Source organism: Tachyglossus aculeatus, chromosome 7 (assembly GCF_015852505.1).
Source record: "Tachyglossus aculeatus isolate mTacAcu1 chromosome 7, mTacAcu1.pri, whole genome shotgun sequence".
Lineage (NCBI taxonomy): Eukaryota > Metazoa > Chordata > Mammalia > Monotremata > Tachyglossidae > Tachyglossus > Tachyglossus aculeatus.
The window spans coordinates 8828726-8972904 of record NC_052072.1 but is presented as its reverse complement, the minus strand read 5'-3'; the positions used below and the strand labels follow the sequence as shown (position 1 = coordinate 8972904).

The 144179-nt window shown below is 44.3% G+C and overlaps 1 protein-coding gene across 1 annotated transcript; it reads left to right on the top strand.

Annotated features, from left to right (window-relative positions):
- The first annotated feature begins 80748 nt into the window (after positions 1–80748).
- RAPH1 (Ras association (RalGDS/AF-6) and pleckstrin homology domains 1) lies at positions 80749–141525 on the top strand. The gene is given in 14 exon segments (XM_038749524.1): positions 80749–80868; positions 83656–83761; positions 85468–85973; positions 115142–115219; positions 120942–121101; positions 122713–122834; positions 126143–126208; positions 127616–127759; positions 129401–129511; positions 132058–132156; positions 132556–132676; positions 134494–134636; positions 138413–138523; positions 138525–141525. Coding segments are annotated over 14 exon segments (3840 nt in total). The 3' UTR covers positions 140478–141525.
- The last annotated feature ends 2654 nt before the right edge of the window (positions 141526–144179 follow it).

The window sequence follows — 144179 nt, the reverse complement described above, 5'->3', positions numbered from 1 at the left end:
AATACAACATCTTATAGGAAATTTTTCCTTTAAAGGAATTTGTTAATAATAATAGTAATAATAATATTAATGATGGTATTTGTTAAGTGCTTATTATGTGCCAAGCACCGTTCTAAGTTTTGGGGTAGATACAAGGCAATCAGGTTGTCCCACGTGGGGCTCACAGTCTTTGTCTCCATTTTACAGATGGGGTAACTGAGGCACAGAGAAGTGAAGTGACTTGCCCAAGGTCACACAGCAGACAAGTGGCGGAGTCAGATTAGAACCCACGTCCTCTGACTCCCAAGCCCGTGCTCTCGCCACTAAGCCATGCTGCTTCTCTGTTGCATGATCGGAACTTGGATCTCTTGACTCGGATCTCTCAGCTGCCTTTGACAGCGTGGACCATCCGCTTCTCATTCATTCATTCATCCATGAATACGAATGAATGAATGAATGAATAAATTCAATCGTATTTATTGAGCACTTACTGTGTGCAGAGCACTGTACTAAGCACTTGGGAACTACAAGTTGGCAACATATAGAGACGGTCCCTACCCAACAACGGGCTCACAGTCTAGAAGGGGGAGACAGACAACAAAGCAAAACATGTGGACAGGTGTCAAAACCATCAGAATAAATAGAATCATAGCTATATACACATCATTAGTAAAATAAATGCTGTGGGGAGGGAAGTGGGCAGGGTAGAGGGAGGGGGGCGATGAGGAGGGGAGGACGAGGAGGGGAGAAAAAAGGGGGACTTATATCATACTCAACCAGGTGCTTAGAACAGTGATCTGCATACAGTAAGCGCTCAATAAATATGATTGGTGGATTATAGTAGTTTTTTTGGACAAGATCAAGCTAAACTGTGTCATATCTTTGAGAAAACCTAACCTCAACACATTACCCAACCTTGGCTTCACAGACTCCATCCTCTCCTGGTTCTCCTCTTATCTCTCCGGTTGCTCATTCTCAGTCTCCTTTGCGGGTTCCTCCTCCCCCTCCCATCCTCTTACTGTCGGGGTTCCTCAAGGGTCAGTTCTTGGTCCCCTTCTGTTCGCTATCTACACTCACTCCCTTGGTGAATTCATTCGCTTCCATGGCCTCAACTATCATCTCTATGCGGGTGACACTCATATCTATATCTCCTCTCCTGTTCTCCTTCCCCCAGGCTTGCATTTCCTCCTGCCTTCAGGACACCTCTACTTGAATGTCTTCCCACAACCTAAAACTCAACATGTCCAAGACAGAGCTCCTTATCTTCCCTCCCAAACCCCGTCATCTCCCTGACTTTCCCGTCACAATAATAATAATACTATTGGTATTTGTTAAGCGCTTACTATGTGCAAAGCACTAAGCGCTGGGGTGGATACAAGGTAATCAGGTTGTCCCACGTGGGGCTCACAGTCTTCATCCCCATTTTCCAGATGAGGGAACTGAGGCCCAGAGAAGTTAAGTGACTTGCCCAAAGTCACACAGCTGAGAAGTGGCGGAGCCGGGATTTGAACCCATGACTTCTGACTCTATAGCGTGTGCTCTTTCCACTGAGCCATGTACCATGTGAGACTCATGTTTGATTTTGTTCTCTGTCTCCCCCTTTTAGACTGTGAGCCCACTGTTGGGTAGGGACTGTCTCTATGTGTTGCCAATTTGTACTTCCCAAGCGCTTAGTACAGTGCTCTGCACATAGTAAGCACTCAATAAATACGATTGATTGATTGATTGATTGACCTCTTGACTCCAAAGCCCGTGCTCTTTCCACCGAGCCACGCTGCTTCTCACCATCCTTCCCGTCACTCAAGCCCACAAAATTGGTGTCATCCTTGACTCCGCTCTCTCATTCACCCCACACAACCAATCTGTCACCAAAACCTGCCAGTTTCACCTCCACGTCGCCAAGATCCGCCCTTTCCTCTCCATCCATACCGCTACTACATTAGTAAGCCCAGTGTTGGGTAGGGACCGTCTCTATATGTTGCCAACTTGTACTTCCCAAGTGCTTAGTACAGTGCTCTGCGCACAGTAAGCGCTCAATAAATATGATTGAATGAATGAATGAATGAATGAATGAATGAATGATTACTGCTTCAGCCTCCTGTCTGATCTCCCAACCTCCTGTCTCTCCCCACATCACTCTGCTGCCCGGACTATCTTTCTACAGGAACACTTTGGGCATGCCACTCCCCATCCTCAAAAAATCTCCAGTGGTTGCTTATCAACCTTCGCATGAAGCAAAAATCCCTCACTGTTGGCTTCAAGGCTGTCCATCCCCTTGCCCCCTCCTATCTCGCCTCCCTTCTCTCCTTCACCCTCCCAGCCCACAAACTCCGCTCCTCTGGTGCAGCTAACCCAGCGTGGCTCAGTGGAAAGAGCCCGGGCTTTGGAGTCAGAGGTTATGGGTTCGAATCCTGACTCTGCCACGAGTCTGCTGTGTGACCTTGGGTAGGTCACTTCACTTCTCTGCACCTCAGTGACCTCATCTGTACAATGGGGATTAAGACTGTGAGCCCCACGTGGGACAAACTGATCACTTTGGATCCCCCCCTCCCAGTGCTTAGAACAGTGCTCTGCACATAGTAAGCGCTTAACAAATGCCATTATTATTATTATTATTATTATTATTATTATTATTACTGTGGCTTGGAACGCCCTCCCTCAAATTCGCTAAACAATCACTCTTCCCCCCTTCAGAGCCCTACCGAGGGCTCACCTTTTCCAAGAGGCCTTCCCAGATTAAGCCCCCCTTTTCCTCAGTTCCCTCCGTGTCACCTCAACTCGCTCCTTTTGCTCTACCCCCCTCTCCACCCGTAGCACTTATATATATATGTATATCTATTAATTGTATTTATATTAATAATGATGGCATTTGTTAAGCGCTTACTATGTGCCAAGCACTGTTCTACGCACTGGGATAGATACAAAGTGATCAGGTTGCCTCACTTGGAGCTCACTCACAGTCTTCACCCCCATTTTACAGATGAGGTAATGGAGGCCCAGAGAAGTGAAGTGACTTGCCTAAAGCCACACAGCTGACAAGTGGCGGAGTCGGGACTAGAACCCATGACCTCTGATTCCCAACCCTGGGCTCTTTCCAATAATAATAATAATAATAATAATAATAATAATGACATTTATTAAGCGCTTACTATGTGCAAAGCACTGTTCTAAGTAAGCCACACTGCTTATATTGATGCCTGTCTACTTGTTTTGATGTGTATCTACCTATAATTCTATTTATATTCATTCATTCATTCAATCATATTTATTGAGCGCTTACTGTGTGCAGAGCACTGTACTAAGTGCTTGGGAAGTACAAGTCGGCAACATATAGAGATGGTCCCTACCCAACAACGGATTTGTGTTTGATGTCTGTCTCCCTCCTTCTAGATTGTAAACCCGGTGTGGGCAGGGATGGTCTCTTTATTGCTGAATTGCATTTTCCAAGCACTTAGTGCTGGGCTGCACACACAGTAAGCGCTCAATAAATAGGACCGAATGAGCAAATAGACTGTATAGGCAGGGGACGTGTCGTGGTTGCTCATTAATAATGATGACATTTGTTGAGTGCTTACTATGTGCAAAGCACTTTTCTAAGCGCCGGGGCGGGGAAATACAAGGTGATCAGGTTGTCCCACATGGGGCTCACAGTCTTGATCCCCATTTTCCAGATGAGGTCACTGAGGCCCAGAGAAGCTAAGTGACTTGCCCAAAGTCACCCAGCTGACAAGTGGCAGAGTGGGAATTAGAACCCACAACCCCTAGCTCCCAAGCCTGTGCTCTTTCCACTGAGCTCTTTCCATGGCGCTCTCCCAAGCGCTCAGTACAGCATTCTGCACATAGTGATTCATTTATTCATTAATTCAATTAAATTTATTCATTTAAATCATTTATTGATGATTTATTCAATCGTATTTATTGAGCGCTTACTGTGTGCAGAGCACTGTACTAAGCGCTTGGGAAGTACAAGTTGGCAACATATAGAGATGGTCCCTACCCAACAGCAGGCTCACAGTCTAGAAGGGGGAGACAGACAACAAAACATACTAACAAAATAAAATAAATAGAATGAATATGTACAAGTAAAATAAAGTAATAAATATGTAGAAACATATATACATATATACAGGTGGATGTAGAAACATATATACATATATACAGGTGGTGTGGGGAGGGGATACAAGGTGATCAGGTTGTCCCATGTGGGGCTCACAGTCTTGATCCCCATTTTCCAGATGAGGTCACTGAGGCCCAGAGAAGCTAAGTGACTTGCCCAAAGTCACCCAGCTGACAAGTGGAAGGGTCAGGATTAGAACCCACGACCTCTGGCTCCCAAGCCCCGGCTCTTTCCACTGAGCCACGCATGGCGCTCTCCCAAGCGCTCAGTACAACATTCTGCGCATAGTGATGATGATGATGATGGCATTTGTTAAGTGCTTGCTATGTGTGAAGCACTGTTCTAAGCCCTGGGGGGGGATACAAGGTGATGAGGTTGTCCCACGTGGGGCTCACAGTCTTCATCCCCATTTTCCAGATGAGGTCACTGAGGCCCAGAGAAGCTAAGTGCCTTGCCCAAAGTCACCCAGCTGACAAGTGGAAGGGTCGGGATTAGAACCCACGACCTCTGGCTCCCAAGCCCAGGCTCTTTCCACTGAGCCACGCACGGCACTCTCCCAAGCGCTCAGTACAACATTCTGCACATAGTGATGATGATGATGATGGCATTTGTTAAGCGCTTACTAGGTGTGAAGCACTGTTCTAAGCCCTGGGGGGGGGGGGGGGGGGCAATAAGGTGATCAGGTTGTCCCACATGGGACTCAGTCTTGATCCCCATTTTCCAGATGAGGTCACTGAGGCCCAGAGAAGCTAAGTGCCTTGCCCAAAGTCACCCAGCTGACAAGTGGAAGGATCGGGATTAGAACCCACGACCTCCGGCTCCCAAGCCCGGGCTCTTTCCCCTGAGCCGCGCTGTTCAACGCAATGCCCGGCTGGCCGAGGGCTAGGCCGGGCGGGGCCAGGGGGCCGGGGCCAGGGGCCGCCACCGCCCTTTGCCTCCCTCCTCCCTCCCGTATTCCTTCCTTCATTCCTTTTTATTCCTTCATTCCCCGCTTCTCCCATTCACGGGCTGCCGGCGGGCCGGCTGGCTGGGGGAGGACGGTGGGCGTCGCGGAGGGGACTCGGCCGGGCCGGGCCGGGCCGGGCCGAGCCGGGCCGGGGGCTGAGGAGACAGGGGGGCGGGGGGCTGCACCGGAAGTGAGCGGCCGGCCGGACGGACGGACGGCCGGCGGCAGCGGGGCCGGGGCCAATGCCGGGGGACCCCCCCGCAGACGGCGGGACCGGGGGGTGGGGAGCGGGGGGGACCGAGGGAACCTGAGGAGGGGGCTGAGGGAGCCTAAGGGGGGCTCTGAGGAGGGGGCCGAAGAGGGGTCTGAGGGAGCCTGAGGAGGGGGCTGAGGGAACCTGAGGAGGGGGCTGAGGGAGCCGAAGGGGGGCTCTGAGGAGGGGGCTGAGGGAGCCTGAGGAGGGCTCTGAGGAGGGGTCTGAGGAGGGGTCTGAGGGAACCTGAGGAGGGGTCTGAGGAGGGGTCTGAGGGAGCCTGAGGAGGGCTCTGAGGAGGGGTCTGAGGGAGCCTGAGGAGGGCTCTGAGGAGGGGGCTGAAGAGGGGGCCTGAGGAGGGAGCTGAAGAGGGGGCCTGAGGAGGGGTCTGAGGAGGGGTCTGAAGAGGGGGCTGAGGAGGGGTCCGAGGGAGCCTGAGGAGGGGTCTGAGGAAGCCTGAGGAGGGGGCTGAGGGAGCCTGAGGAGGGGGCCGAGGGAGCCTGAGGGAACCTGAGGAGGGGGCTGAAGAAGGGCCTGAGGAGGGGTCTGAGGGAACCTGAGGAGGGGGCTGAGGAAGGGCCTGAGGAGGGGTCTGAGGAGGGGCCTGAGGAGGGGGCTGAGGGAACCTGAGGAGGGGGCTGAGGAGGGGTCCGAGGGAACCTGAGGAGGGGGCTGAGGAGGGGTCCGAGGGGGTCTGAGGAGGGGGCTGAGGGAACCTGAGGAGGGGGCTGAGGAGGGGTCCGAGGGGGTCTGAGGAGGGGTCTGAAGAGGGGTCCGAGGGAGCCTGAGGAGGGGGCTGAGGGAACCTGAGGAGGGGCTTGAGGAGGGGTCTGAGGGAGCCTAAGGAGGGCTGTGAGGAGGGTTATGAGGAGGGGTCCGAGGGAGCCTGAGGAGGGGCCTGAAGAGGGGTTTGAGGCGAAGCCTGAGGAGGGGGCTGAAGAGGGGCCTGAGGGAGCCTGAGGAAAGGGCTGAGGCGAGGCCCGAGGAACCTGAGGAGGAACCAGAGGCGGGGTCTGAGGCGAGGCCTGAGGAGGGGGCTGAGGAGAGAGCCGCGGCCCTCAGGGCCAGGGCGAGGCCACTCCCTCGTTCTTCCCCCATCTCCCCTCCCCACGGGGGGGCGGGGCGGGGCGGGGAGGGGCCGGCGGCGGGCAGACCACCAGGAGGCCGCCCGCAGTAGCAGCGGCGGCGGCGGCGGCAGGAGGAGGAGGAGGACGAGGAAGAAGGGGGCGCGGTGAGTGCGGTGGCCGGCGGCGCCGGCTCCATTTTCCCGGCGCTTCCCGCCGCCTCAGCCGGTCCTGGGAGGGGAGGAGGGGCGGGGCGGGGGTCGGCCTTCGCCCCGGGCCAGGGACGGCGGGGGGGACGACAGAGGGGTTCGGGGGGCGGCTCCCCCGCCATTGGAGCCCCCTTCTGTTTGCCCAGGTGGGGAGGGGGCGGGCGGATAAGGCCGGACCCCCCTGCCTTGCATCTCCCCCGAGCAGGCCCAGTAATTGCACCGTTTCATTCATTCAGTCGTATTTATTGAGCGCTTACTGTGTGCAGAACACCGGACTGAGCGCTGAGAGGGAGGAATAAAAAGAATAGTTTCTCCCCTTCACGCGGAGGTTCATCATTCGGGATTGTTATCGAGGGGATGGGGTGGGGGGGTGGGGTGTTTGGATGGGTGCGGATGCGCCTTTGCCACCCTTGGGTAAATCCGCGATAAGAGCTTTGCATTCATCTTCCGATAACGTCAGGCAGCAGGGTGGGCGGGGGGTCTCCACCCTGGGAGCTGGAGCCTGCACACGACGATGGAGCACATCGTGCAATAATAAGAATAATAGTATTTATTGAGCGCTTACTATGTGCCAGGCGCATAGATGCGTCTGCCTGGAGATGATGGGGTCCCAAAGATAGCAGTGCTTTGCACATAGTAAGCGCTTAACAAATGCCATTATTATTATTATAGCACCCTAAATAAAATGAACATCCACACGGATGGCTGTTGATGCGTTTCCCGGGGTTACCCTGGGGAAGAGCCGCCGAGAAACCCGGGGGAATGGATTGTTCATCAAGGGCCGCTCATGGAGGGCTGATGTCTGCATCAGTGGTGATGAAGCTGGAGGATAGGGAGGGCAGAGAAAATCACAGTAGAGGGACTGATGATTATCCATAGGAATAGGCCGATATTCTGCTTCCATTTTAGATTGCCAGCCTGGCTGACCTTGGTGACTTTTCGGTTTGATTAGGAGGGCTTGTGCCTTCTGTTGGGGCCGCGGTATCTTGCCTAGGTGAACGTTTAATCAAGAAAGGAAATTCGCTGTTGTAGCTTGCAGTGGGGTAAATGTCTTTAGTCATCGTGATGTGTAGCAGTCTACCCGAAGGGGTGAAAAAAGAGAAGCAGTGTGGCTCATTGGAAAGAGCACGGGCTTTGGAGTCAGAGGTCATGGGTTCAAATCCCAGCTCCACCAATTGTCAGCTGTGTGACTTTGGGCAAGTCACTTTACTTCTCTGGGCCTCAGTTACCTCATCTGTAAAATGGGGATTAAGACTGTGAGCCCCAAGTGGGACAACCTGATCACCTTGTATCCTCCCCAGCGCTTAGAACAGTGCTTTGCACATAGTAAGCGCTTAACAAATGCCATCATCACCATCATCATCATCATCATCATCAAAAAAAGATACCGGAGAAATAGCAAAAGCGCAAGTTCGTTTAGTAGTATAAATAGGGCTCGAATAATGAATGGAGTAAAAAGCTCGGAAGGCAAGGTGATACCGTCTTGGATCGATTATTATCTTAAAAGTATTTGGGTGTCTACAGTGTTCGTAATTCTGTAGAGAAGCAGCGTGGCCTAGTAGAATGAGTACGGGCTTGAGAGTCAGAGGACCTGGGTCCTAATCCCTGCTCTGTTACTTTCCTAATCAATTAATTGCATCTATTTATTAATAATAATACTAAAGGTGGTATTAAGCACTTGCTCTATATGTTGCAGGCACTGTACTAAGCACTGGGGTGAACACAAGCAAATCACACGGTCCCTATCCCACGTGGGGCTCACAGTCTCGATCCCCATTTTACAGATGAGGTAACTGAGGGCCAGAGAAGTGAAGTGATTTGCCCAAGGTCACACAGGAGACAAGTGGTGGAGCCGGGATTAGAATCCATGACCTTCCGACTCCCAGGCCTATGCTTTAACCATTAGACCACCGTGCTTCTAGTGGGCCGTACCCCTCACGTTGCACGCACTCTGATCCCTGCCAGTTGTGTTCCCAATGAGAGTGCGATGCGCAAGTAGGTGGGTACGGTCGTGGCACATTACGAGGTATGTGGAAAGGTGTTTTATGGACAGGATCCTCTTTTTGGCCAAAGAGCCAGTACTCTGCCATCGAGCCATAACCCAGCAGGCAGTTTCCTTGGCAACCTCTGTGGTCTTCGTCGCCCACGTTAGCTAACTACTTTTCGGGATTCCTTCTAGTTCTGACCACCTTGTGGATGGCCCTAGATGTTGCTTCTGTCAGAAACCTTCACCACTGCAGGTATTGCGGAGCTGGGTTTAAAATGCAGATCTTCTAATAGCCGGAGATGTACTCTTTCCTCGGTTCTAACAACAAGCCTAAATATGATTTCATAATTGAAAAGATGCTGTAGGAGGAATTTCTCCGAGCGGTACGGTGATTCCATTCTCCCCCCACCCCCTCTCCTCCTTCTCTAGCACCCCTGCCTCCTTTCCTCTGAAGGACTCAAGGAACTTGACACGCTTATTTGGGCCAGGTACTTTATTGTCTCCATTTTATAGATGGAGAAACGAAGCAAAGGAAATTGATCTGCCTTTGGTCAACAGTTCTTACTCGCAGCCACCGGTCAAGCAAATCCAGGATTAGAACCTTTGTCCTATGACTCCCAGCTCTAAATTCGGTTCACTAGATTGTGCTGCCTTCCACTGAAAGGAACACTTTGTTTGAGGGATTTTGGGCCAAGTGTTGAAAATGACTATTTCAATGGGCCCTTTAGCCACGTCACGATTAAATTTTTTTCTCCCCTAGCGCACTGCTTTCTAAATGTTAACATGCCAGGATGTAAGGGGGCCGGGTGTAGGAGAGCGTGGTGATTCAGGATGCCTTAGTTGGATTCGTTATGCACTCTGATCAATTGTAATTGTTGGCGAAGTTATTTTTCAGAAATCCAAGGCAGCACGATTTTTAGATAAGGTAGCAGAATTGAGACATGCAAATGAAATAATTGGAATTTCTTTGTCTCAGTGTCCTCAAAGGATCAAAATCCAGTGGTGCTAATCCCAGCCTAAGTGTTGATGAGCTGCAGCTGCTGACCATTCATTCGGTCATATTTAGTAAGTGTTTTCTCTGTGCAAAGCACTTTATTAAACGCTTACCACTCAGACTGCGGTCTTGGATAGGAGGGAGTTGAGGATTTCCACAGTGTTCGTAATTGCTCATCAAGAATCTCGGATTCTGACTGCCGAGAGTGATCTGGAGCAATTCCCTCCGATTGCCCATCTCCTGTTTCCAGTGATCGTGACCGAAGTACTGGAAGTTGTGTGGGAAAGCTCTGCCTCTCAGCTGCCTTTGACCCTATGGACCATCCGCTTCTCCACAATACGTTATCCAACTTCAGCTTCACTGACTCCGTCCTCTCCTGGTTCTTCTCTTATCTCTCTGGCTGTTCATTCTCAGTTTCCTTCGTGGGCTCCTCCCCCCCTTCCATCCCCTAACTGTCCCTCAAGGTTCAGTTCTTGGTCCCCTTCTATTCTCCATCTACACTCACTCCTTTGGAGAAACTCATTCGCTCCCACAGCCTCTACTGTCATCTCTATGCGGATGACACCCAAATCTGTATCTCCTCCCCTGTTCTCTCACCCTCCCTCCAGGCTCGCATCTCCTGCCTTCAGGACATCTCTACTTGAATGTCCTCCCGCCACCTAAAACCTAACATGTCCAAGACAGAGCTCCTTATCTTCCCTCCCATACCCTGTCCTCTCCCTGAGTTTCCCATCACTGTGGACGGCACAACCATCCTTTCCGTCTCACTAGCCCGCAACCTTGGTGTCATCCTTGACTCTGCTGCCTTATTCATCCCACATATCCAAACCGTCACCAAATCCTGGCGGTCTCACCTTCACATCATCGCCAAGATCTCCCCTTTCCTCTTCGTCCAAACCGCTACCACGTTAGTACAATCACTCATCCTATCCGGACTGGATTACTGCATCAACCTCCTTTCTGACCTCCCAACATCCTGTTGCCCTCCTGGTTCAGTCCATACTTCACTCCACTGCCAGGTTTATCTTTCTACAGAAATGTTCTAGGCATGTCACCCCCCTCCTCAAAAATCTCCCGTGATTGCCTGTCAACCTGGGTATCAAACAAAAACTCCTCACTGTTGGCTTCAGAGCTCTCCATCACTGTGCCCCTTCTTACCTAACTTCCCTTCTCTCCTACATCCCAACCCGCATACTCCACTTCTCTGGTGCTAACCTTAGTATAGTGCTCTGCACGCAGTAAGCGCTCGGTAAATACCATTGAATGAACTGTGCATTCACTGTTCCTCGTTCTCACTTGTCCCACCATCGACTCCTGGCCCACGTCCTACCTCTGTCCTGGAACGCCCTCCCTCCTCAAATTCGCTGAACAGTCACACTTCCCCCCTTCAGAGCCCTACTGAAGGCTCAACTCCTCCAAGAGGCCTACCCGGACTAAACCTACCTTTTCTTCAGCTCCCCCTCTCCTCCCTGTCTCCCCAACTCGCTCCATTTGCTCTCCCCTCCCGCCCCAAAGCACTTAGGTATACATATATAAATGTATATAATTCTATATATATTGATGCCTGTTTACTTGTTTTGACATGTATTTATACTTTTATATTGATGCCTGTTTACTTGTTTTGATGTTTGTCTCCCCCCTTCTAGCCTGTAAGCCCAGTGTGGGCAGGGATTGTCTCTATTGCTGAATTGTACTTTCCAAGTGCTTAGTACAGTGCTTTGCACACAATAAGTGCTCAGCAAATGCGATTGAATGGAAAAGCTGCTGAACAAATAGGCCATTCCCGGTGGAAGAGGTGTGCAAGTAGAGAGATTTAAACTGACCAGAAAAATTTCTGATCTGCTCCACGCGATCTGGGAATGGGAAAAAGTGTCATAGGGGTCCAAAGATGTACATATTGTCCATCTATATGTGGGGAAGGGCAACCATGCCTTGTGGGATATCTCCCCTTGCTACTGCTCGAGAGGTTTTACCTGGAGAAATGCCAAACTAACCAGCTGGTGGAAAATATACTTCCTAAGAGCCAATGAGGCATTCAATTCAGACTTAGTATTAATGGCAGCGTCTTTGCCTCTAGACAGCTGCAGAAGAAATGCAGGGACCAAAACCAAGACCTCTTTGTGGTCTTCATTGACCTCGCCAAGGTTACCGACTCATTACATCTCATTGGCCTGAGGGTTTGTCTTTGTAAGATTGGTGATTTGGAAAAGTTGTTAGCATCATTAGGTCACTCCATGATGGAATAATAACCCTAGACCCTGATTAAAGCTGCTTCTTGACTCTTTCACTGTCTCAAGTGGTGAGAAGCAAAGCTCTGCTTCTGCACAGATACTTTTGACCGTAGCATTCACTGCCTTACCTGATGGATGCATTCAAAGGGGCGGGCGTGGGGGTCTACATGCAGAATTGACTAGATGGTAGATCCATCATTTAATGACAGCTTCTTGCAGAGGCGAGGGTGGCAAAGACTCCCATTATTCATGGATGGTGGTTTGCTAGTGGCCAGTGCTCTTCAAGGAATATAATTGCTCACTGAGTGTTTTGCAAGAACTGCTAAATGCATTTAGTTGACTAATGTCAACTAGTCATCTAGAGAAGCAGTGTGACAGTGGAAAAGAGCATGGGTTTGGAGTCAGAAGTCATGGGTTCAAATCCCGGCTCTGCCAATTATCAGCTTTGTGGCTTTGGGCAAGTCACTTAACTTCTCTGGGCCTCAGTTCCCTCATCTGTAAAATGGGGATTAAGGCTGTGAGCCCCCCGTGGGACAACCTGATCACCTTATAACCTCCCCAGCGCTTAGAACAGTGCTTTGCACATAGTAAGCGCTTAATAAATGCTATCATTATTATTATTATTAATTTTTGAACAATAGAAAAGTTGTGATTCAACCGAAGTTCAGTACCACAGCTCCTGCTCCAAAAATGTCTGCCGAGGATGGGCAGCTTCAGACTACTGAAAAATTGTCTTACTTGGACAGTGTGCTTTCATAAAATGCAGCATGGCTCAGTGGAATGAGCACAGGCTTTGGAGTCAGTGGTCAGGGGTTCAAATCCTGGCTCTGCCAGTTGTCAGCCGTGTGACTTTGGGCAAGTCACTTAACTTCTCTGGGCCTCAGTTACCTCATCTGTAAAATGGGGATTGACTGTGAGTCCCCCGTGGGACAACCTGATCACCTTGTAACCTCCCCAGCACTTAGAACAGTGCTTTGCACATAGTAAGTGCTTAATAAATGCCATCGTCATCAAAATGCTGCTATTGAGGATTAATATGTTAATAGATATTTTTCCTACCTTCCTAGATTAGTGGGGGAGACAGACAATTAAATTACAGGTAAAGGAACAACAGGGTTTAAAGGCATGCATACAAGTACTATGGTAGGGTGGGGAGGTAAGTAACCAAAGTCTTAGGTGATATAGAAAGGTGGGAATGGTAAGTAGGTGGGGGGAAATTATAATAATGATGATAATGGTTTTTTAGTGCTTGCTGTGTGTCAAGCCCCATTGTAAGAGCTGGGTAGATTCAAGTTAATCAGGTAGGACACAGTTTCTGTCTCACATGGGACTTTCAGTTTAAATAGGGGCTGTAGTTGGGAGATGAGAAATTAATCAAGGAAGGCCCTCTGGAGGAGATAGGATTTTAGAAGGGCTTTTAAGATGGGGGGAGAGCAGTGGTCTCCCGGGTGTGAAGGGGACTCAAGGAAGGGGAAGGCGTGAGCAAGAGGTCGACAGTGGGAAATATGAGAATGATGCACAGTGAATAGGTGGGCTTGAGAGGAGCGAAGTGTGTGAGCTGGGTTGTAGTGGGAGAGAAAGGAGGAGAGATCAGATCGAGAGCCTTAAATGCAATGGTTAGGAGTTTTCTGCTTGATGTGGAGAGGAATGGGCAACCATTAGTGGATTTTGAGGAATGGGGAGACAGGCACAAAATGATGTTTTAGAAATATGGTCCAGTAGCAAAGTTTGGAGTGGAAAGGGGAGAAGCTAGAGGCAGAGAAGCAGTGCAGCCTGGTAGATAGAGCATGGACCCAGGAGTCAGAAGGACGTGGGTTTTAATCCTGGCTCCACCAATTTGCTATGTGACCTTGAGCAAGTCACTCAACTTCTGCGTGCATCAGTTCCCTCGTCTGTAAAATGGGGATTAAGACTGTGAGCCCCATGTGGGATGTGGACCGTGTCCAACCCGATTAGCTTGAATCTACCTCGGTGCTTAGAACAGTGTCTTGCACGTAGTAAGGGCTTAATAAATACCATAAAAAGCGTGCAGGGCGGGGAGAGATCTGCAAGGATGTTCATCCAGCCACATTGAAATGGCCAGCACACCATTTGGAAAGCTGGGACATTTAACGGGAAGTCTGTCTAAAGATAAAGATTGATGCCTACCATGGACTTGTCATGGAGATATTGTTATATTGCATAATTGTTATACCGTACTGAGGGCATGTAAAACAATTTGACTGATTCCATCTGCACCGTCTGAAGCGGAGAGTTGACATAAAATGGGCAGGCTACATTATGAACTCTGAGTTTCAGCAGCACTGTGGGATCCCAGTCATTGAGGCGGCATGGAGAACTAATGCAAAGGAATGAGAAAAAATTCATTCAGTCAGTCATATTTATTGAGCATTTACAGTGTGCGGAGCGCTGTACTAAGCACAGAGAGTACAGTACAAGAATGAATGGACACATTCCCTGCCTACAACAAGCTTACAATCCCCAGGGTGATCTTTATGAAGAACTCAGACCTGGAGCCTGCTCCAGAAGAGGCTGGAGGGTTAGGCCCAAAATCCTGCCGAAGGGCACCCTCAGGCGTCTTCCGTTGATATCAATGCCTGGGAGCCCCCAGTTCTGTCAATTCTGCCATTTGGCCGTTTAATCTCTTGAGGACAAAAGCATCATCGAGGAGAAGGAGAAATGTCTTAGGCGAAAGGCGGCTTCTAGCACTGCAGAGCGTTCTCCCATGTGGGCGTCCTCGGTCTGCGATCAGTCCTAAACCTCACACCTCAGCCTCTTTGTGCACTTCAGAACCCACATGAAGTAACAAGGCCGCGACTGTAAGCTCATTGTAGGCAGGGAATATGTCCATTTATCGTTATACTGTACTCTCCCAAGCACTTAGCACTGTACACACTGCACACAGTAGGCACTCAATAAATATGAATGAATGAATGAAGCACGTCCTTCACTTTTGACAGGAAGTCCATCATCATTCTAGATATCACATAAGAGTGTGCACTTCCAAAATCAGTTTGATTTTCAATGTCAGTTGCTTACAGAAAGTAGTTGTTACAGATGTTTTTTATTCCTCTATTAGAAGCTGTCTTTGTACTGTTTTTAGACAATAGAGAGTTCTTTCTGAAACATTAAATGAAGTAATTGGAATAGCAAATTAGGGAGTGCTGTAAATTTTAACTAGAGAAATATGTCACATATATTTAGGACCCAGGCTTTAAAACAGATGCACAGAGATGTAATAGTGTATTTTTAAGTTCAGCAACATAGGCTTAATATGGCTTCCTCAGTTGGTTAGCTATAAATTATCATATTTGGTCTCATAATTGCCCCATTTTCACCCATCTTTTGTAGTGTTAAAATGGGTGGGGCAATTACCTGGGTCACATAAGAATTAAATCTAGCAATAAGGAGAAGAGGAAGAAGAGGAAAGGAGAAGAAAAAAGGGTGGGAGAATGAAGAGGAAGATAATAGGGCACATGAGACTTACCTTTTATTGCACTCTTCCAAGTATTGCAAACAATAGACACTAATGAATTAACCTCCCATCCTGCTATGGTCTTTCCCTTCTCCCTTCTGTTACTCCTCCCTTGACCCACAGCAATATTTAATGAGTTATCTTCCCCCATCTGCTTTGTTATAGTTTTCACCCTTTTGCTCCTCCTCTTCCTCCTCCCCACCAAGCACGCATGATTTTCAGTCATATTTATTGAGTGCTTAGTCTGTGCTGAGCACTGTACTAAGCACTTAAGAGAGTACAATGTACCAGAATTGGTAGACACGGTCCTTGCCCACACCGAGCTTGCAGTCTATAGGACTCCAATCATGTAATACCAAAAGTAATCTTTTATTTGTGTCTTAAAATCGGGTAGGGCAAGTCAGTGAGCAGATATTGTCATATGTTCCTGTGTCATGGACTTGAATGAATTTTTTTTACAAACTCTGGGCTTTTCTTTTAATGTGTTAGAAGCAGAAGTTTACATTATGGTTCTGTGACACCATTTCCTATGACTTTGCTAATGCCAGAGCACCGTTCTGAGAAGTATTTGATGGTTAGACTCAATCAGTGACATTTATTCATTCATTCAATTGTATTTATTCAGTGCTTACTGTATGCAGAGCATTGTACTAGGTGCTTGGGAGGCACAGTAAACAGCCACATTCCATGCCCACAATGAGCTATTGAGTGCTTTGTGTGTGCAGAACGTTGTTCTAAGCGCTTTGGAGAATGCAACAGTTCGTAGACATGTTTACTGCCCAGCAGAAGCCTGAGTTTAGAGAGAGAGACAGACATTAAAGTGAATTACGCTTACGTACTTAAGTTCTGGGGCTGTGTGGGTGGGGTGAATAAAGGGTACAAATCCAAGCACAAGGGCAGTGCAGAAGTGGAAGGGAATAAGGGAAATGAGGGCTATGGGGTTGAATGGGGTGAATATTCTAATTATTTTATTTTGTTAATATGTTTGATTTTGTTCTCTGTCTCCCCCTTCTAGACTGTGAGCCCACTGTTGGGTAGGGACTGTCTCTATATGTTGCCAACTTGCCAACTTGTACTTTCCAAGCACTTAGTCCAGTACTCTGCACACAGTAAGCGCTCAATAAATGCGATTGATTGATTGATTAAATATTAAATCCTTAAAGAGAATGGGGAGTTTGGCCTAGAGATGAGTACATGATCAAACCCAACAGTAACTGTACTCAGAACTGCATTATGACTTTACATTCCAGCCAGGAGCAGGTGGCACAAATCTGTGTTTCTGCTCAAGCAAAGAGCCAGGGACATTGTAGATAGAGTGAGAATGAATTAACAGGTTATATTTCCTCTTTTCAAGTCTTTCCCATTTTTATAATGAGTGGAAGGACAGTCTCCCTTGCCTCTCTCTCCAGAGCAGGCCTCACATTCTCCCCCTCCCCAAGACTAACTCAGGAAGAGGGAGGAGTTGGCTTCCTTCTCACTCCCCAATTCCACTTTTACACTATCCTACCTCCCCACCCCTCTTTCCTTTCCTATGAAGCCCATATTAGCCGCCTCTGTCATCCATTCCAGTTATTAGTCACAGTTATCTACTGCTTCCCAGGCCCTATCTCCAACATTCTGAGCCATTTTGATCCCTTTCTCACATTCTTTCATTCTGTCTTACTCCATCTCTTCATTGCTCCTTGGGGACTTCAGTAGCCTTATCTCACTACTCAATTCCACTAACCTGCTCCATCCCACTTCTCCCACTCACCAACTAGGACACACACTGAATCTCATCATCTCTATTCACTGTACAATCTGTACCTTCACAAATTCTGAAATTCCTCTGTCCAATCATAACCTCCTCACCTGCCTTCTGTCCCACAGCCCTATTGCCCACAAATCTGTCCTTTTCCCCTACAGAGACCTCCCATCTTTTGACCTGCTCTTGTTTTCTACAGTCAACATCCCTCATTTGATCTTCATACCCTTATCCATATCTATACCTTCTCTTGGCACACAAATTGTCGCCTCAACACCACTCTCCCAGCTGAACTCAACTCACTTGCTTCCCTGTCTCTCATCCAATCTTGTACCACTAACCCACAGCCCTGGAACATTTCCACGGTCCGCTTCCTCTACTCCTCTACTCTAGCAACGCAGTGCTCCTGGCGGAAATCCAGACATCAGGCCAGTCTTAGCCGTTGGAAATTCATTCATTCATTCATTCAATCGTATTTATTGAGCGCTTACTGTGTGCAGAGCACTGTACTAAGCACTTGGTAAGTACAAGTCAGCAACATATAGAGATGGTCCCTACCCAACAGTGGGCTCACAGTCTAGAAGGGGGAGACAGACAACAAAACAAAACTTGTAAACAGGTGTCAAAATCATCAGAACAAATAGAATTAAAGCTCTATGTACATCATTAACAAAATAAATAGAATAGTAAATATGTACAAGTAAAATAAATAGAGTAATAAATCTGTACAAATATATACAGGTGCTGTGGGGAGGGGAAGGAGGTAGGGCGGGGGGGGATGGGGAGGAGGAGAGGAAAAAGGGGGCTCAGTTCGGGAAGGCCTCCTGGAGGAGGTGAGCTCTCAGTAGGGCTTTGAAAGGAGGAAGAGAGCTATCTTGGCAGATGTGTGGAGGGAGGGCATTCCAGGCCAGGGGAAGGATGTGGGCCGGGGTCGACGGCGGGACAGGTGAGAATGAGGCACAATGAGGAGGTTAGCAGCAGAGGAGTGAAGGGTGCGGGCTGGGTTGGAGAAGGAGAGAAGGGAGTTGAGGTAGGGGGTGAGGTGATGGACAGCCTTGAAGCCAAGAGTGAGGAGTAGAGGTGGTCGGGTTCATCCTCATTAATTCATCCTCACCAATTCATCCTCTCCTCTGCCCAACAATATTATTTCTCCATTCTTACTGACTCCCGTGCCCACTGCCCATGTCAGATGTTTAGATATTTACCTCCCCCTGGCCCTCACCCCCATATTTTGTCTCTTATGACCTAGCCACATTATTGATAAAATTCAGGTATGATCTCCCTAAAATTTCCCCTATTTCTCAAGCCCCTCTCTCCTCCTTCCCCCTCCAACTCTTCTGTCAGTACTAAGCTCTTGGGAGAATACCAAATAACAGAGCTTGTAGACACGTTTCCTGCCCACAGTATCTCTAGAGGAGATCTCCTGCCTCCTCACAAAATCGACACCCTTCACCTGTTCCTGACCCCATCCCTTGGCACCTTATCGAACACTTGCCCCTTCCCTCCTACCTTCCACGACCTCCATCTTCAACCGATCACTTTCCAGTGCCTTTTTCCCTGCTTGCAAATGAGCCCATGTATCTCCTGTCAATAAAACAACCCTCCCATGACCATAGGATTCCCAATTATTGACCCTTCTCCCTTTTCCATTCCTTTCAAAGCTCCTTGAGTGAGTTCTCTACCCCTGCTGTCTCTGCTTCCTCTCTTCCATATCTCTCTTTTTGCCCTCCAGTCTGGATTCCACCCCCTTCACTCCATGGAAACTGCCCTCTCTAAGGTCAACATTGACCTCCTTCTTGCCAAATCCAATGGCCTCTACTCCATCCTAATCCTCCTTGACCTCTCAGCTGCCTTTAACACTGTTCTGGAAATGTTGTATAACCTCGCCTTCACTGACATTATCCTCTCCTATTTCTCCTATCTACCTTGCCACTCACCCTTCAACTGAAGGAGTCCTTCGAGGCTCTGTTATGGACCTTCTTCTATTCTCCATCTACACAAACTCCCTTGGAGAACTTATTTGCTCCTACAGTTTCAACTACCATCTCTTCATAGATGATTCCCAAATCTGCATCTCCAGCCCTGATAGCTCTCTCTCCCTCTCCCTCCCTCTCTCTCTCTCTCCCTCCCTCCCTCCCTCCCTCCCTCCCTCCCTCCCTCTCTCCCTCTCTCCCTCTCTCCCTCTCTCCCTCTCTCTCTCTCTCTCTCTCTCTCTCTCTCTCTCTCTCCCTCTCTCCCTCTCTCCTTCCCTACCTCCCTCCCCACCCCCCTCTCTCTCTTCTGCATTTCCTCCTGCCTTCAGGACATCCCTACTTGGGTGTCCTGCTGACTCTTCAATCTTAAATATGTCCAAAACAGAACTCCTGATCTTCCCATCCCAACCCTGTCCTCCCCCAGACTTTCCCATCACTGTAAACAGCACCACCATACTCCCTGTTTCACAAGCCCATGACCTTGACATTATCCTCCACTCATCTCTCTCATTCAACCCACATGGTCTGTCACCAAATCCTGTCAGTTCAACTTCAAAAAGCACTAAAATCCACCCTTTCTTCTCCATCCAAATTGCTACTGCACTGATCCAAGGACTGATCTGAGGCATATTCTACCTTGATTACTGCGTCAGCCTCCTGGCTGACCTCCCTGCCTCCTGCCTCTCCCCCCTCCAGTCCATTCTTCACCCTGCTGCCAGGATCATTTTTCTAGTCTATGTCTCCCCACTCCTCAAGAACCTCTAGTGGTTGCCCATCTTTTCTAGACTGTAAATTCACTGTGGGTAGGGAACATGTCTACGAAGTCTGTTATATTCTCCCAAGTGCTTAGAATAGTGCTCTGCACACAGTAAGTACTCAGTAAATACCACTGATTGATTCAGTGATACGGCTTGATACGGCTTCAACTATCATCTCTATGCAGATGACACCCATTTCCATATCTCCTCTCCTGTTCTCTTTCCCTCCCTCCAGGGAAAGAGTTGCCTTCAGGACAACTCTGCCTGGATGTCCTCCCACCACCTAAAACTCAACATGTCCAAGACAGAGCTCATTATCTTCCCTCCCAAACCCTGTCCTCTCCCTGGCTTTCCCGTCACTGTGAATGGCATAACCATCCTTCTTGTCACACAAGCCTGCAAACTTGGTGTCCTCCTTGACTCTTCTGTCTCATTCACCCCACACATCCAATCTGTCACTAGAACCTGCCAGTCTCACCTCCACAACATCGCCAAGATCCACCCTCTCCTCTCCATCCGGACTGCTACCACATTAGTACATTCACTCATCCTATCCCAACTGGATTACTGCATCAACATCCTTTCTGATCTCCCAACCTCTTGTCTCTCCCTACTTCAGTCTATACTTCAATCTGCTGCTGGGATTGTCTTTCTACAGATGCATTCTGAGCATTTCACCCCCCCGCCCCCCCACCAAATCTCCAGTGATAGCCTGTCAACCTCAAACTCCTCACTATTGGCTTCATAGCTTTCCATCACCGTGCCTTCTCCTACCTCACCTCCCTTCTCTCCTTCTACATCCCAGACCACACACTCTGCTCCTCTGGTGCTACCCTTTTCACTGTGCCTCATTCTCACCTGTCCCACCGTAGACCCTTGGCCCACATCTTGCCTCTGGCCTGGAATGCCCTCCCTCCTCAAATCTGCCAACAATCACATTTCCCCCTTCAAAGCCCTACTGAAGTCTCACCTCCTTCAAGAGGTCTTCCCATCATCATCATCAATCGTATTTATTGAGCGCTTACTATGTGCAGAGCACTGTACTAAGCGCTTGGGAAGTACAAATTGGCAACATATAGAGACAGTCCCTACCCAACAGTGGGCTCACAGTCTAAGACTAAGCCCCACTATTCCTCAGCTCCCCCCCACAACTTGCCCCAACTTGCTCCCTTTGCTCTACCCGCCCTGCCCCACAGTGCTTATATATTTAGTACATATCTATAATTCTATTTATTTATATTCCTGTTTTACTTATGATGTATGTATATATATCTAATTCTATTTATATTGATGCTATTGATGCCTGTTTACTTGTTTTAATGACTGTCTCCCCACTTCTAGACTGTGAGCCCGTTGTGGGCAGGGACTGTCTCTCTTTGTTGCTGAATTGTACTTTCCAAGTACTCAGAACAGTGCTCTGCACACAGTATACCCTCAGTAAATACGATTGAACGAATGAATGATTGATTGGGTTATTCAGGTTCCTATTGTAGCAACTTGTATTTGAGAGCTTAACAGTCTGTTTTGAAATTTCACTTTTTTTCCAACACTGAGCAGTATTGCATATCTGAAAACCTTTTCCTTCTGTAAAACAATTAAATATGGCTAGTTAGAAGTGTAGCATTCATTTTAGTAAATGCTGAGTGGGGAAGGAAACAAATGTTTTTTTGCTGATATTCATAGTCATCAAATCAAATATGTTGGATTAAAATCTTTCTGGAGTGTTTTTGGAGAAAATCAGTCTGTAAGAGTAACATGATTAGGTTTTAGAAGTTTTGTCAACACATTTATATATGCAGTGGAAAATAACCCGGTGTGAATACAAAATTCACCTGCTAGAATCTTGGTTATATGCTATTGTAAATATCTTGACCAATGAAATTCTTTATCAAATCCAATAAAAATTAATGCTGCCACAGGAATTTACAATGTGTTTATTAAAATCGAGTCATTAGAGCCAGGATAATCAGTTTTCACTTCCATTGGGCTTGATAGGTAAGAGTGGTGGGGCAAGAGTAAAGAGCCGTCACGATATTTACATTGTCCTCAAAATCCTTTAGCCAGTTTGTTAGTTTGTACTGGCTCCAGTTGGACCTTGTGACTTTTGCTCAGTATTTTCTGCTAAGTTGGATTTTGTTTCCGGGGTATAGTTTGCCTACCTTTTCTTTACAATGTTGGAAATTTTAAATTAATTGTGATCAAACTCAGAATAGAAGTCTACCATTGTAACTATGACTGTTACAGCCTTAATCTTGAAGTTTACAGAGGGAGTGAAATTCACTCACTGGGGCCAAGATATAAAATCCTAGAAAATAAGCATTTTAATTGCAGTTCTTTTTCTGAAAAAAAAAAAATTAAGTAGTATTTCTTCTTGGCTTAGCTGTTTTAAATGCATTTTTATTATGTTTTCAATGTCAGTGTTTGGAGAAATGTTTAAACTGTTAAGCTACCCAAGTAGATGCTTAAATGTCATCTGAATAGGCTCATAAGTAAGTCTACTTCCTAAACTGCAGTAATGTGATGACATTTGAAGAGGCGGCTAAGGTGGTGATGATTGCAGACTCTCTGAGGGATTGGAAGTTAAGGTCAGAGAGGGAACCACAGAGTCAGTGGAACGGATAAAAATTCCAGGCTTGAGGGAAAGAGAAGGATACAAAAGAAATGCAGAGTAACATTGTACATGTGGAGCACATTAGACTGGGTATGATGCAGAAATCTAGGTATTTCCAACAGAGACTATATCTGGTCTACGAGAGTCACCCACTAATTGATTTGGGGAGCCCAGAGCCCCTGCTTCCTCGCCGGTCTCTCTCAACGTACAAATCTGGCATGTATATGCTCCTGGCGTGTTACTTTCTGAATGGATTTGTCAACCAGTTGACTGCACTCTGGTGTCCTTTGACTGCAAAACTGTCACGATAAACCCGAGGCATTGTTAGGTTAGCGGTAACATACACAAGGCTCTTTGGTATTCAAAAGTTTATGAGTTCTCCAAAGGTAGATACTCCATCAGGTCATGATGTTTAGAATAAACTCCAGATTGTCTGGATCAAATCCTGTTCTTCCAGCTTGCACTATTTGTAAATGTAAATTATTTATATCTGTCTGTTTCTCCCATTAGATTGTCAGTTCCCAGAGTATGGGCCTTGTCTTTTGTTTCTTCTGTCCCCCAAGCAGTTTGTACAGTGGAGCCACTCAGTAGTCTTTGAACTATACAGGGAGAGGGATACACTCAACTTTAAATCCATTTGTAGTATTCATTTTAATTTATGTTGAGGGTTGTCCCCTGTTTTGATAGTTGGGAAACAATATAGTATAGTATTTATTGAACACCTATGGTACTATTGAGCACTGTACCAAGATATTGGGAGAGTCAATTGAAGTAAAAGACAATTCCTGCCATCAATAATGTTATAATTTGTTAGGGGAGACACACAGAATCATTTAGGAGTGAAAAGAATAGATAGATGGATAAGGAGATAAATAAGTGCTTATATAGAGCATATAAATTGATTTGTGAGTAAGCAGCTGTAAATACATAAATGCAGAAATGCTGGGAGAAGAAAATTGTTTTGGAGGACTAGCAGCTGAAGTCAGCAGTAAGGATAAAACTTCCGTACGGAGAGAAAGTGTTGGTGGAAAGTATTGATACCAATGGTCAGGAGTGTTTGCTTCATGTGGAAATGGGTAGCCACTGGAAACTTTTGAAGAGACAACAGATGTGAGCTAAAAGACATTTTAGGAAGTTGGTCTAGGCTGCAGCGGGTAGTATCGCTTGGCGAAGGGAGAGGTTGGAGGCAAGGAGACCATTCAGAGGCTGATAAGGTAATCTCACTGGTGGTCGACGAGATCTTGAACCCAGGGTGGTGGCTGTTGGGGTGGAAAGGAAGGGGAAGAGCCAAGAAATATTGTGGAGAGAGAACTGGCAGGAATTAGCAGCAGTCAGAATGGTGGAAAGATGGTGAGAAGATAGTGAAGACAGCAAAGAAAGCAAAGTACTAGGGTTTAGAAGGCCTGATCAGGAAAAAAAATTACTTAGCAATCAATCATATATTTATTCATTCATTCGATCACATTTATTGAGCGCTTACTGTGTGCAGAGCACTGTACTAAGCGCTTGGGAAGTACAAGTTGGCAACATATAGAGACGGTCCCCACCCAACAACGGGCTCACAGTCTAGAAGGGGGAGACAGACAGCAAGAGCGCGTACTGTGTGCAGAGCACTGTATTAAGCTCTTGGGAGAATACACTGAGCAAAAAACTTGGTCAACCTTTGTCCAGTTCACACCTTTTGTGCAGCAAAGCATTCTGCACAAATTTGATGTTTACAAGCTATTGATGACGGTCATGGTTCAATTAATTTTTAGGTTTTTCACACCCCGCCTTTTCTAAGGATAACTAAAGTGATATTTTCCCATTTGGCGAAACACAGTCCTCCTGATCCTTGTCAGTCCACATCAAAACGCCTCACTCCAGGGTCAGCACCAAGGCCACCATCACTGTCCTCATAAATGTGTGGACTTTAGTCAACCCTGTGCCAGTGAAAACAATTGAGTCTTCATACTTTTTGAACCTCCCCTTTCAACCACGTCTGCTAAGATGCAGGGGTTGTGTTCTTACAAAACAGTGGGTTAAGGAAACTTGATCTGTACTACGCCTGCTGTCCGATGCCACTGTCGTGCTCTTTTTTCCCAAACCTCAGCAACCCGAGTCCAAGCAGGCTCATGTTATGGGTGAACGTTCCCTAATTCCGTAACAATGCTCTGGCAGAATGGGATGTGAATATTTGTAAATCTGGCTCTACCTGCTTTCAGAATAACAAATAAACCCAGGGTGTTACATTTTTTTTAATAGGAAAAAGTTATCAAAATGTCCAATCACAATCATTTATTAATCTGCTTTAAGAAGCGTATTTTTTTTTCTTTATCGTTACAGAAAATGGTTCATCCAAAAAATAGTGCCTTCAGTGAAAACAGAATGTCGATGGTACCTGGAGAACTTTAGAACTGTAAACAGTGTTTTTAGCCAACATCAAACATACTGAGCTGGCAACATCCTTACAACATTTCAAAACCTTACATTTTGAAAATTTTTTGTCACCTTTTGCACCTGGATGCTTTTGGGAGTAGCTGTTATATTATCTTCAGAATTGAACATACACTAGTCAAAAAGCGAAACATAAAATAAACTGGTAGAAAAACCTACCTCATCTGGCTTGTATTTCAAAGGCAGCTTCAGATATGGATAGTATTCCCGATCTGAGGGTTATGCCTTCTATATTTTCTCCCCTTTATTGCAGGATTCTGTGGCCCTGTGTCTCTCCTTGTGGGGTCTGTTACCCTTCAGTCACATATAGTTGATTGATGGATGTATTTATGGGTTTGAACTCTTGCTTCCTCCCACCTGTAATTTATTTTATTGTCTATCTCTCCCTTTAGATAGTAAACTACTCGATTGTACTCTTCCAAGCGCTTCAATATGGTGCTCTGCACAGAGTGTCTGATAAATAATAATGATTGAGCTACTATTTTATGGTGCATGTGGCTCATTTCACATGTTATAACAAATCCCTGGGGTAGGCATGGAGCAGGATGCCAGCAATCCTGTCTCATTTCTCTTCTGCCAACCTATATTCAAAATCTCCCTCTCTGCTCAGCCTGGTCATTATGATCATCAGTTTTTAGCAAGTCCCAGCGTGGAGGTGTGCAGTGGGACAGAACCTCTCAAATCTATCAGGGGGTAAGCTCCTCACAGAAGTATCAAGGTGTCTGGTCCAGTACTGGACAGAAAGTAGCTGCTCAGTAAATAGGACTTAGACTTTCATTCATTCAGTCATTCAGTTGTATTTATTGAGCGCTTACTGTGTGCAGAGCACTGTACTAAGGACAAGTTGGCAACATATAGAGACAGTCCCTACCCAAAAGCAGGCTCACAGTCTAGAAGGGGGAGACAGACAACAAAACAAAACATATTAACAAAATAAAATAAATAGAATAAATATGTACAAACATATATACATATATACAGGTGCTGTGGGGAGGGGAAGGAGGTAAGGCAGGGGGATGGGGAGGGGGAAGAGGGGGAGAGGAAGGAGGGGGCTCAGTCTGGGAAGGCCTCCTGGAGGAGGTGAGCTCTCAGTAGGGCTTTGAAGGGAGGAAGAGAGCCAGCTTGACAGATGTGCGGAGGGAAGGCATTCCCGGCCGGGGGGAGGACGTGGGCCGGGGGTCGACGGCGGGACAGGCGAGAAAGAGTCACAGTGAGGAGGTTAGCAGCAGAGGAGCGGCGGGTGCGAGCTGGGCTGTAGAAGGAAAGAAGGGAGGTGAGGTAGGAGGGGGCGAGGTGATGGCCAGCCTTGAAGCCGAGGGTGAGGAGTTTTTGCCTGATGCGTAGGTTGATTGATAGCCACTGGAGATTTTTGAGGAGGGGAGTAACATGCCCAGAGTGTTTCTGCGCAAAGATGATCGGGGCAGCAGCGTGTTGATGATGCAACAGTATTTAAGCAGTGTGCTCCTGAAGGCAAGATCTGGACATGTTTGTGCTTTGCTCCCACGGATTTTTGATTGGTCCGCTTATCAGTGGTAAATTTTAAGTCTGATCAGAAATACCAGCTGGCTTTCAGACATCGAATGTTAATTTGTCATCAGGGGAAATTAGATCAAAGTGAAGTTTCCAGATTTAATGGAGACCATTTCCATTGCGTACGTTACTACTATAGAACCCATCTTCAGGAGCAGCAAGCACATTCAGAAGACCCCTGGGTGGAAAAAGTAGCTGCTGTTTATTGGCTTGTTGCACCTTTCCGACTGTGCTTCGTTTAGTGGTGTCTATACAGGTAGCACATTTATGATTTAAAGATTATTTTAGGAAATAGAAGATCATGGGCTCTAATGTTGACTCCGCCACTTGTCTGCTGTGTGACCTTGGGCAAGTCACTTTGCCTCTCTGAGCCTGAGTTACCTCATCTGTAAAATGGGGATTGAGACCATGTGCCCATTGTGGGACAGGGGCTGTCCAACCCAATTTGTTTGTTTCCTCTGCAGTGTCCAGCACACAGTAAGCATTTAAAAATACATAATAATAATAATAATCATTAGAGATCATTTGTGAAGTCCTTCATCGGTGTTATGGGACAGTAATGTCTATTTAACTGTAATCTCCTTGAGGACAAAGAAGATGTCTGCCAACCATATTGAACTCTTCCAAGTGCTTAGGACAGTGCTCTGTGCAAAGTTAATGCTTAATAAATACCACTGATTGATTAATGCAGAGAGTGCATTTGAATGTGGCAGTGGACTTTCCTCAGTGAGTTCTCTATGAACAACAGCCACTTGTAGGGCAAAATTCTTTATTTCTCCTTCTGTGAATACTCACCTTCTATATCCCAGGAATGCAAAAACTTGTGATTTCCTGATTTTTTTGGAACCAACTTCTCTCCCTCACTTATAGTTTATTCCAGATTGGTATTGAGCACCTTTTTCATGCTCATGATTTTTGTGTTCCTTCAATTGCATACTCTGCCAATCTAAATTGCCAGTAGATTTTTATCAGTCATTCAGTGGTATTTATTGAGTGTGTACTGTGTTACAGAGCACTAAGACCTTGGGAGAGTACAGTACAACAGAGTTGGTAGGCACGTTTCCTGCCTGAAGGTACTTGCTGTTCAGTTTCTTCTTTGGTATGAAAACCCACAATGGATTTATGGGGATTAAACTGAATTTTTTTTAATGAATCATTTGCTGTTGAGCAACTCAAGGTGTTAAATGAAGTTACTATTTTTGAATTGCATCCAGAAACTTGATAATGTCACTAGAGTTCTTTGGATCATTTCACAGTGCCGTCCATCTTTAAACTGCGTAGGTAGATCTATGTTCAATGGTCTGCCTATTCAGTTTTTTGGGGGGTTTTGACTTTTTGTTTTCAGCATTGTGTATACCCAAAGTAATTATCGGAATACATTGTTTATATTCAGATTATCCCATCTCCCCTTCTTAAATCTCATAAGCAGTGTATTTTTAACTGCTGTCTGATCTTTGTTTTTTTATTTCCTGTAGTCTTGAAACCCTATATTCTCCTGTCATCTTATTTATGCTGTCAGTACCTTTGTTGATTGGCTTCCATCCAGCATTTTGGCTCGGCACAGTTCTTTAGTTTGGCAACTTTCCTATTTATGCCGGTTTTCCCTCCACCTAGGTTTTTAAGCATATTAGAGTTAGGTTGATTTTTGTGTTTGAGCATTTGGTATACTCACCTCAAGGCAGTTGCTTTGGGTGGGTTTTTTCAGGAGACTATAAGCTCACTGTGGGCAGGGAACGGGTCTACCAACTCTGTTACTATGTACTCTCCCAACTGCTTAGTACACCTTGTACAGTACTGATTGAATCATAATAAAATACACAAACAGCTGCTGCGTGGTGAGCTGAAATTGGGAAACTGAAAACAAGGATAACAGAGGAAACTTTTCAAGGCTATCCAAAACAAAGTCTCAGGCAGTGTTGTATCCCCATGAGCTCATATGTACAAGCTGTTTCTTTTGACACTATGGAGTGTCTGTTTTTAAACTGTCCTTTCTTTATGGTAGAAAGTGCTTACTATGTGTCAGGCTCTGTACCAAACGCTGGAGTAGATACAAGCTAATCAGGTTGGACGCAGTCCTCTAGATTGTCAACTCATCATGGACAGGGAACATGTCTATTTATTTATTTATTTATTTATTTATTTATTACTCTATTTACTCCATTACTCTATTTTACTTGTACATATCTATTCTATTTATTTTATTTTGTTAGTATGTTTGGTTTTGTTCTCTGTCTCCCCCTTTTAGACTGTGAGCCCACTGTTGGGTAGGGACTGTCTCTATATGTTGCCAACTTGTACTTCCCAAGCACTTAGTACAGTGCTCTGCACACAGTAAGTGCTCAATAAATACTATTGATGATGATGATGATGATGTCTACGAACTCTCTTATATTGTACTCTCCCAAGTGCTTAGTACAATGCTCTGCACACAGTAAGTGCTCAATATTTTATTTTTCAAACTCGTGATCAAGATTTTCCTCACAACAGTTATGTTTAGGAAATTATAGCCTGTTTTTATTGATGTGATTCCCATTGAACTCTGACTTTTGAACATGATACCCAGCTCTCTTGGGAGTGTTGCTTCCATTCCAGCTGTTGTTACAATGAGTAAACAAAGGCGTTTCATCTACAAAGCCCTAAGGATTATCAGTCAATGGTATTTATTGAGTGCGTACTCTGTGTAGAGCACCGTACTAAGCTCTTGGGAGAATACATACAACAGAGTTTTCAGATGTGGTTCCTGCCACAGTGAGTTTACAGTCCACACGGAAAGACAGACATTAATATAAGTATAATTTAGAGATATATACGTAAATGCTGTGGGATTGAGGTTGGGGCAAGTATCAGATGCCCACAGGCCACAGATCCAAGCACATAGATGATGCAGAAAGGAGAGGGGGCCGGGGAAAAGAGGGCTTAATTGGGTAAGGCTTCTTGGTGGAGATGTAACTTAGATTCTGATTGTATGTGACTTAGATTCTGATTTCTTTAATCAGTCAGTGGTATTTGAGTGCTTACTGTGTGCAAAGGTCTGTATTAAGTGCTCTGGGAGATTATAGGGCAACAGAATTGTTAGACATGTCCTCAAGGAACTTGCAGTCTAGAAGTTCACCTGAATCCCCATGCACCCATGAATCTGTTACAGTAACTCTCTTGACAAGCAAGTTCAAAAGCTGCTTTGGAGCATTTCCTGAGTCCATTCATTCATTCATTTAATCATTCAGTCCTATTTGTTGAATGCTTACTGTGTATAAAGCACTGTACTAAACACTTGGGAGAGTACAGTATAACAGCACAGGCACATTCCTTCCCATAAAGCGCTCACAGTCTAGAGAGGGGAGACAGGCATTAATATATATATATATATATATATATAAAGAAATACACCAATGAGTTGAAAGACCACCCATCACTAGACCTGCCTTCACAGTTAAAATGAGTCTAGCTCTTATTTTTTTTTTTGAGATGTAAACTTGTTTCAGAATAGGTGTTCCTCAGTGTTTTCAACCATCTACTACAGAAGCTTCAGAACATTCAAAACATTCAATACCTTCCAGTATGCAAAAGCAATACACTTAGCCCAGCCTTTGAAGAAGTCACTGAAGCAGAGCCATGAAAAATGGAAAAGCATCCCACCCTGGTGGCATACCAGTTGAAATCTGAAAGCTGAGAAGCAGCACGGCCTAATGGAAAGAGCACGGGCTTGGGAATCAGAAGGATTGGGTTCTAACCTCAGCTCTGCCACTTGTCTGCTGTGTGACCTTGAGCAAGTCACTTTATTTCTCTGTGCCTCAGTTGCCATATCTATAAAATGGGGATTGGGACTGTAAGCCCCGTGTGGGACAGGGACCGTGTCCAACCTGGTTTGCTTGTATCTGTCCCAGTGCAGTGCCTGGCACTTAAAAAATGCTATTTAAAAAAATCTGCAAGCATGGTGGGAAAACCCTGTTTAAATACTTAAATAAACTTTTCCTCACTTATGAACACTGAGGAGTTGCCAGCTCCTCACCTTGTTAAAGGAGAAATATCAGATTATGGCAGTTGACGTCTGATTTCTCTCCATTGCCCTTAGGATCCGAAACACCATATAATCAAGTGAATGTGTCTATACTCACAGTACACCTTCAAATCACAATGTGGCAAAGCAGGTATGATCTTTGGTGCACACCATTGCTGACAACCACCATCCCTGGGAGAGAACAATCCAGTACTCTTTCCCCCCAAATCATCAGTGGTATTTACTAAGCACCTACTGTGTGCTGAGCACCGTCCTAAGCACTTGAGACAGTAAAATAGGGAGGGAAATCAGCATGGCCCAGTGTATAGAGCATGGGCTTGGGAATCAGAAGGACCTGGGTTCTAATCCTGCCTCTGCCACATCTTGGCTGTGCTACCTTGGATAAGTCACCTAACTTCTCTGGGCCTCAGTTACCTCATTGGTAAACTGGGGATTAAGACTGTGAGCCCCATGTGAGAAGTGGACTGTGTCCAATCTGATTAGCTTGTACCCACCCCAGTGCATAAGTACAGTGCTTGGCACATAGCACATGCTTAACAAATACCACTTTTATTACTATTATTATAATTATTACCAACAAAATCATTCTGGATACGTCACCCCGCTCCTCAAAAAACTCCAATGGTTGCCCATCCACCTGCATATCACTGCTCTCCATTAAAGCACTCCGTCACCTTGCCCTCTCCTACCTCACCTCCCTTCTCTCCTTCTACATCCCAGCCGGCATACTTCACTCCTCTAGTGCTCACCTTCTCACTGTGCATCTATCTCACCTGTCTCGCCGCCAGCCCCTAGCCCATGTCCTGCCCCTGGCCTAGAATGCCTTCCCTCCTCAAATCCAACAGACAACCACTCTCCCCCACTTCCAAGCCTTATTGAAGGCACATCTCCTCCAAGAGGTCTTTCCAAACTAAGCCCCACATTTCCTCATCTCCCACTCCCTTCTGTGTCACCCTGACTTGCTCCCTTTGCTCTTCCCCACTTCCTACCCCAAAGCACTTACGTTCGTATCTGTAATTTCATTTATCCGTTTGCTCTTCCCCACTCCCAACCCCAAAGCACTTATGTCCATATCTGTAATTTTATTTACTTGTATTTACGTCTATGACCCCCACTCTAAACTGTGAGCTCATTGTGGGCAGGGAATAATAATAATAATGATAGCATTTATTAAGCGCTTACTATGTGCAAAGCACTGTTCTAAGCATTGGGGAGATTACAAGGTGATGAGGTTGTCCCGCAGGGGGCTCACAGTCTTCATCCCCATTTTACAGATGAGGGAACTGAGGCCCAGAGAAGTTAAGTGATTTGCCCGAGGTCACACAGCTGACACAAGTGGCGGAGCCGGGATTTGAACCCATGACCTCTGACTCCAAAGCCCGGGCTCTTTCCACTGAGCCACGCTGCTTCCCGACAGGGAATGTCACTGTTTATTAATAATAATAATGATATTTGTTAAGCGCTTACTTTGTGCAAAGGACTGTTCTGAGCGCTTGGGGGATACAAGATGATCAGGTTGTCCCACGGGGGGCTCACAGTCTTAATCCCCATTTTACAGATGAGGTAACTGAGGCACAGAGAAGTTAAGTGTCTTGCCCAGGGTCACACAGCTGACAAGTGGCGGAGCAGGGATTCAAACCCATGACCTCTGACTCCAAAGCCCATGCTCTTTCCACTGAGCCATGGTGTTTATTGTTGTATTGTCCTTTCCTAAGCGTTTAGTACCTTGTTCTGCACACAGTAAGTGCTCAATAAATGATTGAATGAGTGAATAAATGAATAATACCAGTACAGAGTTGGTAGCCCCGTTCCCTTGCCCACAACGAGCTCAGTCTAGAGAGGGAGAAAGATAATCTTCCTTTGCTTCCTTGCTGCTTCCAGCCACTGCCTCATCCAGTCCTTTTTGCTCATCTTTTATTATTTCATTATCTTCCCACTCAAGACTTTTGCACCTGTCTCCCCAACACACATTTTTGTTTTGTCTTATGCGGTTGAGTCATCTCTGACCCATAGTGACTCCATGGATGCACCTCTCCCGGAACGCCCCCACCTCCATCTGCAATCATATGGGTAGTGTATCAACACACATTAGATAAAGGAAAAGCGCAGGGAGAAGCACCAAGAAAGATCACTGTATGACTGTCAAAGACTGTATGACTACATTTGACACCATCAGTAGATAGATCACTGTATGACTTTCAAAGACTGTATGAATACATTTGACACCATCAGTAGATCTGGACTCTGGAAATTGCAGAGAAATCTGGCTGCCCTGAAAAGTCCATGAAGAGAATGAAAGACTGCTTCATGACACTATAGCTGTCCGTGACTGGTCCATCCTCCATTGCCAGTGGGGTAAAGTAAGGATAATAATAATAATAATTATGGTATTTGATAAGCGCTTACTATGTGCCAAGCACTGTTCTAAACGCTGGGTTAGATACAAGTCAATTAGGATGTCCCACGTGGGGCTCAAAGGCTTCATCCCCATTTTACAGATGAGGTAACTGAGGCACAGAGAAGTTAAGTGACTTGCCCACAGTCATAGAGCTGACAAGTGGCAGAGGCGGAATTAGAACCTGTGACCCCTGACTCCCAAGCCCGTGCTCTTTCCACTGAGCCACGTTGGCTCCGTCCTATTCTGAGCTATTAAAATTCTACATAACTATGCTGGAAAATGTAATGAGATCTGTTTCCTCTGGAAAAAGAAACTTTCCACTCAGTAAGCATCAAGCAGCATCCAAAGCCCTAAAGCTGGATTCAAAAATTACAGTGCGCACATGAGCGCGCTATTGTGGTCCACCCCCAAGAAGGCACTCAAATGAATGCAAACTCTTCGCTGAATCAGCAGTGCATTACCGGCTGATGATGTGTCTAAAGAACACTGAGGAAATAGATCAGCCTGCTCCAGAAAAGTCATTCTTTTAGCTAAAATTCTCTAATGGCATTCCAACACTAAGCACTATCACAGAATTAGCTTTCCTAGAAAGCACCCAGGACAGTGATGCAGTGATACACCAAAAGATAAAAATTGCATCAAGAAGACTGGCTTGTAAGCTTTAGGAGATTGTCAAAGTGTGTGGCAGTACAGCGATAGTCTAACACCCAAAGTAAAGATGTACAGACCTGAAATATCCTAATAGTAATAGTAGCAATAGTATCAACTACCTACTCTAGGCATTCATTCATTCAGTCATATTTATTGAATGCTACTGTGTGCAGAGCACTGCTTAGAACAGTGCTTTGCACATAGTAAGCGCTTAATAAATGCCATCATTATTATTATTATTACTAAGCACTTGGGAAAGTACAGTACAACAGTAAGCAGACACATTCCCTGCCCACAATGAGCTTACAGACTAGAAGGGGGAAGCCAGATATTAATATAAAAAAATTACAGATATGTACATAAGTGCTGTGGGGCTTCCCCTGGCAACACAGTCAAAGTAAGAAGGTTGGTCTCACTTGTGAAATGTGGTTGATGGACAATTCCATCCTACTTAGTTGTGACGCCTGTATGTCCAGCATCTGGAGAACAATATTGGCCAAGGTATTAATCAGGCTACACTTGCTAAGGACTGCGTCGTGTAAGCTTTCGTTTCTTCAATGGCTTGCTGCTTATCTGCTGACTGGATGCAGTTCTCACAGAGCACTTTATGATGCTGGGAAAGAGTATACAGGTGGAAATCAGACACAGATGTTGTCCCCTTGAGTGGCTCACTATAGATCAATCAATCAATCAATCGTATTTATTGAGTGCTTACTGTGTGCAGAGCACTGTACTAAGAGCTTGGGAAGTACAAGTTGGCAACATATAGAGACAGTCCCTACCCAACAGTGGGCTCACAGTCTATAGATGTGAGGCGGACGGGAGACAGACATATCAGGAGCAACAAAATCCTAAAACAGTAAAACAGCATAAAGGACAGGGACAAATGCACAGTGCACAAAATAAAAATCAAACGTCTGGGTGGAGCTGGGGCTAGAGGAGCAGAATTTCTTGTGATTCAGAGTCCGCAGCAACAGCTAACCCAGCCGGTAGCCTTCCTGAGGCTGTATGTGGTCTCGTGCTGCGGGGACTCTTGTTTTTCCCACAAGCGGGTATATTGCCGATTTGTACTTCCCAAGCGCTTAGTACAGTGCTCTGCACACAGTAAGCGCTCAATAAATACGTTTGAATGAATGAATGAAAGCAGGCCAAGGGATGTCTCGAGGGTGCAGAGGGGAACTCGTGCTGGTCCTGGGTGGTAGGGAGGGAAGACTGTTTAATCAGCTCCCTCTAGACTATAAGCTCACTTGGGCAGGGAATGTGTCTTTTATATATTTCTATTGTACTCTCCCAAGCACTTAGTACAGTGCTCAATAAATATGATTGACTGACCAATTGATGAGGGGGACGGAGAGCAGGCAGGAAGGCGAGCCTGCCAATGCCGGATGTGTCATTTGGATCTGGAGGTGAAGAGGAGCCCAGAGGGCAAAGCGGTGGCTTTTCTACCCAGCTTGCACAGAGCATGCCAGGGGCAGGCAGAGAATTCCTCAGCCTCAGCAGCGGGAAGGCTGAGGGCGGGCAGGAAGGGAGGAGAGGTTATAATTACTAGACGTTTCGTTTGGCTGGAGGTGAAGAGGGGGGCAAGAAGGCAGAGCAGTGGCTTTTATACCCGGCCCAGTGAGCCCAGGGCAGTTTGGGGGCAGCCATGGAAGGCTCTGAGGGTGCACAGGGCACACATTTCAATCATCTTTATAGCCCACAGGTACCACCTTGACCTCTTGAGCAGTTCCATCAGCATCATTTGGGGGAAATACACAACATCAAATGGCAAAACAGGATCACAAAGAAGCCTGGTCTGAAGTCAGACTTTGTTCGGTCCATGTCTCCCCACTCTTCAAGAACCTCCAGTGGTTGCCCATCCACCTCCACATCAAAAAGAAACCCCGTACCATCGGCTTTAAAGTACTCAGTCACCTTGCCCCCTCCTATCTTACCTCTGAATTCCCACCGCAACTCAGCCTGCACAGTTGGCTCTTTTAATGCTAACCTTCTCACTTTACCTCCATCTTGTCTGTCTTGCCTCTGAGCTCTTGTTCACATCCTGCCTCTGGTCTTTAGGGACCATCTCTATATGTTCCCGACTTGTACTTCCCAAGTACTTAGTACAGTGCTCTGCACACAGTAAGCGCTCAATAAATACAGTTGAATGAATGAATGTAGATGAAATCCTCGCAGAGAAGCAGCGTGGCTCAGTGGAAAGAGCCAGGGCTTTGGAATCAGTGGTCATGGGTTCAAATCCCCACTCTGCCAATTGTCAGCTGTGTGACTTTGGGCAAGTCACTTAACTTCTCTGTGCCTCAGTTACCTCATCTTTAAAATGGGGATTGACTGTGAGCCCCCTGTGGGACAACCTGATCACTTTGTAACCTCCTCAGCGCTTAGAACAGTGCTTTGCACATAGTAAGCGCTTAATAAATGCCATCATTATTATGAATGAATGAATGGAACACCCTCCCTTTTCAAGTCCTACAGGAAGTTACTCTCCCCACCTTCAAAGCCTTATTGAAGTAACATCTCCTCCAAGAGGCCTTCCTTGACTAAGCGCTCATTTCCTCTTTTCCCACTTCCTTCTGCATTGCCGTGACTTGCTCCCTTTATTCACCCCTCCCTGCCACTCCCACAGCACCCATGTATATATCCGTAAGTCATTTAATTATATTAATGTCTGTCTCCCCCTCTAGACTGTAAACTCATCATGGGCAAGGGTTTTGTCTGTTATAGTGTAGTGTTGTACTCTCCCAAGTGCTTAGTACAGTGCTCTGCACACAACATTCTTGTGCTGGTCTGTGTATTGTTAATCTGAAATTTGGCCTGCCTGAATTACAAAATCATTAAAATGCATGTATAAATTCATCTACATGTTTTGTTTTGTTGTCTGTCTCCCTTTTCTAGATGACTGTGAGCTTGTTGTTGGGTAGGGACTGTCTCTATATGTTGCTGACTTGTACTTCCCAAGCGCTTAGTACAGTACTCTGCACTGTAAATACGATTGAATGAATGAATGAATAAGCACTCAGTAAATGTGATTGATTCATACAGCGCAAGCAGGATAAAGACACCTTTGAAAGACTTAAATAGAAAAGTGTAAAACTGTCAAGTGTAATTTTGTTTCCTTGATAAACTAGTAGATTCTGAAGTTCTGTAGTTATTAATTCATTCATTCAGTTGTATTCATTCACCGCTTACTGAGTTCAGAGCACGGTACTAAGCGCTTGGGAGAGTATAGTACAACAATAAACAGACACATTCCCTGCCCAGAGTGAGCTTATAGTCTGGGGGCAGGGAGACAGATATTAATATAAATAAACAAATGACAGATGTGGACATCAGGAGTCTGGGAGCAGGGAGAACAAAGGAAGCAAGAAGGGAGTGGGAGAAGAGGAAGGGTTGGGGGATTGGGATTGGGAAGGCCTCTTGCAGGATATGTGCCTTCAGTAAGGCTTTGAAGGGGGAGGAGAGAGGAAAGTGACTATCTGTTGGGTTTGAGGAGGGAGGGCATTACATGACTTGGGTGAGGGGTCTTCCCAGCCAGATAGATCAAGGCACAGTGAGAAGATTAGATTGGCATTGGGCTGGCTTATAGTGGGAGATAGCAAGGTGAGGTAGAAGGGGCAAGGTGATTGAATGCTTTAAAGTCAATGGTGAGGAGTTTTTGTTTGATGCAGAGGTGGTTGGACAACCACTGGAACTTTTTAAGGTGTAGGGAAATATTTCTGTAGAAAAATGATCTGGGCAGCAGAGTGAAGTATGGACCGGAGTGGGGAGAGACAGGAGGCTGGGAGATCAGCAAGGAGGCTGATGCAGTAATCCAGGTGGGATAGGGTGAATGATTGTATTAATGTGGTTATGTGAAATTTAACCATAAATTATATTTATCTCTCAGAAATCTTCATCATAGAATATGTGCGTGTTTAAAGCTGACCTGCTAACATAAAATATCTATCTTTGTGGTCGATTTTTTTATTTTTATTGTATTTTATTGTATTTATGGTATTTACAGTGCCAAGCACTGTACCAAGTGCTGGGGTAGATACATGTATATATGCTTGTACATATTTATTACTCTATTTATTTTACTTGTACATATCTATTCTATTTATTTTATCTTGTTAGTATGTTTGGTTTTGTTCTCTGTCTCCCCCTTTTAGACTGTGAGCCCACTGTTGGGTAGGGACTGTCTCTAAATGTTGCCAATTTGTACTTCCCAAGCGCTTAGTACAGTGCTCTGCACACAGTAAGCGCTCAATAAATACGATTGGTGATGATGATGATGATTTCATTTATTCATTACTTTTCTCGGAATTGATTACAACATGTACACAGCTGTAAGGAAGCACATCTTGGTTGGTTGCTTTTCTTTAAGCTTGCACTCCAGACCCGCATTAGGTTGTCTGTGCTTTGCAATCAGGGCCATATCAAAGGTAGTTCAGGGATTCCTTGTCTCCTCCATGGGCAGCTCACGTTGGAGACGACAGAGATCCGGGCCCTGCTGTTGGGGCTCTGCATTGAGTCCCTGAATGTGAAAGGAGTATGGAGTTCTGCCCAGTTGGACAGCCTTAGTAGGGGTAGGTATCATCAATAAATACGATTGATGATAGGAAGCCCTCATTTCCCCGCTTCCGCCCTCCCTCATGTGTTGCCACTGCAACTCAGCCCCGGAGCATTAGATATTCACCTCACCCCCACAGCAGTTATGTACATATCCTTACACTCTCCCATTTCCTCTCTATGTAATTTATTCTTATGTCTGCCCCCCCACCCCCCAGACTGTAAGCTCCTTGTGGGCCGGGATTGTGTCTACCAGCTCTTTTGTATAATACTCTCCCAAGCTCTCAGTACAGTGATTTGCACTCAGCAAGCGCTGAATAAACACCATTGTTGAGGAATTGAAAACAGCTTGGCCTTGTGGATAGAGCCCAGGCTGGGAGTCAGAAGGACCTGGGTTCTAATCCTGGTTCCACCACTTGTCTGCTGTGTGACCTTAGGCAAGTCACTTCATTCTCTGTGCCGCAGTCATCTCATCTGTAGAATGGGGATTAAGACTGTAAGCCCCATGTGGGACAGGGACGGTGTCTGAATTAACTTGTATGTACCCCAGCACTTAGGAAGTGGTTAACAAATGCCATTAAAAATAAATTACCTCAGGCCCGCCTCCATTGGGGCCCATCTCTCCTAGCATCAGTCTTGCCCACAATCGTCACCAAATTACATGGGTTGCAATGAAAAGCGCCATCCATTAATAGTAATAATAATAATAATAATGACATTTATTAAGCGCTTACTATGTGCAAAGCACTGTTCTAAGCGCTGGGGAGGATACAAGGTGATCAGATTGTCCCATGGGGGGCTCACAGTCTTCATCCCCATTTTACAGATGAGGTAACTGAGGCCCAGAGAAGTCAAGTGACTTGCCCAAAGTCACACAGCTGAGAAGTGGCGGAACCGGGATTTGAACCCATGACCTCCGACTCCAAAGCCCAGGCTCTTTTCCACTGAGCCACGCTGCTTCCATTAAGATTGAGGGAGAAAGTTGCTGCCATTTTGGGGGTTTTTAAAGGGTACCCAGATTTTAATGCAAACCACAAGTGGGCTTTTGCACAAAACAATATTTATATATGGGCGTCTGGAACTTCTTATGCAGGATTCGCAAAGCAGTTTACCATATGTCGGCAGGTAGCAAGCAGTAGTAACTTGATTTATTGAGAGGAGAAAGCTGAGAACAGAAAAGTTGATTGGACTGAGATTACTCAGTATTCCAATAAATTAGCAGAGTGTAAAGCTGTTTATGTTAATCTGCTTTCTAAATAATTATGTGCTTTTCTGGAGAATGCCGAAAAGCATTAGGAGATTTTCTGTATTTATTTTAATGTAGTTCCTCACTCATTTATAATTGCCATATTTACTCACATAATTCTCTCCACCACATAATTTCCTCTCCTCCTCTTCACGATATTTGAGGAGGAAATTTTTTGCTTTTGTTTTAATAAAGCAGTGATAATATTGTGCTAGCATAGGAGGAAAGGTAGGGTCAGGATACCCAGTTGTCACAAAAACTTCTTTTTTTTGAAACATGTGCGAGCTGGGCTAGGAAGAAGAGAAGGGAGGGATGATTACTGTGATTCGCTGAGTGTCTATCCTGTGCAGCACTTGGGAGAGTGCAGTGGAGATGTCCTCTTACCTTTCTTGACCTTCCCCATGTCCTTTTATTTTTTTTTGTTTTGCTCCCCTGATTGCTAGGCTTAATTCCCCATGTATAGCCAGCCCTTCTTCTGTTTTGGGGTTTGCAAAATGTATCCAAAAAGGGCAGTTGTGTGAGTAAAAGTATACTTGCTAAAGGAATGTAATTGAGATAGGTATTTTGCAGGACTTTCAGTTGTCAGAGAACAAGAGAGAGACCTGCTCCTGTAGCAGTACGAAATAGGTAAAATGGGTGAAGGTGTTTTTAACAAACTTTGTTTTAAAAAAAATATATACAAAAAAAAACCCCACTTATGTACGCGAATGCATAACTCCTTTTACAGCATATAAATGGTAACGTTCTTTTTTATTTTAAAAGTGTCATTAGCTTTCCACTACTTGTAGTGACAAGCAGATATGCTAGTTTATTTGAAAGAGGAAAATTTTAAATGTTAGGTCTACGAAGGAAAAAAAAATAAAGACTCTAGACATTCAGCCAGGATTATGTCTTTCTTAAACTTCAGAATTCCATTTGGACCATTTTCAGATTTTGGTAGCGTGCTTTGACCGCTACACATGTACTCTTGAAGTGTGAAACAATTTACGAAGTATTTTAGTTCATAGTTAGAGAAACTGTGACTTGGAATGTTGAGTGGTGGGATTTTTTTGGAATTTTTATGGAATGGCCCAGAACTTGTTGCATTTTGTTGCCATGAGAACAGCTGTTGCTTATGAGAGAATAAAATATATTTTCAGAACACTGTGACAGTTCTGATTTTAGACCTTATTGTAGCTCTGTGTTTACCAATGATCAATCTAGGTGTGCCGAGAATGACGACTGAGTTTCTTAGAGGTTTAAAGTCTAACGTAGGGCAAACAAACGTGCATTGGGTGCTGTGGTTTCATTTCTCTGTGTTAGGATATTTTAACCCATGGAAAGTTGCCTTGTAAACGGTGGAATGTAACTAATTGCAATTGTCGTGTTGTGCGGCACAGAAATAATCTCCAAAAAAGATTTGTTATTTGGCCTTCTCGGGAAGTAGGAGGGTGCTGGATAATTCAAAGTTCATTATAGTTCAGTTGGATTCCCCCCCCCCCCCCTTTATTTTTTAGCCGTTGCTCATTAATTTTCCTAAAGCCAGATTGATTTCAAAGTCCTTTTAGATTGTGAGCCCCTTGAGCATCGGGAATCGTGGCTAATTAGCATCTCTGTATTCTCTCCTGGTACTTACTACAGTGCTATCTAGACTAAGTTCACTGTGGACAAGAAACATCACTACCAATACTGTTATATTCTCTCCCAAGCGCTTATAGTAGAGTGCTCTGCACACAATAAGCGCTCAATAAATATAAATGATTACTCTGCACACAGCAACCACTTAATAGTAAGTGCTTAAATACCATTATTATTATTATTGTTACTATTATTATTCTAATCCCAGCTCCACCATTTGTCTGCTGTGTGACCTTGGGCAAGTTGCTTCACTACTCTGAACTCTCTGCACTTCTCTTCACTCTCTTCACTTCTCTGCAACTCTTTCCCCTCTCCATCCCCCCCATTTTACCTCCTTCCCTTCCCCACAGCACCTGTATATATGTATATATGTTTGTACATATTTATTACTCTATTTTACTTGTACATATCTATTCTATTTTATTTTGTTAGTATGTTTGGTTTTGTTCTCTGTCTCCCCCTTTTAGACTGTGAACCCACTGTTGGGTAGGGACTGTCTCTATATGTTGCCAACTTGTACTTCCCAAGCGCTTAGTACAGTGCTCTGCACACAGTAAGCGCTCAATAAATACGATTGATTGATTGATTCTCTGGGCCTCAATTCTCTCATCTGTAAAATGGGGATTAAGACACTAACCTCATGTAGGTCTGGGACTATGTCAAACCCACTCTGCTTGAATCTAGCTCAGCACTTAGTAGTGTGTCTGGCATATAATAATAATAACAATAGCATTTATTAAGCACTTACTATGTGCAAAGCACTGTTCTAAGTGTTGGGGAGGTTACAAGGTGATCAGGTTATCCCATGGAGGGCTCACAGTCTTAATCCCCCTTTTACAGATGAGGGAACTGAGGCCCAGAGAAGTTAAGTGACTTGCCCAAAGTCACACAGCTGACAATTGGCAGAGCTGGGATTTGAACCCATGACCTCTGACTCCAAAGCCCGTGCTCTTTCCACTGAGCCACACTGCTTCTCTCTATAGTAAGCGCTTTAACAAATAACACAATTATTATTATTATTACAGTTTAGCAAAGTTGCCAGACATGTTCCCTGCCCCCAAGGAACTTAAAACGTTTATCTGGGCTACCCCGGTGCCCTACTTACTCCAGAGCTATTGCATTTTTTCCTCTGAACATGACTACCACTTCCAGGACAAGGAACTTAATCACATTTGAGCGCTTACTGTGTGGAGAGGACTGTCTTACGCACTTGGGAGAGTACACTATAACAGAGTTGATAGATAAGTTCTGTGCCCACAAAGCAATTACAGTCTAGAGGAACGTGGCAGTGGGAGTCAGGGGGCAGAAAGACTCTGTATTGGAAATAAAAATACCAGACGTTGTGTGCTCGTTGCTATCACCAAACAGATTGGGGGTGGTCAGTGGAAACCTGATTGTCCTGCATAAAACCAGATGAAAGACTACCGTTATTACCTCTGGGTGTTTGGGCTACTGGCTGTTGCAGAAGTAGGTGCTGCTGCCACCCTCCATCAAAAATGGGACCAATGGGACCTTCCTGGGTCATGCTTGTTAAAATGAGGGTGCTGAGATGGCAGTCCTACATCATGACTTTGCCCCACCACCCATCCATCCATATTAGGTGCTCTCATCACCTCAGAGACATCTCTTCACCCCACATCATCACATGCCTTCATTTAGTTCATTTTCATTAAGTTCACTTTGCTGTACTTGACAGCAGAGACTTTTCTCAGAAGGAAGGGGCCTTTGATCCAAGGTGGCCAGGAAAGCATTCTTCAAGAGACATGCCAACTACGAAAACATATACAATAATAATAACAATAATGGCATTTATTAAGCGCTTACTATATGCAAACCACTGTTCTAAGTACTGGGGAGGTTACAAGGTGATCAGGTTGTCCCACAGGGGGCTCACAGTCTTAATCCCCATTTTACAGATGAGGTAACTGAGGCCCAGTGAAGTGACTTGCCCAAAGTCACTCAGCTGACAATTGGCAGAGTTGGGATTTGAACCCATGACCTCTGACTCCAAAGCCCATGCTCTTTCCCTGAGTGGGTAGGGACTGTCTCTATATGTTGCCAATTTGTACTTCCCAAGCGCTTAGTACAGTGCTCTGCACATAGTAAGCGCTCAATAAATACGATTGATGATGATGATGAGCCACACTGCTTCTCATAATATGGTTACTAGGTCAGTGGTAAAGGTCAAAACCAAATACACAAGCACAGCAGTATGAGAAGAGACTTATTAGTGTCAAACTACCCCCCTCCAAAGCTTGGGAGTTGGTTGCGGGGGTAAGCAAAGGCTGGGGTGGGGGGTTCAAACGATGCCAAGCATTGTATGGTCCTGAGCATCAGATCTCCTGTGAGAGTAGGATTTTGGCTGTCCTGTCTGTTGGTGGTGTGTATAAGGGAAAGCCGAGTCCTGGATAAAAGGCCTCCTTTGGCCCTTGGAACTTTGGAAGGGAGGAAGTTCCCATGGATCTTTAGGCGTTTTATCTGTTACTGTTATAATGCTACTTATTAAGTGCTTACTGTATGTTAATAATAATAATAATAATAATGGTATTTGTTAAGCGCTTACTATGTGCCAAACACTGTACTAAGCACTGGGGGGATACAAGGTGATCAGGTTGTCCCCCATGGGGCTCACAGTCTTAATCCCCATTTTAATAATAATAATAATAATAATAATAGTATTTGTTAAGTGCTTACTATGTGCCAAACACTGTACTAAGCACTGGGGGGATACAAGGTGATCAGGTTGTCCCCCATGGGGCTCACAGTCTTAATCCCCATTTTAATAATAATAATAATAATAATAATAGTATTTGTTAAGTGCTTACTATGTGCCAATCACTGTACTAAGCACTGGGGGGATACAAGGTGATCAGGTTGCCCCCCGTGGGGCTTACAGTCTTAATCCCCATTTTACAGATGAGATAACTGAGGCACAGAGAAGTTAAGTGACTTGCCCAAAGTGGCGGAGCTGGATTAGAACCCATGACCTCTGACTCCCAAGCCCGTGCTCTTTCCACTGAGCCACGCTGCTTCTCTCAGTTTAGGCCCTGTTCTAAGCATTGGGATAGATACAAGTTAATCAGGTGAGACTCAGACGGTCTGTCCCACGTGGAGCTCACGGTGTAAGTAGGACCTAATTTGTTGTTGGCCGGCTTGTATTGGGTAGCACTCCCGCCCTGACAGCCCCTGCAGTTCCAGATCCTGGCATTGACTAGGTTCAAGCATCCATCCCAAAATGGAAAAATTGGCTTCCATTCACCTTCCTGGCATTGTAAACGTTTATTTTCTTAAGCCGTGAAACGGGAGCCCTTCCACAGTACTACACCTTATAAGCATTTATTTGCTCTACATGTATCTTTGATTGAAAACAAAATGCAACCCAAAATGTGCACGGGCCCATTTTCCTATTATAGCAAGAGGTTCTTATTTTGCTAGCTAGCATATTTACAGAGGCCACTTTAAGGCCCGTTACGTCTTCCGGGCCAAAGCTGGATTTAGGCTACACGTTCTTGACTTCAGCCCCTAGTTTTCTTATTCTTAGGCTGGGTTTCTCCCCAGGCTCTATTTTCTAAATGTATTGATGTGAGGGAAATCCTCAAACTACTATAAAAATTAAAAATACAATTTAATTGTTAATTTTTATAGTGTTGATTTCTTTACATGGCATTATTTGGCAGTATGTGGATTTTGAATAAATCGTCATCTGGGAAAGCATTGAACAAGCTGTTGAATTTATTTATTTTTTACAGAGATGCATTTCATAAAGTATTCCAAAATCTAAGTAAATCTGGAGTTTAAGTAACCAGAGGACAATTTTCTGGTGGGGGGTGGTGGGGAGGGTGCAGAGGAGAGGTGGGGTCCCTGTCTCTTCTTTCCCCCCAACTTTTCTCCTGTTTTTGCATTCCCCTCCCTGCTCTGAGTCGAAAGCAATTAGAGCTGAGACATTGGAGAGTGGGTGTAAATAAAATAAAGATACTGGACATAAGTGTCAGGAACTATATCTGAACCAGATGGAAATCAGACCAGCTAAAAACTGTAATGTCCTGTATAACGCAGCCAGTCCTCTAGACGGTAGGCTCCTCCTCTAGACTGTAATAATAATAATAATAATGGCATTTATTAATCGCTCACTATGTGCAAAGCACTGTTCTAAGCGCCGGGGAGGTTACAAGGTGATCAGGTTGTCCCATGTGGGGCTCACAGTCTTAATCCCCATCTTACAGATGAGGTAGCTGAGGCACAGAGAAGTTAAGTGACTTGCTCAAAGTCACCCAGCTGACAAGTGGCGGAGCTGGGATTTGAACCCGTGACCTCTGACTCCAGAACCCTTGCTCTTCACTGAGCCACGCTGCTTCTCTTAGGCTCCTTGTGGGCAGGGACCATGGCTACCAGCTCTGCTCTATTGTACTCTCCTTAAGTGAGAAGTGCTCTGCACACAGTAAGTGCTTAATAAACACGATTGATTGATTGAAATGGCCACCCTGGTATTATTGTGCAGGTAACAGAAAATAGAACCCTCTCTCAGGAAAAAAAAAAAGCCCTCATCATTAGCACCTACATTCACTGGACTGTGCCTTGGACAGCCACTTTAGATCCCGTATGAGACAATGTGGTTTTTCTAAGCTGCTGAATTGGGACAGTCAGTCAATCATTTGGATTTGTTGAGCACTTACTGTGTGCAGAGCACTGTACTAAACACTTGAGAGGACAATGTAAGAGTTGGTAGAAACGTTCTCCGCACAAAGCAAGCTTACAGTGTAGAGGATCCAATGTCTTCCTTGGAGGAATCAATGTTTGTTAACTGTGGGCTCTTGGCTGGGCTATAACCAAAGTTTTAGGTATGTCATTTTTCGGTGACAAGATTCAGAGTGTGCACTTGTATGAGCATTTTGGAAGATCTGTTACTAGGTGTGACTATGAAAGACAACGAAGGAGCTGGTGAAAGCACCAAAATAAACTAGAGTTATGATGTTTTTGCAGTCCCCCTCTCCATCCCCCCGTCTTACCTCCTTCCCTTCCCCACAGCACCTGTATATATGTATATATGGTTGTACATATTTATTACTCTATTTATTTATTCATTTATTTATTTTACTTGTACATTTCTATCCTACTTATTTTATTTTGTTGGTATGTTTGGTTCTGTTCTCTGTCTCCCCCTTTTAGACTGTGAGCCCACTGTTGGGTAGGGACTGTCTCTATGTGATGCCAATTTGTACTTCCCAAGCGCTTAGTACAGTGCTCTGCACATAGTAAGCGCTCAATAAATACGATTGATTGATTGATTGATTGACTAGGAAAAATTCACAAGCTCACTTTTAAAATATTGACTAAAATAAACCAAACAAGTGGGAATTTTTTGGTATGTTCTTTATAAAATTATTTTCCATTTTGAAGCATCAGATTCAGGAAGGTTCTTAAATGCAGTTTCTGGTTTGACAACTGTATAGTGCATAGGACATACAGTTAATTATTTTCATGCTGTATCCTTTTCCTTTCCTTCTGTCCCCTTTCTCCCTGAATCATTTCTCCCTCAATGCAGATAAATATTTAAGTGTGTTCCCGTCAGCTGATTCAGTCTGTAAAGTGGTTCCCTTCTCTTGAGGGGCATAGTTGGCAGGTGAACTTGTCTCTCTCTTCATTTTAGGGGAACTTCTCTGTCAGCTGGAGTGATGCCGATTTTTAATTCCTGTTTTCTCAAGCTCTGCAGCTGTACTTCCTCTTTATAAAAATAATGATGCCATGCCTCTTCCAAAATTGAGACATTTTGTCGAGAATTGATCCTGAGTCAGGAATATTTTGTACGATAAGCATTTTGTCATACTTACAGCTACCATAATGCTTAGCACGTAGTAAGTGCTTAATAAACACCACTATAGGTATTATTATACTTACAGCCCTATGACAAATAGTATTTTATCCATTTATAACTATCCATAATGTATTTCTTGTTCTGCCTCACTTTAATTGTAGGAGTTTCTTTTTTACTAAATTCAGTCGTATGTATCGAGAGTGCTTACTATGTGCAGAGTACTGTACTGAGCACTTGGGAGAGTACAATACAACACTAAGCCCACAACGAGCTTACAGTCTCCAAACTTTAGATCTGGAAACAGCTTTCTTCAACACATTAGCTTTAAGGCCATCAGCTCCCTCCCGCCAACTTCTCCTTGCTCCCCCTTCCCATTGCACGCTCCGCTCCTTTTCTCTGGAGCCAAACTACTCACTGGGCTTCATTTTCCCATCACTGTGCTGCTCCCCTTCCTTCTGGCTGGCATTCCCTCCCCCTTCCCAACTTGCAGACACTACTCTCCCTGTCTTCAAAGCCCTTCTGATATCACATCTCCTCCAGGAGGCTTTACATGATCAATCTCTGCTCTCCCCACTCCATTCCTCCCTCATTACCACTTCAGTACTGTTGCAACACATAAGCACTCACCTCCCCACCTCCCATAGCTCTTAGGCACATAATCTTTGAACTGCAAGAGCCCTTCTGCAATTTCTTTTAGTGTCTGTTTCCCTCTGCTAGATTATAAGGTCCTTTAGGGCACAGTTCCTGCTTACCAACTCTGTTGTAGTCAGTCAGTCAATCGTATTTACTGAGCACTTATTATGTTCAGAGCAGAGCACTGTCCTAAGCGCTTGGGAGAGTACAATATAACCATAAACAGACACCTTCCCTGTCCACAACGAACTTGCAGAAGGAAGTTGCAGGTTGGAGCATTTCTTTCTCTTCTGATCCCAGGACCTGTCCCTACTCATCCCTGGAGCTTCCCCAGATTGGGATTAATGAAATAATAATAATAATAATAATGGAATTTATTAAGCTCTTACTGTGTGCAAAACACTGTGCTAAGCACTGGGGAGGTTACCAGGTGATCAGGTTGTCCCACGGGGGGCTCACAGTCTTAATCCCCATTTCACAGATGAGGTAACTGAGGCCCAGAGAAGTTAAGTGACTTGCCCAAAGTCACAAAGCAGACAATTGGCAGAGCCGATTTGAACTCAAGACCTCTGACTCCAAAGCCCATGCTCTTTCCATTGAGCTACGCTGCTTCTCAATAAATGTGCTATCAGTTTTGTTGTATGGCTTTTATAAAAAAAAAAAACCGAAGTCTTGACTACGCAGATTTAGGGGTATTTAGAGTTTAGATCCTCGTGGGCAGGGAATGTGTTCTATAATCAATCAGTCAATCATATTTCTTGAGTTCTTACTGGGTGCAGAGCACTGTACTAAGCACTTGGGAGAGCACATCCTACATCTTTTGTTCTTTCCAAGCTTTTAGTACAGTGCTCTGCACACCGTAAGCACCCAGTAAATACTATTGATTGATTTATTGTTTAAAATTGGTCTGCTTAAAAGTTCTCGGCAGTTTGGTTTTATTAAAATGGTACTTCATTCATTCATTCAATCATATTTATTGAGCACTTACTGTGTGCAGAGCACTGTACTAAGCACTTGGGAGAGTAAAATACAACAATAAGCAGTTACATTCCCTGCCCACAACAAGCTTACAGTCTAGAGGTACCAATATCAGATGAGGAACATTATGGACCTGTTGATGTTTCATCTCTGAAATTGAAAACGTATTTACTATTACTATGATTGTGCTTATAAGCTCATTTAATAATAATAATAATGATATTTGTTAAGCACTTACTATGTGTCAAGCACTGTTCTAAGTGCTTGGGTAGATTGTCCTATGTGGGGCTCACAGTCTTAATCCCCATTTTACAGATGAGGTAACTGAGGCCTAGAGAAGTTAAGTGACTTGCCCAAAGTCACACAGCTGACAATTGGAAGAGCCAGAATTTGAACCCATGACCTCTGACTCCAAAGCCCATGCTCATTCCACTAAACCACGTTGCTACTCTGAGCTTCCTTTTGGTTCTGTATAAATAGGAACATGGGCATTTAAAGAGTATGCTGAGTTTGAGCAGATCTAGGTTGTTCACTAGGTCAGGGATTGTGTTTTTTACTCGCATGTTCCTAAATTCCTGAACAGTGCTGTGCACAAGGTAAGTACTCAGTAAATGTTGATGATGATGATGATGATGCCATTACAATTTATTCAACATTTTGACCGTAGATGATTTGACTTTTGAGTTCAACAAAACCTAAAATCCATAGCATCCCAATTTCCTGGCAAATAGTCACAATAAGGGAAACATGTTTTCTAAGACTAAATGAGAGTTTTCATCAGGTTAGGTAAAGACATTTGGATTTGTGTTTATTCACATTGGGTGCAAGCGTTTTATCTGAAGAGAAAATGACTATGAGGATTAAGCTGTTTGCTATTGGAGAAATGCCTAAAATCTATTATCTCCCATGTTGTGACATCTGTGCAGTTAATTACTTGGCTTCCAGGGCCTATCACTGTCTTACCATCTGTTAACTCTTTATGGAGCATAGTCGAGGTTTGATAAATTGTCTGAAACCATCATTATAGAGAATAGTAAACTTAGAATTTACCGTACCTTTATGAGTCAGTCATTGGTATTTGTTGAGCACATACGGTGTTTAAAGTCCTGTCCTCAGCATAGTAGAGAAACAGCATGGCCTAGTGGAAAGAGTTTGAGCTTGGGAGGCATTGTCCGTGGGTTCATTCATTCATTCAGTCTTCATTCATTCATTCATTCAATCGTATTTATTGAGCGCTTACTGTGTGCAGAGCACTGTACTAATTGCTTGGGAAGTACAGGTTGGCAACATAGAGGGATGGTCCCTACCCAACAACAGGCTCACAGTCTAGAAGGAGGAGACAGAGAACAAAACCAAACATGTGGACAGGTGTCAAGTCATCAGAATAAATAGAAGTAAAGCTAGATGCACAGTCCCAGCTCCGCCACTTATTTTGTTAGTATGTTTGGTTTTGTTCTCAGTCTCCCCCTTTTAGACTGTGAGCCCACTATTGGGTAGGGACTGTCTCTATATGTTGCCAAATTGGACTTCCCAAGCGACTTCCCAAGCACTTAGTACAGTGCTCTGCACACAGTAAGCGCTCAATAAATACGATTGATGATGGTGATGATGACTTTGGGCAAGTCACCTCACTTCTTGTGCCTCAGTTACTAAATCTGTAAAACGGAGACTAAGACTGTGAGCCCCATGTGGGACAGGGACTGTGTCCAACCTGATTACTTTTTACTTGCCCCAGCGCTTAGAACAGTACTTGGCATATAGTGAGTGCTTAACAAATACCATAGCCATCATTTACTCTCAGGCTCTCTCTGGATCTCTGATAAATGACTTTCATGCCATTGTGCTCTCTAGGCAAGTTATTTCATATTACTGTTTTGAAAATGTGACCTAAATATATTTTAAACACAAATGATTGTGGGGATTGATTCAGTAATTATAAATACAGGGGATCAGAGTCCCTCATTCATTCATTCAATCCATATTTATTGAGCACTTACTGTGTGCAGAGCACTGTACTAAGCTCTTGGGAAGTACAAGTTGTGTAGAGAGCAAATGTATGTAGCACAGTAGTCCTCCAAAGGAAAACAGATCTTAATCTCCAGTAGGGAGTTCTTCCACTAATTTGTGCATAACAAAAACTTCAATGAATTATGAATTGTTTCTGCTGTGTAGAGCTGGAGGGAGAGGGAGACAGCCCACTGCTAAATTCAAGAGACTAAAAGGCCGACAAAGCAGGCAGGGGTGCCATCAGCTCTGGGAGACAGAAGGATTAGCAGTAGCTTTGCCCTAAAGGTTTTTTTTGGCTGCGTGGATAGTGCTCTCCCTCTCTCCCTCCCCCCAACAAATGGGAGCAAGTAACGGAGGCAGTTAGTTTTTAGAGTTTCAGATTGTGCCCCGGCCAGGAAATCTTGAACCTGTGGGTTAGGGGGCAGCTTGTGTTCCCAAGTCTCTAATTGAGGAGGTTAATAAGCAGAAGTTCCCCAACCCTCTTCCTGTTGGTGTGGAGTGGGAAAGCTGTGAGGGCTGCCAGATGAATATGGAAGGAAGATGTCTGACCTGAAGAAGGAACTCCAACATTCCCTGGGGTGGCAAGAGACTGGATTGAGTAACTGGAGTGGACACCACAGTGAGAGCTTTTTCCACTACAGGGAGCAGGCCTTCCTGGTAGAAGACCCGCTTGTTGCCAGAAGCACTACTGCCGCCTGTTCTGACACGCAGGACCTGTTGACTTTTTTACGGTATTTTTTAAACTCTTACTATGTGCCCTGCACTGTATTAAGTGCTCGAGCAGTTACCAGCTAAATAGGCTGGACGCGATCACTGTCCCACATGGGGCTCATAATCTTAATCCATATTTTACAGGTGAGAGAATCGAGACACAGGAAAGCAAAGTGACTTGCCCAAGGTCACACAGCAGACAAGTGGTAGGGTGGGATTAGAAGCCTGGTCCTTCTGACTCCCAAGCCCGTGCTAGGCCATGCTGCTTCTCAGGTTTTTAGAAGCTTTACAGAGAAGGAGAGTGAGCCCACTGTTGGGTAGGGACTGTCTCTATATGTTGCCAACTTGTACTTCCCAAGCGCTTAGTACAGTGCTCTGCACACAGTAAGCGCTCAATAAATATGATTGATTGATTCTAGACTGTGACCCTGTTGTTGGGTAAGGACCGTCTCTATATGTTGCCACCTTATACTTCCCAAGCTCTTAGTACAGTGCTCTGCACACAGTAAGCGCTCAATAAATACGATTGATTGATTGATTGATTGATTGATTGAATGAAAGAATGAATTTGAGGTTGGGGTGCCCAAGGGTTCTAGCATGCCAGGGCGTGGATAACAGTGGGAACACTGATAGCATATCAGGGACTCCCTCCTGAATGGATCGGAATGGGTCCTTCCCATGGGTTTTGGTGAATGGGATCTGATGCGAAAATGTAGAATTTTCACAGTTTCCTCCATCTCAATAGATTCACCTCTGGGTATCCATCTCTGAAACATGAGTGACACCCAATTCTTTTGTCGGTTCAACTTATGTAATGACCTTCTCGGGCCATTGGTCAGTGTGTCTTTCTGAACTGCTGTATATGTGGCTATGGATTTTGCCTGTTATTGGTTGGTGAGAGGGTTTATTTTTGCATCGTGCTCTGGAAAGCATTCCTCCTTGTTTAAGGTAGAACATAGTGCACACAGTAAGCACTGAGTAAATCCCTTTGGTTGACTTTGGGCAAATCTATTAACTTCTGTAGGCCTCAGTTTCCTCATCTGTAAAATGGGGATTCTTTCCCCTACTTAGACTGTGAGCCCACTGGGGGACAGGGACTCTAGCCTGACCTGATTAACTTGCATCTACCCTAGTGCTTAGAACAGTGCTCGTCATATAGTGAGTGCTTAGCAAATACAATAATAATGATAGTGATTGGGCTGTCAGCCTAGTCCATGCCCTTCTCTTAAGGTGTATTTTGGAAGAATGGGATGGCTAAGATATGCTCTCATCATCATCATCAATCGTATTTATTGAGCGCTTGCTGTGTGCAGAGCACTGTACTAAGCGCTTGGGAAGAACAAATTGGCATCATGTAGAGACAGTCCCTACCCAACAGTGGGCTCACAGTCATGTAGTAGGGAATACTGTGCAGTCATCATTCTTTTAGGGAGCAAAAACCCTGAGCCCATAATACTCCCGTGGGACCCCTGTGTGCTCACCATTATGTCCCATTGGAGTTTTGGAATGGGACAAGTGGGTGGATTTTCTTTACCATGTCTGCACGTCTCAGAGACCCTAGAGGATGTATGGATTGTGATCTCTGTTTGCTGATGTATTGGAAACTTTGAAGAAATGAGAGTAGAATTCCTGGCCCCTGCCCCGGGGCTGGGGAGGGTAGGTTCCATAACTCTTGCTCAGAAGGTCCAAAGTTCCTCCCAGTAGAAGGGGAGCTTGACCCGGGGGAACCAGGGGACATCATATGATGAAGTTGTGAAATAGGCATGGCCCCTTAATCTGATTACCTGGAGGATCCCCAAATCAGAAGTCAGTGGTTGGAGAGCAAAAGTGAGAGAGAGAGCCTGAAGACAGCCTCTAACAATGAGTTGTTTTAAGTGCTTAGCAACCTGTTCCTGATAAATGCCATTTTTCTGTATTAAGATTGAATTACTAAAATGCATTATGCTTGGGTAGAGATTTGTCTGAATGTAGACTGAACCCCATTTTCCCAGAGCTTAAGTTTCCAGTGCATTAAGTATGCACTTAGATGTTTGAAAGAGTTAATGTTCTTTCCAAAGGTTCTGATTGTATTACAAGGGAGAATTGGCCTCGTATGTTGGACTCTTTTGTAATTTGTTGATTTTCACTCCCACTGGCATAATATTGCATACCAGTAAGAAAGCCTTAATTTACGTCTTGTTCATAGCTTAAAGTGATTTTAGAAAGCTTAGTGGTAAAGATTTTAAGGTGTTTGCAATCAGTAGTACTTGCTATGTTTGGTTTATATATTCAGCTTTCCAAATTCACTGTTATCTACAAAACATGAATTGTGTTTTCAAAGCTTCTGATGCAAAGAAAATCTGGACAGCTTTATTGGTGATTTTGAAGGTATTGAAAGCTGCCTCTAATCTCAAGGAGCTGGTGGACATTGCTAAAGCAATGTACTATCAAGTACAGTAGTACTTGATAAGCTTACATATATGTGAAATGGTCCCCTTTTGAGCCTTAAAACCTTTGTGCTAAAATGGATTTTACTCTTTTCGCTCAGTATTAGAAATAAAATGGAGATCTGGTCTGCTAATTCTGTTGTATTGTCCTCTCCCTAGCACTTCATACAGTGCTCTGCATTTAGTAAGCGCTCAATAAATATTATTGATGATTGGTAACAAAGCCCTTAACTGTTAATATATGTATGTATATATGTATGTACGTATTTATTACTCTTTTCATTTATTTATTTTATTTGTACATATTTATTCTATTTATTTTATTTTGTTAATATGTTCTGTTTTGTTGTCTTTCTCCCCCTTCTAGACTGTGAGCCCACTGATGGGTAGGGGCCATCTCTATATGTTGCCAACTTGTACTTCCCAAGTGCTTAGTACAGTGCTGTGCACACAATAAGTGCTCAATAAATACGATTGAATGAATGAATGTAGTTTTTATTTCTTCATTCTTGTAGCATATTCTAAGACTTCTAGTTTGTTATCTATAATTTAATGCAGATGGGGAAAGAAATCCAATGCCAGGGGCCCAACTCAAGCTCCAGCTAGGTATTCTCCAAGTTTATATCTCCTTTCTTCTCCCAAACTCATGTGTATCCCCATGTCACCTCCACCGCTCCAAAGATTGTGAACCTGCCTATCCCACACGCCGAGTCGTAGTGCCCCTTCTTGCTGTTTGGGAACATGTCTGGTGTATGGGAAGAGGCAGCCAGGAAAGGCGGTGTTCCCAGTCAAGGGCCTCTCCATTGTGAAGGGGGCATAACCTAGTTGATAGAGCCTAGTAGCAGCATGGCCTAGTGAATAGAGCACAGCCCTGAAAGTCAGAAGGACCTGGGTTTTCATCCCGGCTTCGCCACTTGTCTGCTGTGTGACCTTGGGAAAGTCACTTCGCTTCTCTGGACTTCAGTTACCTCATCTGTAAAGTGGGGATTAAGACTGGGAGTCCCATGCGGGACATGGACTGTGTCCAACCTCATCAGCTTGAATCTACCCCAGTGCCTGGTTCAGCACCTGGCATGTAGTAAGCACTTAATAAATACCATTAAAAGAGAGAGCCCATGGTTGTTGAAGGAAGCTTCTGACAGCAGAGACTTTCTCTCTGTCTCCCTCTCTGTCTCTGTCTCTCTCTGTCTCTCTCTCCCCCTCCCTCTCTCCTTCCCCCCCACCCGCCTTTACTTTCTTGCTCCACCCTCACCTTCATGGCCGCAGAACAACCCCTTGGGAATTATATATATTATTATGAAATGGAAATTGGAAGTTTGGTTTTTAGGGATTTTCATTTGAAATAGTTGTCTTTTAAAGGTGTCCCTCAAAGCGTTAGCTTTTACAGTAACATGACAAGGAATTTTATAGATGGGGATTTTGGGTGAATGCACTCTAGTAGGAAGAATTGTTCACTTGTGACGTCCTACCTGATATTTACTTTTGAGATTTTTGTTCACACTAGGAAATGAAGTTTGAAAAGATAAATCTCAAGCTTCAGCTTCGATGGCACTTTCGGTGCAATTCTGAAAAATACCTTGGTTTATATGCAATTCATGTAATATTTTTTGTGAGAAGTTTAGCCAAAATATTCAAGTGGATACTTCTGTGAAGAGTTGCATTTCATCCAGTGAAGTTGTTTGACACTAACCAACCCTCATTGTCATTTTATAACAATAACCATGAGAACAGTGTTTGCAGTAGAGAATTGGAACTGTGTCTCGGTGTTATTTGTAATCCAAATGTCACCATATCTACATAGTGCTGTGAAAGATATGCACTAAATAAGGAATCTTCCAAATGTCTGTGTAATACCTTAGCAATGAACAACATTATTTTCATCTTTGATTATTAAGTTTCATAGTTTCCAAAACTATGATTTTTGCTCGAGGGATAAAAGGTTACAGGCTTTTTTTTCTAGGTTAGAATGTAAATGTCTCATGATGGAGCAACCAACTGACCCAAAATAAAATGCATGCATAGGGCCCAATTAGAGCACATTAATTCCAAAATTGCATTTTTTAAAAATTTGGAAACAAGTGCACTTTAAATGATGAGGCAGTATTTAGTATTCAGATTCAGAAGCATGATTTCAGGGAGACAGCATGGCCTAACGGGAAGAACCTCAGGCTGGGAGTCTGAAACCTGGATTCTATTTCCAGCTCCATTCATTCGTTCAATTGTGTGTATGGAGCACTTACTGTGTGCAGAGCACTGTACTAAGTGCTTGGAAAGTACAGTTCAGCAACAAATAGAGACAATCCCTGCCCAAAACGGGCCCATAGTCTAGAAGTGGGAAGACCTCTTTGTGCCTTAGTTTCCTTATATGTAAAATTGGGGTCACGATATCTGCTCTTCTTGTGTCTCCCAAATTGGGAGTCCCATGTGAAATAGGGATTGCGTCTAATCTGATTATTTTTTATCTACCCCAGCTCCTAGGAGGGGCTATGTGCTAAATGCTAAGCAAATAAATGCCTGACTTGGCTTGAAGGCACTCGATCAGCTCTTTCTCCCTTGACCTCACTCCTCCCTCTCCCACTACAATCTTTCATTCCTCTGAAGCAGCAAGCAGCAAGGGGGGCGCCTAGGGGATAGATCACACAGGCCTGGGAGTCCACTTGTCTGCTCAGCGACTTCAGGCAAGTCACTTCACTTCTGTGGGCCTCAGTTGCTTCATTTGTAAAATGGGGATTAAATACCCTTTCTCCCTTCCCCTCTCCCCCATTTCCATTTCATCACCTCATCTCCTTGACACCCCTTCTTTCCCTTCACCCCATGTGGTAGCATTTATTCACATGTCATTAAATGCTGTTGTTTCCCCCTAAGCAAAAATTACACATCTGCTCCACCTGATTTTAAACTGCTTGAAGACAGGGATCATGCCTATTAACTTTAGTATACTCTCCCAAGGACTCCTACATAGAGTACTTCCTCAGTGAATACTAGTACAATAGTTTACTACTTTGTAGACATGATTTCTTGGTAGGTCTGCACTCGGAATCACCAATTGGGTTTCTTCCAAATAAATTCAACACCAAAAAAATCGATTTAATCCTGTTGTCTATAGCCAATTATGAGCTAGATTTGCCAAAGAATTAATAAATTCTGTCAGCGATGGTTCAAAGATTCATTTATTGAGTGGTGGTACCCATAAGAAGTTTGATTTCAAGCTAAACGATGCCAGAATTGTAACTGAAGAGTTTTTTTTAGATCGTGTACTGAAATGGTTACATTTGCTAATTCCATAGAAGGATATTTTTGAGGAAATGAAAATTATTTTGGGATGATAGAAAAAAATAGTATGAAAGTATGAGCTATGCCAATTTGTTACACAGCTGTTAATATGACATAACAGTTTTTCCAAGAGCATAAATAAGAGCTTCCTTCCTTCATTCATAAATTCTCTAATCCTTTTTTGTAAATCTCATGATCACTATTTTTGCCCATTTCTAGCTGAAGAGCATGTTCACTAAAATACAATTTCATTCTATTTAGAACAGCCCCTTTGTGATTTCAGTTTCATTTAGATTTTATTTTCCCCAAAGCAATTTAGGATATCTATGAAGTACTGAATGAAACCATGTGACAGTTTAGAAATATTCCCGCAGGAAGTTCTAAATGGAAATAAACCCCCGGATGTGTCATTTGAACTGCTGCCAAGCCCGACTTCGAAGACTGCACACCTGTTCCTTAGCCTGACTTGATCAGAGGTTCATTCATTCATCCAGTTGTATTTATTGAGCACTTACAGTGTGCAAGGCACTGCACTAAGCACTTAGTACAGTTTAACAATAAACAGTCACTTTCCCTGCCCAAAACGAGTTTGCAGAGATATCGATATTGCAGAGTATCCAGAGGATATTTTTCATCAATTGATCATGTTTGTTGAGCACTCACTGTGTGCAGAGCACTTTGGAGAGTATAATTTAAAAGAGTTGGTAGACATGTTCCCTGCCCACAGCGAGCTCACAATCTAGAAGGGGAGACAGATGTTAATATGAATAAATTACAGATAGGTACATAAGTGCTGTGGGGTTGAGGAGGGTGAATAAATTGTCCAAATCCAAGTAGGAGGGTGTCTCAAGAAGCAGGTGGGAGAAGAGGAAATGAGGGCCTAGTCAGCGAAGGCCTCTTGGAGGAGTGGTGCCTTCAGTAAGCCTTTGAAGGGGACTAGAGTGATTGTCATCAGGATTCCTAGGCCTCTTGAACATTGGAGGATTATTGCCCAGCTAGAACACAAGGCTTTAAGGATCCCTTGCAACTAATCAGGGTCTGGGTAATATTCAGACTGGCCTGGAAAAGTCAGCCCTACGAATCCTCCCAGTTTCCTCATGGCATCCTTGATTGTTTCCGCCAGGTCTCCCTATTGTGACCACTTTCTTCAATTTAGCAGTTTCTTCAAGTGTTGCGAAACTCCACTCCACTGCTCTGCATAAAGTAGGTACCCAACAAATATTAGCAGTAATACCAGGAGGAAAAAAAATCTGGAATTTCCCATCCAACTTCATCTCTAGGCTCAAATCCAATTTCTGACCCAATAATGACCCAGACAACTCTGTTGCCATCTAGGTGGAGGAGGAATCATTTCTACTAATTCATTCATTCATTCATTCATTCATTCATTCAGTCGTATTTATTGAGCGCTTACTGTGTGCAGATTGTACTGTCCAAAGCACTTAGTAAGGTGCTGTGCAGTCAGATGCTTAATAAATGCAATGGGTTAAGTCTTGGGAACATTTAAAATTATTCCTGCTAGCCTGAAACAGGAAGAATTTTAGGGCTTGGGAAATAGAAAAATTCTTTCCCAGTAAGACCCAGGTATTAGCATAATTCTTCCATCCAAGCAAACTCTGTCATTTAGGAAGTAGATGCATTCTAGAGGAATCATTTATTCCAAAGGAAAAAATTAAGAAAGCCAAGTCTTGGGTTTTCTGTCACATACTATGCACACCTTCTGTTTTGAGTTAAAAGGTAAATCGGGGGGTGTGATTTCAGCCTGTATATTAAGTTCTTTCTTGCGTAGATGAAGTTTGCACATAAATTAATGAAATTTTAATTTATTTTATAAAGTCCTTTATGTTATGCTTTGACATTGTTTTTGTAATTAAAAATCCAAAGTAATCTCCACCTCCCAATTTTAACTCATAGCAGTACATGCTGTTATCTACAAAACTTTTCTTATCCTGATTATGATGGTTTTCTAGGGAAATGTCAAAGTCCATTCCTTAGCGATTCCCTCCCTCCATTTCTTCCCCTTGTCCCTCCCCATGGTCATTTTCATCAGGCCATCAGCCAAATTAAGCTTCTCCCAAGGCATGGTTTGACAGATCTTTGAATTATGCAATGATCTTCCAGATCAGTAGTCTGAGTCAATTCTGGCAATAGGCCAATACTGCAGGAAGGGTTTTTTTGGGTTTTTTTGGTAGCCCTATCTCCGGTCCGGACGTTTTACCTTGGCCCCCTGCCAGCTTCAACTACAAAATCCAGAAGTTGTAATGACTTGAAAATAAGGCAACTTTTTGTGTCACAACACAGTTTTTCTGGGAAAGATGTTTTAAAGGGATTTTTTTTTTCTGACTGGCCTCCAATAGTAGAGGTCCCAGCAGTTCTGGCCTTGCGGGCAGAAGCAAACCCATTTAATCAGGGGCAAGGCAGCCAGTTCAGCATTGGAGAAACTCCACATCTGCACTGCACAGATGATGTCCTCAGCCTGTATCCAGGGACAAAATTTCCTTTTTTGGACATCTAGTCTCATAGCATCGGTTTCCCAGATGACCTTGTTCTTCCTCTAGGGCGGTGGATCAATTTTTAGTCCTTCCATATTTTCTGATCTGATATGCTAAGCCTGGGTAACAGTAGAGTGCTTACCTGCAATAAAAGTTCTTTAAAGAAACATTGTTTCTCTTAACTCAGGGAGAAAGATGAAGTTACTAGTTATCTGGTTGTTGGGAGTTTTTTTGTCGTTATGGGGCATATGTAAAAATGTCAGACTATTGTGAATAGAAGCAAACTGATTTGGGAATAGAGGAAATCCTCAGATAAGGTTAGAACAAAAATCTAGCTAGAAAAGCTTGGGGATCCTCTGTTTGAGCTAAACCTCTGGTCGTATAGCTCCCTCGTACTTCACACTTTCAGAGCACTTCTGTTTCAGGTTGATTACTGGTATTTTTATCCATTTCTAGAGAAGCACATTTTAGTGCTAAAATGAAAGAAAGACGCCAGAGCAGTGCAGAAAAAAACAAAAGGTTTCTGAATCTTTTTTAAATGAAGACCAGTCAATCAATCAGTGGTATTTATTGAATGCTTACTATGTGCAGAGCAGTGTGCTAGACACTTGGGAGACTACAGCCGAATCAGCAGGCACATTCCCTCCCCATAAGGCTAATTCATCGTACCAAACATGTGGCGTGGCACCTATAAATTTGTGTCGATATCTGATATTCCTGTTGTTAGCTACAGCTTTCTAAGTGCCCTATTCAGTAGTTAGTATTTGAATGAAAAGGTCAAATTGAATATGAGTAAACTATGTTAATAGATCCCACAGTAAGTTGTATCAACTAAACAGGGCATGTTGAATTTTTTCACTGGGGTAGAGTCAGCACTTTAATGCAATACACTTATTCAGCAATTTAAAATCAGCAATCGACTGGAAGAATGTGTTGATTCTTCGGTATCCTACCTTTAGATTATTATAAATTGTAAAACCAACAGGATTTATAATGAGGCAAGGCATACAGGTGGTTTGTTGGGAAAGAAAAGAAGCAAGTAAAAAAATGTAAGGGCTCTAGCAACTGAGTATTTGCATTCCTGTTGCAAAATAAACAGGGCTGTTAAAAATAAGCTGGATTAGTGGTCTAAGCTATTAACCACCAAAGATCAAATTAAAATGATTTTGTCATTAGTGAGTAAAAAAGAGTTGTTTAGTCTCCATTTGAGCAGTGTACTGAAAGTAACATTTTGTTCACAGTAGAAGACCATGTGAGGGGTCTCAGACTAAAATAGCAGGGAGACATCAATTCTCCGATGAATTTAGTCCACTGTATTCTGCCTCTGTTGGGTTAGCAACAGATGACCTTCCCATACATTACTCACTTTATCTGCTCCATGGTGATTTCTTGTTTTCAATCTCCGCTCTCTCCACCCCCTCACCATCTTTTTCCTTTCTCTACCTCCAACTTCCTTCCTCCAAACTCCATATGACTTTTTTTTACAGCTTCCTCCCCTTGTACTTCACCCAGCTTTACTGAAGATTATTATTATTTTTTTTTTTAGTTCCCTTTGTCTACGGGAGTTTCCTTCCCAGCGCTTTATATCACAGGATTTTAATTCTTGCTCAGCTGGCCTCAGTGGTCGCCTCTGCATGGCAGAGAGGGTGCTTCTCTTCTCCCAGATGTTATGTGCACCTATTTTACCCCTGGGCAGAGCCGTGCTCCAAACTTTTTTCGGAGAGGAGCAACCTGAAATCAGAACCAGAAAAAGGGACTTTTGAATTCAAGTTCTATTTCAGTGGCTGCAGAATCACAGCACCTGTATATATGTATATATGTTTGTACATATTTATTACTCTATTTATTTATTTATTTTACTTGTACATATCTATTCTATTTATTTTATTTTGTTAATATGTTTGGTTTTGTTCTCTGTCTCCCCCTTCTAGACTGTGAGCCCACTGTTGGGTAGGGACTGTCTCTAAATGGTGCCAACTTGTTCTTCCCAAGCGCTTAGTAGCGCTTAGGAGAAGCAGCGTGGCTCAGTGGAAAGAGCACGGGCTTTGGAGTCAGAGGTCATGGGTTCAAATCCCGACTCCGCCAGTTGCCAACTGTGTGACTTTGGGCACGTCACTTAACTTCTCTGTGCCTCAGTTACCTCATCTGTAAAATGGGGATTAAGACTGTGAGCCCCCAGTGGGACAACCTGATCACCTTGTAACCTCCCCAGCGCTTAGAACAGTGCTTTGCACATAGTAAGCACTTAGTAAATGCTATCATTATTATTAGTAGTAGTAGTAGTACAGTGCTCTGCACACAGTAAGCGCTCAATAAATGCGATTGATTGATCTCTACTTGGATGTCCTCCCATCACCTCAAGCTTAACTTGTCCAAAACAGAGCTACTTATCTTCCCACCTGTTCTTCCCCTGACTTTAATAATAATAATGGCATTTATTAAGCGCTTACTATGTGCAAAGCACTGTTCTAAGTGCTGGGGAGGTTACAAGGTGATCAGGTTGTCCCACGTGGGGCTCACAGCCCTCATCCCCATTTTGCAGATGAGGGAACTGAGGCTCAGAGAAGATAAGTGACTTGCCCGAAGTCACACAGCTGACAAGTGGCGGAGCCGGCATTTGAACCCATGACCTCTGACTCCAAAGCCCGGGCTCTTTCCACTGAGCCACGCTGACTTTCCCATCACTGTAGATGACACCACCATCCTTCTTGTATCACAAGCTCGTAAACTTGGCGTTATCCTTGACTGCTCTCTCTCATTCAACCCACATATTCAATCCATCACTAAATCGTGTCAGTCCCACCTTCACAACATCGCCAAAATCTGCCCTTCCCTCTCCATCCTAACTGCTACCACGTTAATACAATCACACATCCTATCCCGCCTGGATTACTGTAGCAGCCTCCTTGCTGCCTCCTGTCTCTCCCCACTCCAGCCCGTACTTCACTCTGCTGCCCGGATCATTTTTCTATAAAAACGTTCAGGACATGTCACCCCATTCCTCACAACACTCCAGCGGTTGCACATCCACCTCCGCATCAAACTAAAACTCCTCACCATTGGCTTTAAAGCACTCCACCACCTTGCCCCCTCCTACCTCACTTTGCTTCCCTCCTTCTACCATCCAGCCCGCACACTTAGCTCCGCTGATGCTGACCTTCTCACTGTGCCTCCATCTCGCCTATCTCCCCACCAACCCCTAGCCCACATCCTGCCTCCCTCCTCAAATCTGACAATTACTCTCCCTGCCTTCAAAGTCTTATTGAAGACTTTAGGAGAAGCAGCGTGGCTCAGTGGAAAGAGCCCGGGCTTTGGAGTCAGAGGTCACGGGTTCAAATCCCAGCTCTGCCAACTGTCAGCTGTGGGACTTTGGGCAAGTCACTTAACTTCTCTGTGCCTCAGTTACCTCCTCTGTAAAATGGGAATTAAAACTGTGAGCCCCCCGTGGGACAACCTGATCACCTTCTAACCTCCCCAGCTCTTAGAACAGTGCTTTGCATATAGTAAGCGCTTAACAAATACCATTACTGCGCTTAGAACAGTGCTTTGCACATAGGAAGTGCTTAACAAATGCCATTATTATTATTATTATTATTATTATTATTATTATTATTATTATTGAAGGCACATCTCCAAGAGGCCTTCCCAGGCTGAGCCCCAGCTTTGCTAAGCCCCACCTTTCCTCATCTCCCACTCCCTTCTGCTTCACCCTGATTTGTTCCCTTTGCTCTTCCCCCTTCCCAACCCCACAGCACTTATAATAATAATAATAATAATAATAATAATAATGGCATTTGTTAAGTGCTTACTACGTGCAAAGCACTGTTCTGAGCGCTGGGGGATACAAGGTGATCAGGTTGTCCCACGTGGGGCTCACAGTCTTAATCACCATTTTACAGATGAGGTAACTGAGGCTGAGAGAAGTTAAGTGACTTGCCCAACGTCGCACAGCAGACATGTGGCGGAGCTGGAATTCGAACCCATGACCTCTGACTCCAAAGCCCATGCTCTTTCCACTGATCCACGCTGCTTCTCTTATGTACATATGTGTGAGCCCACTGTTGGGTAGGGACTGTCTCTATATGTTGCCACTTTGTACTTCCCAAGCACTTAGTACAGTGCTCTGCACATAGTAAGCGCTCAATAAATACGATTGATAATGATGATATGTGTGATTTTGCTTATTTGTATTCAGTTCTGTCTCCCCCCATCTAGACTGTGAGCTTGTTGTGGACAGGGAGTATATCTATTTATTGTCATAGTGTACTCCCAAGCACTTAATACAGTGCTCTGCACACAGTAAGGGCTCAATAAATACGACTGAATAATGAATGAATGAATATTGGTAGTAGTTTCCAGTTATAACCTCCTTTTCTTACTCCTAACTGGTGCCTTCCTCGTGTGAGCATTAGATCTTTTTTTTCCCATATATGCCATATAACTGTACTATCCAAGGCAAGAAAGAAGTCAGTTGTAGTTAACATGCTTACTAATTTTGTATCCTGTGTTGATTTTTCTTGTGAGTGATTTAAAAATAGCACAATAGCAAATGTAGCACACCATGCCAAAATGACCTTGGGGGAAAGCCCCTAAAATCAAAGGGACCCTGAGCAAATGTCTTGTTTGTGGATATGTTTTTCTGAAAAATACAGATGCAGCATAATTAGGCAAAGATGAGTGTTCCAACCCCCAGTTTGTGTGGATAATGGGTGCTATTTTTAGCAAACTATCCATCAATCAGATTTATTTAGTACTTACTGGGGACAGAGCATTGGGCTGTACTAAGTATTTAGGAGAGTACAGTATAACAGAGTTGGTTGGTAGACACGTCCCCTGCCCTCAATGAGCTTACAGTCTAGAGGAGGACAGGCATTAATATAAACAAATAAATTACAGCTATGTACTTAAGTGATGTGGGGTTTAGGAGGGGAGAACAAAGAGTGCCAATCCAAGTGCAAGGGTGAAGCAGAAGGGCGCTGGAGAAGAGGAAATGAAGGCTTATCGGGGAAGGCCTCTTGGAAGAGATGTGCTTTTAATAAAGCTTTGAGAGCCACACTTTCTCCTGGCTTCTTCCAACTGGAGGAAGGCCCCGGAATTCAGGGGTAAAACATTACACAGATGAGATTGTGGAAGCCTTCCCTTATCTAGCCTAATCCCAATAAGCAGTGAGAAATTCGGCTAAATCCAAAATTTTTAAAGCAATCCTGGTTGGCAGGCCCGATTTGATTCAGATGAGCCTCCTTTGAATAGTAGTAGTAGTAGCCTTTTGAAGCAGCCATTTGGTGTGCTGCACTGTACTGGGGCGTGGAAAACACAGAATAATAAAGGGATAAATTCCTTGGCCAATACAGGTTGGCACTCCAGTGGGAAAGGGCAAATGTAAAACTATTTACAACTGGCGTGGCTGCGAGAGCTAAATCAAGTTTTCCACTGACTAATAAAGCAGCAGAGAGGTGAATAAATAAACATATTTTTGCCATATTTTATCCAAGTTTTACAAGAAGCACCCCCTTCTAGACAGTGAGCCCGTTTTTGGGCGGGGACCATCTCTGTATGTTGCCAATTTGTACTTCCCAAGCACTTAATACAGTGCTCTGCACACAGTAAGTGCTCAATAAATATGATTGAATGAACGAAAAAAGCAACATGGTGTAGTGGATAAAGCACAGGCCTAGGAATCAGAAGGACCCGAGTTCTAATTCTGGATCTGTCATTTGCTGTGTGAATTTGGGCTAATCATTTAACTTCTCTGGGCCTCAGTTTACCTCATCTGTAAAATTGCCCATGTGGGACATGGTCTGTGTTCAGACTGATAAGCACACATCTACTACAGTGCCTGGGATGTAGTAAGCGCTTAACAACTACCATAAAAAACACGGTCATGGCTTCATCACATCAGTACTAAATGACTACAAAAAGAACTTTTGGTCTTGCTAAATGATCCTCTTTTGGGGATGACAGATTGAAAAGAGCTTATGGAATTTAATTTGGCGGAGTGTAGACATGGAAGGTTTGTGTAGCAGTTATTTGAAGGAAAGGGGTTTCTGTTTAGGTTTAGTTGTTGATATCCTTTTGACTCTCCTCGGATAATGTTTATAAATGACAAAATTCCTGTTGGTCCTCATGTTTAGAGCAGTGGCCCTATGTGTTTATTCCTTCTAACTGAAGATTGGACTGTAGTGCTGGGAGGTCAGTCTGTTTATCTTGTTTTATTAGCATGCTCTCAGCTTCAAAAAAGAGAGGTGACCACTGGATCATTCTTTTTACGTGGATTCATGCCCGAGGACGCCAAAGAGAAAGCAAAATGGTGGTTGTACAGCAGGTGTTGAGTCTACCTTTCTGAAAGTCCTCCTGAGAAAAAGAACCCTTTGATCATTCAATCTTTGAATTTGAACTGGAAATTACTTAGGCAATGAAGACTACTTCCTTTTACTCATGGGCATTCTAGGCACATGTTGAGCTCCGGTTCCGCCCAGACAATTGACATGCTTTTATTATCCAGACAGTATTAATGCCAAGGTCAGGAAATGTCAAAATAATTCTTTTTTTTCCTCTGTGCTTTTGGAAAAGTTCCAGATCCTCATGTACTGTGCAGTAACAATGATTTCCTTGGTGGTTTTGAGGTGTCGTTTACTCATAATGGATGTTGTAACAGGAAAAATCTTACTCTTGCCACCAAATGATAAATGCCGGACAGGTCCACTGAAAAGAGCTTTATTTGGAGGAGGGAGTTTGTTAGGAAAGGAGCCAGAAGATTCGGGTTCTAATCCAGACTCTGCCACTTGTCTGTTGTGTGATCTTGGACAAGTCACTTAACTTCTTTGACTCAGTTACCTCATCTATAAAATGGGGATTAAGACTGTTAGCCTACTGGGACAGGGATTGTGTCCTGCCTGATTATCTTGTATCTACCTCAGTGCCAAGAACAGTGCCTGGCATGTAGTAAGCGCTTAAGAAATACCATTTAAAAAAAAGTATGAGGATCCAGAATTCAGCACCACTGTTTTTTCATTCCAATTTGAAGGGAATAATTACTAGCAATAGCAACAAAAATAATAATAATTGCTCTGAACAGGAATTACATCTCCAGATAAGTCTTTTCCCATCTGAATTCCTCATTCCTAAAGAAACCGTAACCATTACGTGGGATTTTGTAGTAGTCCAGAATTTGTCCCTCTCAAGTGTGCATTAACTCTTTTTCGGGCACTACATTGTCATGTGTTATTTAAAGGAGAACCACCACAGAAGTTTACTGCTAAAACCAAAAGGTTGTTCTTGGCCGCTGATGGAAGTCTCCATTAACAGCTAGGAAAATATGCTCTGCACAGAGTAATAATAATAATGATGATGATGATGATGGTATTTGTTAAGCACTTACTATGTGTCAAGCATTGTTCTAATCACTGGGATAGATACAAGCTAATCAGATTGGACACATCCCTGTCCCACATGGGGCTCACGGGCTTATTTCCATTTTAAAGATGAGGTAACTAAATCAATCAATCAATCAATCGTATTTATTGAGTGCTTACTGTGTGCAGAGCACTGTACTAAGCGCTTGGGAGGTACAAGTCGGCAACACATAGAGACAGTCCCTACCCAAGGCTCAGAGAAGGTAAGTGACTTGTCCAAGGTCACATAGCACCCTCCTCCCCCTCCCCATCCCCCCTGCCTTACCTCCTTCCCCTCCCCACAGCACCTGTATATATGTTTGTACATATTTATTACTCTGTTTATTTTATTTGTACATATTTATTCTATTTTATTTTGTTAATATGTTTTGTTCTCTGTCTCACCCTTCTAGACTGTGAGCCCACTGTTGGGTAGGGACCGTCTCTATATGTTGCCAACTTGTACTTCCCAAGCGCTTAGTACAGTGCTCTGCACACAGTAAGCGCTCAATAAACACGAATGAATGAATGAATGAATGAAAGTGACAGAGCCGGAGTTAGAATCCAGGGCCTTCTGGCTCTCAGGCCTATGCTTTATCCACTTAGGCCATGCTGTTTCTTCAGCGTTTTCATTCATTCATTCAGTCGTATTTATTGAGCACTTACTGGGTGCAGAGCACTGTACTAGGCACTTGGGAAGTACATATTGGCAACATATGGAGACGATCCCTACCCAACAACAGGCTCACAGTCTAGAAGCTTAATAAATACTATTGCTCCCCGACCATCTGGTCTTGCTAGACCACCGTTCACTGGTCCAGAAGGGGCAGTTTGGGAGCAGTTGGGCAGGCTCAGGGATTGCCACTGCACAGTTTAGCAATGAGGTCCCTGCCCACCTCAGTGCCCAAACTTTGCCAATGGAGAGAGCTGTGCCCCGGATGGAGTCAGCGTGAATTCCTTCTGCCTCTGCCTGGACCATATTAACAGAGCACAACCTGGGGACCCACTTGGCTTTGGCAAGAATTCCTGCCACCATCACCTGGCACAGCAGAGATGCCCAGACGGTGGTGATGAGTACTTTGTTTGGGTGTCTGTGGCTGGGATTGGTGACACCTCCCCTTCCAGGCTTCCCATCTCTTCTGCGCCCCATCCCCCTCTCTTTGTCGTCTCCTTTTTTTTTAAAAAAAAAAGGTATTTGTTAAGCTCTTACTATATGCCAGGCACCTTACTAAGTGCTGGGGTAGATATAAGCTAGGCAGGTTGGACACAGCTCAAGTCCCACAAGGGGCTCACAGTCTTAATCCTTATTTTACAGATTAGGTAAAGTGACTTGCCCAAGATCACACAGCAGACAAGTGGCCGAGCCAGGGGATTAGAAGCAGCATGTGTGACTTTAGGCAAGTCACTTCACTTCTCTGTGCCTCAGTTCCCTCATCTGTAAAATGGGGATTAAGGCTGTGAGCCCCACGTGGGACAACCTGATCACCTTGTAAACTCCCCAGCGCTTAGAACAGTGCTTTGCACATAGTAAGCACTTAATAAGCGCCATTATTGTTATTATTATTAGAAGCCAAGTCCTTCTGACTCCCAGGGCCATGCTCGATCGTTTAGTCCTCTTTTCTCTGCCCTTCTTCTTTCTGTCTTTGTCTTTTTTCACATTTCCCCTCTCTGTCTCTTTATATCCTTGACTCTTTTTCTCTCTGTGCCTAAAGTCCCACCCCTTAATCCTTTCCCTTCTAGACTGTGAGCCCACTGTTGGGTAGGGACTGTCTCTATATGTTGCCAACTTGTACTTCCCAAGCACTTAGTACAGTGCTCTGCACACAGTAAGCGCTCAATAAATACGATTGATTGATTGATTGATTTCCCTGTCCCACTGAGCTCCCCCAAATCTGAACATATTTTCAGGAAGTAAATTATCAGTGAAGTTGGGCCTAATTAGTGGTCAAATGTATTGAAGCCCATTTGGATGGACACTAATGATATGAAAATTAGACGGGAAAATGAAATCCGGGTTTTTTCTCCCCATTAGAACTTTTTCATTTTTATTTTTTGAATACATTTTCTGCATGAGAAACAAGCGATGTAGAGTAGATTCTGCACACTGTGTGGCCTCTTTTTTTTCCCTGCTTTTGGCTTTTGCCCCGTTAGTTCTTGGTGTCACTGTTACCAGCAGTGGCATTATGCTTGGAAATTTTTAGTTGCAAGGTCAGATAACCAATATTAGTTTAATTGCAGAATGGGACAGGAATCAGAACAAGGAGCAGTTTGTGTTTAAGAAATGGGCATTAAGGGAGAGGACACTGATTTATAGCAATTGCAACTGGTTTTGTGTTTTTTTTAACCAACATTTGGGTGGAGCCTTGAATGAGCTGGCAAGCCGCAAGGCAATGCCATGCCAAATTTGCTGACCTAAGACAGTGTCGACTCTGTAAAAGGTTTCCATGGGCTGCTAATTCTGTCTTTAGAGTAAATAGAAAATGATGCCAGTGGGGAGAAGAAAGAATCACCCTCAGCTCCAGGAGAACTCGAAGCACTGTTTTCAAACTCTGCTTTTAGTCTGCAGAACCACAGATGGCAGACCTCAGTTTTTTCTCTTTTTTTGTGAATTGGTACACCCTCTGAAACTGTTAAACAGTTTTAGCCTTACCAAGCTTAGTTTCCATGCAAGAGGCAAGCGCATAGTGACAGAGGTTCAAGGAAGGAGGACACTAGCCAAAATTGTTCATGTTAATTAGAGTCTGTGGTGCTTCGTCATTTTCATTAACAATTTAATAACATTTTCTGGTAGATGAATGGACAATACTCCCAATTAGACTTGAGGTTTCCCATGGATTGCGTTTGCCCCACATTAGTTGCAGTGAATGTAACAACTAATTAGTTATAACTAGTTACAACAATAGTTACAACTAGCGTAAGCAAAGATACAGGCGATTAAGACAAAACTCCCCAAACCACCGTATTTGCCGTATTTGAAGATGATGATACTGACAAGAAATTTCACTCATCCGACGGTGTGACTGAAAAAACCAAAATGTGATCAGAGGTCCCTACCACACTGTGAGAAGCAGCGTGGCTCAGTGGAAAGAGCGCGGGCTTGGGAGTCAGAGGTCATGGGTTCGAATTCCGCCTCCCCCACATGTCTGCTGTGTGACCTTGGGCAAGTCACTTCACTTCTCTGTGCCTCAGTTCCCTCATCTGTAAAATGGGGATTAAGACTGTGAGCCCCACGTGGGACAACCTCATCTCCTTGTTTTCCCCCCGGCGCTTAGAATAGTGCTTTGCACATAGTAAGCGCTTAACAAATACCAACATTATTATTATTATTATTAAGTAATTAATTATGGTACGTGTTAAGCGCTTACTATGTGCCAAGCACTGTACTAAGCGCTGGGGTAGTTATAACTTACTCAGGTTGGACACAGTCCTCGCCCCACGTGGGGCTCACGTTCTTAAATCCCCATTTTACAGATGAGGTAACTGAAGCCCAAGGTCACACAGCAGAGCCGGGATTAGAACCCAGGTCCTTCTGGCTCCCAGGCCCAAACGCCGTCCACTAAGTCACGCTGCTTCTGAGTTCTGTTGTGCTGATGTGTTTGCTATTTGCGGTGATGGCACTATTTTGGGATCGGCCTCTTAGTGTCCGGATCCCTTTGAAGTTTCTGCTCCAAAAGAGCGACCTCATTCCGGAGCCCAGCATTTGGAGTCGGCCTGTGTGTTACAGCTACCTCTCAACATTCAGCTGTCATTTCACCTCGAGATTTTCTCGTTAAGAGATTTCCTCTGTGAATTTGTTCCCAAGAGTGGCACGTTGGATAATGCCGGTGGAACTGTTCAAGAGGTCAGAAGAAGCTTTCTGTGGCTGATCCCAGTATTCAGTCCGCTTTGGTCGGCTAACCCCATAGCTCCATAGGCCCTGAGTTTAAAATAAAACTCGACACTATTTTGTTATTACCTTCATTTTAACTTTGTCCCAGAGGACACGCTTACCTTCCTAATTACCGTCCGTCCACTGACCCCCAGCCCACGTCGTCCCTCAGGCCTGGAACTCCCTCCCCTCTCACTTTCAGTCATGGGTTTATTGAGCACATAATAATAATAATGATGGCATTTATCAAGCGCTTACTATGTGCAAAGGACTTTTCTAAGCACTGGGGAGGTTACAATAATAATAATAATAATAATGGTATTGTTAAGTGCTTACTATCTGCGAAGCACTGTTCTAAGCACTGGGGGGATACAAGGTGATCAGGTTGTCCCACGTGGTCTTAACCCCTATTTTACAGATGAGGTAATTGAAGCACAGAGAAGTCAAGTGACTTGCCCAAAGTCACACAGCTGACAATTGGCGGAGCCGGGATTTGAACCCAGGAACTCTGACTCCAAAGCCCGGGCTCTTTACAGTGAGCCTCGCTGCTTCTCTACTATGTGCAGAGCACATCTGACAGTCCATCACTCTCCCCATCTTCCTCCCCCTGGCCTGGAATGCTCTCCCTCCACATATCTGCCAAGCTAGGTCTCTTCCTCCCTTCAAAGCCCTACTGAGAGCTCACCTCCTCCAGGAGGCCTTCCCAGACTGAGTGAGCCCCCTCCTTCCTCTCCCCCCATCCCCCTCGCCCTACCTCCTTCCCCTCCCCACAGCACCTGTATATATGTTTGTACAGATTTATTACTCTACTTATTTTACTTGTACATATTTACTATTCTATTATTTTATTATTATTATTATTATTTATTATCTATTATTATTATTTATTTTATTTTGTTAATATGTTTTGTTTTGTTGTCTGTTCCCCCCCTTCTAGGCTGTGAGCCTGTTGTTGGGTAGGGGCCATCTCTATATGTTGCCAACTTGTACTTCCCAAGTGCTTAGTACAGTGCCCTGCACACAGTGCTCAATAAATACAATTGAATGAATTAATTAATCTTCAAAACCCTCCTAAAATCACATCTCCTCCAAGAGACTTCCCCAGACTAAGCCCTTTATTTCCCCTCTCCATCTCCCCTCGACATCGACTATGCATTTGGCTATGTACCCCTTAAGCACTTTGACACTTTGATACCTGAGCTCTACAGTACTTTTGTAAATATTCTTCTTCTCTGTTTCCTTTATCTGTATTATGATGTAGTGTCTGTCTACACTGTAAGCTCCTTATGGGCATGGATCACGTCTATCAACTCTTGTATGGTACAGCGCTGTGCAGACACTAAGTGTTCAATTAATACCACTGATTGATTTGGTTTTCTGCTCTCAGTCTGTCAGTGGCCAAAGTTCTGCCTAGGTAGCAGAAACACTGGTAGTCTTCCACTGCAGGTGGGGCCAGATCATTGGTTTTATGTAGCATTACTGTCAATCAATCAATCAATCAATCATATTTCTTGAGCACTTACTGTATGCAGAGCACCCTACTAAATGCTTGGGAGAGAACAATCTAACAGACATATTCCTAACCCACAACGAGCTTACAGTCTAGAGGATGACTAAGATTTTCAGTGACACCTGTAGCGCATTGGGAAAATCGAAAGCCAATTCTGTCACCGCCATCCAAGATTCTGGGTTGCATAAAATAAATGTTTTCTAGGATTGGCCCTACTACACAAGTCTACCCTTCCAGTGTTGGAAAAAAGGGTTATTAACAGGCAATCTGTCCTGACTGAACATTCATCATGGAGTTATTTTAGGAACATATCAAACTGTTAGGGCAACGATATTTACAGCAGTTGTCAAAGCACAGATCTACTGAGCGTATTAAAAGGTCTTTTAAGTTTTAGGAGATCCATGAAGAAGACGTGGTGCTGGGTTTTTTTTTTCTTTGCACTTCTCCTGATTCTGACCTACAGAAAAGACTGTCTCCCACACCACGTCTACTGGCCCTGTTTGATGTTTGACATGCGTAATGGTTTTATGTTTTTAAATGTTAGCTGAATATTTACTGTGAAATGTAGGAAAACTTGGTCAAAGTTTAGATGAGGTGGCATTCATCAAGGTTAATGCCTAAAACCTGATATTCGCACCTAAAACCAATGTCTGCATGGGTGGGCCAGAGCAGACTGACTGGCTTTTGAAGGACTGGAATTGGCTGCTTGGACCCACTGTGAGTTTTGGGGGCTTATTGCCAAAGACCCTTGGCTTTACCCACTTCAGGAGAATGTCTGTCTGGAGTTGCATGGCGCCTGCAGATGGTCAGGCCGCGTTTCCAGTGTGTTGAGTTTGAGTGCTACTTAATTGTGCTACAAATTGCTTGAATAAGGAATATTCACGATAGTATTCACATAAATTAGGGCCAATTCATTATTTTTCACTTAATAGCCATTTTTAACTCCCTCCTTTAGGCTAATTTGTACAGCTGCCTTAAGATAATCTGGGCAACAGTTGGCTCTGTTGGGAATGTTCTGAATTCCCGAACCAATAGAAAACTGGAAGCTTTCCAGGTTAATTCAGACATTTGCATTCCTACCTCCACGATAATCAAGTGTGTGCCTATCTATAGTGTGTTTTTGCCACTGTAAAATGATTTATCACCATGTACATGTTATGCAGGTTTACAAATATCAGGAATCCTAATTTCATACCATTTTAGCCAGATTTATTGCTCTGCTTTTAGACAGTGTCATTCCTAGGAGACAATTTAGCAAGACATTTATCAACTTGGCATATATGTGGCTAAAAAAAAACCTATGACTGGTTGACAGCTTCTTGAATAGGTTTAATGCGGTGCTTAGTACAGTACACTGCATTCCTTAGGTGCCGGGCTGCATAATTAGCATATGATTTCTGTAATTTATTGGAAAATTTCAAAGAATTTTGCACCATTGCACAAGCATTTCCATCTGACAGGTGGAGTAATTATGAGCTCATGAGGTTGTGATTCTCCTTACCCTTACACGCTGTATCAAAGGAAAAACTAATCTTTTGACTCGGAGAGAAGCTATTTTATCTGCCCAAATAGTTTAAAATAGTCAGCGGCCCCTGATCTACTCATTAGAGGGTAGAGTGCCAGTTCATTCTACTTGCCAGGCAACGTCTGGTATAGGTCAGGGGTCTCTGCTGCTTCCCAAGCCTTGGGGTCTGGCATGGTTCGAGTGGTCCCATCACCTTCCACTGCTAATATTGGAATTTGTCAAGCACTTACGAGGTGCCAAGTGCAGTACTAAGTGCAGTTTGGACACTGTCCCCGTTTCTCGCAGTCTAAGTAGGAGGGAGAACAGATACTGAATCCCCGTTTGACAGAGGAGGAAACTGAGCTACAGAGATGTTAAGTGAGTCTCCCAAGGTCACGCAGCCGACAAGTGGCCCAGCTACTCTGGGGCTCCACCGCTTTCCCTTGCCTTCAGAGCCTCTTCCAGCACTTAGAACAGTGCCCAACGCTTAGAACAGTGCTTTGCACATAGTAAGCACTTAATAAATGCCATCATTATTATTATTATTATTATTATTCTCAGTGGCTGAGGGCGAGGGACCCAGAAACACTGGTCCTGAGGTGATAGAGCCATGAGGGAGCAGCAGCAGAGCTGTGGAAACCTGAAGCCAGGGGAGAGGGTGAATGGGTCCCTGTCCCACAGGGGACTCACAGTTTTAATCCCCAATATGAGGCAGATGTGTCATAAGCAACAAGATAGCTCCACTGTGGTCTATTAAAGCCCACTTCTGTCCGAGGTTCCATGAATATCCACTTTAGAGAGTATGGGAGAATCAAACTCAGGGCAACAAAAGAGGCTTTCTTTGGTGCTTCCTGTAACCGCCAAAGTTTCCGTCAACGGTTATTTTAGACACTTTGAAACAATCCGGAGGGGTTAAAATTCCACTCTTTGTTCTGGGAAAGGACAAATGTCAGCAAGTTGTAGCCCCACAAGACCTGGACAAGGAAACTAATGTTATCTGCTTTACTGTGGGAGATTCTGCTCCTAAATCGATTTTAGTAAATGTAAAGTTTTATTTGTTTACTGAGCCGCCACAGTGTGCTAGGCACCTCACAAGACCATGCAAACAAAATACAGTCCTCATCTTCTTAATATACAGTATAAATTGTTGTGGCACATTTTTGTATTACCTACCAAAGTAACTCATTGTCCATGTGGCTCAGCAGCGTGGCTCAGTGGAAAGAGCACGGCCTTTGGAGTCAGAGTTCATGGGTTCAAATCCCAGTTCCGCCAATTGTCAGCTTTGTGACGTTGGGCAAGTCACTTCACTTCTCTGTGCTTCAGTTACCTCATCTGTAAAAGGGGGATTAAGACGTGAGCCCCCCATGGGACAACCTGACCACCTTGTAACCTTCCCAGCGCTTAGAACAGTTGCTTTGCACATAGTAAGCGCTTAATAAATGCCATTGTTATTATTATTATGTTGTCATTATGCAGTGTGTGCAGGTTGCTACTGCAGAATTAAGGACCGTTCTTCCTGCAATGTACGTCTCGTCTGAATGCAGTGCAGAGCGACACCAGGAGAAATGATTTCTGCAAGTGTGCAGCGTCAAGCAGGGCATGAATACTAGAGGGTCAGATTTCAGTAAAACAGGATTCTTGAGAAACAAAACCCCATCGTAGTGAGAGAAATAATGACTGAGGAATTATTTAGAGGCCACTTTTTTGTGAATCAAAGGCAGTGTGTTCTATAGAAACTGATTCCTCTCAGCTTTGGAATATGTAAATGGAAACACTTTTTAAAATGCTTCATTATCGTAGTATTTATTGAATGGAATCATGACAAAGTTGTAGATAAAAATAATAATAATGCCAAACTCTGTAGTAAGCACTTACAAGATAGCAGACTGGACACAGTCCCTGGCCCTCGTGGGGCTCACAGTCTAAATATGAGTTCCCATTTTACAGATGAGGAAACTGAAACATAAAGATGTTAAGTGACTTGCCCAAGGTCACACAGCAGGCACCTGTGCTGGTCATAGTCAGCAATGGCTTACCAAATTGATGACGGCACAGCCGTGTTTGCTGCCGTCCAGTTCTCAGAGATATTTGGTTCTGTGACCGCAGACGTCGTCCATTCTCCCTACAAGCCATCTCACATTGTGTGCAATCAAGCCTAGGGGAACCTGGCCAGAGAGTGTGGATGGCTCAGCACAAACCATCACCACTCTCGCAAAAACAGCTCAAATACGTGTTCTTCTGGGGATAGGACATGTTTTCCTTCTTTACAGTCATTGGGGTCTGAGCAGGGCTCCCCTGAATGACAAAGGGTCAGAAAAATGACCTACAGTAGTTTCATAATAATTGTGGTATTTGTTAAGCACTTATTGTGTTCCAGGCACCATCCTAAGCGCTGGGGCGGTTACGAACCAAGCGGGTTGGAAACAGTCCCTGTCCAAAGTGGGACTCACAGTCTCTATCCTCATTTTGCAGATGAAGTCACTGAGGCCCAGAGAGGTGAGGTGACTTGCTGTCACCCGTCGTCCGGGGACAGGTTCATTCAGTAATTGGAGCGGAGAGAGAGAGAGAGAGAAAGAGACAGACACAGGCAGGCCAGCCAGGGACGGAAAGCCTAAGTTTTATATAAAATTCATTCTGCGAGGTGAATCAAATTATTTAATTGTTTAGGCGCAATGAAGTGAACTTCCCTTTCGGGAGGAATGCGATTAATAAGTAATATTAGAGCTTCCCTAATGAGAGGAAAACACTCATACATTACTCGCTCATGGCAGAACCCCCAGGTTCCATCGAGGTGGAATTCCCTTACAGTTTGTTTGTACGCGGTGGGGCAGCTAGCTCCCACCCACGTGCACTTCCCACTCGGGAGGAATCCACTTGATTTACACCACCGTGGCGAAGCCCCTAGCTCCCACCCATGAGGAGTTTCCCCTTGGGAGGAATCCATTCGTGCGTTCCATACCCATGGCGAAGCGCCTGGCTTCCAGCCCCACGAGCGTCCAGCGGGACGGGACACTCCCCCATCTCACAGCCCCTCACTTGGTGCAGGCAGAGCGGGCTTCTCATGCTCTGGCCAGAGGCGCCCTCCGCAAGTCTCGATCCTCTGCACAGAGGGTCAGAGGCCGCAGGTATTTTTCACCTGTGCTCCTAGGCCATTCCAGCTTCCGGCCTCAGTTTATCCATACCTAATTTGATTGGCACGGGGGTGTTGACGGCACTACCATCCTTCCCGTCTCACAAGCCCGCAACCTTGGTGTCATCCTCGACTCCGCTCTCTCATTCACCCCTCACATCCAAGCCATCACCAAAACCTGCCAGTCTCAGCTCCGCAACATTGCCAAGATCTGCCCTTTCCTCTCCATCCATACCGCTACCCTGCTCATTCAAGCTCTCATCCTATCCCGTCCGGACTACTGCATCAGCCTTCTCTCTGATCTCCCATCCTCGTATTTCTCTCCACTTCAATCCATACTTCATGCTGCTGCCCGGATTATCTTTGTCCAGAAACGCTCTGGGCATATTACTCCCCTCCTCAAAAGTCTCCAGTGGCTACCAATCAATCTGTGCATCAGACAGAAACTCCTCACCCTGGGCTTCAAGGCTGTCCATCCCCTCGCCCCCTCCTACCTCACCTCCCTTCTCTCCTTCTCCAGCCCAGCCCGCACCCTCCACTCCTTCACCGCTAATCTCCTCACCGTACCTCGTTCTCGCCTGTCCCGCCATCGACCCCCGGCCCACGTCATCCCCCGGGCCCGGAATGCCCTCCCTCTGCCCATCCGCCAAGCTAACTCTCTTCCTCCCTTCAAGGCCCTGCTGAGAGTTCACCTCCTCCAGGAGGCCTTCCCAGATTGAGCCCCTTCCTTCCTCTTCCCCTCGTCCCCCTCTCCATCCCCCCATCTTACCTCCTTCCCTTCCCCACAGCACCTGTATATATGTATATATGTTTGTACATATTTATTACTCTATTTATTTTACTTGTACATATCTATTCTATTTATTTTATTTTGTTAGTATGTTTGGTTTTGTTTTCTGTCTCCCCCTTTTAGACTGTGAGCCCACTGTTGAGTAGGGACTGTCTCTAGATGTTGCCAACTTGTACTTCCCAAGCGCTTAGTACAGTGCTCTGCACATAGTAAGCGCTCAATAAATGCGATTGATGATGATGATGACGATGAGGGACACCTTCTGTATTGCCGGCTTGGGCTGTCAATCTAGCAGTTTTGGTTGTGAGGCGGTATCTCACCCTCGCTTCCGAGTTCCGCTTGCTGGCTCAGGAGGCCACGAGATAGCATTTCATTCATTCATTCAGTCGTATTTATTGAGCATTTACTGTGTGCAGAGCACTGTACTAAGCGCTTGGGAAGTACAAGTTGGCAACATATAGAGACGGTCCCTACCCAGTAGTGGGCTCACAGTCTAGAAGGCCACCGTTAAGTCCATGGCATAAGTCTAGAAGCATTTGACCTTGAGATGGTCGGTACCCCAGGGTCACCTTGGGGCACTTGCCCAAGGTCACACAGCAGAAAAGTGGCAGAGCTAGGATTGGAACCCATGACCTCCTGTCTCCCAGGCCTGTGCTCCAACCACTATGCCAGAGTGCTAGAGTCAGGACTGCACGCAGAAAGGGGGGCTGGCACCACGCATCAATCAGTCAGTCATATTTCTTGAGTGCTAGCTGTGTGCAGGGAACTGAACTCAACGCTTGAGAGACTACAACACAGCAATATCAGAAACACATTCCTGTGATGCAGTTGTGGCGAGAAGGGACAGCAACTCGGTACATGGGCTTGGGTAGGACAAAGTGTGCTTTGTTCAGCTGCTCCTGTCACTTGTGGGAGCTTGAGGAGCTTTTGGTAGCTTATGACTTGTACCTTGGACTTAACGGTGGCCTGCGCAGACTGAGGTGGCTTGGAATGGCGATGGGGGCCAGGTACAGCTCGCGGTACCTTGTGCACGTGGCGATAGTTTCAAAAAACTGAAGCCTGGGTTGGAACTGAGGTCGGAGTCAAGAAACTGCTACGAACAGGGAGGAGGAGGAGAAATAATAATAATAATTAAGTCCTTACTATGTGCGGAGAGCTGTACTGACTTCTTGGAAAGAAATACATAGCTGAACTCTAGACCCAACCCCTGCCCCCAGAAGGATTCACAGTCTAAGGATGAGGAGGGGACAAGGGGCTGGCAACAGAAACATAAAGAAAGGTGAGCAAACAGACAGGAGAGAAAACAGCAGCAAAATGTGAAAGGGGCTGCAGCCGTGGTGATGGTGGCGACCTTCTCAACCGTTCTAAAAGTTGGGAAGGTCTCACACGCTGCTGTCGGTTGAATCTTTCCAAGGCTGGAGCAGAGGTGGATGGGATTAACTTGTATTTACCCCAGCGCCGGGCCTGGAATGCCCTCCCTCTGCCCATCCGCCAAGCTAGCTCTCTTCCTCCCGTCAAGGCCCTGCTGAGAGCTCACCTCCTCCAGGAGGCCTTCCCAGACTGAGCCCCTTCCTTCCTCTCCCCCTCGTCCCCCTCTCCATCCCCCCATCTTACCTCCTTCCCTTCCCCACAGCACCTGTATATATGTATATATGGTTGTACATATTTATTACTCTATTTATTTATTTATTTTACTTGTACATATCTATCCTATTTATTTTATTTTGTTAGTATGTTTGGTTTTGTTCTCTGTCTCCCCCTTTTGGACTGTGAGCCCACTGTTGGGTAGGGACTGTCTCTATATGTTGCCAATTTGTACTTCCCAAGTGCTTAGTACAGTGCTCTGCACATAGTAAACGCTCAATAAATACGATTGATGATGATGAACAGTCTCGACACATAGTAAGTGCTTAACAAGTACTATTTATTATTATTATTATTGTTATTGTGGAGCAGGTCCTTCTCACACAACTGGGCACCAGGGGTCACGACTAGGGGGTCAGAAGAGAGGCTGTCCCTGGTCGAGACGGGAATCCAGTCAAGGGAAGGATGGCACAGAGAGGGAACGGACTTTCTGACATTGATTGGGCATCAGGTCAGAGGTGAGGCTTTGCGTTTCCTATCTTGAAACGTAGGGTACACCAGTTCTTGGAATTGTATCACTATAGAAGAAAAGATACAGTTTGCTTCAAAGACCTATATTCTGAAAGAAAGCGCATACGCACATGACCGTACCTAAAAAGGGCCTGTGACCAAATGGTTTGAAAGTAGATTTTGTTCTCTTTCCTTCTCAAAGTTGCAGTCGGGTTTCTTCCCAGAACCGGTAACTGTCTCTCTGTCTATGGGCTTAAGAAAACTGCTTTTGGTTACACTGGGGAAGGGCTTCTTGCAAGAGTCTTGTTACTGGTGGAAGAATTTTTAGAGGAAAGATCCAGATCCAGATGAAAGAGCTTCAAAAGTCCAGAATGTTTAAGAGGAAATGTTCCCTGCAATCCCTCTGCTCTGCCCTCGCGGTCTTTCTTCAGGCATATTGTAGGGACCGATGGGAGATCTCTTGGAAGATAATTTAAATAATCAGTTAGTCAATATTTTGGACAGTTACCTGGAGTTCTTGAAGCAGCCTGTTACTGCAGATAGAGCCCGGGCTTGGGTGTCAGAGGGACCTGGATTCTAATTACAGCTTCGCCACTTTTCTGCTGTGTGACCTTGGCCAAGTCACTTAACTTCTCCATGCCTCAGTTACCTCATCTGTAAAATGGGGATGAAAACTGTGAGCCCCATGCAGGACAGGGACTGGGTGTCCAATTCAATTTGCTTGTACCCACCCCAGCACTTAGCACAGTGCCTGGCACAGTAAGAGCTCAACAAATACCACAGTTATTGTTATTATCCTTCTCTATAGCTGTCAAACCCTAGGCAGTTTCTTCTCTGGCTAACTCATTGACAGCCTCACCACTTTCTTGATTCCTTGTTTTAGTTAATAATAATAATAATAATAATAATAGCATTTATTAAGCGCTTACTATGTGCAATCATCATCATCAATCGTATTTATTGAGCGCTTACTATGTGCAGAGCACTGTACTAAGCGCTTGGGAAGTACAAATTGGCAACATATAGAGACAGTCCCTACCCAACAGTGCACTCACAGTCTAAAAGACAGTGCAAAGCACTGTTCTAAGCTCTGGGGAGGTTACAAGGTGATCAGATTGTCCCACAGAGGGCTCACAGTCTTAATCCCCATTTTACAGATGAGGCAACTGAGGCACAGAGAAGTTAAGTGACTTGCCCAAAGTCACACAGCCAAGTGGCGGAGCCGGGATTTGAACCCATGACCTCTGACTCCAAAGCCCGTGCTCTTTCCTTCGAGCCATGCTGCTTCTCTGTAGTTATCTTCGTTTCTTCTAAAATGCTATATTGGATTCCTCTGCCTTTCAGATGGAGCAACTATCAGATGAAGAACTTGACCATGGCGCTGAAGAAGATAGCGATAAGGAAGATCAAGACCTGGACAAAATGTTTGGGGCCTGGCTCGGCGAACTGGACAAACTCACACAGGTCAGAAATAGATTGGCATCCTAGGTGCTAGGATGCCAATGAAAAAAAAATTAGAAGGAAAGCGTATAATGACAAGAAATAACCACAGTGCCACTATGTATGTGCCTCCTCCTCTCCTCCTCCCCATCCTCCCCGCCCTACCTCCTTCCCCTCCCCACAGCACTTGTATATATTTGTACAGATTTATTACACTATTTATTTCACTTGTACATATTTACTATTCTATTTATTTTGTTAATGATGTGCATATAGCTATAATTCTATTTGTTCTGACGATTTTGACACCCGTCTCCATGTTTTGTTTTATTGTCTGTGTCCCCCGCTAGACTGTGAGCCCGTTGTTGGGTAGGGACTGTCTCTATATGTTGCTGACTTGTACTTCCCAAGCGCTTAATATTCATTCATTCATTCAATCGTATTTATTGAGCGCTTACTGTGTGCAGAGCACTGTACTAAGCGCTTGGGTAGTACAAGTTGGCAACATATAGAGATGGTCCCTACCCAACAGTGGGCTCACAGTCTGGAACTGTGTCGAGCACACAGTAAGCACTCAATAAATATGATTGAATAAATGAATGATGTATGTATCTTGAATTTGATTTCGCAAATTTCAAATGTTTGTTTTCTGAAAGTCCTTCTAACTGGACTTCTTTAAAAAAGCAAGTAGCCTAATTAGGCTTTTTTGAGATTTGAGGCCCTTTTCAGGACTCCTGGACTCCATTCTGATCCTTGGGAAATAAAAGAATTTGCAGCGCAGAGCATTCTGCTTCATCGAAGTACATTTCCAGAGTTCTGACAAAATCTCCCTTCAGACTGCCATGTGGAACAATGGGGGCTTATGTGTTTCTTCCGTCTAATGTTCTTGAATGAATTGTTTTGTTCCAGGTTTACAGGGGGTGCATTGGCTCTGAGAGCAGGAGTGGGGCCAGATTTATTTATTTTTCCCCTCTTTTGAATAAAGTCACAACAGACATTTAACTTCCATCATGTCTTAAGTTATTAAGTTGCTTCCAAATGCAACCTCTGAGGAATAGAGTACTGATTTTGAGGGATTGTTGGCTAGGACTCTCTCTCTCTTTACACTGACGCATTTTACATTGGCAGTTAGCATCTGAATATCCCTCCTTGTGTGGCAGAAGAACTAATGAGTCTCTTATTCTGTTAGCTATCATTTAAGAGCCTTTGACTTGCCAAGCTGTGGCAATTTCTAAGTAGGCTTCTTGCTTTCAAAGAACGGTGAGTTGGAAAGGACTTCACAAAATGTGCTCATCTTAGCATTTATGAAATTAAAATGTGTATGGTTTCATAACTAGTGGGATGTTTAAAAATCACACATTCTATCAGAAGTCTTTCAGTCCACTTTATGGAGTCTAGTGAGAATTTGGTTCGGTGCTACCACCAGAACAGCTCGAGTACCCGAAACAAGTATAAAGCAGTGGTATTCATTGAGCACTTTTTGTGTGCAGAGCATTGTACTAAGGGCTCGGGGGAGTAAAATAAAATAGAGTTGGTAGGCAAAATCCTTGTCCACAAGGAGCTTACAGTCCAGAAGTGGGGAAGAGACCTTAAAATAAATTACAGCTAAAGGAAAAGGCAGAGTATAAGAATATGTGCATACGTGCTATGGGGCTGAAGGTGGGGAGAGGATTAAATGGATATCAAAATTAGGCTAAAATCTGTTATTCTTATAGAGCAATTCATTACCCATGTAAGTAAATTTTTATACTAATTGTACTAAGCAGTAGCTTAAATAGACATTAGGACTTGTTAACTAATTATATAAACATGTTATTAAAATGATCCTTAGCAGCTAAACATTTGCTTGCACATGCCCCAACTATATTTTCATATTTTAAAAATCCATTTAGCTCAAATTACACAGGTTTTTGCATTTTCTCTTCCCTTATGTGAAGGCTGACCGTAATCGGATCAGGCCTGGAACCTCCCTTTCCCCGTCAAGGGCATCTCCCGAGTCACTCTGTGGTGGACCAGACTCATCTCCCCAAGGGGGAGAGAACCAAACCTCTGTTCATTTCTTTTTCTGCTCTTTTCCCATACTGAGGGAGGCACTTTTCCTTCTTAATTTAGGAATTATCCCAATGTTGATACCGTCTGTAATTCACTCCTAATTCCTGCCCATTCCTCTGGCTTTCATTGATTTGTTGCCTGCCTTTAGCTAGCCTTGCTCAAAACCCAAAAAGCTTCCTCAACAAGGAGGCAAAATCCCTTTGATGAGAGAAAATGAGAGATTTCTCTAGTTTTCACTTCTGGTAATTTTGTACCAAATGATACCAGTTTCTGTTTGCCTTTTGGAATGTGGGGAAAAAAAGACATTCTCTGTATAAAGTTGACTGTGCCTCACATATAAATAGTACAATAATATTAAAGGGTTTGTGAGTAAACCCAAAATTTGTGATTTTAAACTCCATTTATTTTAACTCACATCTATTCTGCAATAACGTTTTCCCCAGTGGTTTTTTGAGACTCATTTGTAATCAGTTTTATCAAGGAGCCTTTTTCTGTATTGCATATATTTTTCAAAACTGAATATACTTTTCTTCCTATCAGTAATTTAAACATGGCAGTCTCATAAAAGATTTATAGGCAAAAGTAGAATCAAAGTTTGAGATGTTAAGTAGCTTGTATGTTACTGAATTTGAAAAAAATTGACTTACGAGCATTTTTAAATGATACCACTTGGTAGATTAATTACCTCCAGTGTATACAGTTGATGTATTTTTGTTCTGTTTTTAATATACATTTTATTCTGCTTCTTACCCTTTAAAGAGCCTGGATACTGACAAGCCTTTGGAACCAGTAAAAAAATCTCCTCTTCGCCAGGAAACAAACATTGCCAATTTTTCTTATCGCTTCTCCATGTACAATTTGAATGGTAAGCTGAAAATGGAAAATAAAATTCTAGTTTTAATGCAAGTTACAGAATGCTGAAATGATGCAGTATTAGTTCCACAAACCACATGAACTAGAATTGGAACTACCTTGTGAGTTGGAGCTCCTTATTTTGTAGTTTAGGAATCTTAAGATATTGTGGTTATTGTGAGAGAAAATACAGAAGAGTGAAAAAAGAAAAAAGCAAAGTCGCATCATATGAAAAAGCATTTTAAATATTGATTTTAATCCATTTAATGGGGAAAGGCAAATCCCTTGTGGCATTGTGTGTCTCACCGAGTTAAAAGGATAAATAACCACTTCTTGAGAGTTCTGCATGATTTGCACCCCATCCTCTGCTCAAATATACCGTCAGTTCAGGAGTCCTGGCTCTGCCAATTGTGGGTTAACTCGGCCCTTTGTTGTTTCCATACCTCCTTCATCCTGCTGTTCACCTTTGGACAAAAATCTCCACAAGAGGTTACAGAAAGAAGCTTATTTGCTACTAACCAACCTCTTGTACAAGCCCTGCCCCTTCCCTGGAACTCCCTCCCTCTTCATATGTTTTTTATGGTGCTCGTAAAGGGCTTACTGTTTGCCAGGCACTATCCTAAACACTGGGGTAGGTACAAGATAATTAGGTTGGGACTCACAGTCTAAATCGGAGGGACGAGGATTTAATCTCCATTTTACAGATACAGAACCTGAGGCACAGAGAAGTTAATTCACTTACCCAAGTTCACAGAGCAGACAAATGACAGAGCTGGGATTAGAACCCAGGTCCTGCCGATTCTCAAGGCCATGCTCTATCCATTAGGCCATGCTACTAACTCTACTGTACTTTCCCAAGTGTTTAGTACAGTATTCTGCACCGAGTAAGCACTCAGATAATTTGAATGGATTGACTACTAACAGGGAACAGTTGAGAATTGTTGGAGAATTTCTGGAATTCAGTTATCCATTCCAATACTAGTCTCCATTACATAGTGTGGAGGGTTTGCTTCTCTGGTTTCCCATGGAAACATTTAAAATTCAGAAACTCTTAGGGACAAACAAGACTATGCGAAGAAATTGTCTTGATATTTTCTTTAATTTATCATATGCCACAGTCATCATCATCAATCGTATTTATTGAGCACTTGGGAAGTACAAGTTGGCAACATATAGAGACAGTCGCTACCCAACAGTGGGCTCACAGTCTAAAAGACTGTCCTGGACCTTGGACCTAAGACCTAGAAGCAAAGGAACAATAATAATAATACTGGTTGATATGTGTCAACCACTGTTCTAAGCGCTAGCGCAGAGGCAAGACAATCCCTACCCAATATGGGTCTTGCAGTCTTAAGTAGGAGCGAGTAGGATTTATTCCCCTTTTTACAGCCGAGGAAAATGAAGCACTGAGAAGTGAAGTGACATGCCCAAAGTCACCCAGCAGGCAAGTGCAGAGCCGGAATTAGAACCCGCGCTAGCGCAGATGCAAGACAATCCCTGCCCAATATGGTGAGTAGGAGCGAGTAGGATTTATTCCCCATTTTACAGCCGAGGAAAATGAAGCACTGAGCAGTTAAGTGACATGTCCAAAGTTACCCAGCAGACAAGTGCCGAGCCGGAATTAGAACCCAGGTCCTCTGACTACTAGGCCACGCCAATCACGTGGGAAATCCGGACTTGACTGTGTTGTAGAAACGTAACGTCTGCTGTTCATTGCAGAAGCCCTCAATCAGGGAGAGGCTGTGGACCTGGACGCCCTCATGGCCGACCTGAGTTCCATCGAGCAGGAACTCAGCAGCATCGGGGCGGCCAACAGTAAACGACAAGCCTCAGAAACCAAAGCTGCTCAGAAACTACCTTCCGGGCGACAGACCTTGAAGCACGGCGCCGTGAAAGGACTGTCCTCTTCATCTAGCCGGATGTCCAAAACTTCCCAAGCCAACTACTCCCTGGACGACATCACCGCCCAGTTAGAGCAGGCCTCCCTGAGCATGGATGAAGCGGCCCAGCAGTCGGCGGTGGAAGATGCCAAACCCATAGTAGCTAGTCAGCACAGAAGAACGGCCTCAGCGGGCACGGTCAGCGATGCGGAAGCCCGGTCCATCAGCAACTCATCCCGTTCCAGTATTACCTCTGCGGCTTCGAGTATGGACTCTTTGGATATTGATAAAGTGACCCGTCCTCATGAACTGGATCTGACGCATCAGGGACAACCAGTTACTGAGGTAAGTGCTTCAGAAAGCTCGAAGATTGGGCACTTGTGACCGTTTATAGGGGGAAGAACGCACCCAGATCACCTAGGCGAGCGGGTTGCGTTCACACAAAACTGTTAAGTTTAAAGGGCAGCTCGTCCTGTCATGCCCATTCTACCGACGCGCGCCGGCACTATTTTTTGCTAACGAAACACCCTGAGCCTCGTGGACAGAGACTGCGTCCGATCTAATTGACTTGTACCTACCCCAGGGCTCAGAATGGTATTTGACACATAAAAAGCGCTTACCAAGTACAATAAACAACAAACCAACAGGCCCAAAGAGGCTTGCAAAGTTGGACTCCCAAATTGCCCAACGGCATTCTAGTCCAAGCGTACAGCAAAAAAACCCATCTCGCGGCTGAACTGAATGTTCACCAAAATGTAATTGCCATCAGTTCATCCAAAATATGTGCTTTCATTAATCAATCAATCAATCAATAGTATTTATTGAGCGCTTACTGTGTGCAGAGCACTGTACTAAGCGCTTGGGAAATACAAGTCGGCAACACATAGAGACAGTCCCTACCCAACAGCGGGCTCACAGTCTAGAAGGGGGAGACAGAGAACAAAACCAAACATACTAACAAAATAAAATAAATAGAATAGATATGTACAAGATAAATAAATAAATAGAGTAATAAATATGTACAAACATATATACAGGTGCTGTGGGGAAGGGAAGGAGGAAAGATGGGGGAGATTCAAATTCATTACGCATTTTGGATAAGATAGGCCGCTGGTGGGTTGCGGGGGGAGCATCAGGAAGCATTACTCCCACAGCTCACGTATACCTAGGTACAATATGCAGCAGTATTAGGAGAAATAGTTATATGCATGCGCATGACGTTAATCAAACCACTTACTCTAATAGGAACTTTCATTAACACAGGATTTGTCAGGAATCTAACCCCATCTTACAGGAGGACTGAGTGAATTCTTTGATCTTAAATTTCAAAGGGATTTCCGTAGGGTGCCAAAGCCCTACAAATGCTGGTTCTGTGATTAAAGACCTAGAAGTGGCTCTACCGCCTGATGTAGGTTCCATAAGGAGGAAGCATCAGGAGTCAAAGAGGAATTTGTTCGCAATGCCCATATGCTATGTGAAACCACCCCAAAGCCTGGCAGCAGTGCTTCCAGTGGGACTGTGTGAGAGTTCTTTTGTTTTTCTTTGAGACTTTCCTTTTGAAAATTGAAGTAAGAGACGCTGCAGAACAGTCTGAACAGCTGGAAAAGTGGACCATTTGGTTGCTCAACACAGCTGGCTGGAAATACAGAATGAGGAAAAAGTTTCCTCGTTCCAGTTCTGGTCCTCAGAGCCATCTCGTTGTGTTACTGGTGCAAGTAACATTTTTTTCCTGTCTCCTTTGAAACCTAAGGGAGTGTTCTCTGTCAAGTCGTTGCAAATTTTAAAATATAATTCAGGAATATGTTTTAGGAACTTCAGGAATTTTCTCCATTGATTGAATTAAATCAAACAGATAAGCCCCTTGCATTATTTTCCATCTTAAGAAACTTGTAACGTCTCAGTAGACAAATATTAACATTTTTCAGAATTTCTAAAGGATACTTTGGCAGAAAGGAAAAAATTGGGCTGTGTAAACTTTGTCATAAATCCGCACAGCACATGCTTCCTCAGTCCCAAGTTAAACATAGAGACAAATAGTTGAACATGGGTTTGGTTCTTTTCTACATACCCAAGTGATCTTTTGCTGTGGAGCCCTTAATTCAATAATTCATTCAGTCATAATTTTGAGCACTTACTGTGTGCAGAGCACTGTACTAAGTGCTTGGGAGAGTACACTGCAACAATAAACAGACACATTCCCTGCCCATAGCAAGCTTGCAGTTTAGAGGGGAACTTTGTTTCCAGATATCTCCATCCCTCCAAGGGAAGAGGCTATGAGGCCTGGCTTGGCAGAAAATCATTGTCATATTTTTTGAGCACTTACCATGTGCAGAGCACTGTACTGAGCACTTGGGAGAGTACAATATAAGGGATGAGAATTAGGAAATGTCCATCTGACAACGCATTTTTCAGAAGAAATAGTTGTGTGTGTGCTACCTGTAGGTAGTGCAAGAAGGAGGAGGAACAAGAATTTAGCTGGGCAAAAATGTTTTCTCTTTCAAAGCTGATTTAAATCCTGACAGTTAAACAGAACTGACCTGTGGGGAAAGAAGTTTTCCAGAGGTGGATCTTGGATTTCCTTTTACTTTGAAAAGAAACTATTGGGCGGGTAATCTGCAGTACCAAAGTTTGCTGTGGTAATGTTGTTTTAATGGTATTTAAGCACTACTGTGTGCCAGTCACTGTACTAAGCGCTGGGATAGATGCAGCCGAATCAGGCTGTATGCAGTCCCTGTCCCACATGAGGCTCACAGTCTTAATCCCCATTTTACAGATGAGGTAACTGAGGCACAGAGAAGCGAAGTGACTGTGCCCAAGGTCACCCAGCAGACAAGTGGCGTACATATGTGTATATATATATATGTATATGTATATATGTATATACATATATACATATACATATACAGACATATATATGTATATATGTTTGTACATATTTATTACTCTATTTATTTATTTTACTTGTACATATCTATTCTATTTATTTTATTTTGTTAGTATGTTTGGTTTTGTTCTCTGTCTCCCCCTTTTAGACTGTGAGCCCACTGTTGGGTAGGGACTGTATATGTTGCCAATTTGTACTTCCCAAGCGCTTAGTACAGTGCTCTGCACATAGTGAGCGCTCAGTAAATACGATTGATGATGATGAAGTGGCGGAACCAGGATTAGCACCCGGTTCCTTCCGACTCCCACGCCCGGGCTCTGTCCACTAGGCTACACTGCTTCTCGACTGCATGGTAATGCAGCAAAGAGATTGTTAAATGGAATATTCCACACATTTCTCTGGGTGTTTTTGACCATTGCAAGTCTGCCCTTAGCTTCTCAAAAGGGCCTGGGAGAAGCGATCTGATCAAGGGGAGTTTGGGTAGGGGAGAGGCCAGCAAGCCTGAGCTTTTGTTCCTCCTCCCCGCCACAATCAGTTCTCCCCTCTCTGCAAGACGTTCACAAGCCTTCCTGCCTCTCTTCTGACCCACCATGGTTCAGCTTTCTCTGGCATCTTCTCGCGTTGCATCTGCCCTGGCTTTCCCCTTTTGACTGACGTCACCCTAATGTAGATGCCTTGTAACTGGTGAACCCATCCATTTAATTTGATGTCTTCCATTAATAGAAATATTAATGTTATATTAATTATACTCTACTTACCGTCACCCACTGTCGATCGTAGTTCCCTGCAGGTGTTCCCTACGATTTGGGCTTTCGGGTGACATCCTTGTATATATGCATCCTGTATATATGTATATATGTTTGTACATATTTTTTACTCTATTTATTTATTTTATTTGTACATATCTATTCTATTTATTTTATTTTGTTAGTATGTTTGGTTTTGTTCTCTGTCTCCCCCTTTTAGACTGTGAGCCCACTGTTGGGTAGGGACTGTCTCTATATGTTGCCAATTTGTACTTCCTAAGCGCTTAGTACAGTGCTCTGCTCATAGTAAGCGCTCAATAAATACGATTGATGATGATGATATTAATATAATATAATATTATACTAATATAATATCCTCCTGGGTTCTTATGGTTGAATTCTCTTGGTAGTCCTTGCACTCTCCCTCTATAGTAGTTACCAACCCAATTTAAGGTTTTAAACAGCATCCTTCTTAATATTGGAAGGCATTCATCCCTGTTATTGCTGTTTGCAAATAGATGGGAGGTAAGAGACGGTCAGCTAATTTAATTCTGTTACCGTAATCCTGATATAATATTAGTAGAATTCGGCAACCTTCATCTTTATAGATTGCGAGCCCCTCGAGGGACAGGAGACGGTGACTGATTCCCTCCTGTGCGTACTCTCCCAGGGTTTAGTACAGAAGAAGAGAAGCAGCGTGGCTTAGCGGAAAGAGCCCGAGGTCGGGAGTCAGAGGTCATGGGTTCTAATCCTGACTCCACCATTTGTCAGCTGTGTGACTTTGGGCAAGTCACTTTTCTTTTTTTATTAAGTGCTTACCATGTGCAAAGCACTGTTCTAAGCGCTGGGGGAGATACAAGGCGATCAGGATGTCCCACGGGGGCTCACAGTCTTAATCCCCATGTTACAGAATTAAAGAAGCAGCGTGGCTCAATGGAAAGAGCATGGGCTTTGGAGTCAGAGGTCATAGGTTCAAATCCCAGCTCCGCTGATTGTCAGCTGTGTGACTTTGGGCAAGTCACTTAACTTCTCTGGGCCTCAGTGACCTCATCTTTAAAATGGGGATGAAGACTGCGAGTCCCCTGTGGGACAACCTGGTCACCTCGTAACCTCCCCAGCGCTTAGAACAGTGCAAAGCACTAGTAAGCGCTTAATAAATGCCATTATTATTATTATTATTATTATTATTACAGATGAGGGAACTGAGGCACAGAGAAGTTAAGGGACTTGCCCAAAATCACACAGCTGACAAGTAGCGGAGCAGGGATTTGAACCCGTGATCTCTGACTCCAAAGCCCAGGCTCTTTCCACTGAGCCATGCTGCTTCTCTGTTATGTGACTTCTCTCTGAAGTCACTTAACTTCTCTGTGCCTCAGTTACCTCATCTGTAAAATGGGGATTAAAACCGTGAGCCCCATGTGGGACAACCTGGTTGCCTTGTGTCTACCCCAGCGCTTAGAACAGTGCTTGGCACATAATAAACGCGTAACAAATACCATTATTATTATTATTATTATTATTATTATTATTATTATTATTATTATTACAGTGCTCTGCCCCCATTAAGCGCTTAGAAAATGCTATGATTATTCATTCATTCAATCGTATTTATTGAGCACTTACTGTGTGCAGAGCACTGTACTAAGCGCTCACAGCACTACTTGTAATATTCTGGAGAACATAAACTTTTGCACCTACTTTTGAGAAATAATTCCTAAATCATACTGTAATTCAAATTCAAGTTAAACCAACCCGGAATCAAAATTAGGAGGTGCGAAATGTCAGGACTGGAAGAGATTTTCTCATATCATTCAAACTTAAAAATTCCCAGCCTAGTGATTATATTGATTGTGCCTGAAATTTTTGCTTCAGTGAAGCCGTGATTTTTCGCTTGAACGTTAGCTCAGCGTGAGTCTTGAACTTTGTAGGCTTCCAAGCTACTGGGGCAGGAGATTAAATCATAAACTGTTCCTTGTTGATATGCCATTAATGGAGGGAAAGGTCAAGCCAGGCCATGAACACTTTGCTCTTTTTCTGCCTACTTGTTCAGTAGAGAGGAAGGAGACCGTTCCTAGGAATTGTGTCCTCATTTGTTGCTTAATTTGCCGAGTTAAAATCCTACTGTCTGTGCCTTCTCACGTGCTAATGCTTTTTTTTTTTTTACAAGAAATTATCTGAGGGCACTTTTCTTGTAAGGCAGTTTTATGCAGACTTTGAAATTGGAATCAACCGTCCAGTGACTTCAAATTGTAAATTTTCTATATTCTTCTACTGACTTCTGCAGTGGCCTTAGAATTTTGAATAAAAGCTGATTGCCAGAACTAGCACATAATTTAGAAAGAAGCATTTTCTTTTCTGTTCTGGGAAAGTCAATGCTATCATTCCTATGATATATTCCCAAAGACCCTGTTCAGTGTTCTTCACTCGTTAGGTATTCAGCAAATCCTGATGCTGATTATGTATTTGATTCGATGACTGAGGCCAATTTGATATTAGACCCAGCTCTAATTAAATCTGGTGTTGAATCTTCCATAGGTTATTTATCCTGCTGGGGAGGAAGGTGTGTTCAACCTTTTGTAACCATTTGTAGTCACATACCTAGAAGTCTATATTTTATCAAGTTATGGAGGGTTTTAATTGATTGGTTTTTTCAAATCTGAAATAACTTTGCTGTGTGTTCTGGAGAACAGTCTCAACTGAGAACAATCTCAACAATCTCCACAGTGGAGAGAGAATACGTAGCCAGAAAGATTTAGAAATGTATTTGGTTGTCCAAGAAAGCCGCCAGGGCATGTTCATTGATCTTTGTCAGTTCCTTTATCAATCAATCAGTGGTATTTATTGAGAACTTACTGTGTGCAGAGCACTGTACCAAGTGCTGGGGAGGATAAAAGTACAACAGAATTAGCAGACGTTTCCTGCCCATAACAAGCTTACTTGGTCTGCTAAGCATCCCGGTTAGGTCAAATGTTTTGAAATATTCGATATTATAGAAGCACTAAATCTTTTACAACTTTTTCGAAGAACTCAAGTATGAAACCGCTGGTTCTCAGTCGGGTCTTAAACTATTAAAACAAAACAAAAAATTGACTAAACTCTCAACCTCTTGGCTGCCCTCCTGGGTTCTTATGGTTGAATTCTCTTGGTAGTCCTTGCACTCTCCCTCTATAGTAGTGATCAACCCAATTTAAAGTATTAAACAGCATCCCTCTTAATATTGGAAGGCATTCATCCACGTTATTGCTGTTTGCAAATAGATGGGAGGTAAGAGATGGTCAGCTAATTTAATTCTGTTACTGTAATCCTGAGTTCCTGCCCCTTTCCCAACTGAAGTTCATGAAAATATGGGCACCTTTAGATAAGGGATGATAAAGGAGGAGAGCTGGGTTATTAAAGTGTGTGTATGCTACAGTGTATTTTTTTTATGAGACAGGAAAGTGAAATTTGCTATTAAGCCTATTTTAAAATTACACTGTATTGTTAAATTTGCGTGAATTTACACATTCCCAAGTTTAAGTCCTTCAGTAGGTGGTTATCATTCTTTCACTGCGCTAATCATCTGAACTCCCTGTCTTCCCTCCCAAACCCTGTCTTCTCCCTGACTTTCCCATCACTGTTGACGGCACTACCATCCTTCCCATCTCACGAGCCCGCAACCTTGGTGTCATCCTCGACTCCGCTCTCTCATTCACCCCTCACATCCAAGCCGTCACCAAAACCTGCCGGTCTCAGCTCCGCAACATTGCCAAGATCCGCCCTTTCCTCTCCATCCAAACCGCTACCCTGCTCGTTCAAGCTCTCATCCTATCCCGACTGGACTACTACATCAGCCTCCTCTCTGATCTCCCATCCTCCTGTCTCTCCCCAATTCAATCCATACTTCACGCCGCTGCCCGGATTGTCTTTGTCCAGAAATGCTCTGGGCATGTTACTCCCCTCCACAAAAATCTCCAGTGGCTACCAATCAACCTACGCATCAGGCAGAAACTCCTCACCCTTGGCTTCAAGGCTATCCATCACCTCACCCCCTCTTACCTCCCCTCCCTTCTGTCCTTCTCCAGCCCAGCCCACACCCTCCGCTCCTCTGCCGCTAATCTCCTCACCATGCCTCATTCTCGCCTGTCCCGCCGTCGATCCCCGGCCCACGTCCTCCCCCTAGCCTAGAATGCCCCCCCTCCACACATCCGCCAAGCTCGCTTTCTTCCTCCCTTCAAGGCCCTGTTGAGAGCTCACCTCCTCCAGGAGGCCTTACCACACTGAGCCCCCTCCTACTTCTCCCCCTCCTCCCCCTCTCCATCCCCCCTCTCCTTACCGCCTTCCCCTCCCCACAGCACCTGTATATATGTATATATGTTTGTACTTATTTATTACTCTATTTTATTTGTACATATTTATTGTATTTATTTTATTTTGTTAATATGTTTTTGTTCTCTGTCTCCCCCTTCTAGACTGTGAGCCCGCTGTTGGGTAGGGACCGTCTCTATATGTTGCCAACTTGTACTTTCCAAGAGCTTAGTACAGTGCTCTGCACACAGTAAGTGGTCAATAAATACGATTGAATGAATGAATAATCATGCAAAGTGTCTTATAAGGCCCCCAAAAAACAAGACAGTGGTGAGAGAGTGAACAATCACCATTGAGGCTTATGTGTGGATGTAAGGGTAATTATTAGTAAAGGTCACTGGCATGCTAGCCACTTCCTTCTCTAATCATTTAAAGAAATACAGTAGTGCTCCCAGAGTAGAACTCTGAAGAATGCTACTGTTGACTTCTTTCCAGGGTGAAGAGTGTCTATTCTCTCAAGTGCCATTTCCTATTGCTTAAGGAGTGTTGACTCCTCACTGAGGATGTACATATGTGTGTGTGTGGGTGTGTGTGTACCATCTTTATTACTCCTTTCATTAGTTTCCAAATTTTGGGGGGGAATTTTATCAAATGCTTTTGGAAATTACAATAGATTTTATGGATTACGTCTCTGTACTACAACCCCTTAGCAGTTGGTTGAATTTTGCAAGTGAACAGAAAGGAGAAAAATGTGCAAGAACTTGAACAGTCTACATGTAAAATTACCTTTCAAAGAATCGTGGAGATTCTGTGGGTTTGTTGGAGATGTTAAAAATCAGTGGTCTTTGTTCGCCCATAAATGTCCTATGACATATTTTAGAAAATAAATGAATTAAGGACTTAATACCATTTTGCTGAAATATAGAATAGGACCATCTGGTTTTGAATCCCTAGGCAGGGTTCTAGTTTCAAATCATATTGTTGGCATGGTAATACATTGGACTGTAAGATGCACTGAGAGCTAAAGAAGGACTTGGAAATAAATGTGTAGGAAAAATCTTTGTGTAAATACATTTTCCTCAATATGTCATTCCCATCTCTGGCGTATCTTATAGGACATCCTCATATGGGTGGAACTATGGACAGAGCGGGAAGATCTGAGAGGAGTGCTAAGATCTTAACTTTCTTTACTCTGTTTTGCATGGAGAGGCTAGAGCCCCAGAAGTGATATTTTGGACTTGTTTCAACAGCTCTAAGCTTGGGATGATCCACCTACCCTTAATCGATCAATCAGTGGTATTTAAGTGCTTACTCTGTGCAGAGTACTGTACTAAGCACTTGGTACTAGACTGTAAGTTCGTTGTGAGTGGGGAATGTCTCTGTTTATTGTTGTATTGTGCTCTCCTAAGCACTTAGTACAGTGCTCTGCACACAGTAAGCACTCAAGAAATGCGATTGAATGAATGAATGAATGAATTGGGGAGTACAATAAAACCGAGTGACTTCCCTTGAGCCACTGTGGAGGTTTCTGTGCCAAAGGGTTTTTTTGGGCACAGGCATCAAGCATCAGGTTACTGCATTGTGGAGTGTTCTTAGGACGCTGGGCTCCAGCCCAGTGAACCCCTGTGATAATCCAACCCTGCACATGTACATCTATACATACACATGCATGCATGTGCTTCTACACTGAGTGCTGCCGCAGCAAGATTCTCACTCTGCATTTTGGCTAGAGGGAGAGAGCGTTCTTTTAACACGTCTGGGTGTAGACCTGATTTTGTCCATGCGTGTTGCATCAGACAGGTGTAATGCTACAGGGCAAGCTTTCCTTTAGGCAAACTGCAAATCTTTTACAAAAGAAGTTAATCAATCAATTTTATTTGCTAAGTGCTTACTGTGTGCAGAGCTCTGTACTAAGATCTTGGATGAGTTCACTAAAACAGAGTTGAAAAACACATTCCCTGTCTACAGCAAGCTCACAGTCAGGAGGGTGAGACGGACATTCATTTAAACATATAAATTGTGGATGTGTTCAGAAGTGGTGTAGTGCCGAGAGAGGAGTGAATAAAGGGTGCAAATCCCAGCGCAAGGGTGACACACAAGTGAGTGGGAGAAGAGGAAATGAGGGCTTAGTCAGGGAAGGCCCCTTGGAGGATATATGCTTTCTTAATAATGTTTTGAAGGAGGGGAGAATGATTGTCTGTCGGATGTGAAGAGGGAGGGCGTTCCGGGCCGGGGCAGGACATTGGCGAGACATTGGCGGCGAGACAGACCATCAGGGTACAGTGGGTAGGTTGGCAGTAGAGGAGTGAAATGTGTGGGCTGGATTGCAGTAGGAAAGCAGTGAGGTAAAGTAGTGGGGAGGGCAAAGTGATTGAGTCCGAAAGAAACGTTGATAGAAATAAGATAGATTACCCAATTTTCGTTTTTTTGTTTTCTAATTTTGTTTTCTAATTGTTAATATATCTGTCTTACCTCTCCTAATTCACAAGTGTTGCTCAGGCGTCCATACTAAGTACTCTCGGTGTGTGTGAACTTGAGAGAATAGATTAGAAAATCAATCCTTAGTGGGCATTGGTGGCATTTAGGACCTTGATTTCACGTTCTATAATAGGAATAACTTTAGATGTCAAGTTGACACATTGTGAAAGTTGGATCTGTGGAACTCCAAATAGCCGTTTTGTGGTGGTATTGTCACAGCTTACTTCTTCCTCCTGCTCCCCTCAGGACTAACGTGGCTCTCTTCCTTTTGATTCTACATTGCTCCCTCATCTGTTCTTTCCTCTTATCAAACAAGCTAATCAATCAGTGGCATATATTGAGCTCTTACTGTTTGCAAAGCACCCAAACTAAGTGCTTGGGAAAGAACAATAGAGTAGCTGGACACACTCCCTTCACTAAAGGAGCAAGCCAACTCCATTATCACCCAAACTCACTGCCCTTGCTGTATTCTTGTGGTTGTGTTGCCAAGACCCCTGGGGATCGCAGGAAGAAAATGTTTTTGCAGTGCTACTTCATCTCTTTTATGTACTCCTTTGATTTTTTTTTTCTGAAAATGTTTAACAAGGTAGTTCTGTTTCATTTTCTGTAGGGTAGCAATACAGAAGCAGCATGGCCTTAATGGATAAAGCACGAGCCTGGGAATCAGATGACGGGATTCGAATCCCAGCTCTCCACATGTCTGCCATGTGACCTTGGACACTTAACTTCTCTGGGCCTTAGTTACCTCATCTGTAAAATGGGGGTTAATACTGTGAACTCCAGGAGGGACATGGACTGTGTCCAACCTGATTAGCTTGTATCTACCCCAGCACTTGGTACAGTGCCTGGTACCTAGTAAGCGCTTAACAAATACCATTAAAAAAAAAAGTGGAGGAGGAATTAAAATTAGGTGAAGGAAGTCTTTGCAATACTCAGTTTTGCCAAGGCCTGTGTTTTAACTCTGCATTTTGGCCCAAACGTTGGAAAGTACCTGGGAATCTTTCTCTGACAACACAAGCCTGTGTGGATACCCAGTAGTGTGGTATCATAAGAAGGGGCTTGATTTGTTCGTACAGGGAAGAATGGGCTGAGGCTTTTAAAGGTGGATGGATACCTCGGGGGCAGTTATCACAAGATAATTAATTACCTTGAAGGTTTTAAGTGGGGGGGGGGGGGGGGATAAAGAAAAATACAAAGTTTAAGAAAGCAAATTTGAACAGGCTTAGGGTTCCAATAGGAGGGACCTGATGGGTGATAGGGAAGTGTAGGAAGTAAAGAATCAAAAGGAAGCTGGCTGTTACCTAGACTGTTCCAGAGCAGAGTAAAGACCACACGGGACCAATCTGGCTAAAACAAAGACCCATGAAGGGCAAATAGGAAAACAGCACATAAGTGGGAATTAGGTCAGATAACCAAAGAAGTATGAAAAGAACCACATGACTGTTAATGAGATAGAAACACAAAATTTGGAAAGGAGCCCGAGACATACAAGGTAACAAGAACATTCATTTAGGCAAAAGAGGAGGGACAAGGAAGTGGTTCCCTCCCTGTTGGATAGGAAGGAAACATTGATAATAGATGACTGAAAAGGGAGAGGTTCCAAGTTTTCACTTTGAAATGTGGGCCTGTCTTCCGAAGACTTAGCCACGCTACCCAATTTAGTGTCATCTGCAAACACTTGGGGCGGGCCGGCAATGCTTTTGTCCTGGCCAACCATAAATATATTTAAATGGGTCCATTCCCAGTCCATTCGTTGTGGGAATGCTGCTGAATTAAGTGTTGCCTCTAAAGATGGTGTTGGTGTTTGGTAGACTGTGAGCTCTTTGCGGGCAGGGAATGTGTCTGTTTTTTGTTGTATTGTGCTCTCCCAAGGGCTTAGAACGGTGCTCGGCACACGGTAATCCCTCAATAAATATGAATGAATGAATGAATGAATGAGTGGATGAATGTTATGTAGGATTGGAGAAGGGAAAATGATCCAACCAAAACAGGATCAGTGGGAACAAGTGCAAGGTAGTGTCTTCAGGGCTGTAAAAAAACCCACCACAATCCAAAATGGAGAAGGATTGGCTAGGCACATGTGGAAAAGGAAAGGAGCAAGGGGCTGTGAAATGACCCTTAGGGCAACAGGAATCTGCAGTGTAGTTCCCAAATTCCAAGGAGCCTTCTGTGGTCTTGGGTTATGCCACCACAAGCACGGTGTCCTTAAACTGGGACGAGATCCGCCACTGTTCTCTGCATCAGTCACACCCTGACTTGAAGAGTTAGCAAACTGCTCTGTCATTTCCAGTTGAAAGGGGAACTGTTACTTTCTGAGGTTTTTTTTTTCTAATTTTAAAATATCTCCTGGAATTTTCCCTGCTGTATAGAGGCTCTGCAGGGAAAATTTCCAAGAAGAAGCTTTAATTATAAGAGGAAGGGAGAGGGGGAATAGAAAGCTGCGCATCTCAATCAGTTGGTCGTATTTATTGAGCACTTACTGTGCGCAGAGTGTGGTGCTAAGCGCTTGGGAGAGTACGGTATAACAAAGTTGGTAGACACATTCCCTGCCCACAGTGAGCTCACAGTCTCAGAGGTGGAGATGGACAGTAATGTAGATAAATTACGCCTGTGGGGCTGAGGGAGGGTGAATAAAGTGAGCTAATAAAACGAGCAAGGGTGAGGCAGAGGGGAGTGGGAGAAGAAGAAATGAGGGCTTAGTCAGGGAAGGCCTCTTGGAAGAAATGTGCCTTCAGTAAGGCTTTAAACATGGGGAGAGGGCAGGTATTTCTGCTGAGTCCACCCCTGCCCAGATGCCACCTAATACCATACTTCAAAATAAATTTCTTCTGCCAACAGTCGAAGTCCCAAAGGTGGTGCATTTAGTAGCAGAAGCAGCAGTCCTGTGGTTGGGCTCTAGTAAAGGAAGTGTCGGCTGAAAACTGATTTGCCATTTTTCATTCACGTAGTTCATTTTTTTAAGTTTCTCTTCATTTTAGTCCTCTTTTCCCTTCATGCATGGTAATGAAGAATACCTTCTCCCCCCTCCCTTCTCTATCACTTTCTCCTCCTCCTTCTGCATTTTCACAGCATGCTATTTCTGTTGGATGTCCCAGCACACAGCCCAGGCATCACATTGACTTCAAGAGAGAGGAGACTGATCTGACTCCTGTAAGTTATGATGTGGTGTTGTCTACGTGGCCTTAAATTGTTTTATACATATATATATGTATATATATATATACATATACATATGTACATATACATATATATATGTCAAATATATATATATATATACACACACATATATATATATATATATATATATATCGAGTAAAAAGAGTACTAATTCACACTTTAGGGGCAACTGTCTGCACTGATTCCTGTCCAGGTGGTGGTAAACTCTTCCCATTGGATGGATAGTACTCCCTAGGAATAGGTCAGCCAAGATTGCTCTTTTGTGAAGGAATATCAGAGATTCCCATCTTTAGAACTTCTCGGTTGTTGGAGTGCCAGGTTATGTAGCTTTTGCTGTAAATGTGAAAGACCCTTAGGAAAGAAGTCGGGGAACTGACAAGAAGCGGCATGGCCGAGCCTGGGCCTGGAATCCGAAGGATCTGGGTTCTAATTCCGGCTCTACTTTTTGTCTGCTGGGTGACCTTGAGCAAGTCACTTCATTTCTCTGTGCCTCAGGTACCTCGTCTGTAAAATGGGGATTAAGACTTTGAGCCCTGTGTTCATTCATTCATTCAATCATTTATTGAGCGCTTACTGTGTGCAGAGCACTGTACTAGCGCTTGGGAAGTACAAGTTGGCAACCTATAGAGACGGTCCCTACCCAACAGTGGGCTCACAGTCTAGAAGGGGGAGACAGAGAACAAAACAAAATGTAATAACAAAATAAAATAAATCGAATAAATATGTACAAATAAAATGGAGTAATAAATACGTACAAGCGTATATACATATATACAGGTGCTGTGGGGAGGGGAAGGAGGTAAGGTGGGATGGGGAGGGGGAGGTGGGGGAGAGGAAGGAGGGGGCTCATTCTGGAAAGGCCTGTGTGTGACAGGGACTGAGTCCAACCTGATTAGCTTGTATCTACCCCAGCATTTAGTACAGTGCCTGGCAAAAAAACGCTTAACAAATACCATTAAAAAAAACCCAAACTCACTGCAGTTTCCAGTTTAGCCACCCTGGGATTAGGCATCCCAGTTCTCCAGCATGGCAAGGCAGCGGCTCTCTTCCAAGTCGAGGTAATTGCTCCACCATGCCTGGAGGAGTGCTCAGTTCAGTGCTCCGCACACAGCAGGAGCTCCATAAATGCTGCTGCTGCTGCTATCTATTCTATTTATTTTATTTTGTTAGTATGTTTGGTTTTGTCTCCCCCTTTTAGACTGTGAGCCCACGGTTGGGTAGGGACTGTCTCTATATGTTGCCAATTTGTACTTCCCAAGCGCTTAGTACAGTGCTCTGCACACAGTAAGCGCTCAATAAATACGATTGATGGTGATGATAATGGGTCACATTTGCCCATGTCAGGACTAAAGAAGTCACCTAGATCAGCGTATACAAGCCCTCTGACTTATTTTTAGTGGCCCTAAGCAGGTAGGTTAATCTCTGTTTGATATAAAGCATTAAAAAAACGCGGTTTACAAATTGTAGAATGGTAGGAAAGCGGCTTAAAAGCAGACGTGGTCATACTGTTCGTCGTCAGGTGGCATTCACTCTTGTTTTGTTTCCTATTATTGACAGTTAATAACCAGTTATAAAATGTAGCACGATCCCGATTCTTTTACAGTCACTCTTCTTTTTCTTCCTATTGACAGTTTATATGCTTTTAGAAAGAGAATATTTATAAAATGTAGCATGATCCAGATTCTCTTACAGAATTTATGAAGCATAAATTACACATTATTGCCCCCTACTGGTCGTATTGCACATACCAGTTGTAATGACTCAATCAATCAATCGATCGTATTTATTGAGCGCTTACTGTGTGCAGAGCACTGTACTAAGCGCTTGGGAAGAACAAGTTGGCAACATATAGAGACAGTCCCTACCCAACAGTGGGCTCACAGTCTAGACTCCAGTCCTTTCTCTTGTAATTTTTTTTTTAATGATAGGTGTTAAGCACTTAGTATGTGCCAGGCACTGGGCTAAGCGCTGAGGCAGGTGCAAGCTAATCAGGTCGGGTCGGACACAGTCCGCGTCCCACATGGGACTCACGGTCTTAATCCCCACTTTTCGGATGAGGTAACTGAGGCACGGAGAAGTGAAGTGACTTGTTCAAGGTCCCACAGAAGACATGTGGCAGTGCTGGGCGACGCTATGGGGGGAAAAGAGAGTGAGGGAGAGGGTAGAGTTGTATAGTCGAAGAATCTGACATTACAGAAAACTCACTCATTGGAGCTTTCACCTTGAGTGCCAACTTGTACTTCCCAAGCGCTTAGTACAGTGCTCTGCACAAAGTAAGTGCCCAATAAATATGATTGATGATGATGAGTGTCTTCCAACGCCACATCCATTTTATCCAGACAGGTATGTGTTGAGAAAACACAGGGAACGTTTGCTACTTTTTTGTTTTTGCCAAGTGTTTCATACAGCGCACTGTACCCAAGGTGGAGAGGGGGGCACTCAATAAATGCCATTACTATTTTTAATTCCACTATGGCATTTTGTCCAAAATTAATGAGGAAAACACTTGTTGTGGGTGTAGTGGATGGAGCAGAGGCTTGGCTGTCTGGAAGTCCTGGGTTCTAATCCCAACCCTGTCACTTGTCTGCTGTGTGACCTTGGGTAAGTGACTTCACTTCTCTGTGCCTCAGTTACCTCATCTGTAAAATGGGGATTGAGACTGTGAGCCCCATGTAGGACAACCTGATTACCTTGTATCTGCCCCAGTACTTAGAACGGTGCTTGGCACATAGTAAGCGCTTAACAAATACCATAATTATTATTGTTATTCTCTGTGCCCCAGTTACCTCATCTGTAAATGGGGATTGAGACTGTGAGCCCCACATGTAACGAGGGACTGTGTCCAACCCAATTTGCTGTACCCAGTGGTGTTTAGTACAGTGCCTGGCACATAGGAAGCACTAAGCAGCGTGGCTCAGTGGATGGAGCCCGGGCTTTGGAGTCAGAGGTCATGGGTTTGAATCCCAGCTCCTCCACGTGTCTGCTGTGTGACCTTGGGCAAGTCACTTAACTTCTCTGCGCCTCAGTTACCTCATCTGTAAAATGGGGATTGAGACTGTGAGCCCCACGTGGGACAACCTGATCACCTTGCATCCCCCCAGTGCTTAGAACAGTGCTTTGCACATAGTAAGCGCTTAACAAATGCCATTATTATTATTATTATTATTAACAGATCCCATCATTATTATTATTGAGTTGTCTACCTGGCCATGAGAAAACATTCAGGAGCCCCAACGCCAATTCTACAATCTCAAAGAAAATCAGAAAATCCTGTCAAGTGATGCCAAGATGTCAGGTCTCAGTGCCCCTGTGCTGGTAATATCAGAGCCGCAAAAGCTGGTCTAATAATAATAATAATAATAATAATAATGTCATTTATTAAGCGCTTACTACATGCAGAGCACGGTTCTAAGCAATGGGGAGCTTACAAGGTGATGAGGTTGTTCTACGGGGGGGTCACAGTCTTAATCCCCATTTTCCAGATGAGGTAACTGAGGCCCAGAGAAGTGAAGTGACTTGCCCACGGTCACACAGCAGACATGTGGTGGAGCCGGGATTTGAACCCCTGACCTCTGACTCCAAAGCCCGGGCTCTTCCCACTGAGCCACGCTAATCCTTTCTCACCCACCGAATACTGGCTCAGGAGCAGTGAAGCAGAGCCCTGACTCCAGAGGCGACCCCGGCATTTGAACCCCTGACCTCTGACTCCAAAGCCCGGGCTCTTCCCACTGAGCCACGCTAATCCTTTCTCATCATCATCATCATCAATCGTATTTATTGAGCGCTTACTATGTGCAGAGCACTGCACTAAGCGCTTGGGAAGTACAAATTGGCAACATATAGAGACAGTCCCTACCCAACAGTGGGCTCACAGTCTAAAAGGGGGAGACAGAGAACAAAACCAAACGTACTAACAAAATAAAATAAATAGAATAGATATGTACAAATAAAATAAATAAATAGAGTAATAAATATGTACAAACATATATACTGGTGCTGTGGGGAAGGGAAGGAGGTAAGATGGGGGGGATGGAGAGGGGGACGAGGGGGAGAGGAAGGAAGGGGCTCAGTCTGGGAAGGCCTCCTGGAGGAGGTGAGCTCTCAGCAGGGCCTTGAAGGGAGGAAGAGAGCTAGCTTGGCGGATACTGGCTCAGGAGCAGTGAAGCAGAGCCCTGACTCCTGAGGCGACCCCATCCGTAGCCATTGGCAGATCTGAGGGCCTGCCCCCCACCCCCCCGAGAGAATCCAGAGGGATGGCACTGGGCATATTGGAGCAGCAAGTCTCTAAAATCAAGCCCATTTGCCTTCCCAGGAAGGTCCCCTGGAGTCACAGATCTCTATGTGTTGCCAATTTGTACTTCCCAAGCGCTTAGTCCAGTGCTCTGCACATAGTAAGCGCTCAATAAATACGATTGATGATGATGATGATGACCTCCACTGAGCCCAAGTCAGCAGCAGAGACAGACAGAAGGGCTAAATGTGGTTTACGTCTCTAATGCTAATTATCTAATGTGTGTTAAAGGGTGGGGATTTTTAGCCACACTAAGCTCTCTACTTTTTGCAGCCTGACTTCGAAAGAAGACTTAGTTTTCAGTAGCAAACAGCGTAACTCATATAGGTTTCGTTTGCTTCGTTGCCTGGTTTTAGAATTTATTTTAGCTCATGAAATGGATGCTTTTGGGGAAGCAGCGTGGCTCGGTGGAAAGAGCCCGGGCTTTGGAGGCAGAGGTCATGGGTTCAAACCCCGGCTCGGCCACCTGGCAGCTGTGTGACTCTGGGCAAGTCACTTCACTTCTCTGGGCCTCAGTGACCTCATCTGTAAAATGGGGATGAAGACTGTGAATCCCCTGTGGGACAACCTGTTTACCTTGTAACCTCCCCAGAGCTTAGAACAGTGCTTTGCACATAGTAAGCGCTTAATAAATGCCATTATTGTTATTATTATTATTATTTTAGTTTGCCAGTACAAGTGACATGGTTATGCTGATGTATTTTGGTTGCTATTTTAATGGGCTTGGTGAAATCCCACCCAACCCCTGCTCAATTTTGATCCCCCTTTACTTGCATGACCATTTTTGAACAAATTATTGATTGTCCCTTTGTGTCTTCCATTTTTTTCCTGAGGCAGACATTGCTATATTTTAACTTTTTTTTAATTCATTTTGTGTCTTTTATTTGGGGTATCCTATTTTGCTTTTTAAAGGCACCTGAGACTTCTTTTGGGAAAATTGTTTAGGGCATCCTAAGTGTGAGCATCAAGGATCAAAAAAGCATTTCTAAAGCTAGGTCTAATGCAGTTTGTGCATTGTTTTGCCCACCTCTTGAAATGGCCTTGGGGGAAAAAAAATGGGCTCCTGTTTTTCCTACGATCTGTTGACAGAAAAATAGAATATGGGTGGGAGCCCAGGTTTTTCTTTACTCTTGCCCAGGACAATGGAAATGCAGAAGGCAGAACCCAAAATCAGGTGTCTGGTTCTGTGCCTTTTGCTTCCAAAGCCATATCTTTATCATCACCATATGCTCCTCATCACGTGCCCCACAACTACCAGCATTCACATCCCCAGGTCACCGGTGGAAAATACAGTATATTTATCCTGGCTTTTCTCTTTTGAATGTCATTATCAGCTCCTTCATTCTGGCACTGGAAAGGTCCAGATTCCTAATATCTGGATGCAATCTTCCTCCAGATTTCCTTGTACTACTGGTTTATTTGGTCAAACCAAACTAAGCAAAAATGTAAATGTTAAATATTTGACAGGGAATTCTGCAGATGCGAGAAGTATGCTTTTCTAAGTGAATCATTATTGCATTTCCCCCGTAAAAAAGAAAAAAAGTTTGGTGTTTTCCTGTCTAAAGGTATACATTTTCAGTATTCCTTTTTCACTAGGAAAAAATGGTAATGGATTTCTCTTCAGTTTCTGTCCTCGATAAAGAACGTTCTTGAAGAAAGTGACGTGATTTGTGACATTTGGTACTGGCTACTTATAATAATAATAATGATGGTATTTGTTAAGCGCTTTCTATGTGCAGAGCACTGTTCTAAGCTCTGGGAAGGTTACAAGGTGATCAGGTTGTCCCACGGGGGGCTCACAGTTTTAATCCCCGTTTTACAGATGAGGTAACTGAGGCCCAGAGAAGTGAAGTGACTTGTCCAAAGTCACACAGCTGACAGTTGGCGGAGCCGGGATTTGAACCCCTGACCTCCGACTCCAAAGCCCGGGCTCTTTCCACTGAGCCACGCTGCTTCTATTCTACTACCTTTGCTTATGTGTGATCTGTGGGGACCCCACTCATGGTATCTTTACTCATCATAGAAAGAATATATATGGTTGTACATATTTATTACTCTATTTACTTATTTACTTATTTATTTTACTTGTACATTTCTATCCTATTTATTTTATTTTGTTGGTATGTTTGGTTCTGTTCTCTGTCTCCCCCTTTTAGACTGTGAGCCTGCTGTTGGGTAGGGACTGTCTCTATGTGTTGCCAATTTGTACTTCCCAAGCGCTTAGTACAGTGCTCTGCACATAGTAAGCGCTCAATAAATACGATTGATTGATTGATTGATTGAAAGAATAATCAATTCACATTGTATGTTGAGCGCTTACTCCTTGCAGAGGTCAGGACTGAGCGCTTGGGAGAGTACGGTTCAAGAGGAGGTAGACACAATTCCTTCCCTCAAGGATCTTACACTCTTTTGAGATCTTACACTCTCCTCTTCTGAGGAGACAGACACTAAAGTAAGTTACAAGTTGGGGGAAGCACAGGGTGTAAGGCAATGTGGATACATGGAGGATAGTGAGACCCCCAAGTCCATAAGTGACACAGAAGTGACGAAGTGGCAATAAGGGAGGAATTGGGGTAGGGTGATGAGAGTTTGGTCAGGAGAGACCTCCAGGAGGGGATGTGATTTCTGAAGGGCCTCGAAGACGGGGAGAGCATTGGTCTGATGGATGGGATAGGGGAGAATAAAGAAAGGGGACATGAATAAAGTGAACTGAGTAGGGTGGCTTGAGAAGGGTATGAGCTGGGGTGCAGTGGGAGAGGAGATCGGATCAGTAGCTGGGGGAGAGAGTTGATTTGTGCCTAAAAGTGGATGATTAGGCATTTCTGATTGATGAGGAAGGGAATGAAGACCAACTGGAAAGTTTCGAGGAGTGGGAAGATGATAATAATAATAAGGATGGCATTTATTCATTCATTCAGTCGTGTTTATTGAGCGCTTACTGTGTGCAGAGCACTGTACTAAGCGCTTGGGAAGTCCAAGTACACACAATCTAGTCAGAGGTGCAGGTCAATAATTATCATCACAATAATGATGATTTATTAAGCGCTTACTATGTGCAAAGCACTGTTCTAAGCACTGGGGAGGTTACAAGGCGATCAGGTTGTCCCACGGGGGGCTCACAGTCTTAATCCCCGTTTTACAGATGAGGGAACTGAGGCACAGAGAAGTTAAGTGACTAGCCCACGGTCACACAGCAGACATGTGGTGGAGCCGGGATTCGAACCCATGACCTCTGACTCCAAAGCCCGTGCTCTTTCCACTGAGCCACGCTGCTTCTCTGATGATAAATGATGATTTATTTAAACCCTTACTATGTGCAAAGCACTGTTCTAAGCACTGGGGAGGTTGCAAGGAGATCAGGTTGTCCCACGTGAGGCTCACAGTCTTAATCCCCATTTTACAGATGAGGGAACTGAGGCACAGAGAAGTGAAGTGACTTGCCCACGGTCACACAGCAGACATGTGGTGGAGCCGGGATTTGAACCCGTGACCTCTGACTCCAAAGCCTGGGCTCTTTCCACTGAGCCACACTGCTTAGTGCTCTCTCCACTGAGCCACGCTGCTTCTCTAAGATGTGTGCAGAACGATATTTTAGACTGTAAGCTCCTTGTGGGCAGTCAGTCACTTGTATTTATTGATCACCTACTTTGTGCAGAGCGTCGTACTGAGCGCTTGAGAGAGTATAGTATAATAAACAGACACATTCCCTGCCTACGACAAGCTTACAATTTACAAATGAGGGCAGGGAACATTACAACTCTTATAGCGTACTTTCCCAAGCGCTTAGTACGGTGCCCTGCACTCAGTAAGCGCTCAATAAATATGATCGATTGATTGAAAAATGATCCAAGCAGCAAAGTGTGGACTGGGAAGGTGAGAGGCTGGAGGCCGGGAGGTCTGGAAGGAGGCTGATACAGGAGCCAAGGTGGGATATGACAAGGCTTGGATCAGCATGGGGGCACTCGGGATGCCAAGGAAGGGACTGATTCTGGAGGCCTAGTCAATTGTAAGGTCCTCGAGGACTAGAATCATGTCTGTTCGCATTTTTGCACTTTCCTGAGGACTTAGTACAGCGCTCTGCCCACCAAAAGTGTACAGTGAATATCACTGATTGGTTTGGGAAATTCTAAAAATGATATTGCGCAATATGGAAGGATATGCATTATCTAAAGTTGAGGGAAAATGATTTAAAATGTCATGATGGTGAGTATTACAGGAAACATACCTCTCACTATATGATAAATTGCTTATGAGCATTTTCAGAAAATAGTTTACCTTTCCCTTTAATATTTCCCCACTAGCCCAAGAATTCATTTTTTTTTTCAGCCTCAGCTTTATAACTGGTTCACCAATGGAAAGTTATCCCGAAGGTGGTGAGGACTCGGTCTTCATGGTCACTAGCACGTTAAGCCTTGGAAAGGAGGATTCAGAGAAATCCTCCAGGCGTATGTTCTTGGTCCAAACCAGATCCAGATGGCCCATTAAAACCAGGTTAATGATGGGACAGGCATGGGCATGGGTCTAATTGGCTTTCTTGTCAACACCAAACACAAAATGCAGCTGTTGTGACTGAAGGGAAAATTGCAGAAGTACCTATTAAACTCTTTCAGGATATAGCTGTTGTTGAGCTAGGTGCCTAAGATAAGACTTTGAAGGAAGCAGTTTGAGAGACGGGATGACTAATATAACATCTGCTTTTGTCTGTGTGCACTGACTTCTTTTGACTTGTTTTCTTTCTCTCTTTTGGCACAAGCACTCCTATCTGGACAGGGAAACCTCCCTCCTTCTGAGAAACATTGCAGGGAAGCCTTCTCACTTGCTGACCAAGGTGACGCCTCTTCTTCCACCTGCATGCCACTTTTGCCTTATTAGAAAACAGTGTCATCTCTGCTTTTTTTGTTTTGTTTTGTTTCTGGTTGGGTTTTTTAAAAAAAATTATACTTAAGTGCTTACTTTGTGCTAAATACTGATCTAAGCACTGGGGTAGCTACAAGATAATCAGGTTGGAGTCAGTCCCTTTCCCACATGGAGCTCAGGCTGAGAAGGAGGGAGTAGGATTTAATCCCCATTTTACGGATGAGGTAACTGCAGCAGAGAGAAGTTGAGTGACTTGCCCAAATTCACGCAGTAGAGACGGGGATTACAATCCAGGTCCTCTGATGCCCAGACACATTCTCTTTCCATTGGGCCACGCTGCTTCCCTGTTTTTAATGAAACTCCCGTTTCTCCATTTGAAAGTAGCAATTGCCCTGAATGGTTGTTGTGGGAAAGTATTTATTAAGAGGGTAAAAAAATTATCCGGTAAGAGCTGGTCCCAGGTTTTAATGCATGACATTCATCTCTTATGTATTTGATGATTTCAAAAATAAGCAGCGTGGCTCAGTGGAAAGAGCACGGGCTTTGGAGCCAGAGGTCATCGGTTCAAATCCCGGCTCTGTCGCTTGTCAGCTGTGTGACTTTGGGCAAGTCACTTAACTTCTCTGTGCCTCAGTTCCCTCATCTGTAAAATGGGGATTAAGACTGTGAGCCCCACGTGGAACAACCTGATCACCTTGTAAACTCCTCAGCGCTTAGAACAGTGCTTTGCACATAGTAAGCACCTAATAAATGCCATAAAAAAAATACTTTTTATTGTTGGCTTGTCTCTTACTGGCTTTAAGATATGATGTTCTTGCAGGAGTTTCCCCATGCTATCTGACATTTACATTTTAAATGTCTTTGGAATGAAATTTTCTTTGTGGTTGGCAATCTTAAATTCAGTGCAGTACTGTTTACTGAATGGAGTCCCTGAATTAATGGAATCCCTGAATTACTACACGTGCAGTCTTAAAAATGTTTGGGATGGACTTGCCACCATTTTTTAGTATCTCTTTGCGCTTGAAAAAGTATTATTTTTTTGCTAATAGAGGAAAAATGCCTCCATAGTTACTCCCAAATCAGGGCTTTAAAGGATTAAAGATATAGTGGCATCTCCCAAAACTTCAGAAAACCAATCAGGAATTTTTCTGGCTGTTTTTAATCAGATTCTTTTTAGCAGTCTTTTTTCGCATTAAAGTGAATTACTCACTGAGCTGTCTGATTCAGTGATCAAGTTCATATTTGTGGATAATATATAACATATAACTCCAATGGTGCAAGCACAATTTTTAAACTTTTAGTTAATATTTTTTAAAGAAGCATTTAGAACGTTGTTTCCTTAGCATCCGCTCTTCCTATGTTTTCTTCTTTCAGTACTCCATTCAGTATATGCAACTTGGAGAATTTGCATGAATAAAACTCCCAAATAGGTGTCCTGGTTTTAGAATTCTTTAGGTGACTTTATTGCATGATATTTTCAACGCAAGGTGAGAGCTAATGGAAAAGAGTTTGGTTAATTAAGTTGTTGCCTGACCAGCAGTTTTCAATTTGCATAACTCCTCATCAGTAACTCACCAGAATAATTCCCTGTGTTGTTCAGTGGCACACTGTCAACTGGGGTTAAGGAGGTTTACTCTGTTTCATCCAGTCAGTTCAGCTGTAGAGGTACTGAGCGGAGGGAGGGAAAGAGGAACACTGCAACTTTGCAATCTTTTCCGATTTTATAGTTTTTGATCTGGTTTCCCCATAGAACCACCCCCTCTCTGTCTTCTCTCGCTGGTCCCTGGGAATAATAATAACAAACAATAATTCTGGTATTTGGTAATCACTACGTGCCAAGTACTTTACTCAGAAGTGGGGTAGATAAGCAGATCGGACATAGACTGTGATCCTTATGAGGACAGATACCTGGGGAAAACAGGTATCCTATCCCCATTTATAAATGAGAAAACTGAAACACAGAAGATAGGTGACTTGCCCAAGGTCACACAGCAGGCAAGTGGTGTCTTAACTCCCTACCAAACCCTACCTTCCATAGCCAGGTGAAGATGACAACACATCCTCTTTCAGGTGAAGTCCTATAACATTTGACAGGCACTCACACCATCGCAGGTGGAGCCATTATGGTCTAAATCTTACTTGAGGGTGGTAGCAGCAGAGAGAGGGAAGCTGCAGCCATAAAAGAGAAACCGCTTGGCCTAGTGGAAAGAGCACAGGCCTGGGTATCAGAGGATCTGTACTGTGTGACCTTGGGCAAGGCACTTAACTTCTCTGTGCCTCAGTTCCCCACATCTGCAGAATGGGAACTCAATCCATGTTCTCCCTCCTACTTTGACTTTGAGTTCCGTGTGGGACCCGATTATCTTGTATCTACACCAACCATTAGTGCAGGGCTTGGTACATAGTAACTATGTAGCAAATACTATTTTTAATATTACTGTTATGATTATTACATCCCTTTCCCACTGCCTGTGTAGTCTCCAGTGGCCTTGGCTTCCAAGGCCATTTCCACCACAACCACAGCCATGGAGATTCCAGTGGAAATGCCATCAGAAGCTGTGGTCACTACGGGCCATAACCGGCGTATGATGAGACTGCATTTGGGTTCAGTTTCTGCTGCCGCTACCTGTAGGGCCCAAGCAATGATCTGAAGACTAAGAAAGCATCGGTGACTAGGAGTGTGATTGTTTTTCTTGTATTCACCCTCTAGCTCCCTGCTTTATTTCTTATCTTCATCATCCTCATCAGTCAATCGGTGGTATTTATTCAGGGCTTAATGTGTGCAGAGCACTGAACTGAGTACTTGAACAAAATAATGGAATTGGTAGGCACAGTCTCCACCCACAAGGAGCTAAGAGTCTAGAGGGGGAGATAGATAATATAGGTGAGTTACAGATATATACATAAGTGCAGTGGGGCTGAGGCTAAGGCCCCTAGGATTCCTCCAAATAAGAGAAATGTGAGTATCAAGTGCTTGAGAAGGACAGATCCAAATGCATAGGCCAAACAGAAGGGAGGGAGAAAAAATGAGGGAGGAAAGGAAGGGAAGGAAGGGAAAGGAAAGGAAAGGAAGGAAGGACGGATGGACTAATATAGGAGGCATTCAAGGGTAAGGAGTGACTTTAAAGTGATGGGTCGTGAATACTATTCATTCATTCAGTCGTATTTATTGAGCGCTTACCGTGTGCAGAGCACTGTACTAGGAATAGAATTAAACCAGTTTTTAAAGAAATAGCAAGCTACCTTGTATCTCTCTGCCGGACTTGTTTTTCTAAAGACAGTTCCCTCCCATAGGAAGTTGGCAGTTTTCCTCATTTGGCTAATACAGCCCTTTTCCAGCAAATCTTTTTTCTTTTGTTTTTTTTCCCACAGACACAAAAGAGGTAGGGAACTTTTCAACACTTTGCATCAACAGTGTTGACTTCCATGTAATCAAGAGGTGTCCTAGTTTGGGTCTTTCGTGCAATCGGAGAAGGCTTGACATTTGATGTTTGTGATAGGTACACTAGGATTTGAGAGTGTGACGGGAGTAGAGGATGTTTCTTCCCTTTTAAAGAAGCAGCCTGGCCCTGATTTTGTGTGAAGCCCTTTTATTGTCCTTAGAAGAAGGCTGTGCCCAAATAATTCATGAGAGGTTTGATCAAGAAACCTCACGAGTGGATCAGTTAATAATAATAATAATAATAATGGCATTTATTAAGCGCTTATTATGTGCAAAGCACTGTTCTAAGCACTGGGGGCCGATACAGGGTGATCAGGTTGTCCCATGTGGGACTCACAGCCTTAACCCCCATTTTCCAGATGAGGTAACTGAGGCACAGAGAAGTTGTGTCTTGCCCAAAGTCACACAGCTGACAAGTGGAGGAGCCGGGATTTGAACCCACGACCTCTGGCTCCAAAGCCCGTGCTCTTTCCACTGAGCCACGCTACTTCTCATTGTTTTGAATCTTACAACCTGAAATGTCTGTTTCTTTTCCTTGACCAAGATTATGTAGACAGTACTGTGTTTTCTGCCATAGAAAATAATGTTGACATGAATCCTCTCCTACAGGTCATTAAAGCCCCCTTTTCACGAATGCATTTGTAAGGAAATCATCAGACCTTAATCAAAGTGTATCTTCATCAGACTTATTAACATTCTGTGAATGTGGGATTTGTTAAACTCTTTGTGCCAAGCACTGTATTAAGCAATGGGCTAGACACAATACAAACAGCCCAGACACAATCCCTGTCCCACATGTGCCTCACAGACTAATGGGGAGTGAGACCGGGTATCTTATCCCCATGTTATAGATGAGGAAACTGATGCTCAGAGAAGTTAAGTGAGTTGCCCAAGGTCACACAGCAAGTGGCAGTCCTGAGATTAAAACCCAAGCCCTCTGATTTCCAGAAATATGGTCCTTCCACTAGGCCACACTGCTTCTCAACTCTGTTAGGTACTATATTACCAGTTTTTATTATGTGACATACTGTGTATTGTACCTCAGCGTTTTCTTATAATAACCACAAAGTCTTAAAATAGCATTCTTCTTTAGGTGAGGATTTCATAGCAATAATAATAATGATAACAGTATAATTTTTTTAAGTACTCTGTGCCGAGCAATGTATTAAATGCTAGGGTAGACACAAAATAATCAGATCAGACACAGTCCCTGTCCTTCAAAAGTCTTATAGTCCACAGGCTCTCCCAAAAGAAAAAAATATGATTTACAAGCCCAGGGTAATGACTTAATTGTAACTACGAGAAATGGCTTCTAAGGGAAAGACTTCTTACTTAAATACAAATTCTATTTTAGGGATTGTGGGAAAAGACTAGCATGGCTACTTGTACTTCCCAAGCGCTTAGTACAGTGCTGTGCACACAGTAAGCGCTCAATAAATATGATTGATGATGATGGCATATTCTTTGAATATTTTTGTTTTGACTTCAGTTTAAAACCGACAATTAAAAATATCTGTTCAAATGGATGATGATGATGATGACGGTATTTATTAAGCACTTACTATGTGCCAAGCACTGTTCTAAACTCTGAGCACTGTTCTAAGTGCTCTTCTAAGCAGATGGATTGCTCTGAACAGCTTCAATCAATCAGTCATATTTATTGCGCTCTTACTGGGTGCAGAGCCAAGTGTACTAAGCACTTGGGGGAGAACAATATAACAGACACATTCCCTGCCCACAGTGAGCTTCCATGAAAAGCCATTATCATAAGTGGGGGAAAAAGGTTAATTCAAAACAAAATTTATCCTGGAAAAAAATGGTCATTGATGAGGGGCCCTAAAATTAAATCTTCTTACACCTGTGCACTTTTAGAATAAATGGCTGCATTTTCTGCCCAGGTGGGTTTTCAGATAGTGTTTCAGTTCTCAGTCATTTTGGTCTTGTTAATTCACTGACTCTCTTTATTGAAAGGGATCATGTTTCTGCAAACAAGCCATCCTCCACCCACCAAGTGCAGAGAGGTAAAAATTCATCTCGACAGGAGGTACTGCAGAAAGCCTGCCAGCCAGGGACCAAGGGGAAGGGGGGACAGGTGGGAAGAGAAACCATTCAGAAGGAGAGACGGCAGCCTTGGATTTATAGAAGGAAAGAGGTTTTCTGATGTCGTTCTTCCTAGCAAAATGGCTCAAGAATCGGGCGCTAGATGAGCGAGCCGGTTCAAAAACACAGCCGCTTTGGATTGAACCAGCAGTGGTGGAATGGAGAGGAGGACCCTGATTTTTCACGGGGTCGTATACTTCCAGCGATTCCCTCCAACGTTGTTCTGAAAGGATTCTACAGCACCTGTTCGAGGAATTATTTGGGCAGAAAGGAAAGGACAAGGAGAGGACAGAAACAGTAAAGCCAGTGGATAGAAAGGTTTTCTCTGATTTTTTGGTTGTTCCTCTTTTGCCTTGTTTCAGTAGAAGTTGAAGATTTGTGCTTCTGTTTGCTATTCCAAATATAACATTCAGGCGGTCAAAGGTTTGGAATAAAAATCCTTCCCTAGACAAGACTCGCCTTTGTGAGAGTTTTTGTATTTCAGTTGAAGAGTAATATTACATCCATAGTATGGCTTATTGCTGGAAATTACAAGTAAGTAATGATATTACAGTATTGTGTATTAGGAAACAGAGAAATGGGTAGAGTATTTCAATTCTTGGTGGTTTTTCAGAGTACTATTTTGAGCATTGAAGTAGGACATTTCCAAAGGTTTAAATTTTTGAATATTCTTAGAATGGATAAGAATTTAGCAAGAAAAGCAATACTTATGGATTGTTTTTTCTGTCATGACCAGTATCAAACTGGTTTGGCAGGTTGAGACTTTCGAAACAGGCAGCAAAACCCAGCATATGGGACTTATCACGAGGTGAAAGAAGTAATACCTAAGGTGATTATCTGAAAATTCAATTTTGGTGTACTTAATTTTTAAAAACTATTGGGAAAAGGTGTGAAAATTGTTTTTCAGTCATCCAGATACTTTGGTCTCAATGATACTGTAAACATTGATATTTAGAGGGGACTGTTTTGATGGCCCAAAGAAATAACTTCAGCCCTGAGGAATACTCTACTACCATTTATTGGAAATGTTGAAGGTCACTTAGCATACACTACAATAAACCATTTCTGTGGTTTACAATTTTATAACATTTCTTTCAAGAAAATATAAAGCGTTCTCTATAACAAGCACTAGCTGGTGACTAGTAGGACATGATATTCTTCCTGAAATTCAAACTTAGGTAGAGCCCTCAAAAGAAGTCTAAATTTCTTGCATCAATTTGCCATTTGTTTATAGAATGTGCTTTGTATTCACAGGAAGAACAGGCAGCCAAAGTGAAAGCTGAGAAGATCAGAGTGGCACTAGAGAAGATTAAAGAGGCACAAGTGAAAAAGGTGATGTGTGACTTTTGGATTGTTTCATCATCCTCATGCCTCCTCCTCCTCACAATTTATCCGCAGGACGTTTAAAAGACAATGTGCATCCATTTAACTTTAGATATTCTTGCAAAGTTTTCTCTTATCAAAACTGCTCTTGTTTTGTCTGGGAATATTTTGGCTTCTCGGGTAGTTTTACTCCTAATTTTAGTTGCTTTAAATGAACCACTGAATTTGTACCCCTCTTACGCACATTATCAGAGATGGTTCATTAGTATGATTTCGCCCAAATAAAAAGGTATGCGATGTAATGATAATAATAATGATCATGTTTGTTAAATACTTACCATGTGCCAATCTTTGAGCTAAGTACTGTGGTAGATATAGGATAGATAGGACACACTCCCTGTCCCTCATGTGGTTCACATCTAAGAAGGACAGGGATCTGACATTTTTATCCCCATATTACTGATGAGGAAACTGTGGCACAGAGCTGTTAAGTGATTTGCTTAGGTCACATAGCAGGCCAGTGACAGAACCAGAATTAGAACCGTCTCTATATGTTGCCAACTTGTACTTCCCAAGCGCTTAGTACAGTGCTCTGCACATAGTAAGTGCTCAATAAACACGATTGAATGAATGAATGAATGAATGAAATCAGGCATCTGGCGTCTTAAGTCCCAAGCTCATTCCACTAAATCACACTTCACCCCTGGCAACAGTGTGCCAATGGAGGCATACTATTCATAAGACTGTAAACCTTATATACCCAATACTTTTTTATCATCATTATCTTCACTGCTCTCGTGAAATGTCAAGTGGGAAAACTGCAATCAATTGATTAATGGTATTGAGCACTCTCCGTGTCCAGAGAACTGTCCTAAGCGCTTGCTAGAGTCCAACATAACAGAGTTTGTCGATGCATTCCCTGCCCGCATCGTGCTTACAGTCCAGAGAAGGATAAATAAATAAATTAAGGATATGTACATAAGTGCCGTGGGACTGAGGAAGGGGTGAGAAAAGGAAGCAATTCCAAGTGGGCTCACTATACCTTGGCGCCAGTGACTGTGTTTTGGAAGCCCTTACCCAAGAAGATATGACAGTGATTATTACTTGCCTTTAAGAACAAGCAAAGATCTATGGGCCAAAAACTTTTAGTCTGAAGAGTAAGGGTTAGGCAACTAGCAAACCGCTTTAAAGGATTTTTATTTGCCACATAGAACTGAGTGCCAGTCAGTGATTTCTAGGTTTGAAAAAGAGGTAGGCAAATAAATCAAGAATGTCAGTGAATCAGTGGTATTTATCGAGCACTTACTGTGTGCAGAGCACTATACTTAGTGCTTGATAGATGCTTTGAGAGGGTTACAGGCATGCCATCAATATCCACCTGCTCATATATATATATATATAAAAGGGTTTACCCTCAGCATACCACGGGGGGGTGGGGGAATGTGTGTGTGTGTGTGTACTGGTTGTCAAGATAGGATCACAAGTCAATCAGTGGCATTTACTGAGCGCTTACTACGTGCAGAGCACTGTACAGAGTGCTTGGGAGGATACATTTCAACAGAATTAGTGGGCACGTTCCGTGCCCGTAACGAGCTTGTGGCCTAGAGGGAGAGATGGACATTAATATAAATAACCTCAAGATATGTAACTTCAGTATATGTAATAACTGTGCAGATATGTTTGTCAGTTTTGTGGGGTTGCAAGTGAGGCAAAGAACCAGTGTCCAAAGGTCACAGCCTGAAGTGCATAGATGACACAGATTGAGCCGGGAGGAAAAGGGCTTAATAGGGGAAGGCCTCTTGGAGGAGATGTGACCTGAACAATGCTTGGAAGGTGGAGAGAGTCGTGGTCTGGCGTATATGGAGAGGGAGGGAGTTCCAGACCGGAGGGAGGATGTGGGAAGTAGGTTGGTGGCCAGGCAGAGGAGAGTGGGGCACAGTGAGTAATCTGGCTTTAGGAGCGGAGAATGCGATCCTGGACCGTAAATTCCTGGAATCTATCAGTTGACCAGCATCAGAGCACCGCTTATCACATCATGAGAAGCATTCATTCATTCAGTCATAGTTATTGAGTTATATTACTGTTACATTATTACTGCGTGCAGAGCACTGTACTAAGTGCTTGGAAAGTACAATATAGCAATAAAGACAATCCCTGCCCACGTTGGGCAGTGTCGCTTAGTGGATAGACCATGGGCCCTGGTAGTCAAAAGGACCTGAGTTCTAATCCCACCTCTGCCATATGTCTGCAGACATATAATAATAATAATAATAATGGCATTTATTAAGCGCTTACTATGTGCAAAGCACTGGTCTAAGCGCTGGGGAGGTTACAAGGCGATCAGGTTGTCCCACGGGGGGTTCGCAGTGTTAATCCCCATTTTACAGATGAGGTAACTAAGGCACAGAGAAGTTGTGACTTGCCCAAAGTCAAACAGCTGACGATTGATGGAGCCGGGATTTGAACCCATGACCTCTGACTCCAAAGCCCGGGCTCTCTCCACCGAGCCACGCTGCTTCTCTATGTCACGTCACTTCCCTGAGCCTCAGTTACTTCGTCTGTTAAATGGGGATTGAGTATGAGCCCTATGTGGGATAGGGACTGTGTCCAACCTGATTAACTTGTATGGACCCTAGCGCTTACAACAGTGCATGGTACATGCAAATACCATAATTATTATCACGTGGGTGCTGGATGAGCATGTCGGGGCGGGGAACTGGACACCTTACTGCTCTGGTTAGCTGAAATGGGCAAACAGGCTATGCAAGAAACGATTTAAAGAGACAGTGAAGCAAGCCTCAGTTAATGTGGCAGTGGCCTAACAGTAAGTTGTTGCGGGAAGGAACCTCGGGAAGATCAGTGAAAAGTGGGGTGACTGTTTTAGAGCAGAGGTTTTGAAAAGGTTGTCATAGCAAGTGGGAGAAACCAAAATGACACCAGGTATTCAAAATAATAATGCAGCAGTGCATCAAGGTCCGGCTTTACATGTCCCCGCTATAGAAGGAGCTCTCCTTCACTCATTGGTATTACCATGCAATAATAATAATAATGGTACTTGTTAAGCACTTACTATGTGCAAAACACTGTTCTAAGCGCTGGGGGGGGTACAAGGTTATCAGGTTGTCCCACGTGGGGCTCACAATCTTAATCCCCATTTTACAGATGAGGGAACTGAGGCCCAGAGAAGTGAAGTGACTTGCCCAAAGTCACACAGCTGGCAAGTGGCGGAGCCGGGATTCGAACCCATGATCTCCGACTCCCAAGCCCGGGCTCTTTCTTTCCACTGAGCCACGCTACTTCTGTTATGCAATCAAAATGAGAATCTCATTTTGTGAGTGGATTTCGGGGAGGTGCCATTTTGCCTTTTAAAGGTATTTGGGAGCACTTACTAGGTGTCAAGCAGTGTGTTGGGATAGGTACATATCCCTGTCTCTCATGGGGCTCACAGTAGAAGGAAGAATAATAATATTGGCATTTATTAAGCACTTACTATGTGCAAAGCACTGTTCTAAGTGCTGGGGAAGTTACAAGGTGATCAGGTTGTCCCACCGGGGGCTCACAGTCTTCATCCCCATTTTACAGATGAGGTGACTGAGGCCCAGAGCAGTTAAGTGACTCGCCCAAGGTCACACAGCTGACAGTTGGTGGAGCCGGGATTTGAACCCAGGACCTCTGACTCCAAAACCTATGCGCTTTCCACTGAGCCATGCTGCTTCTCTCATAGGCATCGAATTCCCATTTTACAGTTGAGGAACTAAGGCGCTGTGAAGTGACTTGCCCAAGATCACACAGCAGAAAAGTGGCAGAGCCAAGATGGTTGGAACCCAGGTCCTCTGACTCTGAGGCCCGTGCTCTCTCCACTAGGCCAAGCTGCTAAAGAAGCTAAAGTAATGTATATATGTGGTCAAGAGCTCAGTTATGTTTGCTGATTTTTTAAAAACTGGCTGAAAATTGACTGCATGGGAATCGAAGATTTCCGTCAGCTCCCAATGTGCTTACTCAAGGCCTTGCTTGACACCACCACCACCCTGCCCCCAGGAGCCCTTGCCTTCATCATCATCAATCGTGTTTATTGAGCGCTTACTATGTGCAGAGCACTGTACTAAGCGCTTGGGAAGTACAAATTGGCAACGTATAGAGACAGTCCCTACCCAACAGTGGGCTCACAGTCTAAAAGGGGGAGACAGATAACAAAACCAAACATACTAACAAAATAAAATAAATAGAATAGATATGTACAAGTAAAATAGAGTAATAAATATGTACAAACATATATACATATATACGGGTGCTGTGCGGAAGGGAAGGAGGTAAGATGGGGGGGATGGAGAGGGGGACGAGGGGGAGAGGAAGGAAGGGGCTCAGTCTGGGAAGGCCTCCTGGAGGAGGTGAGCTCTCAGTAGGGAGGCGAGCTCTCAGAAGGGACACGACACGTGAACTCTTAGCATTTCCCAGTACGGCCATTTGAGTAATTTGTTGCTGACCTCTAAGGCCAGTCTTGCAGCTCTGACCATTTGGCTTTCATGCCTTATCCAAAGCATTCCCACACTGGGCCTTCTGGGATTTTTCCATCCCCCAAAACCCCTCCTTTCTGGACCAACACTATCTGGGAGCCCTTTTTTGCTCCCACACCCTGCTGCCTACTAATAATAATGATGGCATTTATTAAGCGCTTACTATGTGCAAAGCACTGTTGTGGCACTGGAAAACTTCACCACTTTACACGTGCAGATTCCCCCTCACATGAATTGCACTTACCTGGACATGATGGTGCTTCTCAGAGCCTGAAGAGTCATCAACTTCATGAGGGCGATGGCGCCCTTAGCCTCTTGAGCTAGACCCCCAGTCTTTGACTCATTCATTCAGTTGTATTTATTGAGCGCTTACTTGGTGCAGAGCACTGTACTAAGTTCAGTTTAGGTCACCCACCAGACCTGAGTATCCATCCATTCAAGGCCGGGAAGATCAAATTAATGGCAGCCTGGGGTGGGGCTTTTTAGAAATCTGATTTCCCCTCGGTCCTCAGCCCCTCTCTTTATAGTCCCACTTTCGGCCTCTCCCACCCCACAGCTAATTCTCTCCTCTTTACACAACCCCAGAATGACTTTTTCTAGCTGCCTTTCCCTCGCTCCGCTACCATATCCCCACTATGGACCATGCACTTCCCAGCCCCACCGAGGCTCTCTGCAACACCACTGCTTCCCGTCGTTTGACAGGACTTTTTTGTTTGGGGAGAAAAGCAAAATACACAATTCATTTCCAAAAAAGAAAGCATTAACTACAATAATTTAACTACTGGACAGAGCACGGGCCTGGGTTCTAATCCCAGCTCCGCTAGTTGTCTGCTGTGTAATCTTGGGCAAGTCGCTTCACCTCCTCTGTGCCTCAGTTACCTCATCTGTAAATTGGGGATTAAGACTGCAAGCTCCATGTGGCAGCAGGCCTGTATCCACCATAGCGCCTAGTTTAGTGCCTGGCACATAGTAAGCGCTTAACAAATACCACAATTATTATTATTATTACTGCCCAGTAGGTGATTGGTTTCCCTCTTTTTCTTGCAAAGAAATAATAATAGTAAGAGTACCAAAGTTTGCAAGAGGCCTCTGAATGCAGATCAACTTCTTTGGCGTCACTGAGCTTGAACAAAGGACACAAACAAGAAAATGACTCGCTGCATGGAACAGGTCTCTTTAATGGGATTTTACAGATTTTCCCCCTCTTCTTCTTCCAGCTGGTGATCCGAGTCCATATGTCCGATGACAGCTCCAAGACGATGATGGTGGACGAGAGGCAGACCGTGAGACAAGTGCTGGATAATATGATGGACAAGTCCCACTGCGGCTACAGCCTAGACTGGTCCTTGGTCGAGACCATCTCTGAATTACAAATGGGTGAGTTCTTGACGACACGTGAACTCCTAGCATTTCCCAGTATGGCCATTTGAGTAATTTGTTGCTGACCTCTAAGGCCAGTCTTGCAGCTCCGACCATTTGGCTTTCATTTCTGTGGCAACCCCTTCTGGTTTGTCTTCCGCGTATTTTCCGGTGGATGAGATGCTGATGGAAACCACCTTAAATTCTCTTTATTGCTCGGTCTGGAGGGAGCCCAGGCTCTGGATGGAATTCCCACTTCAGCAGGCAGGAAGGAGGAGAAACCCGGAGCCCCAGTGACTTAGGAGCACTTCAGGGAGAGGAAGCGGGAAGCAGCCAGCTGTGTTTCTAGATTGCGGCAATGGAAAGCCATGGCCATGGGTGCGAGTGACTCTCTGCTTCTCTAGTGGTGCTCCTGCTAAGGCTCCTAATAATAGTGTTCTTTTCACCCCTTGGGAAAGTAAGAATGGTAATGGAAAATCCTACAGTCACTTGTCTGCTGTGTGACCTTGATCAAGTCACTTCATTTCTCTGGGCCTCAGGTGCCTCATCTGTAAAACGGGGATTGACACTGTGAGCCCCATGTGGGACAGGGACTTTGTCCAACCCGATGGGCTTGTATCCACCCCAGCGCTTAGTAAGTGCCTGGCACGTAATAAGCACTTAAATGATGATGATGATGATGATGACATTTATTAAGCGCTTACTATGTGCAAAGCACTTTTCTAAGCACTGGGGAGGTTACAAGGTGATCAGATTGTCCCATGGGGGGCTCACAATCTTAATCCACAATAAATGCCACAGTTATCGTTATTATTATTATTGTTATCATCACCATTGTCATTATCATTATTTCCCTGCAGTGTTCTAGGCACCCTTAAGATTGCCAGTGGGAGGGGGTGAATGGGAGCTTTTGAAGGGACTCAAAGTAACAGAAGCCCAAATACTTCTGATTGAAATGGCAAATAACGTAGAAGAGCCCAAGGCCGCCCAGCCTGTAAATTCACCATGAAGATGCATACTATCTCATATGTCCATCTCGCTCTTGTTAACCTCAGTCCTTTTGGGCCAACCCCAAAGAGCCAAAGGAGGGAGGGCTGAACCAGTGTTTAACAGCAACAGAAAAGTCAAGCAGCTCGTGAGGTGTCACCAGAGCAAACCTTCCCCCACCCCCCTCAGTCTGGAAAGTTATTGAACATTTTAATCTGGGAGTGGGAATGTCTCACTGGGAGAGTACCCCAGAGTGGGTTAGAAGCCGGGATAGTCCTGAAGGAAGCAGGCAGGTGAGTGGGGAGGCTCAGGAAACACATGAGGCTGACCTCTGAGTGCGAGCTCAAGGGCCGTCACAAAAACCCAAACTGAGCTGCCCAATTCAAACTATAATCTCCAAAGGATTCTGTTCATAGCGAACCGTAGGTACATTTTCCGATGCAACTCATCTACCTTTCATGTTTCTTCATCACCATCTGCATCACTTTCGCCAAAAGGTCAGGTATTTCTCTTCAGTTGGGGAAACGTTTTCTGAGGTCTTGTGGTGTCTACCTTCTAGACTTTAAAGGGAAGGAATGACATAGGTTGTGACATTAATGAGATGTTTTCAAAGCCAGAGTCATGCCTTTTTAATCTTTTCAGAGAGAATCTTTGAAGACCATGAAAATTTAGTCGAGAATCTTCTAAACTGGACAAGAGACAGCCAGAACAAGCTCATGTTTTTAGAACGGAGAGAAAAATATGCTCTTTTCAAAAACCCTCAGGTGAGCCTGAAGTACGGCAAGAGATCAAATACTTTGAAGGAGCAACATTTAGATTTTTTTATTTCATGAATGGTAGATCATAGGGGCTTCAGATGGTGGCTGGAACATACTGAAGTGTTGACAGTTTTGCATTCCAACCAGTGGTTCTAAATACTATTTGCAGCCTTTGTAAATATATACATACGTATTATTAAAAAAAAGCAAAGTTGGGCAGAAGACGGCAAAATTTTCCTCACCCAGTACCACTCACTGTGTATGGCTTGTTCAAAAGCGGTGCTGTATTGTTTACTTAGAAAAGTTACAGTAGAATCTGATCAGACAAATCCCCCTCCCCACCTGGGGCTTGCAGTCCAAGGGGGAGGAAGAACGGATATTCAATCCCCATTTTATAGATGAGGAAACTGAGGCACAGAGATGTGAAACAACTTGCCTAGGGTCACGCAGCAGGCAGGTGACAGAACAGGGATTGGAAGCCAGGTCCTCTGGGCTCCCAGGTTCAACCTCTTTCCACGAGGCCAGGTTGGTCTCAAGCGCTTAGTACAGTGCTCTGCGCAAAGTAAGCGCTCAATAAATACGATTGAATGAATGGTCTAATTTGTGCTGGTGTGGCATTATCACTATCACTTTCACTGATTGAGTGCCCATCGAGGGATGAGCATTTATTTATATAAGGCATCAATTTTGAAGAGGAAGGTGATGCTACAGAAACTGATATCAATCGTATTTATTGAGCACTTACCATGTGCAGAGCACTGAACTAAAGTGCTTGTACTCACACAAGAGTTGGTAGACACGTTTCTTGAAAAGCAGTGTGGCCTAGTGGAAAGAGCCCGGGCCTGGGATTCAGGGGACCTGGGTTCTGGTCCCGGCTCTGCCGCTTGTCTGCTGTGTGACTTTAGGTAAGTCACTTAACTTGTCTGTGCCTCACCTCATCTGTAAAATTAGGGCTATGAGCCCTATGTGGGACAGAGGATGTGTCCAACCCTATTATCTTGTACCTACCCCAGTACTGATGCGGTATCCAGTTTGAACAGTACGAGTTATGTTGCCAACTTGTACTTCCCAAGCGCTTAGTACAGTGCTCTGCACACAGTAAGCGCTCAATAAATACAATTGATTGATTGATTGAGTTGGCAGCTGAATTGATCGCGTGATCCTGGAATAGTTCCAAAGGTGTCCCCACAGGGTTTTCAATGGCCAAGATGCCTTTAGGATTTCTTTTTCAAAATCTGTTACTTATGCAAGTTTTCCATATGTGACTTAATTAGGATTTCTAAATTGACAGGGGCCTCTCCTTAAGCCTGCATCGTGACCTGTGGTGCTCTTACCGTACCCCAAGGGACAGTGAATGATTGATGGATGTCGAGAAACATTTTTCACAAGGGGTAGCATGAAGCATTCCGTTGGATCAGCAACAAATAGGAATCCTAAATAATGACCCCACTTTCCTGAATATGCCATCCCTCCATTCCACCAGAATGTATCTGTTCATTAGTTATTTATTCACTGGGAAAGCAGCGTGGCTCAGTGGAAAAGAGCCCGGGCTTTGGAGTCAGAGGCCATGGGTTCAAATCCCGGCTCCGCCACTCGTCAGCTGTGTGACTTTGGGCAACTCACTTCACTTCTCTGGGCCTCAGTTCCCTCATCTGTAAAATGGGGATGAAGACTGTGAGCCCCACGTGGGACAACCTCATGACCTTGTATCCCCCCAGCTCTTAGAACAGTGCTTTGCACATAGTAAGCGTTTAGTAAATGCCATCATTATTATTTATATGTAGTCTTTCACTCTTAGCTACACTGTATTTGTCAGTTAATGTCTGCTATCCTCCCCATTCGGCTGTAAACTCCTTGAGGGCAGGCTTTGTATCCTTTATTTCTAGGTTTCCCAAGTGCCTAGCAGAGTGCCCTGCCGCAGGTGCCGTCTCCCCCTTGTAGACTGTGAGCCCGTTGTTGGGTAGGGACCGTCTCTATATGTTGCCAGCTTGTACTTCCCAAGCGCTTAGTACAGTGCTCTGCACACAGTAAGTGCTCAATAAAAATGATTGAGTGAATGAATGAATATGGTTGGTACTAATTGTAGATGAGAGGATATAAAGGGCAGAAAAATATTCATTCCATTATATTCATGGAGTGCTTACAGTGTGCAGAGCACTGTACTAAGCACTCGGGAGAGCAAAATACAATAAACATACACATTCCCTGCCCACAACGAGCTTAAAGCGGGGGAGAAAGTCATTAATATGAATAAATAAATTATAGATATGCTGTGGGGCCGGGGGTGGGTGGGTAAACAAAGCGAGCAATCAGGGTGGCACAAAGGAGTGCGAGAAGTGGAAAGGGGGGCTTAGGGAAGGCCTCCTGGAGGAGATGTCCCTTCAGTAAGACTCTGAAGGGGACGCGAGAAATTGTCTGTCGGATTTGAGGAGGGAGGGCATTCCAGGCTAGAGGCAGGATGCGGGCGAGGGGTCAGTGATGAGATAGACGAGAAGGAGGCACAGTGAGAAGGTTAAATCAGAGGAGCGAAGTGTGCGGCCTGGGTTGTAGTAGTGGAAAGAGCCCGGGCTTTGGAGCCAGAGGTCATGGGTTCCAATCCCGGCTCCGCCAACTGTCAGCTGTGTGACTTTGGGCAAGTCACTTAGCTTCTCTGTGCCTCAGTTACCTCATCTGGAAAATGTGGATGAAGACTGCGAGCTCCACGTGGGACAACCTGATCGCCTTGTAACCTCCCCAGCGCTTAGAACAGTGCTTTGCACATAGTAAGCGCTTAGTAAATGCCATTATTATTGTAGTAGGAGAATAGCAAGGTGAGGTAGGAGTAGCCAAGGTGTTGAGTGCTTTAAAGCTAGTGGTGAGGAGTTTTGGTTTGATGCGGAGGTGGATGGGCAACGACTGAAATTTCTTGAGGAGTGGGGAAACGTGTCCAAAACGGTTTTTGTAGCATAGAAGAGAAAAGGAAGCAGAGCCATGGCTTGATCATCAATCATTAAGACTGACCTTTTCAAGTGTGTTTTCCTCTCACATTTCAGGCGAGGAAACTACACTGCGAATTCAAGTCCTGGAATGTTAATTTTGTCCCTTTCTGTATCTATAAAAGCCCTTCAATCACTCAGTCATTCAATCAATGGTACTTATTGAGCGCTTACTATGTGCAGAGCACTGTACTAAATACTTGAGAGTAGCAGACACATTCCCTGCCCGTAATGAGCTTACAGTCAGGGGGGCGGGGGGGGGAGCAGCTTTAATTTAAATGAATAAGTAATATGTTTCAGTTTTAGGCCAGTGTATTTAATGTTTGACTTTTCTTTCAGAACTACCTTCTGGGAAAAAAGGAAACATCTGAGATGGCAGACAGAAATAAGGAGTTGCTTCTGGAGGTAAAACTGTATAACCAAGACAATGTTTATGTTCATTTTAAAAGTTCAGCATCTAAAAAAGGATATCAGATATCTGAGTTTTTAAAACAGTTTTTGAACCAATATCAAAATTATTTTCAAAGCTCCTTGTATTTGTGCACTCAGAGTTCTCCTACAGTTTCCTTTTTGATTATATGTGGAGTTGTGCAAAAAACACATTGGGGAGGGGCATAAACCTGACCAAACACAAGAAAACCACATGTTCTTAGTGAACCAGAAATTATTTACCAAATGGAATTCTGGGGATACGGAAGGAAAAGGAAACAGGAAGACAAGAGAAAAACAAAGATGGAAGGAGAAAAAGAGGATAAGAAGTCAATCTGTGTTATTTATTGAGCACTTACTCTGTGTAGAGCACTGTACTAAGCGCTTGGGCGAGTACAATAAAACAATTAGCAGATATGTTCCCTGCCCACAACGAGCAAAAGTAGGGGAAGTACTTAGGAATTTTTTAAATAGTATTTTTATCCCTTATTTAACAAATTAGTGTAGTTGATTTAGGACCATATTATTTTGAATGGGGGTCTTTTCAAGTGGATGCATGCTTTTGTTTTAAGTTAAGTTCACTATAATAATAATTGTGGTATTTGTGGCTTACTGTGTGCTTTGCACTGTACTAAGTGCTGGAGTATTCCGGGCCTGGAATGCCCTCCCTCTGCCCATCCGCCAAGCTAGCTCTCTTCCTCCCTTCAAGGCCCTGCTGAGAGCTCACCTCCTCCAAGAGGCCTTCCCAGACTGAGCCCCTTCCTTCCTCTCCCCCTCGTCCCCCTCTCCATCCCCCCACCTTACCTCCTTCCCTTCCCCACAGCACCTGTATATATGTATATGTGTTTGTACATATTTATTACTCTATTTATTTATTTATTTATTTTATTTGTACATATCTATTCTATTTATTTCATTTTGTTAGTATGTTTGGTTTTGTTCTCTGTCTCCCCCTTTTAGACTGTGAGCCCACTGTTGGGTAGGGACTGTCTCTATATGTTGCCAGTTTGTGCTTCCCAAGCGCTTAGTACAGTGCTCTGCACATAGTAAGGGCTCAATAAATACGATTGATTGATTGAGTAGTTATAAGATGATCGAATCCCACATTGGGCTCACATTGTAAGTAGGAGGGAGAACAGGTATTGAGTCCCCATCTTGCTGATGAGGCCCTGAGATGTATAAGTGACTTGCCTAAGCTAGTGTTCCTTTTGATATATTTCTGGGAAATATGCCAGGAGATTGAGATTAAAGAAATCAGTAGTTTGGAAAGAAAACCGAAATAGCCCCCACCAAAATACAGTTTCTGCTTTGTTTCTGTGTTATATTAAAGATACAGTTTCCGCTTTCTAAATTGCACTCTCCCTCCCTCCCTCTCTCCTTCAGGAGTGTTTCTGTGGAAGCTCAGTGACCGTGCCGGAAATTGAAGGAGTCCTGTGGCTGAAAGATGATGGCAAGAAGTCCTGGAAAAAGCGTTACTTTTTATTGCGAGCTTCTGGAATTTACTATCTCCCTAAAGGAAAGCAAAAGGTGTGACACTTTGTTCATTATTTTTGGAATATCCATTGGGGTGTCAACACTCTCTTTTGGGGGGGTCCCTTTCTCCGTGACTTGCTGTCATCTAACCAGACTCATCTTCTCTTCCCTGTTGTCCTGAATTGTAGGCTAAGCCCTTCTTCTCCCCTGTTCTCCACCTCCCCCTCGCAAAAAATAAAGACATACCATGCCGGAGCTTCCCTGAGGGATTATGAGGTTTTGCCTCTTTAACATGTGGATTGAGAATGTGAGCCTGATGTGGGAGAGGGGTTGTCACCAATCCGATTTTCTTTTATATACCCTAGAGCTTAGTATATTGTCTGGCACACAGTAAGTGCTTAACAAATACAATAATTATAATTAATTATTGTTAAGTTTGGGTGTCCTGACGTGATGACATTCCCAGCCCAACCCAAATTGGAGGGGCTGGGTACCTGCAACCAGTGATTTAAATCAGGATTTACAATTATGTACAGTCTTGTCCAGATTTTTTTATGGCATTTGTTAAGCGCTTATTATGTACCACGCCCTGTGCTAAGCGCTGGGGTGGATACAAGCTAATCAAGTAGGACACAATCCCTGTCCCACATGGGGTTCACAGTCTTAATCCCCATTTTACAAGATGGGGTAACTGTGGAGAGGTTAAAGTGACTTGCCCAAGGTCACACAGCAGACAAGTGGCAGTCACCAGGCCTATGCTTTATCCACTAGGCCATTCTGCTTTGCTTTAATGCTCTTGAAGGTACGGGAAGACTTGGAAGCTGATCCGCTGGAAAACACTCATCAGAATAAGAGCGTTTCCAAAGGTCCTCAATAATTTATTAATGGGGTAGGAAGAGCATAAATAAATAAAATTCCCAGACAATCCTAAAGTCTAATTATAGGCATTAGCTTCAATCTCTCTCCCACCCCAACGTGAAAGTACTGCGCTTTGAATTTCATCTTTCCATCCTTTTCCGACATCTGCACACTCTTACATAGAGCCTTTCTTGCATGTATGCCCACTCAATCTCTCTCTCCCTCCCAAATTTAGGAGTAGAAGAAAAGGGAAAAAGGGACATGGATTATTCTAGGTAATCAGCCCTTAAATCTCAAAATCTTTAAATCAACTGAATGGTATCCCGCTTAAAAAATTGAGAGCAAACTTGAATGAAAAGGAAGCAGAATTTCAGAATAATTTAGGGAGTCTCCTGTCCCTTATATGTCTTAAATATCATAAAGGGTTACCCCGTTCCACAGGGGGCAAGCCCATAGCCGAGACTGAATTTTTATTTGAGTTTATTAAAAGAGATTTGAATTCATTGTGTTTTCCTTTGCCCAAGAACATTGTGTCTTCAGAATCTTTATTCCAAGATGTATTTTGTGTTACCTTCATCTTGCCGTTGAATCTTGCTGATCGGTTTCTTTTATTTTCTTTTCTTTTTTCTTTTCTTTTCTTTTCTTTTCTTTCTTTCTTTTCTTTCTTTCTTTCTTTCTTTCTTTCTTTCTTTCTTTCTTTCTTTCTTTCTTTCTTTCTTTCTTTCTTTCTTTCTTTCTTTCTTCCTTCCTTCCTTCCTTCCTTCCTTCCTTCCTTCCTTCCTTTATTTTATTTTCTTAATTTCTTTTATTTTCTTTTATTTTCTTTTCTTTTACTAGGTCTCCCGGGATCTTGTGTGCTTTCTCCAGCTGGATCACGTTAATGTTTACCTTGGGCAGGATTATCGGAACAAATACAAAGCACCTACCGACTTCTGCCTAGCATTGAAGGTAAGCTAGTTGGTCTTCAAGGAATTAGTTAAAGTCGGACAATAGATTAAAGAATTGTTGATAACCTTAGCACCTCTTTCTAGCGTTTGGTTACTATTTTAGTTGGAGACTGAAATAGGAAGAAATAGAAGTAAGGGAAACAATGGTGTAACGGCATCATTTGTAAGTTGCTGGTGATTGTTGTTTCAGGTAGAAGGAATATCCCTGTACAACCGGGCTTTCAGGATTAATTTCCAGCATGTTTCTGACTACAAGAAATGTCATAGCACTGTGGGCAAGGGAAGAAACTTTTTCACTCTGACCCAGGAGGAGTAAGACAGAATTTCGCACCACCATCACCACCAGAGATCCCAACCCTAATCTCCCTCCCCAAATTCTCCCAGGCCCCAGTAGGAACTCTGTGGTTCAAGCTCCTCCCGTAGACTGTAAGCTTCTTCAGTCAATCTTATTTATTGAGTGCTTAGTATGTGCAGAGCACTGGGCTAAGCGCTTGGGAGAGTACAATGCAACAGAGTTGGCAGATACATCCCCTGCCCACAGTGAGCTCACAGTCTGGAGGGGAATCTAGAGAGGAATTCTGAGGGCATGGATCACACCTTCCAAATCTATTGTTTTGTACTTTCCCAAGTGTTTAATATAGTGCTCTGAACACAGTAAGCGCTCAGTAAATACCACTGGTTGATGGGTTGTGTCATCCAACCAGGCACAGCTAGGCATCGTAGACCTCTGATACGTAGACCTCCTGTGCTCTTGGAAAGGAACAAAACAAAGCCAGATTGAAAATAGATTTAATAGGAACGCTGTTTATCAAAACATATAACTCCCAGGTTTCTCCATTAATTTCCCTGCACTGTCAAAGCGTAAGAGGACCGGCTGTTCCTCGGCATAATGGGTGTCAAAAAAGTGGAGTGCCTGATAAATTACATTTAAGGTTCTTAGCAGCATTGTAATGAAAAAAAGTCAGGAGGGTACTAATAGAAGTAGGGGTGTACTGTAATCACACACACTAAATATCAATCTTTAGAACCCTCTTGATTCCACTTCTCTCCCCTTTTCCTAGAGTGGCTCTTTAAAAAAAATAAGATATTTTTATAATGATTTTACTTATTGAGCACATAATCTAATAATAATAATGGCATTTATTGTGCCAGGTACTGTAGTGAGGACTGGAATAAATACAAGATAAATCATTTAGACTTTCAGACTGTGAGCCCACTGTTGGGTAGGGACTGTCTCTATACGTTGCCAATTTGTACTTCCCAAGCGCTTAGTACAGTGCTCTGCACACAGTAAGCGCTCAATAAATACGATTGATTTAGGCACGGTCTTTGCCCTGAAAGGAATTCACTGTCTAACTGTGGAGGTGGGAGAGCTGTCAGGTGCAACACGAAGAATAAATGACATTAAGTAAATTAAGGATTATGCAGTCCAGGTGTGCAACGTTAAAATGTAGCAATAATCCTGCAGTATTTTTTCCTCTTTTTAGTCTTTTACATTTAACCATTGGTTAAAGCTGACAGTATTTTGACAGGTCCTTTTGTCCTCCTGTTACATTCTTATGAGTCTTAGAAATTTAGAATTACTAAGGATAGAATGAGTTAATTCTCAATCACAATTTGTGTCAAGATTGATTGAATTTTTTGAATTGCCTTGCCTCTTTCCTCTAAAGTACTCAAGGCTGTACAAGGAGCTTCTGACTTTCAAAAATAAGGGAAGGAGCAAAATTTCAGGAAGTGGAAAATAAGGAGCCAAAAGCATTCAAAATCCTAAATGTCTGCAGTCACCCCCAACCTCCATGAGCTCTTCCTTGGGGAAGTAGATCCGTGTAATCAATCAGTTAGTGGTACCTATTGAGCACTTACTGTGTGCAGAGCACTGTAATCAATCAGTGGTAATAATAATAATAACAATTGTGATATTTGTTAAGCGCTTACTATGAGCACTGGAGTAAATACAAGGTCATTCATTCATTCATTCAATCGTATTTATTGAGCGCTTACTGTGTGCAGAGCACTGTACTAAGCGCTTGGAAAGTACAAGTACAAGGTAATCAGATCATCCCATGTGGGGCTCACAGTCTCAATCCCCATTTTACAGATGAGGTAACTGAGGCACAGAGAAGTGACTTGCCCAAGGCTACACAGCAGACAAGTAGCGGAACCGGGATTAGAACCCATGACCTCTAACTCTCAAGCCCGTGCTCTTGCCACTGGCACTTACTGTATGCCGGACATCGGGAAAGTACCATACAATAGACTGGGTAGATGTGATCCCTGCCCATAAGGAGCTTACAATCTAGTGTTTGGACACTAAGCAGGGCTTTGATAGATAACCATGGGTTAAAAATATGGGTATGGCTATATCGGTATGGAGAAGATCAGTTAAATTAATAGGTTTTTTTTAGGGAACAGCTCCGGCAAATTCTCTATTAGCTTATAAATATCATCAGGCAGTTTTAAACTACAGATCTAAGAAAGCCGTCTACCTTGCCCTCTTCGTTCTTTGTCACACTTGAAAAAGTAAAACCAGTTTTTCTACTCCTGTAGCATCCCCAGATACAGAAGAAATCTCAGTACATCAAATACCTCTGTTGTGATGATGTTAGAACTCTCCACCAGTGGGTAAATGGCATTCGTATTGCAAAGGTATGTTTTCCTTGGATTTGTCTGAACGGCTTGTGTTCTCATGGTCTCTAGTAAAGCAGGTGTAGTTAAACAAGGTTCCTGTTGGGCTGCTCTTAAAAAGTCACATTTTTTTAAATCTTTTTACCATTGCTCCAAAAATTTCCGTAAGCAAGAGTAGATTGTGACTGTGAAGGTTGGATTCTTTGGAAGAGGAACTTGTAGTAGAAATGTAGACTATGAATACATTAGCGAAAAAATGCACGATTGAGTTCAGATGATGGGCAGTAATATTTAATGAATACTACTAATGAATGAGTAAGGCACTACATTCAGCACTGATGGAATGATAAAAGAATCCCTGCCCAGAAAGAATGCACATGTGAACAATTTATATCTTCTGTTCCTATTTTTTCTGTTCAGTATGGAAAACAACTCTATATGAACTATCAGGAAGCACAGAAGAGGACAGAATCAGCCTGCGATTGGACCTCTTTGTCCAGCTCCAGCATCAAATCAGGATCTAGTTCCTCCAGCATACCAGGTAAAGAAAGAAATCCAAACCCTGAATATTCCTTTTTGTCGGTGACGGGAAAGACTGCAAGCGTCATTTTCTCCCCAGAGACTGTAGTTGATCTGGTTACTTTCAATATAATCTCAAAGGTTATGTAACCGAAAACTTCTCGAACAACTTTTAGGAAAAACAATTCCTCTGTTACTCTAAGGAAAGAATCTGGGGACTAGATTACTGCAAAAGTCACACAAAAGATAGTTTAGAAAGGAATTTCTGTGTGCGATAATATTACCATAGTCCAATTTTAGCAGCAGACCGGGCACCTTTCTGATGTCATCGTCATCATCAGTGGTATTTTTTGAGCTGTTTCTATGTGCAGAGCACTGCAAAGTACCTCCTTCCCTTCCCCACAGCACCTGTATATATGTATATATGTTTGTACATATTTATTACTCTATTTATTTTACTTGTACATATCTATTCTATTTATTTTATTTTGTTAGTATGTTTGGTTTTGTTCTGTCTCCCCCTTTTAGACTGTGAGCCCACTGTTGGGTATGGACTGTCTCTGTATGTTGCCAATTTGTACTTCCCAAGTGCTTAGTACAGTGCTCTGCACATAGTAAGCGCTCAACAAATACGATTGATGATGATGATGATGATGATTTCCCACTCCAGTATGATGTAATGATTAGAATCATTTTCCGGAAACAAAGAGAATGGCTAGCTGGAAGGGGAGATGCAAAGGTGGGATAGAAGCTTGTATCTACCCCTGCACTTAGAACAGTTCTTGGCACATAGTAAGCCCTTAACAAATACCACGATTGTAATTATTATAGAAGCCAATCTTCCTGTGAGTTTTCATTTCGGTGCTTGGATAAAGAAAATGATTGTGAGTTTTTTAATCGATTATTTAAATTGGAGATAAATAGTAATACTGACTTTAAGAACTTATTTTATGCCAAGCACCGTACTAAGCACTGGGGTAGATATACAAGATAATCACTTCCAGCCTTGTCCCACATGCGGCTCATGGTCTAAGAATTAAATTTTATTTTACCTAACATTTCCAATATGATCTAGTTGGATTGACTTAAAGCAGTGCTATTAAAAGTGCCCCTCTACCACTGAAGCAGAAAAATGATTGAACTACAGTATTCAAGGGCGATATGAGCATAGGTGAAGGCCTGCTGGAGGAGATGTGATCTCAGAAAGGCTTCAGAAAGGCTGTATATATGTATATATGCTTGTACATATTTATTACTCTATTTATTAATTTATTTTAGTTGTACATATCTATTCTATTCATTTTATTTTGTTAGTATGTTTGGTTTTGTTCTCTGTCTCCCCCTTTTAGACTGTGAGCCCACTGTTGGGTAGGGACTGTCTCTATATGTTGCCAACTTGTACTTCCCAAGCGCTTAGTACAGTGCTCTGCATACAGTAAGTGCTCAATAAATACGATTGATTGATTGATTGATTGATTCAAAAATGGGGTGAGAAGTGATCTGTCGTGTGTGATAGGGGTGGGATGGATGGCTAGTTCCAGGCAGAAGAAGGGCATAAGAAAGCAGCTGGGAGCTGGAGAGATAAGTAAGAAATAAGAGGTACAGTAAGTAGATTCTTTTAAGAGAAGTGAAGAATAGGAGCTGGGGATTAGTGGGAAAAGACAATGGATAAGTAGGAAGAGCGTGGATAAGTAGGCCTAATGAAGAACAGGAGTGGCATAAAAATTACCTGGCCTCTTCCTTGAAATTGATAGTCCGAGATGTCACTGAAGAGATTTATTTACATTGAGAAAACTGACCTACTTAATCGCATTTTTTGCCAAAACCTGTTTTACACAGAATCCCAATCCAATCACTCTAATCAGTCTGATAGTGGAGTTTCTGACACCCAACCGGCTGGACACATCCGTTCCCAGAGTATCGTCAGTTCCATCTTCTCAGAGGCCTGGAAGCGAGGCACTCAACTGGAAGAGTCCAGCAAGGTAACGAGGCAACTCGGGTCCAACAGTCAAACACCCCAGGCTTCCGAGGAGGAAAAGGGGCTTCACGGTGCCATGAAGCTAGCTAGCTAGCTAGCCTCACTGTCCTCCCCCTGCACCCCATTAAATGTGGTCCCCGTTTTCACTGGTGGCATTTTCTTCCGGGATTCTGTCACTAAGCTTCTGTCCAAATGGATGAGCAGATTAAGACAAATCAGTGTGGATATTCAGGGGGGAAATCTGTTCAATTTGCAGACTCTCCAGGCTGCTTGCTTCCCCTTTTTCTTCTTGCTTTGCTTATCTTTTGTCCACTTCTCTGCTCATTCTCACCTCCAGAGGAGGGCAGGCAGCGGAAGGGAAAAGAGATTAAGCTCAGATTCATTGTTCTGCAGTTGTACTTTTGGTTTGCTTTATGGCCGGCCATACCCCATTGAACTTGATCAGTTTTGGGTTTTTTTTTTTCTGAAGTACTGAAGTCACAGAAAGAGCCCTTTCTGTCTAATAATAATAATGATGGTATCTGTTAGGCGCTTACTTATAGAAGCGCCTAACAATGCGTGTTAGCTGTGAAGCAGCGTGAAGCAGCATGGCTGTGAAGCATGAAGCAGCGTGGCTTAGTGGAAAGAGCCCGGGCTTTGGAGTCAGAGGTCATGGGTTCAAATCCCGGCTCCGGCACTTGCCAGCTGTGTGACTTTGGGCAAGTCACTTAACATCTCTGTGCCTCAGTTACCTCATCTGTAAAATGGGGATTAAGACTGGGAGCCTCCCGTGGGACAACCTGATCACCTTGTAACCTCCCTAGTGCTTAGAACAGTGCTTTGCGCTTAATAAATGCCATCATTATTATTATTATTATTATTATTATTATTATTACTATGGGTCAGGCACTGTACTAAGCGCTGGGGTAGGTAACAAGATAATCAGGTTGGACAGAGTCCATGTCCCACCCGGGACTCACAGCCTTCATCCCCATTTTACAGATGAGGGAACTGAGGTACAGGAAGTGAAGTGACTTGCCCAAGGTCACACAACAGAAAAGTGGCGGAGGTGGGATTAGAACCCAGGTCCTTCTGACTCCAGGGCCTGTGCTCTATCCACTAGGCCACACTGCTTCTCTGTCTGTTGCCTTACGTTTCCTTCTGCAGTCATTCTAGTGTTTTCAAAAGTTTCGTGCAGCCTCTAAGCCCACCTTCAAGTGTGTTCATAATTTTAAGTGGCCACTTGATGCTTAGTTTGACTATTGTCCTGGTAACCTGCGGCTCTGGCTCTTTCATGCCAAGACTTCCCCCATTATTGCTCCGAGTCGTCGGAAACTAATGTAGAGGTCACTCACATTTCTTGACTCGAGGGAGACGATTTTTGGTAAATGAAGTGGTCTGTCTGAAATCACATTCGTCCCCCACCCCCAAACTCGTCACCACCTCCTTAAACATTCAAAACCGTTAATGAGGTGTCGCAGAAGGGACTCCAGAGAAAATCTTCCCAATCGGGTCTTTAATATCGGGGCCGAACAACTGGAAGAGAAATGGTACGATTTTGCTAATAAGAAATCTTTGAAGAGGCCTGGTCATTCTTCCAACTCTTCAAAGCCTTTACTCCCGTGTCGGGGTTATTTGCTAAAGATGGCATCCCTCAAATGAATATAAATGGAAGAATTTTGTAAAGCAACATAAATAGTTCAAGGCAAATCAAAGACGGACCATTTTACCGTCTTTCCTTGAGCAGCCTTCCTGGACCAAGGACAGCTAAATTGCTGGGGATCAGCTCCCAGTGATGCAGAACTGGTGTTGCTGCTGCTGCCCCAGGGCACTTAGTACAGTGCTCTGCACACAGTAAGCACTCAGTAAATACGACTGAATGAATGAATGAATTCCCGCCTGTGGCAGCCCAGCGTCCTGTTTCATAGCCCTGTGCAGCCAAGGGCCTGGTTCCGAGCAGCCCGGCGCTTCCAGAGTTTCTTTTCCTCCCTCCCTCTCACTGCCCTGGTGGCTCCGGGGACTCCCGTTGGCCAATGTTAGTGTCCAGAGGCTTTCCCAGTGACTCCCATCCCACAGAAACGCACAAACCAGCCAACGAAGCCATTTCATTAGTTCCTGTGTTGACAGTAACCTTCTCCAAAGGATTAGCTTGCCTGATCAGCTTCAGTGAAGTTTGAGTTACAGTTCTGCCAGAAGCGAAATTCCCCGAAAAAAATAAATGTAGGACAGAATCTCTGCAGTCAAAAGGGTTTTCTTGAAACAAGACATGTATCAAAAAGACTGTTTAATTCTGAAACTCTGGGATCCTCCTGTGCAGCAGTGGATATCTGTTAAGGTTCTGTTGCCCTCTCTGTTTCTCCTGTTGCCTCAGGCTCAGGTACCCAAAGTGAAGCCCACCCCAGCTAAGGTCTGCACAGCCAAGGCGAATTAAGGTCAGGGGCCGTTCTTTGAAACACATTAACCTTAATGATTCTTATAACCCAAATCTTACACACTAACCTTCCTAATGAGAGCTCTGAATCGTTACTCCAAGTGATCTTGTCGACGGCCCCAGAACGTGGTCGGGAACTGGCTCGCTAGCCGGGGAACCCGGAGGCCCACCCCACTTACAGATTGAAAAGGTTGTCGTGCGGCCCGTTCAGTCTTGATCCTGATCGGCTTAGGTCCTGGCGTGTGGTCATTCACCCTAGATGCCAACTGGTGTATGCCGTGGTAATGGCGGGAGCCCTTTTTCGTGGCATAAATGACCATCAGCTGAAAGAGAAACCAAAATAGATATGGAAGTTCCTGGAAAACCAGTTCTCTGAACCCGGCCCGAATTAAATTTGTCAACCACATTTAACTGGGGCTGTCCAGTCCAGTCTGCGGGTGTGAAGAGTCCACTGGGGAAGACTTGGGTTCTGCCCAAAGGCACCTCTTTGGCTCACACGCACCGTAAGAGGAGTGTGTTAAACTTTTGAGATCAAGTTCAGATGTTTGGGTTTGACGTAGATTAAAGAGGAAACGCTTTTAATCAACCAGTAATGCCACGTTACTTCCCCCGCAATGGAGATGGTTGGGCTTGGGCGTATGGTAATGTCTCCATCGCCCCCTCGGTTTCCTTTCCTCTATCCTTTCTAGGTCTCGCTCTCGTTTTCCTCCTGCTCTTTCGGCATAATAATGTTTTAGCCCTGTTTTTCGCCATAACGCTTACGGAACATTTCTTTATGTATTTTCCAGTAAAAACAAACTTAAGGATAATGCCCCCCCCTTACCTGCATTGCTGGACTTCTGTGCATGTTGGATGCAAGTGTCTCATTCGAATACGTGTTGTGTGTCAAGCTCATCCCCGTATGACTGTGCACGCCCGCTGAATATATTCACGCTTTCTCATGGCAGCGCGTTAGCGCCATAAAAGCCGGTGTCATTCATCGAGAGGCCCTCCGCCGCCAACGAAGCGCTAGCCCCCAGCTTGGTGTGGCGGCACAGATCCCAGGACGGAGGGTGGATCCCGACCCTCGGCGTTTCCCCCCGGGCCCCGCTCCCTGGTCACCCTGGACGTAGTGAAAGCAGAATGATTCCACCGAGCCGCTTGGACCCTCTCTAGAGTGATGGCCTTCTGCTTCCCCGACAGATAAGCCAGCCCCGGGTTTCTTGGGGACCCCGCCCTCCACGGGGGGACGAACCCATCTTTTTTCTCCATCTTGCTAACCCACATTTCAGGCATGCGCCACACTCCCTGCTCTTAGACTCATCGCACTAGAATTTATCTTTATAACTTTTTTTCTCTCTCCCCTTCCCCGTTTTTTATACTCCTTTTAGGCTAGAATGGAGTCTATGAGCCGGCCCTATGCTTCTCTTGTTGCTCCTCTGTCCCCACAAACTAAGACGGCTACTCCGTATTCGGCTTCGCAGCCGTCACCGCCTCTCCCCCCCGCCCCCCCCCCCGCCCCCTCCCCCGCCGCCCCCGCCTCCTCCGCCCCCTCCTCCTCCTCTTCCTAGCCAGTCGGCCCCTTCCGCAGGTTCCACGGCGACGATATTTGTCAAATACAGCACGATCACCAGGCTGCAGAATGCTGCAGCTCAGCATTCGGGGCCTTTGTTCAAGCCACCCCTCCTTCCAGGCACCCAGCAAGGGACCCTGACTTCCCATCCGGGAAAGCCACCCCTGCCGGCACCCCCGAACGGGGTGGTTCCCCCTCCCCCACCTCCCCCTCCGCCTCCTACCCCCGGATCAGCTATGGCGCAGCTAAGGCCGGCGCCCTGCCTCCCGTCCATCCCGCAGTTCACCCCACCGCCCCCTCCGCTGAAAATCCATCAGGTTCAACAGCACGTTATTCAGGCTGCTCCTCCAACACCACCACCACCTCCTCCTCCTCCTCCTCCCCCTCCTCCTCCTCCTCCTCCTCCTCCTCCTCCTCCTCCTCCTCCTCCTCCTGTGCCCGCGCCCCCGCCCCCTCACACCCCTCCAAAGCCTCTGGTGGCTCTGGCCCCGCCAACCAGCACTAAGACCGTGTCCCCCGTGGCGACGCCTAGCATGCTGCCGGCACCGCCTCCCCCACTTCCTCCCGCCAAAAAGCAGCCGGGCTTCCCACTGGCCCAGATTCCACCCTCTCCTTCTGGTCCCGCCGGCCCCGTCCCCCCACCGGTCTTACCGAAACAACAGAGCTTCTGCGCGAAGCCGCCCCCGTCCCCTCAGTCTCCGGTGCCGTCGTCGGTGGTGAAGCAGATGGTCAGTCAGTTTCCCCCACCGCCCGCCCCTTCCCCCGCAGAGCCTCCACCCTTAAGGACCATCGCTCCGTTGGGCCCGGCCCCGCAGTCCCCTCCCACCGTGAAAGCCAAGCCCAAGTGGCAACCCGGCTCGGTCCCGTCTCCCGACTTTCCGCCTCCACCTCCCGAGAACATCCTGGCGTTTCCGCCACCTCCACCGCCGGCCGCCCCGCTGGTCTCTCCCGGCCCGGACAAACTGGGCTCCCCCGTCAAAAAGACCAAGTCGTCCAGTCCGGGTGGGAAGAAACCACCTCCCACCCCGCAGCGAAACTCCAGCATCAAATCCAACAGCTGTGCTGAGTATCAGGAGTCGAAGAGACCCTCCGTGGACAGCCTGGTCAGCAAATTCGCACCTCCGACGGAGCCCTCGGGGTCCCTGAACCGAGAGACCCCGCCCCCTCCCACGGCTCCCCCAAAGCCGGGGAAGCTGAATCTCTCCGGGGTGAATCTGCCCATCGTCCTCCCGCACGGAGGCCCGGTGCTCAAACCGCCTGTCGCCCACTTGCCGGCGAGGGACCCCGTGGTGGAATTCCCTTCTCCCCCTTCGGATGCCGACTTCCCACCCCCTCCCCCCGAAATCGAGCTCCCTCCGCCCCCCGTGGAGATCCCCGCGGTGTTTTCGGGAAGCACCTCTCCCAAAGTGGCCGTCGTGAACCCTCAGCCCCAGCCGTGGTCCAAGTCGTCCGGGAAGAAAGCCCCGCCGCCGACCCGGCCCAAGCGGAACGACAGCACTCGCCTGACTCAGGCCGAAGCCCTGGAGCAGCAGGCCGCCGCCGCCGCCGCCGCAATCCCTCCTGCCGCCGCCCCCCAAGTGCCCACTTCCCCCAAGGCCGGCCTCGCCGTCCAGCCCGGCTTCCTGGCCGACCTCAACAGGACCCTGCAGCGCAAGTCCATCAGCCGGCACAGCTCCCTCTCGTCCTCACGGGTGTCCAGAGCCGAGCCGACCGCCACCATGGACGACATGGCCCTGCCGCCCCCGCCCCCCGAACTGCTGTCCGACCACCAGAAGGCCGGCTTTGGGGGCGGCCACATATCAGGCTATGCAACCCTGCGCCGGGGGCCACCACCCGCTCCCCCCAAGAGGGACCAGAGCACCAAGCTGTCCAGAGACTGGTAGCCACCCATCCGCCTCCGAGCGGCTCGTGCGATCGGCGACGCATCGTTGGGGTATTCCCGGACACCCAGGGCGGGCAGGGGGGGCGAGAATGGGATCCAGTGGGATTTCCGGCTGGGGCCGAGGGGGATGGATCGGAGCCCTCTCCCCGTCCCGCTTGCTCCACGGAGGAGTGGGGCGGAGGAGATGCCTTTTAGGGGGCGGAGGTGTAAGGGGTGTGTGTCCTCTCCTTTGCAGATGATTTTCCCTCGTCGTGTGGATTGGACCAAAAGCCTTTCTTTCTTCCTTTCTTTCTTTTTCCGCATCGAAGAGGTCTTTTGTACTCTCTTGTTCCTGTGCGATCTGTTTGTGCATGTCATGTATTATATCTGAATATGGAGGTACAGAATGTGATCTTTCTCACAATTATAGAAGACAACCCGAATGTTCGTGGGGTATTATCTGTATTTTGTTTCAGTCCGTTGAACAGTAAGACTATCGGACTGTGTCTTTGGCGATAGCTAACCAGTTGAATCTTCACCACGAAATACACAAGGCACTTTAAATCAGGTGTGGGGGGATGGGCAGCAGAGGACAGGTAATAAGTAGTCAGCAGTATCTATATGTGGTAGGTGGCTAGGAAAATAAAAACACGACCCAACTGAAAACATTCTGGATGCCATGCCTGTACTGATGACTCCACTCGCGGGGATACAATGGGGTGGAAGAAAGCTTATATCAGCCACGAGCAAAAGCCTTCTCAGTTCGAGTTTTGTGCTAAAGTAAACGGTTAAAGTACCCATTCTGGGTTGTACGCAAACTTCGTACTTTGCCTTTATCGTGAAGGCAAAATAACGTTTTGACCCCTACGAGGACCTTTGAACTCTGTTTTGATTCCAATTTCCTTAATTTGATGAGGTGGGAGAGTAACCCCCAGCTCCCATAGCTTATGGAAATTGATGTATGATAATTATGGCCTTTCATTTGGTGCTTACTATCAACTAAGTGCTGAGGTAAATTATCAGATTGGACACTGTCCCTGTCCCACACTGGCTTCAGTATCTGTTTTAACCCCATTTGACAGATGACGAAACAAACCCCGAGAGGTTAAGCGGTTTGCCCAAGGTCACGCAGCGGGCAAGTGGCAGAGCCTAACTCCCGGGCACCCTCCCCTTTCCACTAGGCCGCACTGATATGCATGCACCGTTTATCCTTTGTAAGGAAGTGGGTTTCACTAGATAAGAGTAGTAGTGGCTTTTGTTGAGCACTTAGTATGTGCCAAGCACTGTACTAAGCTCTGGAGTGGTTACAGGATAATAGATTGGACACAATCCCTGTCCCACATGGGGCTCACAATCTGTGGAGAAGGGAGAAGAGATATTGAATTCCTATTTTAGAGAGGAGGAAACTGAGGCACAGAGGAATTAAGTGCCTGGCACAAAGTCACACAGCAGGCAAGTGGCAGAGCCTGGCTTAGAAAACCTGGTCCTCAGACGCCCAGGTCTGTACTCTTTCCTCTCGACCAGTGCTGCTTCTTAGATGGGTATCCTTCATACGTGGCTGTGTATAATACAAGGCCCCAGTATATAACTGCCACTCTTCCTCATAAACTGTATTGTTTCATTAAAAAAAAAGCCTCCAAAGACCTCTAAAGGAGATGTCTAGCTTATAGCGCTATTTCCCTCTCTGAAAGGAGGGGATGGAGAGGGTCTCCAAGACATCACATCATTTCCTTGGCTCTTCGGACATTGAGGAAAGCAGAATTCTTTAAATCACGGGGCAGACTTAAAGAGATGTCGGACAACCGTACGGAACCCAGAGTGATCACAGGAGGATGAACGTCCAACTAGGTAACGACGCCCTGACCCAGACGGGGCATTTCTTTTCGATTTGCCATCCTCTGATTGCTGCTACATCAAATCCAATCCCTTCTTGCTGTAGTTTGATTGTGAAAGCTTGCCTAGATATCAGACATCGTGACACCATAGTGGAGTTAAAGTTCAGTAAGTGATCTTGCGAATTGGGCACGTGCGGTCATACGGGGAGACATGAAACTGTTGTAGAGTTGCACTGTACTTCCACAAGCTTATTTGTGTCCGGTTTCCCATAGTACTGTGAAGTGGGCACTGCTTGGCCCCAAAAGGGATGAGACATTAGGCCTTCTGGGGAAAATCGAACTAGACTAGATGCTTTAAAAAAGAACAGAAAATCAAGGATTCCATTCCGGCAGCCAAGAGCCGAGGCACGGGACGCGGAAAATGAGTGAGTGCCTCGAAAAATGAACCACAAACGGGAGCTGGAAAAATCACCGACGGTGTATCCCTTTTTACAAAGACAAACATAGCCACAATAGTACTTGTAGTGGGGGGTGGGTTTCTTTGGGAGTGAGAAAAAATTGAACTGTGTAAAAAAAAAAAAAAGTTCACAACAGATTTAATGAAGCTTTGACATTTTAATTTCAAAAGCTGTGCATCACAAAGAGAAATTTAGTGGTACTTCCGTTACCACATCTCCAGTGTCTCCTGGAAATTTTTTTTTTTTTGAAGATTTTTAAGTCTAGTTTTTGAGCAATAAGAATATACCATTGTGCATTTTAAAGCTCTGCTACTTTAAAAGGCACTTTTTTGTATTTTTCAAGTTGTTCATAAAATTTTGTGTGTTTAATATTTTTGTGCTTATAAAGTGTCCTTAAAAGAATTTGCATTATTCATTTGAAGTATGCACAGTGTAGCGAACTGATTTTCAGTACAGATTTGTCAAACGCTACTGTAATGTACACAGGTGCTGTCATTTTCCCCATCCTTTTCCCTAAAGCATTGTATTACGAGACCACCCCTTTCTGTGGGGTAGAGGTATTAAGAGCAGGAATCCGAATATCCCCTTTTTGTGAATATTTTAGCCTTGGCTTTCAGCGACCTTGATCAGATGGGCAGCTCCCTCTCCTAGGGAGAAATGGATGTGTTGTCTCCTTGTTCTCCCCTTCATCATTACCCAGGCTGATTGCCTTTGCTTAAAGCTTACAACTCAGGTTTGGCTGAGATTCCCGTTTTTGAAGTCGTGGCAGAGTGCTGCCTTATGTAAACTGTGTGGTTTCAGAGGAAAATAAAAAGGGAACCATCTAAGTCAAAATGATTTCCGTGTTCTTGGGGAGGAAAAGAAAATTTCAACGTCAGACTTTTGTTTAATCGCCTGCTGTGTTGGAGAAACAAGTAATTTGCCTCTTCCATGTTAAGTGTATGTAGAAACCATTCATTCATTCATACAATTGTATTTATTGAGCGCTTACTGTGTGCAGAGCACTGTACTAAGCGCTTGGAAAGTACAAGTCGGCAACAGATAGAGACGGTCCCTACCCGACAACGCGCTCACGGTCTAGAAGGGGAGTGATTCTTGAGGCCCATCTTCCCTGGTTGAGGCAGCCCCCTCCGTCCCTTCCTATTTTTAGCGATCACGAGGGGTTGGGAGATGGTGAAAGTGTGTGGGGTTGTGATTTTTTCTTTTTAATCAACATAGTTTGATTTTTGAAATTCCTTTCTGTGGGTTCAGGGATACTTTTACTGCTAGATGACACTTAACGTATCGTCCTCCATCATCTTCTGGGAGTCGTGGGTCCCATCTAGCATTGAAATCAAGAGGTAAAATCGGAAAGGAGGCTTTGCTTTCCAGGCAGGACTGAGACTTGAAATCACCGATCATTTGTGAACGATGACTTTATTTGCTCTATCA